Genomic DNA, 144,179 nt, shown 5'->3' on the forward strand with positions numbered 1-144,179 from the left:
GCCCACAAGGAGGAGTTTTGTCTCCTCTATTGTGGAATCTAGTGGTGAAGGAACTCATTGAGGAACTAAATTCCAGGCAATGCTTCTGCCAAGGATACACAGACGACCTCGTCATTGTAATACTTAGCAAATTCACTGACACAGTCAGGAATATGACACAAGGGGGGTTGGACATTGTGCAAAAATGGTGCATTAAACAGGATCTGAGAGTAAATCTCAGAAGACTGACAACAGTGGCCATTTACAAAGAGACATATTCAGCATGCAAGTTGGACTCTAAAGCTCTTCGATAAAACTCTACCTGTGAAGGGGACAGTGGTAATTAAGGGTAACCTTGGATGAGAAGCTAACTTGGACCCCTCATATTAAGAGTATCTGCTCCAAGGCAAAAAGCACTTTAGTGAGTACTAGGAGGGCTTGTGGCAAAAACTGGGGCCTGAGCCCCAAGGGTATGCACTGGATATGCACCACAGTGGTTAGACCTAGGATTTCCTATGGAACGGTAGTGTGATGGAAGAAGGTAGAACAGTAGGTTGCTGCTAAAGAGCCTGCTAAGGTGCAGAGATTGGCCTGCTTAGCCATAACGGGCAGAATTACCAGTACACCAACCGCTGGAATGGAAGCCATGCTGGATATGCCTACACTTCACCTTTGGCTTAAGATGGAGGCAGCAGCTGGGGCATACAGACTTAAAACTGGCCAAAACTGGGTTTCATTTGGATATCCAGAACCACACACTAACATAGTGAGTGAGGTTAGGCTATGTATGGCTGGGGAATGCTCGTTGACTATATAACAACTCCCAACTGCTTCAACAAGCCTTACAACATAATAATTGGAAGTAGGGAGCAGTGGGAGAAAACAGTTCGTCACCATACGGGGGACATCATTTGGTTCACCAATGGGTCAAAAACAGATCAAGGCATTGGGGTAGGGTTGTACAGGGTTTGCCCAAGACTGGAGAGCAGCATCTCTCTAGGGAAACTAACCTCTGTATTCCAAGCCAAAATTACTGCAATCAGGGCATGTGTGGAGGAGAATATGAGTAGGTGCTACAATGACTGTAGCACCTACATCTATTCAGACAGTCAGGCAGCCCTGAAATCATTGGCAGCTCCTGCTACAAGATCTAAGATTGTTGCAGATTGCCACAGGGCTCTCGTGGAGCTAAGGAGAAGAAATAGGGTGCACCTACTGTGGGTCCCTGGCCACTCAGGGATCTGTTGCAATGAACAAGCTGATAGATTGGCTAGGATGGGGGCAAAAACTCCATTTATTGGGCCGGAACCTGTCTTGACAATCACCAAGACTATGATCAAATTAGAACTATGGAACTGGCTTTGGAAACAGCATGTAGGATATTGGACCAAGGTCCATAAACAAAAACATGGTAAGGTAATGATGCCCAAGCCATGTTTTAAAAGAAGCTCTGTAATCTTGGGATTGAACAGGAAAGAATCAAACTCATGACTGGAGGACTGATGACCGACCATGGAAACTTCAAAAAACACCTACACACAGTGGTTATAATGGAAGAGGACCTTTAATGTAGGAACTGTGATGAGGGTGAAGAAACTGCATCACCCCTAATCTTCAAATGCATGGTATTGGAAAGTAAAAGATACAGAATCTTCGGGACAACTAGACCTGAAGAAATTGTGTCTAACAAAAAAACTGGTAGAGGGACTCCTTGCACTATTTAAGGGCACTGGTTGGCTTTACTAGATATACAGGGAGTGATACCAACAATGAACCTAGTTTCGGTGCGGGCAGTGGTGGGTCAGACCTAAGCTGGTTTAGCTCTCCTGTTAAAATCAATCAATCAATCAATCAATCATAGTTCAAATATGTAGGGTATACAGGAATTATGGTGAAAGTTTGAACTGGTTGTAAATTGTGCTTTGGGGAAGTATGTGCCTTGTAAATGAATTACGGATGGAAAATACCAAACGTGGTTTAATTATTAAATTTGGTAAATGGTGAGGAGAATAAGACTGTTCTATCATCAGTTCAAAAGGAATGCAGAAATTTTGACAAGCATAAGTTAGTAGAAATTTGTGAGAGCTATAAAAAGATTGATGCATGAAGTATATAATAACGTCCACAATCATATTTTAGCTAAAGATCTTACCATTAACATGAGAAAATTATGGTTCTACATAGAATCACTAAGCAAGTCAAAGGCTTCTATTAATTCACTCACCAACCAATTCGATGTGGCAATAGAAGGCAGCAAAAATAAATATGAAACTTTAAATTGTGTGTCTAAAAAATCATACATGCAGGAGGATCCTACAGACGTATCATTGTTTGACTGTTGCTAAGACTACCGTACGGAGGACATAGAAATAAATATATCTGGCACTGAGAATCGACTGAAAGAGTTGAAAACAAATAAGTCACCAGGTCTTAATGGAATACCAATTAAGCACTGACCCCTTACTTAGTTTGGATTTATGACAACCAGTGCAGAGTTCCAAGTGACAAAAAAAAGTGCTAGTGATGGCCATATGTAAGATGGTTAAAGGATGGGCCTGCAAAATTACAAATCAGTATTCTTAATGTCTGGGCATATTCTAAGTACATATGCAACAAATTTCCTTGAGATAGAAAAGCTTCTTTCCACAAATTGGCACAGATTACGAAAGCATTGCTTGTGTGAAACTCAGTTTGCCCTTTTCTCACCTGATGTCTTACCATGGATGAAGGGAAACATGCAAATTCCATATTTCTAGATTTATAGATAGTATTTTGACATAATTCCCCACTGAAGACTGTTAGCAAAGGGTTGAGCAAATAGAATAGGTTCTTGTACATGTGAGTGGCTCAAAGACTTTGTAAGTTTTAGAACACAGTACATTGTTTTGAATGGTGGTAGTTCATCAGAGACAAGGGGATCATGATGAGTGCCACAGAGAAGTAGGATAGGACCAGTTTTGTTGTCTATACACATAAATGATGTGAATATAATAGAGGGAAACATTCCATGTGGGAAAAACATATCTAAAAACAAAGATGATGTGACTTAACCAAACAAAAGCGCTGGCAGGTCGATAGACACACAAACACAAACATACACACAAAATTCAAGCTTTCGCAACCAACGGTTGCTTCTTCAGGAAAGAGGGAAGGAGAGGGAAAGACGAAAGGATGTGGGTTTTAAGGGAGAGGGTAAGGAGTCATTCCAATCCCGGGAGCGGAAAGACTTACCTTAGGGGGAAAACTCGCACACACACACATATCCATCCGCACATACACACACACAAGCAGACATTTTCAAACTGTTGGTTGCGAAAGCTAGAATTTTGTGTGTATGTTTGTGTTTGTGTGTCTATCGACCTGCCAGCACATAAATGATGTGATGGATATGCTGAACACCAACCTGTGACTGTTTGCTGATGATGCTGTCATTGACAGGAAAGTTTTGTCATTGACTGACTTTAGCAGGACACAAACACAGAATTTATGTTTGGTGTGATGAATGGCAGCTTTCTCTATATCTTGAATAATGTAATCTAATGCAGATGAAGAGGAAACAGCATCTTGTAATGTTTGAACACAGTATTATTAATGTGCTCATTTGCAAGGTCACGTTGATGGAATATCTACGCACTGCAAACTACATGAATGGAACAAGCACATAATATCAGTAGTATGGAAGATGAATGGCCGAATCTGGTTTATTGGGAGAATTCTAACAAAGTGTAGCTCATCTATAGAGGTGTACGCATACAGACCACTTATGCGACCCATTCTTGAGTACTGCTCGAGTATTTGGATCCCCACCAAGCCAGATTAAAGGAAGACATCAAAGCAATTCAAAAGTGTGCTGCTAGATTTTCTACTCGCAGGTTCAGTCAACATGAGAGTTTTACTGAAATAAGGCATGATCTTAAATGTAAATCTCTCAAAGAGATGATCTTTCCACAAAATACTATTGAGAAAGTTTCAAGGACTGGCATTTGCAACTGATGTAGAACAGCTTCTACTGCCAACAATGCAATGCAATGTACCAGGAAGAAAACATAAGAGAAATTAGGGTTTATATGGAGGCATATAGATAGCAATTCTTCCTTCACTCTATTTGCAAATAGAACAGGTTAGTGAATGACGTAGATGTAAATGTAGATTGGACATTTCACAGAATTAATAATCTTTCATCAGAATATACAGTCAATAAAAGAGTTTGAAGTTCAGATCCAGTCTTTGAATGGCACAGTAGTACGTGTCACAGAACACTGTTATAGAAAAACAGAATTCCAACAATAGTATTACCATTAATATGAAAGGGCAGACTCTTGCTGCAGGACTTCTTCAAAGGATTGTGGATCATGCATTTATGTTAGAAAAGGGACATCATTTACACCAAGACGTGACCGTAGTGCGATTAGCAAAGACAAACACTTTCAAGTATCAACTGCTGAATAACTAGGCTTGACACAGATAAAAAATTAATCACTCTGTGGGTGTGTCAAGAACACCATTTTTAATAAAACAGCAGAAGTTCTAAACACACTTTCAGCCACAAAGTTAACATAATTTTATATGGAGACATAAACATAAAGCACAAAATCACAGATGAAACAAATAGCACCTTCATAAAGATACTTCATATTTTCAGCATGTTCCTGTTGGTCAACAAGCAACAAGGGAAACTCAATGACAGCATCAGTATTCAATTATGTGATCACAAATACAATCTGTAAGTAGGGTGATATGTTTGTAAAAGACTGTGTCATATCTAACAATAACAGTAAAATCTGATATCGAAAAAGGTCTAAATACCAAGCCTGCAAAAGACTTTTATCAAAAATCAAAATGCAAAAATTTTGATGAGACCTAGCAAAATCAAAGTTGGGAAAATGTGTATAAAGAAACCAATGTAGATGTGAAATTCTGTATGGCGTAGTGTGCAGAGAAATGAATGTAAATACAAAATTCAACACTATTTAAACAGAATTTTGAAAAGACATTTCCAATAATTTCCACATCAAAAATAAACAGATAGAGGAGAGGGAGAGACAGAGAGAGAGAGAGAGAGAAGTAAAAGCATAACAACTTGCAGATAAGGGATGGAAATAGGTAAGTAATAAATTATTCGTACCTCCTAACAAACTTCGTGAATGAGCATTTCTCAAGTACTACAAAGAAATAATATTTCATTAAAAAAAGAGAGGGCAGTGGGATTAATATCAGCAAATAATTATGTGCTAAGTACAATGATGTTACTACCAACCACAAAGGATGAAGCCAGTAAAACTGTAACAGAAGCTGTTGTTGTTGCTGTCTTCAGTACAGAGACTGGTTTGATGTAGCTCTCCCTGCTACTCTATCCTGTGCAAGCTTCATCATCTCCAAGTAACTACTGCGCCCTACATCCTTCTGAATCTGCTTAGTGTATTCATCTCTTGGTCTCCCTCTATCATTTTCACCCTTCATGCTGTCCTCCAATACTAAATTGGTGATCCCTTGATGCCTCAGAACATGTCTACCAACCGATTCCTTCTTCTAGCCAAGTTGTGCCACAAATTCCTCCTCCCAATTCTGTTCAGTACCTCCTCATTAGTTATGTGATCTACCCATCTAATCTTCAGTGTTCTTCTGTAGCACCACATTTCGAAAGCTTCTATTCTCTTCTTGTCTAAACTATTCATCGTCCATGTTTCACATTCATATATGGCTACACTCCATATAAATACTTTTAGAAAAGACTTCCTGACACTTAAATCTATACTCAATGTTAACAAATTTCTCTTCTTCAGAAACACTTTCATTGCCATCACCAGTCTACATTTTATATCGTCTCCGCTTCGACCATCATCAGAGACACTGTTTAACTGCTCTTCCAGGTCCTTTGCTGTCTCTGACAGAATTACAATGTCATCGGAAAAAACCCCAAAGTTTTTATTTCTTCTCCATAGATTTCAGTTCCTACTCCAATTTTTTCTTTTGTTTCTTTTACTGCTTGCTCAGTACACAGATTGAATAACATCGGCGATAAGCTACAACCCTGTCTCACTCCCTTCCCAACCACTGCTTCCCTTTCATGCCTCTCAACTCTGATAACTGCCATCTGGTTTCTGTACAAATTGTAAATAGCCTTTTGCTCCCCGTAATTGACCCCTACCATCTTCAGAATTTAAACGAGAGTATTCCAGTCAACAACGTCAAAAGCTTTCTCTAAGTTTACGAAAGCTGGAAAAGTATGTTTGACTTTCCTTAATCTATCTCCTAAGATAAGTCATAGGGCAAGTATTGCTTCATGTGTTATAACACTTCTACACAATCTGTACTGATCTTACCCAAGGTTGACTTTTACCAGTTTTTCCATTCAGCTGTAAAGAATTTGTGTTAGTATTTTTCAGCCATGATTTATTAAGCTGATAGTTCGGTAATTTTCACACCTGTCAACACCTGCTTTCTTTGGGATTGGAATTATTACATTCTTCTTGAAGTGTGAAGGTATTTCACCTATCTCGCACATCTTGCTCACCAGATGGTAGAGTTGCGTCACAGCTGGCCCTCCCAAGACTATCAGTAGTTATAACAGGATGTCGTCTACTCCCGGGGCCTTGTTTTGACTTAGGTTTTTCAATTCTTGACGCAGTATCATATCTCCCATTTCATCTTCACCTATGTCCTCTTCCATTTCCATAATGTTACCAAGTACATCACCCTTGTATAGACCCTCTATATACTCCTTCCTCCTTTCTGCTTTCCCTTCTTTGCTTAGAACCGGGGTTCCACCTGAATTCTTGATATTCATACAAGTGGTTCTCTTTTCTCCAGACGTCTCTATCTTACATCTATCCTACCCTGAGTGATATATGCCTCTACATCCTTACATTTGTACTCTACCCATCCCTGCTTAGCCATTTTGCACTTCCTGTCGATCTCATTTCCGAGACATCTGTATTCCTTTTTGCCTACTTCATTTACTGCATTTTTATATTTTCTCCTTTCATCAATTAAATTCAGTATCTCTTCTGTTACCAAAGTATTTCTACTAGTTCTTGTCCTTGGTCCTCTGCTGCCTTCACTATTTCATCTCTCAAAGCTACCCATTCTTCTTCTACCGTATTTCTTTTCCCTGTTCCTGTCAATCATTCCCTAATGCTCTCTTTGAAAGTCTCTATAACCTCTGGTTCTTTCAGTTTATCCAGGTCCCATCTCCTTACATTTTTGCAGTTTCTTCAATTTTAATTTACAGTTCATAACCAATAGATTGTGGTCAGAGTCCACATATGCCCCTAGAAATGTCTTACAATTTAAAACCTGGTTCCTAAATCTCTGTCTTACCATTATATAATCTATCTGAAACCTTCCAATATCTTGAGGCCTCTTCCATGTATACACCCTTCTTTCATGATTCTTAAACTAAGTGTTAGCTATGATTAAGTTATGCTCTGTGTAAAATTCTACCAGCAACTTCCTGTTTCATTCCTCACGCCCATTCAATATTCACTGATTACTTTTCCTTCTATCGAATTCCAGCCTCCCGTGAATATTAAATTTTTGTCTCCCTGCACTATCTGAATAATTTCTTTTATCTCATCACATATTTCTTCAATCTCTTCGTTATCTGTGGAGCTAGTTGGCATGTAAACTAGCACTACTGTGGTAGGTGTGGGTTCCATGCCTATCTTGGCTACAATAATGCATTCACTATGCTGTTCGTAGTAGCTGACCCACAGTACCATTTTTTTTAATCATTGTTAAAACTACTCCTGCAATATTTGATTCTGATTTACAATCTTATACTCACCTGACCAGATGTCTTGTTCCTCCCACCACCAAACTTCACTAATTCCCACTATATTTAACTTTAATCTATCTACTTTCCTTTTTAAATTTTCTAACCTACCTGCCCGATTAAGGGATCTGACATTCCACACTCCAATCCACAGATCACCAGTTTTCTTTCTCCGGATAACAACGTTCTCCTGAGAGTCCCCACCTGGAGATCCAAATGGGGAACTATTTTACCTCCAGAATATTTTACCCAAGAAGATGCCATCATCATTTAACCATACAATACAATTGCACACCCTCGGGGAAAATTTAGGCTGTAGTTTCCCCTTGCTTTCAGACGTTCACAGTACCAGCACAGCAAGGCCATTTTGGCTAATCTTATAAGGCCTGATCGGTCAGTCATCCAGGCTGTTGCCCCTGCAACTACTGAAAAGGCTGCTGCCCCTCTTCAGGAACCACTTGCTTGTCTGGCCTCTCGACAGATACCCCTCTGTTGTGCTTGCACCTATGGTATGGTTATCTGTATCGCTGAGGCACATAAGTTTTGAGTGCATTCTTGCCTTCCTAGGTTTCATAGTCACTTCATAATCTACGTTCTTCAGATGGACAGCATCCAATTTGGAAAATGTCGTCACCATACTTTCCCCAGGTTGTGTGCCTAACTTTTGAACCAGCCTCTCACCACACTGCCATCATTAAATGAAAGAACTGCATCAGGAACACACAAATTCAATGTATCTTGACCTACACATACTGTTTCAGGAATTCTAGACCATATGGCACTGTTAAATCATACATTTGGGTTCTGGATGGACAAGGAACAAGTGAATGTAGTGCATGAACAGGTTAGTCAACTGTGAGCATGAAATATTTTCACAAATCAGCAACTCAAGAAGTTGACAGATGGCAAAACAGGGGTGTGGCAACATGTGCCGCCCTTCAAGTAAATGAATATTTAAACCCTTTAATGGATAAAATGCCCTTAGGAAACATATTTCTCTAGTAAAATACACTACAAAGAATATTTACAAGCAAAAAAAATTATATTTTGCACCCTACGAAGGTACAATCAGCCCTTAAGAAGATAATCTTACCAGCAATTAGCAATAAAGGAATATTAGACAAAATAGTGAATTGCTCCATCTCACCTCATTTATTGACAAATTATTCTTTCAGAAATGTCAGGCGAGTACACCTGTAACTGTTAGTAATCAAAAAAATAACACTGTTCATAGATAAGATGATCACCTGTATACGTAGGAGTATATTTATAAATAAGTGCAGACTCTTCAGATTCCGCTGATGGAAAGCTGTGAAAGTTCTTACGAGCTGAAAATAAAAGAAATAGAATACCGTTAGATAGTGATTTATCTATATACCTTTATGATGTGGCAATTTCTTGAAGTAAAATGCATATTGCTAAAATGGAAGCAACATTAGATACAGTCCAACAAGTGCATAACTTTTAGGTTGTACAATTTTATTCATATTGTGAGCTGCAACAGGCAAGGGAGTAAATCTCTATTGCTTTCACAATTAATTATGGTCATATTCATAGTTGCAGGTATTTGTGCAATCTGCACAGCATTGTAATTTGAATAATTAGGTTAACTTTTAATGCAAATGGTAGGTGTCAATAGTAAGAACCATCTTCCTCCATCTATATCCTTACGATATATTGTACAACTGTTTCGAGACCTTCCAATTCAAATTGTAGCTGCAAGGAAATGCCTTCCATATTCTTGAAACATCAGATAACTTTAAACTTTAAAATTATTCATCAGAACAATGTCTCATCCCAGTAGTATTAACACCCAGTGTCGCTGTCATTCTTTTGTTGCTCTTTCTGCCTCCATGACTTTGTTCTCCTTAACACAATATTTTTGAAATATTTTTACAAGAGAAAAATTTTTACAAGAGAGGTTATGATGCTTTTCTATCGGAACCAACTTGCCATTCAATGGGTCAGATCTCCAGCCTTGAACTTCAAGTTGGTTTCAAACGCCTTATTTCACATAACATTTCATCTATAATTAAGTTCCCTCTTCTCTTTCCTTGTAACTATTCTATTTCTAAATTTTCAAAAGATGATGCAGAATTACTCTTCCTCTGCCAACACAGAAAAAAAATTAGCTTTTGCATTCAGAAAGGCCCGCATATTTTTCAGTATCTCATTGGAAGATGGTACTAAATATATTTCTTCACCATGTTAGACTGATTGTCTTTGACACTGCTAATAATAATAAACTTCTGCTGAACAGTAAGTTTTCATCATTTACTAACCATAATTACCTAAAACTAACATGCACACTGGGATGAGTCCTCTTGTTTCGGTTTCATCATAAGTAAACTTTGAGATACCAGAGATGTCAGAAATCAGGCATGCAAATTTGTGCAAAAACTGCCCTTCATATCATGATCATTACACAGGTTTACTCAAGTACATAAATTTATCTGTGAACTTACTGGAACTGACTATGAAATTATCAACCTAAATGCTAAGAATTATATAGTGACCAACAGGATCAATTGCAGTGATTGTCCTTTACTCTAATAGCAGTTTAATATTTTGCACTCCTACAGCATCGACTGTACACTGACCTGTGCGCCAACAGAAATAGCAGGCAGCAACACAACTCCAGGAAGACAGAGTTCAGCACCCCTTGTCAACACTGACTTAACAAGCTTAACAGAATCTGACTCTACACCTGGCACCACAGATTACAGAATAAACACTGTTTTCACTTTTTGCCACTCTGTCACAGAGTGTCACCTATATTTCTCTCTTTTCTGTCAGCGGAGCTTTGCTATTAATTTGTTTTTTCTTGCAGACTGGCCACAATACTACTGCTATTCATGTACTTGCCTTGCTCCTAATTACTTTGTCACGGTGCTCCTCTCATTAAAATGGCGTCGTAACTCACCGCCTATAGCACCTGTGTCTATGCCTCCAGCTGCTGCTGGCTTTGATCTAATGTAGATTTTTCAGTTTCCAAACCAGAAAATGTCACAGTTGATAATTACAGTCCAGAAGCTCATTAATGGACAAGCTGCTGCTGCTGCTGCTGCTGCTGCTGCTGCTGCATCAACTCCGCCACAACAGCCAGTCACATCCATGGCACTGCCTCCGTGCTTTCCACTGTTATGTGCTTTCAGTGAACAACATGAGGAATGGAATGAGTTGTACATTCAGTTCAATGCTCATTGTGCTACATATCAAATGCAAGATACTGTCAAACTTCCTTACTTCTCGGCAATGGCCAACACACAAGTATACCGCCTTGCTTGAAAGTTATTCGGAACTAGTAGGTCGGAGTTGCTAGTTTCTCGAGTTTTAGTTTCCACCTTCAGTAGACAGTACGAAAATCAGGTACAGGTTGCTGCATTTCGTTACAAGTTCTTTCAGTTGTGGAAAAAGCTAGAACAGCCATACCATTAGTGGGTCACTGAACTTCAGGGTTTGGCAAGACTGTCGTTTTCAATGTAGCTGAAGATATTCAATGTAGCTGAAGATAGTACTATACTCACGCAATGATTCATGATGCAATTATGCACAATGTGCCATACAGTAGGAACCATGAACAAATTCTCAAAATTCTAATCCTACTTTGAAACAGGTATTACAAATTATTTAACATCAGGGACTCGTGTGACAGTGCCATGGAAGTATTGAGGTAGCTCCTGTCTTCAGTGAAACACCAAGTGACAAGCAGGTGCAGCCTTGCGACCAACCACCACACACAGAAAGACCACTGCGCTGTGAACAGAGTAAACAAATGTCAACACATGTGTGTGCAGTTGAATCATGTTCCCGCTGCTTTTCTATTTTCTATAGACAACATTGCCCTTCGCGGAATGCAACTTGCTTTGTACAGTCTGTGTGATTGCAAAAGGAAAAGAACTCTACCTGTAAGTGCAGAGCACTTCTCACTCAGTGAGTGCATTTTCATTCTAAACCAGCTTATGGTACTAGTTTTAGTTTCCAGGATGTTTCACCCTACCCAAGTGCTGTGTGATGACAGTCAAACAAACTGTTTCTGAAGTTAGACACTGCCCGATGTGTGCAGTTTCAGGCCGCGTGGTCTAAGACGACATCTCACGGATTGCGTGGCCCCTCTCACCAGAGTTCAAGTCCTCCCTCGGGAATGTGTGTGTGTGTGTGTGTGTGTGTGTGTGTGTGTGTGTGTGTGTGTGTGTGTGTGTGTGTGTGTGCGTGCGCGCGCGCGCCAGAACAGTGACATTTTGCATTTGTGAGACTTTGAAAATGTTTTTGAGTTAGATTCATTTGATTTGTTTGGTTTCCGTATTCAGGACAATGAACTATCTATTTCTACATCTACATCCACATATATACTCCACTAGCCACCAAGCGGTGCATGGCAGAGGGCACAATTCGCGCCAAAGTCATTTCCCTCCCCCCCCCCCCCCTTCTCTAAACCACGCGCGGATCACACAAGGGAAAAATGAATACCTCAGTACAAGCTCTAATTTCCCTTATCTTTGAATGGTGATCATTGCATGATTTGAAAGTTGGTGCCAATAAAATATGCTCTACTTCCTCGGCGAAGATCAGATTTCAGAATATCAGAATATAGTGAGCAGCCCCTTCCATGTAGGGCGTCGACTGTAAGTGTGTCACACTTCAAACTCTCTATGAGATTTGTGAGGCCATAAGAAATATCTGCGGTAAGGCTCTCATGATGGCTAAATGTACCAGTCACAAATCTTGCCACTTTTCTTTGGACATTCACAATCTCCTGAATCAGACCCAACTGGCAAGGGTCCCATACAGACGAACAATACTCTAAGACTCTAATAATGTATTGTAAGCAATTTCCTTTGCAGAAGGACTGCATCGCTTCAGGATTCTACCAATAAACCACAATCTAGAGTTTGCATTGCCTGTTACTTGTGAAATCTGATCATTCCATTTGAGATCATTTTGAATAGTCAAACCCACATACTTGATGGATGTTACTGCTTCCAAAGATTGGGCATTTATTTTGTACTTGTAATGGAGATTTCCGCCTTGTTATACGCAGTAGGTGCCACATACTAATATTGAGAGATAACTGACAGACATTACACCACACATTTATTTTCTGTAAATCCTCATTGATTTGTTCAGAATTTTTGTGTGACACTACTTTCCTGTAGACTACAGCATCATCAGAAAACAGTCTAATGCCACTGTCAATACCATGAACCAGATCGTTTATGTAAATCGGAAAAAGCAGCGGACCTATTACGCTGCCCTGGGGCACGCCTGAAGCTACGTTTGTTTCCGTTGAAGTCCCCCCATTCAGGATGACATACTGCTCTCTGTCTGTTAGAAACTTTCTATCCAACTGCATATGTCATAGGATAGACCGTAAGCGCGCACTTTTTGGAACAAGTGACAGTGCGGAACTGAGTCGAACGCCTTTCAAAAGTCGAGAAATATGGCATCAGTCTGGGAGCTGGTATCTAGGGCCTGTTATATATCATGCACAAAGATGGCCAGTTGCGTCTCACATGACTCTGTTTCCTAAAACCGTGCTGGTTTCTGCAGATGAGCTTCTATCAGTCTAGAAAGGTCATTATGTCTGAACACAAAATATGTTCCATGATTCTGCAACAACTTTCAACCCAAATGACAGTGTTACTCAATAGACTAAGTGGTTTCCCAGTTTATTTTCTGGCAGACCTGGTACAGCAAATAATTTTGTGGCACACAATAATGAAGGACAATGCACAACCTATGTTTTTTCTGGCGCGTCCCTTCCCTCATGCAATTGGAGACAAAGTTGCAAGTGAACTTAAAGAATGGCAGGACAATGATGTTATTGCTCCTACCCACCATATTCAATGGGCTTCTTTCTTAGTAATCTTACCAAAGCCTTCCAGAAGACTTTGTTTATCTGTTGACTTTAAATCCACTGTGCATCCATAAACAATAACTGATACTTATCCATTGTCTTGGCCTGAGAAATTTAGGAGAGGCTCACTTCCCCGAAGCGTATTTGTAAATCCTGTTAGATGAGGAGTGTCAGAAAGTGTTTGTGGTCAACACACATTCAGGATTGTTCAAATTTCTGCGCTTACCCTTTGACAGTACTTCCGCACCTGCCAAATTCTTATGCTACTTACAACAGCTTATTGCAAAAGTTTCATTCTCTTCAAATTACTTGGATGACTTTCAGCTGCAGGTTTGAAATATCACCTGCACAAATGTACCTTTTTTCAGACCGAAATTCAGTACTTATGACAGACCGAAATTCAGTACTTACGACATGCTATTAATCGCCAAGGCATTCATCCCATTCAACTAAATTTGCTGGCCAGCCAGGACTTCTCTACCCCAAGGAATGTGACGGAATTGCAGTCAGTTATCGCGAAGATGACATATTATATCCAGTTTATGCCCAATCCAGCCCAACGAGTGTGTCAGGAAGCATTCTAGAAACTTAAAAATGCCTTGTTGAGTGAGGGATGCATTGTTCATTTTGATCCCACTAAGTCTGTAGTTTTGGCAATGGACACTTCTTCATACAAGATTGGAGCTATGCCTTTGCACAGATTTGGTTCATAGGACAGGCTTTTGCTTCCAAGCTATTCACTAAGACTCAATGTAACTACACCCAAATCAAGAAGGAAGTGCTCGCTACTGTCTATGGCATGACAAAGTTTCAGCATTATCTGTTTGGTCACATGTTTCACCCAGTGACAGACCATAAGTCACTTCAGTCTTTCTTCAGTCTGCCCAAATCTGTTGTGCCACACATGGCTAAGAAGCTGCAATGTTTGGCTTTGTTATTGTCATAGTATCAGCCCACACTGAAGCATGTAAATGCTGACAACCTTTTTCACCTTCTTGTTGGACCTGATTCTGAATCCTATGCTACTGCTGTAGTTCATTGTTAGATCGAAGTGCAGGACACTGAACATCTACAGACTTTTCCACTCCACTGTAGGAAAATTGCACACGCCATGGAAGCAGACCCTGACTTGAACTTTTTGTTGTACTACATCCATACTGTTTGGCCTTGTTCAGTGAAAAACATTTAGAATTCTTTTTTGTGCTGATATTTTGCTTTTCGTCATAGCCTCTCCATCTAACACAGTGTGATTTTATTGCAGGTTTACTCTGGACAATTGCATGTGCTTATTCATAAAGTGTTGCAAAAAGACGTGTTGCGATCACTCCACCAAGGGCACTGGTGAAATGTACACACAAAACAGTTAGCACGTCAGCACTGTACATGGCCAGGCATGGTGTTTTGCTTGTGCTGAAAGTCTATGGGCCCCACCACAAATGTTTTCAGCTTGGCCAAAGTCTCCATCACTATGGCAACAAGTGCGTGTTGACTTTGCTGATCCCTTTGGAACACTAGTTGTCTTATTGTTGTGGACTCTTTTAGCAAATATCTGTTTGCAGTGCCCATGAACTTGACTACATCATGTAGTATCATTCAGGCTTTGTCATCTATCTTTGCTTGGAAAGTTTGCCTGAAGTGTTGGATAAAGACAATGGACCACAGTTTATGCCTTAGGACTTAGAACAGTTTTGTATAGCCAATGGTATCGTTCACCTTGCCAGTCCTCTGTTTCATCCTCAGTCAAATGGAGAAGCTTAGCAGTTTGTACAATATGTTCAAGCAACAGATGAACAAACTACATGCCTCCCATACATGGCAACAAGCACTGCTGCTCTTCCTCGTAATGTACCACTCGCAGTGCTGAGATGGTCCATCGCTCGCAGAGCTTCTACATGGCCAGTGTTACCATACACTGCTCTAGTTGTTGCACCCACTGCAGCGCACTGAGCCTCCCACACTCTGCAAGTATCGCTTTGTGACTAATGATTCTATTCTGTTCAGAGTTGTTGGTCGCACCAGATACTGGGGGAGAAGTTTGGGCACTTGCATGTATGTAATTCAAAGTCCCACTAAGTTACTGCGCCATCATCAGAACAAGATCCATGCTTCTTGATTGTGAGACATACTTGTCGATTGCTAGATTCTTTCGCAGATCTTCTGTTCCCAGATTTGCATCCTACAAGGATATTGCGCCCAGTGTAGACACTGTTGGGAGTCTTCTCTTCAGCAATGCCTGTGGAACCAATGTAGCATTTGCCACTGCAGCAGATCAACTTTCCAGTGCTCATCACAGCAGCCACCATGGACCAGCATCCGTCACCATTGCCGTCAGTATCACCGCCACCATTGTCATTGATGCCTTCTCCATTTTTCATCAGGCCAGCTCAGAAAGAGGGTGGGCATGCGCTCAGGAGTTAACCGAGTGACATTCCCCTCAGAGTGCAGGGCAGATGTTGGGGCGCAGCCAGGGACTTGGCATTGGTCCCAGTTGCACCTCCCAGCTCCTCATGCCACCCAGCTTTCTCCCTCCCCCTGTTGTCATAAAATGGCTCCCTGCACGAAAACAGTGTGGCAGTTTGGGGTGGAGGAATGTGCAGTCCCAAAGCTTCAACTGCACACCGATCAGGCAGGAACTGCAAACAGTGCCAAACTTCCAGGAACACAGTTTATCACGCCCTGTCAAAATGATTTAACTAGCTGCCCATCACTGGTCGGGCCCAGTTTAGTTGCAGACTTCGAGAGCATCAGTACTGAGTAATAGGAAGATGATACTTAGCATGCAGTCTGCAAGTATTAATAGTGTATAAAAGTAACTTCTTGTAGGAGGCACAAGAAGCACAACAAACCACTTCATAACGAGAAGTTAAGTTATGTTTCTTTCCCTTTCAGAAATAAAGTGATCTATTAATTTGAAAGTTTGGTGTTCACATAATTTTGGATAAATGCCACTGGCCAGTGGCACAAATCTCTTCATCCTTGTTTGTGTTGGGGCTGACACCCACAGTAGCCAACACGACAAATATATACATGTCAAATATTATAGGAATATATGCAGATTCCTGAATATGTTAAGCATTTCTTCAAATATAGGTTTTAATTTATGTAATTTGTAGCTTCATATCTATGTTTTAGAAATCAGCTTTTTCTGAAAAACAGTGTTTATTAAAAACAAGTTTCAGCTACATTGTTCTCATGGCAGTTTCACTAGAACCAACATACATATTTCTGAAAAGTCGAAGTCCTTAAAAGCAGGTTTATTGAGACAGTATTTTACTGTATTATCTCCTGTGTTTGCAGGCAAGACATAATGACTGGCTGAGATCTCTCTACATAGTCTTTGCAGGACCAGTCACAGTTACAGGCAACTATTTCAGCTTCCACAGACTCAGTTGAGAAGTTTTCAGTATTTACCTTTTTTAATGACCAGTACCAATGATGAAGCTAATACTGGAAATTTAAAAGTCTAGATAAATTTTGTACCTTGAGCATACAGTATCCTCTTACTTGTATAAGGGGCAGTCAAATGAAAATGAGATTTCCTATGGAATCAGGATTATACCCCAGCGTGCATCTCTTCATCCAATGCAAATCGACAGTTATGAATGTCTTACTTCAGGGCTCTGAACACATGGAAGTCACATGGGGAGAGATCGAGACTGTGTAGAATATGTGGAAGGGCTTCCCAGCAAATCTTCTGCAGCACTGTCAAAACAACCTGCCAAAAAAATTCCCACTCCCATATTCCCAAGGTTGTTTCAACTACACTACAGCAGTTCCACTGGGAAGTTCTTACACATCCTCTGTACAGTACCGATCCTTCCCCATTTGACTTCCATATTTTTGGAGCCCTGAAGAAAGACTTCCATGGCTGTCAATTTGTTTCACTCTAAGAGGTGCACCCTGGATATAATCATTGTTCCACAAGCAACCACAAACATTTTTTCTGTGAAGGTGTTGACCATCTTGACTCACAGTGGGATAAATGCACAAACACTTACAGTGGTAACTTCACTTTTTTTCCATTTATCTCATTTTCACTTAATTATATTTTACTTCAATGAAAACTGAACAGTCAGGACTTCACACGGCATGATTCCTAAATGCTGCATGCATACCAGTGAAGAGCAGGATGCCACTGTTCATACACAACTCTCCCACAGATCATCTGGCCTTTGCACAGTACAACAATGCACCCACACTTCTGGCATTTGAAACAGTTCAATAATCTGGGGACACAGTGTCACATCTTAAGTCAAGGGAAACAAGACTGAAATGTCTGGGTAAGATAGGCGAACTGAAAGTAACTATAAATATGTTTTTAAGCTAGCCATTTATATTCATGCAATTTCTCACTCATGTTACACCTCCTTCTTCCCAACTGACATTTATTTTTTAAACATCTATCCACAGTAGATCTGTCTAAATGAAAGAACAACATTCTTGCTGAAATTATGTCCTGTGAAATATTTTTTGCATTTTGTAACTGTTGAACTTGCAGAGAAGTAGATGTTTTTTCCAGAAGTTTATGACTTCTGCAACATACTCGATGTTGTGCTATAGTTCATCGCTTTTTTAGAGCTACCTTTCATGAAGGACTATCCTCTAGGGAATTTGGTCATATTTTTAGCTATCAGGCCCATCCCAGTGGGAAAGTTTTCAGTTTGTTCACTTCTTATGTTCCAAATGAAGCTTGAGAAAAGGAGTGAACTCAGGAAGAGTCCTGCCCAGTAGGTTTCCACTAATGACTGTGTAATCTCAACAAGCACACAGGCCATCAACATGCAGCTCACCTTGAAACAGAAGGGCTTTTAAAACAGTGCTGTGCTATCTGATGGAGTTCAGCCAAGAGCCTCACTCTTTGTTAAACACATAGTTAACTACTGTGCTCAATGCATTTCCAGATTTTACTGGAGCAGAAGACCAGTGATGACCAGATCTTAGGTCAGCAACCACGTGTATGCCAAACCCATATCCAGCCCAGCCTGGTTTAGTTTCCAGAGATGCTCACCATTTATCATGTCTGACAAGCACATGTAGTTCATCAAATGCAAACTCATACAGGGCATACTATCTACAATTTGTCCTCAGAGGAAGTGTGTGTGGTTCAACATCGAGTACAGATCAATACAACACCATACAACTCGTATAGATATCCTGTCTGCTGAGAATACTTTCAGAGATATTACATTACAAGTGAAACATATAAGAAAATGATTTTATCGAAGACATAATACTTGATTTTATCCATGACGTAAGACAATCACCAGTAAGTCAGTGTTCACTTTTTCGTTGAACCCCTGTATAACATAATAGAACTAATGAAAAGGTCACTTCTGCTGCTCTGTATAACTTTATTAAGTGCATTACCAGTTTAGGCTTTTTTTTAAGCCATTCACAAGTGGATCTGAAAAGTGGAGAAATAATGTCCAACAGTACAAGGACAAGTTTGATAGATTTAAAGCAAGTTTGATAGCTTTCTTGTCTAATGATGTCTTGAAAACATGGTTGTCTCGAGGTTAGTTCAAGACAGTCTTGAAACAACCATTTTCCTGGGTCATCATTAGACAAGCAAGATTTTAAAACTACCAAACTTGCACTTACACCTTTGGGCATTACTTCCCCACTTTTCAGATCTATTTGAGAAAGGCTTAACAAAAAAGCTGAAACTGGTAGTGAACTACATATGAAGTTTTACAGAGCAACTGTAAGGTGATTTAAATGAAACCCCGTCACTATTGTAAAGTAACGGTTACCAATTTTATTAACTCATAAATGTAGTTATATACAGTACACATACCCAAAAATAGTCGCCAAAACTGTCGGCATATTTATCCCATTGTGACACTAGCCAGTCGATTCCATCCTTGAAGAAGCTAGTAGGCTGCTGTTGGATCCAGGCCTGGACCCAGTCACACACTACATCATCTGTTACAAATCTATGTCCACAAATAACTTCTTTCTAGTCCCATGAAAGTCGCACGGTAAAGGGTCGGAGTTGTATGGTGGATGTTCCAGCATTTCCCACCAAAACTGTTGCAATGTCGTCTTCACCACATTGGCCGTTTGTGGGCACCCATTATCATACAGGAAATAATGATGCCATCGGACAACATGCCTCAGCATTTCGACTTGATGGCTCGTGTAAGGTTCTGTAAAGTGGCTTGATGATGCCGGGCACTGATGGTGGTTCCCCATTCCAGGAACTTGACAAACAGTGACCCTTGTTGTCAAAAAAGGAAGACATCATGGCCTTCCCAGAAGTGGTGTGTATGGCCTTTGATTTCTTTGGAGATGGTGAAGTCGCATGTTTCCACTGCTTGCTCTTGACACTTGCTTTCTGGTTCAAAATGGTGACACCATGTTTTGTCACCTGTGACAATACGTGAGAGAAAGCTGTATTCCTCCTCATGATAATGTTGCAGATGACTCAAAGACAGCACCATTCAAGTATTGCACTGTTCAGCGGTCTGTTGGTAGGGAACCCACTGTGCACAGATTTTTCAAAAGTTCACTTGTTGATACACTAATACCCTGTAACCAATGGATCTTGTCCACGGCGATTCTGTGATTGTCCAAGACTAAAGCATTCACTTCCGCAACCATTTCCGGTTTGATGACGTGATGAGCCTGTCCAGTACAAGCATCGCCCTTCCAGTGACTCACGCCCCTCACAGAATTGTTTGCGCCATTCCACAACACTTAAACAACTCAGACTGTACTCACCGTACACAGCCTTCGTCCATCGATACATTTCACACCCTCCGACTCCCTCTGTCATCAAAAATCTAATCACTCCTCATTGTTCCTGCTGACTTGCCTATGGCGCTATGCAACATCAAACGGTACACACATGTCAGTCTCTCTACCAATAGATGGTGCCACCATACCCACGGTTACATGGTGCCACCTTACATGTAAGGCAAAGACAGATGTACTGACCAGGTTTCATTTGAATGAACCTCATTGAACAGCCTTTTCATTAATTAATGAACAGTTGCAGAGTATGCCATCCCCTGGAATTTCGACAAATATTGAATGAATTACAGTGTAAAGTGTTGTGCTCAAAAAGGGCACATGAAAGTGACAGTAGAATCATAGAATGTGGAAAGTAATGTCAGAGATTATTATAAACCTTCTCTTTTATGTGTTAACTTTTGTTCATTCTGATTCGGCTGCTGCGCTCGACTGAGAGAACATCGCCGGGCTAGCATATCTGTTTAAATGATGGAAATATTGACTCGCTCAAGCTGTGTGCATCATGTAAGTGTGTTTAAATAATATATGAACTGTTAATTTGAAGCTGTCATGGTTTCCTTTACCTTCACTTTCCGCTTGTGATATGGAATTGAATAATAAGAATTTTTCTACCTTTGCAAAGTTCTGCAATTGTTGGTTATGGGCCATCAGCTGCTATCATGCCAGAACAACTTCATTCCAAATATTACGGGCTTCACCCAATAAATAAAGAAGCACTACTCATATTGTTTAAGAGCGAAAGCTATACCAATTTTTTTTAACAGAGTATTAACTGAAATAATCAATTACTGACATTATAATGTAATTGGCTAAATAAAAAATCTACTCGCAAAGAGGCAGCAGGAAAAACACACACACACAAGTTTAACCCAGGGTTCCGGATAACTTTTCTGAACTGCACCCCTTTTCCTAAATCTCTCCAGTCACATTCCTTCACCCCTCTTCTGTCCCCTTCAGCTCTTCTGCCAGAAGGAGCCACAGGTTCCAAAGGCCTTTTTGTGTGTGGGTGTCCTCTGTCTTTGGTGAGTAGATTTTTTGAACTATCCATTTACATTATAGAGCATTAACTGAAATAGTTTCTTTCATGAGAAAACGTATCATTCCAATCTGGTTAGTCTTGCTATGAAATAAATTCATAAAACAATCTCTTAACGATCCTATATGGTAAACTAATGGATTAATGACCCATTTGAAAGTATAAAGTAATATTTTCAATCAAAGGTCAGCATATGTATCTGTTACAACCTTTAATCACAATAATTGCGTGGATATTCAACACTCTCTCTTAGAAACAATAGCTGATCACATGATTACAACTCAGTCTCTCATATTCGACTGCCGTGCCGTGACATGCGGCCGGCGCTGTTCGTAGCTAGGTGGCGCTCCCGCGCTCAGCCGATTTGCGGAGCGCCTCTATCGCCGTTTGCGCGTACTGTCCTGACGGCACTGTTAAATGTTGTGGCACTATCACAACACTTTTCCCCCCTTGAAAAAAAAAACACTCACTTCCTTGGAGACATGGACAGCGCGGAGACGTCCATGGCCTCTTGTGAGGCCCCGAGGAGATCCCGCGGAGAGACACGAGAGTATGGTCGAAAATGTCCAGGACGGAAGCTCGTACGTGGAACTTGCCTCCTGGATGAGATGATGGGTGAAAACTCCGGAGCAGCATCCATAGGTGTCATGGACCTGGGAGTGTGCTCCAGCGAGATGGGTCCCAGAGAAGGCGGCATCGCGACTTGGGCCGGTTCCGGCATACTCTGAAGCGGTAGCAACGTTGACTGCATCAACACGGACAGTAGATCGGCAGCAGCGACAGGACTGGCTTCTCGGGCTGGTGGAGGCGAAGGATGGGGCGGTCGTACCGGCTTGGCCACCACTCGTGGGCGCATTTGGTCGTAATGGCGAACAACTGTGCCGTCGCCCGTACGTATTTCACAAAGCCGGCAGCCGTGAAGAGCCTTGACTACCCCTGGAATCCATTTAGGGTGAAATCCATACCCTCGTGCCCACACGTTGGCGCCCACCGAGTATTTTCCCGCACTAGGGGACACAGCACAAGGCCTGACAGGGTCAAGCAAGTGCAATAGAGTGTGCGGTTGGCGGCCATGCAAGAGTTCAGCAGGGCTGCGATCACCCGGAGGCGTGAAGCGATAAGAACTCAGAAATTGCAGCAGAGCGTCATCTGTGGAAAAATCACTAAGGAATTTTTTCATCTGGCATTTGAAAGTGCAGACAAGGCGCTTGACCTACCCATTCGATTGCAGATGGAAGGGAGGTGCTGTAACATGATGAATCCCTTGTCCAGTACAAAAATCACGGAAGGCCTGCAAAGAGAACTGAGGGCAATTGTCCGTGACGATCGTGGATGGAAGACCTTCTAGCGCAAAGATTTTGGACAAAGCCAGCGTCCTCGCTGCAGTGGTGGGCGACGGACATCTAACAACAAACAGAAACTTCGAGAAGGCGTCAATCAACAGTAGCCAATAAGTACCGAGGAAGGGGCCGGCAAAGTCGGCGTGCACCCGTTCCCATGGCTGAGCTGGATCAGGTCACGGAGAGGGCATTGTACGAGGTGCAGCCAGTTGTTGAGCACACTGGCCACACGCAGCAACCATATGGGCAATGTCCGAATCAATACCGGGCCAATAAACGTGCCTGCGGGCCAGGGACTTAGTCCGAGAAATACCCCAATGGCCTTCGTGCAACAGTTTGAGAACGTCTTTGCGAAGAGAGGCTGGCACCACAACCCGTGGAGATGCGCCATCCGTGGCCAGAAGAACAACACCATCACGAACAGACAGACGAAGGCGCAAGGCATGGTAGTTGCGAAGGGGATCCGATGCCCGGCCCTTGGTCCTGTCCGGCCAACCCCGTTGAACAAAACCGATCACCCGACACAAGACTGGGTCCCGCGCAGTAGCCGACGTGACCTGCGAACCTGTAAGTGGAAAACCCTCGACCGCACGACGTTCTTCCTCATCAATGTGGAAACAGAGGAGTTCATCACGATCAAAAACCGGGTCCGGGCCCATCGGCAATCACGACAATGCATCAGTGTTGGCGTGCTGGGCCGTGAGGCAATAGTGAATCTCATAATGAAAACGAGACAAGTATAAGGCCCAACGTTGCAGGTGGTAAGCTGCCTTATCTGGAAGCGACGCCAATGGGCTGAACAGGGAGACCAGCGGTTTGTGGTCGGTGATGAGGTGAAACTTAGAACCATACAAAAAAACGCTGAATTTTTTTAGAGCATAAATGATAGCGAGCGCCTCCTTTTCGATTTGAGAGTAACGCCGTTGCGCCTCGTTGAGGGTCTTGGAAGCATAGGAGATGGGTCGTTCCGACCCATCCTCATACCGATGGGCGAGAACAGCCCCTAGGCCATACTGTGATGCGTCAGTCGCCAGAACCGAGTGCTGACCCGGACGGAATGTGGGAAGACAAGGTGCCAACTGCAAATAAGCCTTCATGCGGACAAAAGCCTGCTCACACCTGTTGGACCAACAGAAGGGGACGTTTTTGCGTAACAGCTGATGCAGAGGATAAGCTACCGCCGCTGCGGATGGAATGAATTTGTGATAATAAGCAATCTTGCCTAGAAACACCTGAAGTTCTTTGACCGTAAACGGCCGGGGTAGAGCGTTAATGGCCGCAACGTGCTGACGTAGAGGACGTATACCCTCACGGGACAAGTGGAAACCAAGATACACACTGGAGGGTTGGACGAACTGTGACTTGTCCAGATTGCACCTCAACCCAGCCGAATGCAAAACCCGAAACAGTGAACACAGATTACGAAGGTGCTCCTCAGTGGAGGCCCCCGTGACAACAATGTCATCCAGATAGTTTATGCAGCTGGGAACGGAAGCCGTGAGCTGTTCCAAAAACCGCTGAAAAATGGCCGGTGCGCTAGCGACGCCAAATGGTAATCGCTGGTACTGATACAACCCACAAGGAGTGTTGATAACGAGAAATTCCTTGGAAGGAGCGTCCAACGGCAACTGATGGTACGCCTCTGATAAGTCAAGTTTGGAAAAGAACTGGCCCCCAGCGAGCTTGGTAAACAACTTCTCAGGACAAGGAAGAGGATAAGTGTCAATGAGGCTCTGAGCGTTGACAGTGGCTTTAAAGTCACCACACAATCGCAGACTCCCGTTTGGGTTAGAAACCACCACGATCGGCGATGCCCATTCGCTGGAGGTAACCGGAAGGAGAATCCCTGAAGCTGTTAACCTGTCTAGCTCAGCCTTGACAGGTGCACGCAACGCCACCGGAATAGGGCGTGCCCGGAAAAACTTAGGGCGAGCCGTAGGTTTAAGAGTAATGTGGGCTGCAAAATCCTTGGCACAACCCAGACCAGCAGAGAACACGGACGAAAATTCACAACACAATCCATCCAGCTGTTGATACGGAATGTCCTCAGATATGAGGTGCACATCATCATCAATGGAGAAGCCAAACAACTGGAAAGCATCATAACCGAACAGGTTTTCAGTGCCCGCATGATCCACCACATAAAACGTGAGGGGCCGAACAACAGACTTGTAGGCAGTGGAAGCATCAAACTGGCCCATGATAGGAATTTTCTGTTGATTATAAGTCCTCAGATTGCGCGTAACTGGAGACAAAGGAGGGGAGCCCAACGCCAAATACGTGCGAGAATTAATGAGAGTTACTGCAGAGCCAGTGTCCACTTGCATGCGGATGTCTTTATTCAGAACACGAACAGTAACAAACAACTTATTTGTTTGAGAAAGCACACAGTGAACATCCATGTCCGACGCCTCGTCCTCGTCGACAGGAACTTTATGTGACTGACACACAGAAGCAATGTGGCCTTTTTTCCTACATGAATTACACGTGGCCCAACGTTTTGGACACGCTGCCCTGTCGTGCTGTACGAAACAACGGGGGCAAGAAGGAAGCGCGGAACGAACCGGCTTCTGTGGTTGCTGGTTTCGCTGCGAGCGTTGCAGCCCAATGTGACGTTGTTTACGCGAGTGAACCGCCGCCACATCGTCGTTCTCCTGTGAAACAGGCAAATTGCCCGTGTCGAGAGTTGACTGTACAGCGCCTACAACACACCACGCGTCTATTTGCGCGCCAGCAGCGTGAGACACTTCAAAGGATTGAGCGATGCTTAGAACTTCTGACAACGATGGGTTTGGCAGTTGTAGGGCACGTTGCCGAACTTCTTTATCAGGAGCAAGCCGTAGAATAGCATCCCTAACCACTGAATCATCATAAGACTCGTGATGTGTGTCCATGACAAACTGACATTTCCTACTCAGACCGTGTAGTTCCGTCGCCCAAACCCGGTAAGATTGATGGGGCTGTTTACGACACCGGTAGAACGCCATGCGGGCGGCAATGATGTGGGTGTTTTTTCGATAATAGTCAGACAATAAGTCACACATTTCTTGGAAGAACAGGGAGGTAGGTTCCCGCAGAGGGGCTAACTGAGATAGCAGCTGATAGACCCGAGGGGAAATCCAAGATAGAAATAACGACTTACACATAGGAGCGTCAACAACGCTGAAAGCCAAGAAGTGTTGCCGCAAACGCTTCACATAATCCTCCCAGTCTTCATCGGCCTCGTCGTAAGGAGGGAATGGAGGCGGAGAAGAGGAAGACAGACGATGAGTAAGCGATGTCGACAACGCCTGAATCGCTGCCGTCAGCTGTGTTTGTTGAGCCTGAATAGTAGCCGTCAGCTGTGTTTGTTGTTCAATGAGCGCTTGCATAAGCTGTTCCATGTCTGCCCCGTCACGAACACGCAAATCCACAATGCAGTGAAAATATCCCATCCTCGTCGCCAAACAGTGTTATAACCTTTAATCACAATAATTGCGTGGATATTCAACACTCTCTCTTAGAAACAATAGCTGATCACATAATTACAACTCAGTCTCGTATTCGACTACCGTGCCGTGACATGCGGCCGGCGCCGTTCGTAGCTAGGTGGCGCTCCCGCGCTCAGCCGATTTGCAGAGCGCCTCTATCGCCAGTTGCGCGTACTGTCGTGGCGGCACTGTTAAATGTCATGGCACTATCACAACAGTTCCCTATAAATTTCTTTAATTATGTTGGTGTGTTGTACTGGTGGCTTCTTCCATAGCACAAAAGTTTATGCTGGACAAAGTATAGTGTTTATTGCACGCTGTGATTAATAGCATTGGGTATGAGACTTACTTGCAAATAATGTTGCATGTATTAAAAACTTTAATGAATTTTCTTTGCCTATGTAACGAATGATTATTATTCCTAGTTGTTGCTAACTGCCCGTTGCTATGCGTACTTCTATGCATAACTTGATGCAACTAATATTATCATGCTGAGCAGTGGCTGTGTGCCTGAAATTGAATAACCTTGCAGAATTGGCTATTTGTTGCTGTCAATAAGCAGAAATGGGAAGCAACCAGTAAAAGAGAACATGGAGGAACACATAATGGAATGTCAACTATGAGGACAGCTAAATCCAATGTAGCAAAACCTGTGTGCCATTTACCAAGTGAAACTTGCTGGTGCCATTCACTAGTGTACATAATGTCAAAGAGAACTTCAGTTGGTTTCATGTAACATAACTTGAAAAAAGAACATGTAGCGCAGAGACTTCAATTTGTAATGCTATTTTCATTGGTGATAATGATATTTACTATGGACCTGTTTGTGAGCAATGACACGAATTTTCACCTAAATGGTTAGCTGCAGGGTTTAGAAATGGTTAACTCATTTGAAGTGCACAAAATCCCTTTACTCTCTGAAATTAATTAGCATGTGTGTCATATCACCCAAACATGTTGTCATCATACTTCTTTTAAAATAGCTGTACACCAACAGAAGAGCAGAACAATTCATGCACATGTTGCAAAGACTGTTTCTTCCAGTGTCATTTTGTAGTTCCAGTAGGATGGACTGACAAGGGACACCATTTACATAAAAATTAACATCCTTGTCAACATTTTCAAACCAGACCTATTCCATGTTGGACGCACAGTTTGGATCTGAACAGTCTCCAACCCTCTAGCCCCAGACCTTTATCTCTATAGGTATTTAAAAGTGAAGCAAACAGACAACATAACAAGAGGCATTATAAAGATGAGAACAAAAGCTGCGCTACTGAGCTTACATCTGACATGTTATGAAGTAACTGGTCACAAAGGGCTATAAATGCTGTCAGAAAAGGAACCACCAAATGAAAAGCATTATATTCACCAAAATATTTTCTCTAGCAGTAAGATCTCTTTTGTGAATTTTCACACATCAACAAATATAACTGTAATTTGGTACACATTTTACGTAAGTGTAAATATACTTGATACTCTTGTTAAATTGTCTGAAAATAGTTGGAAGATCTTGTTCAAGATTTCATTTCATCATCAACAACAACAACAACAACAAAAATGAAAAATTTATTTCTTACTTTCTATGAAGGGAGGTCATAAAATTTCTACCTCTGACTACACTAATGCCAATATTTGAAGGTACACATATGCATTGGAAGCACAGGATTTTTCTGTTGTTCATGCAATTCTTTCTGTGTTGTGTTCCTTGGCAGACTACTGTACATTGCTGTGCTGAATAATTTGGTCACATATGCAGTCATTAGCATTTACAAAAGAAACTGACAAAGTTAGTTCAAGATGAAATGGAGATAATGAATGTGTGTAATGCACAGATCCGTAAGACACACAATACAGTATCAGACCATTTCTAATGAAGCAACCACGGATCATCACAACAGCTGAAGCTTTGGTGTTATACAAAAGCTAAAGAACAACTACTAATATCAAGTGTGGCCTTAAAGAAGTGTGTCAATGAAATAGTTAACCCCTTACCTATCTTACTGATTGCTGTGTTAATGAAGACATGTATCCAAGTGCCTTAAAAAATGAGTGTAATTCAACCGATCCATACAAAGGGAAGTAAAGAAGTAGTTTCAAATTATAGACCAAATCACTAATTCCCACCTTCAATAAAATATTTGAACCTGTTATCCTGTATTAAAATTAAATACATATTTCCTTGCACAAGGACTGAAGGCCAATGTAAGTAAATACCAGATGATAATATTTGCAACTGGCAGCTCAGACTAGGCCTCTTGACAAAACATGGATACATCAACAATTTTTCTGAAAAATGTCGATGTATATCGCCAATATTTCTTTCCCCAATATATCGATGCATCAGTATCAAAATGGCAATATCAAGTTCCGATACTTTTATTTATATTACATTTTTTTAACAATTTTTGATAAATATTTGAAGTTATTCTTTATAAATTGTAGTAGAACATAATTTTACTTTCACTGTGTGAAGGAGTCTTACTACTTTTTGAGCTTTCATCACATCCAAACTTTTTCTTTGACTGTGTGAAGGAAGTATATGTAGCACGAAAGAAGAAGACCAATTGCACTGGGTGGTGGTGGAGTCAATGGCGTAACAAGATTTCCAATGTGAAAAAATAGCACACCAGTTGCGTTAAAAAACAATTTTTAATGCAACTAGTGCGCTATTTCTTCACATCAGCATTATTTAAAAACAGTTGCTGAAAATGAGGAACAAAAATCTAAATGACAAGATCGGCCTTTGCGGTAGGCGGAGACGTGAGGGGAAATGCTCATGATCAACACTCAGGGCTACCAAGAGAAACTGCAATTTTTGGCTTCACCACACATTTTTGACACTACAGCTGCTAGTTCACTGGCGTTGGCAGAAATGAAAAAGCAGGGAAGTTGACATGAAGTGTTCCAGACAAACCCACATGTATGTCCATCCTTCTGATTGGAGATTTGAGGCACTTCGCTGCTCACTTACGTAATAGAATGGAACACCTACAGTTGTCCTTATGATATTATTTATTATATGGCTACCAGTTTCAGTGCTTTAGTACAGCATCTTCAGGCCTTGATTGATGCTGGTGGCCAAAATCTATGAACTGGGTTTTGCAGACTATCTGTAACAACTAGTTGATGGTTGGAAAAATAACATTGTTGTTACAGGTAGCCTGCAAAAACCAGTTCATAGATGTTGGCCACTGATGAATCATATATGCAGTTGCAGTTAACCGTCTCAGCTACAGTTAAGGCCTGAAGATGGCTACCGAAATGAGTAGCCATATTATAAATAACATCATAACTACGGCTGGAGATGTTCCATTTTTTATAAATCCTATAAGTGACTAAATCAAACAACAGACCCATGAGACACCTTTTATTGTGCCACTTACATGGAATTACCATTTTTAGTAAAGTGGTTATCACCAAGTGTGAACGTCCATTGTTTTCCTTTCTCTTCTTGCAGTAAAGGGGATAGGCAGGCTGCTAGCTTGTTGATGTACAGAACATGTAATAATAAATCAGTATTTAAATATACATCTCTAAAACTGAAGGTATATTTACAATTAACGGCTAATATTTTTATAGACAGATACGTTGTTATTTCTTCCATCAATATCGATACTTTTTTTCTCGATATATTGAGAGCCGATAATGATATTTTTATAAACAATGATATATTGGATTCCCGATATTTTATAATATCAACAGTCCTAGCTCACACCGCTCATGCATAAATGAGTTATGTGGGATAATGGTAGAGGAAGTGAACAGCTGTAAATTCCTAGATGTCTATCTGGATATTGCTGTGTAATGACATAGGCACTGGCCTATTATTTTCTGTCTGAACTGTCCAAAATGGTGCCCACCCACAGTCGGAGAACTATTTTATGGACAATCTATCTCTATCTTACCTATTGCATGTGGTTGTGTTGTAGAATATACCTTAGAAGAATACCACTACTACAAAAAAGAGTTATGGGTCACACAAGGACTGGGCTATAAAAGTTTTTGTCATAAAATTTTCATACAACACAAATTCTTCACCATCTATTCTTTGTACCTCTATAAATTAATTACTCTTTTTTGTCTCTAAGAAAACTGAAGTAATTAAATATAGTGATATACATGAGCACAAAATAAGATCCAAAGACAAAGAATAAAAGTAAAAATGACAGACCGGAGCCTATGCACTAATGGGGTGATAAAGTATAATAAGCCACCACAGTCTCTGAAAAATAGTATTAAAAATAATTCAAATCAAAACTAAAAAAGTGTTAATTGAATTGTGTCTGTAGTCACTTAACAAATTTTAAAGCACAAAACATTAAGAGCCCATAGATGTGCAGTAACATCATATGCAAGTTTGACATAAAATGTTTCAAGTGGTTTTATAAATCAGCAAGAACATTTTGATAAAATATAGAGCTCACAATAAGTGGTAAATTAATGGTTTCTGTTGTACTAATATATTTAAAGATTGTTAAGTATTCTGTCAAGCATTATTGATTGTGTGTAATCACTACCTTAAGACTAAGACCTCTTGAATTTGACATTTCCAAAACCCTTCATAATGATGACTAGATGCAAAAACAATTATATAAATAAAGATCCATTACCAGCCAAACAACTGTCAGAAAGAGTGGTGTTAGTATATGGTCAATGCATAAGAACCCGAACAATCTACTGTACACAATCAGAATGTCAGCACAATGGGTTCCCTGTTAGTTAATGCTCATTCAAAGGTAGGAATGTTGTAGAAACGTTGAGAACACGGAAGCACAAGGAATACGAGGTTTTCAGCCATGTGATAATAAAGCACAAACGTTGGTTTCACAATTACAACCATTAAACAAATAAAAGGTGCAAAAAATTCCCCTCTATCAAAGAAGACAAGGACAGAGTTCTCTCATGGAAACATTATGCTGCCTCACTCTTGAGGTTGTCACTGACTATACAAAAAAGGAACAGCAAATTACAACAGATAATTAAAAAACATTCTGATTAATCTGTAGCCTGGGATCAAGCAGAAGAGTTAAGAAATGAGTGAGAAAGGTGTGCCACTACTGCATGACCATGTACCTGATCACCTTCACTCAAGAAACTATGACTCTGTTTACATTTAGTCTATGAGATCTTACCACAACTGCCTTGCTTGGTAGATCTAGCACCCAGTGATTTCAACTGTCATGTTTTCTTTGTGTAACTTTCCCAGAGTCAAACTGGAGACTTCTCTTTTCTTCCATGTGAAGGTATGAACTTTACTAATGACCTTCTAAAATATAAATCAAACTATGTCTTTCAACATTATTGCCCAATTCTCACTCATTATCTCGTTTTTATGCTACTTTTCTTTCTCTCCTTCTTGTATGCTTCATCATTAATAATCTCAAATTCTCCTTGGTCTTGATTTATTGTTTTGTTTTATCAACCTCAAGTCCAATTTCTTCCTTGCATTTTTTCTGAACTCTTTTTACTTAGCGTACAAAACCATTCTACCTCCACTATCATCTGTGACAGGTTTCAGTATTCATTTTGCCCTAGTTCTCCTCACCCTCATTTCCCTACCACCTCCCTCCCCTCTCAGCCTACATCATTATCATGCTGTGATAAAAAGGTGGTTACACTGTCATCATTACTTTCCTCATTGAAAATGCCTACACCAAACTTACTTATAAAATCTAAATACACAATATTCTTCATATCATATAGCTTCATGTAAGTTCAGGAGATTTTTTGTTTACGTGGCAGTTTGTATCCTGTCCTTAAGTTAGTGCATGAGGCAAAAAAAATGCAAATAAATAATAAGAATTACTTACCTTCATTCACAAAAAAGTTTGCAAAGTACTGCATCGCAACCACTGCATCTGAACTATGGGGTATGTTTTTATTTGATTTCCATTCATATGCATTTTTTTCTGGATGAAAAATGACACCATAAAAAGGATACAGTCTTGACTGGATAGATGATATAAATTCCAAACCATTTATATCATGGTTCACAGAGAGGACATGCCACTGCCCACTCAAACCAAATTCCGTTAAGTTCTATAAACATAATACCAGAACATGTAAACATCACAATTATCTGTCTTAACAAGAGACTGAAATATGCTGTTTTTAGTACCAGAATTACCTTTTGAGTTACGCAGTAGTTGTGGTAATTGGCAGTAATATTCTGTGACCCAAGAGCAGTTATAACATTCTCTGGAGCTGCACCAAAAAGACTGCTTTCATTGAAATCTGCCACAAAAAACAAATGTTTATATGATGAAATGAATGTTAAGTTATTTGGTATAATAATATTCTGGTGGTGTAAAGGAGGGGTATTAAGGACTAAGAAGTTTTTTCATATTATTGCGTATGTACATTTAAGTTATGAGCATACTTGAGACTTCACATCACAGTCTAATTGCAATTAGTAGAAACACAAACCACAAGCAATTTCAGAAGGGCCAACACTGAAACAGTGGCAAAGTTACAATTGGCAACTGCAATTTAGAACAGACATACAGATGTAGACCACTCACAAAAAATCACAATGACAGTCTATTACACACAAGGTTCATGGTTTCCATACTGGAGAGCACTGAGACATTTATCGATGGGAATTAACCTAGACTGCAGCCTATGCTAGAGATCAGCCTGCCACTAAAACCAAGGTTTCTGCATGGCAGAGAGAGAGAGAGAGAGAGAGAGAGAGGGAGGGAGGGAGGGAGGGAGGGGGGGGATGTTGGTGTGGGCAATATCACTAGCAAAAAGATTTATTTAGAATCTGCACAGGTGTGACAATGCCACTAAACAACACTGTCAGCACAAGTTACCATATGGACCGATGGTGCTTTGACAACAAGCTGGGGAGTGGAGCTCTGCAAAAGGAAATGAAAACTCGCCATGTGAGTCAATCTATAGGAAAGCAGAAACCTGAAACCACATACAGATGTGCGTGGGGGTAAACAAAACACACAACAGGCATGGGCAGTTGATGACAGCACATAGAAACAGCACACAGCACAAGGTGAAGGCACAATACATGGTGGTTGAACACAGCATTATAACTGCCCCACCCAGCTGACTGTCACCACTTCCATCAGCAGGTCTGTCCAAGCATCACATGTGGCCCCAATGCTGCTACAATAACTACACCAGCTGATCTGCCTCCATTGTCATATCCACTGGCAGGGATTCTAAATCACTCCCTTCTGAAAAGGCCGTGTAAGGCCAAAAATAGCCAGCATAGGCCCCAACCATTGGTGCAAAACCAGAGAGAGTGCCAGAGACCCAGGCAGCAGATTGGCTACTGAAGAAGACAATGCCAATGCCACTGGCTCTGCCAGAGGGGCAGAAGGGTGCATAGGCAGAGGTAACAGTCAGTACACTGGCAGAGACGAGTCATATCCACAGACTAGGAGCAGGAGAAGGAGGAGGATGATGATGATGATGATGATGATGATGATGATGATGATGATGAGGTGGATTGCATCAGAGTCCATGGGCTCCACACCGGGAGACATAGGAGCAAGCCTCAATGGGCCTGAGGCCACAGGCAAAGGGAGGGCACCTCAGGGCATGGAGGAAGTGGCAACAGGAAATCACAATGCTGCAAATGGGAGCCTGCACCTGGAACAATGCCGTGACCAACACTGCCACTGGGCTGACTGGAATGCTGATTTGCATGAGAGGTCACCTGCATTCAACCAATGTCCTGCACAAACAACTGCCAATATTTGTGATGCACCACAACACCCGGCATCCATCCCTGATGCTGGCCCAAAGAACAGGCACAAATGGATGTCCTAGGGGTGAAATGTGGCAGGCCACAGTTGTCCAGGACATGTGACTCAGAATGCAACAAATCCAGAGCCCCACTCTTGCTTCCATGCAAACATCCTGCCGAACTGTAACTGGTAATCACGTCACTCTGTATGGTAGCCAGAAACCTTGACAATGCATCATCACAGGAAGAGGCAGACATGACTTCTTCATTAGGATCTTGAACATACAGATTCCACCTACCAAGTTAGAAGTTGAGTGAAACAGGGCAGTAGTCAGATACTGGATACTGTTGTAGATACAAAAGTCTTGTAACTCCCACAACACAAAATTCTGATTGTTATCATACACTAGGTTCCTCGGGGATCCCTCAATGGCAAAAATAACTGACAATGCACCAACAGTGGCAGTTGACAACATGGAAGACAACTTGACTACATACAGGAAATTTGATGAAGCATCGACCACCAACAACCACATGCTGCCCAAAAATGTACCTCCAAAATAGATATCCACCCTGTCCCCATGGCATTCTGAACAGTCAAGGGGAAAACAGGCACAGTGGCGAAAACTGGTTCTGCGCAGGGCGGTCAAGGGAAAAACTGGCATGGTGGCGCAGCCTGGTTCTGCGCACAGACTGCAAGCCTGAAGTTTGAAGCTGCAATCAATCGCCAGCAGTAGACTTGATGTTACACCAATGCCTCCATATGAGTCATACTCCAGTGCGACTTATACAACAACTGGAGTAAGTGAGGATGCAGCATGGAGGAGGGCAACCATTCGACAGCACTGCTCCTCTGTTGCAAGCATGAGTGCCCTCTGGATGACTCTGAGTTGATCACATAAGAGAAAAAAATGTACACTGTGCTGGATCTGCACACAAAGAGACGCACTCGATCCGACCCACCAGGACAGCTAAAACAATTTTCTTATAAACTGGTTCAGCAGCTGTGGCAGTCATGACCTCTCACACTGCCCATGGAAAATCAGTTTGCTGGGAGGTATCATCCAGTGCAAACACAAGAGCCACCTTAAGATTGAACTCTGGGTCAAGCCACAATGGTAGTCACGAAAGCACATTGGCATTTGCATGCTATTCTTGGCAGCGGAGGAGTAATGTGACAATTACTGACAAAAAGGGACCACCTCAGAAATCAATGGGCAGTCATATCTGGTATCTTGGAACAAGAGCCATATAAGGAAACCAGTATCTTATGGTCAGTGATGAAGCAGAACCTTCCCCCATACAAGAATATGAGAAACTTTTTAATCTAAAAAACAACAGCTGGCTCCTCTTTTTCCACCTGTGCTGCAGAAAGAGTCTATGAGGCACAAGTGATAGACTTTTTGGTGCCATTCAGATTCTGATGGGACTGAACTGCAACAAAGCCATACTGGGAAGCATTACAGGCCAGGGTAAAGGTTTACCCAGTGTAAAAGAAGTCAAACAAGTAGCAGAGCTCAAACACTGCATGAGGGATTGAAATGCACATTGACAATCTACAGACCAGACAAACTTAATGCAAACGTGTGCAGCCTGCACAACGAACTTAGGCTCAAACGAAATCTTGCACAAGAAAGACTGGAGCTTCTTCAGATTTCTGGATGCCAGCAGATTGACAATGGCTTTGATATGTTCGTTTGTAGGGATAAGGCCATCTTTGCTAAGCATCTGTCCCGAAAAATGCACCTTTGAGGAGAAAAAACTACACTTCTCCAGCTTACAACAAAGGCCATTCTCCAGAAGGCTTTGGAACACTGTCTGCAGGTTTCGTAAATGCTCCTCTTGTGTAGAGCCCACATCCTATATGTATCAAGGTAATTCACACAACAGGGAATGTCTGGAATCCACTGCTCCAAACATCGTTGATACATTTCCAGTGCACACAAGATTCCGAAATGCAATCAATTAAATTGACAAAGCCTAAAGACTCTTTTGAGTAAACAGAAAGTCCAAGAGGCTGTGTTCAACAGAAATTGCACGTATGCATCGCACAACTCGATGCTTGGAAAATACTGCCCCCCCCTCCCCCCCCACCACACTCCCGCTGTGACACATTGCACACTGACCATCTGTTTAAAATCGGTGAAAACATGCACAGGGCAATCAGGCTTCTGAACCACCACCAAAGTGAGGTCTCAGAGAAACAGGAGAAACAATGCCTTGTTCTTGCCAACAGTTGCAACTCAGCCTTTACCTTGTCAAGCTTACAGAAGGGAATTAGGCAGAAGCAACAAAATTTAGGCACCATCGATGGCTTAAGTGAAACATTAAGCTTGAAATTTTCTGCCCAGCAAAAGTAATCTAACACAGCTGGTAGCAAGATTGTAGTAAAGAGTTCAAATCCTGAAAAGGGACCAACAAACACAAAATGAACTTTGTCAATTATCTGGATGCCAAAAACAAAGAAAGCGTCTTATCCAAAAATATTTTGCACCAATGGGGAATTGACCACTAATAATGTAAGTTGTCGTTTCACATTCTTATAACATGCAGAGACAGAGAATTGCCCCTCATACACTGTTTAGTATACGACACAACTTGACATAGTGGCCGTTGCAACATCAGGTAGCACAAGAGCCTGTACAATCCTAATTAATGAGTCTGATCATCACTCCTGTGTCTACCTGAAATTCTACCGGGTGCCCATCCACTAACATCAGCAAGATACACCAGGATGCCCGTGCAGGGCGTCAGAGACAGCCCACAGTCCAGTGAAGACACAGAGGCAACCAATCACTGACCTGCAGCTCTTCAACTGTCACAAGCAGTTGCTAAGTCGCGCACTTGACAGTATACCATAAACATGGCCTCCATGTGTAGGCAATCTCATTGAACATGTACTAAAAAATTGGGGTAAGGCTACTGGCTTGCCCAATGAGTGGAAGGAGAGCAATACCAACGACCCAAGAAACGCCTGGTGCAAGAATTATGACACCAACCAATGCAAACATACTGAGCCTGACGTGGATAACAGGCAGTACCACGATGCGACTGCATTGGAATTGTCAACAGTTTCAGTTCAAGGCAACTCAGTGATGGGTAAGGCCACATGGAACACTGGGGGCTGTTTACCATGCACACATACACATTCTACCCACCAATCTTCGAAAAAGATGTCTGATGTCACTGCCATAAGATCATGCCATTCCACAGTCTGTGTAATGTCAGCTAAAGAAGAATCGAAAAAGGTCAATTCTCTAGTTTGGACCTCAGGATCAGAAGCTAACCGGACAATAACATCACGAATTAGTGAGTCTGCATATCTGGTAGCAAATTTGGGCCACTCAAAACAACAATTGGATGAAGGACCCTGAAAACCAACGAGCCACTGCCCGGGGCACTGATGGTGTTGGTTAAATTGCAACAGTGCTGCCATCACATGGGTTTGATGTCCAAAACACTGCATAAGCAACTGACAAAGTTTGTCAAAAGGGGAATTTCTTGGGATCAGCGAAGGGATATTAAAGTATGCAATTGTGCCTTCTTTCCATTTCACAATCAACTACAAAATAACATTAAAAGCTAATTCCACAACAAGAGCGTATTATCCATTGCATCACATTTACTGACACTTTATCACAACAAAACACATTAAAAACATTTTAGAATGTTTTAATGCAGTGTATCATCCTTTTTGTGCACTTCATTCAGCACGCTAAATAGGTAGTTACAACAAAGGAAATTATTATCATTGTATATTAATGCACATTTTGTGTATCTTAGTTTATTTGATTATGGATGAAATCAGCTAGTGTCACTTTCTATGCTGTAAAATGATCTATGACCATTTCATAGAAATTTGGATGGTTCAGTAGTACTTTTTCAAGAGAACACATCACAAGTGCACAAAGTCTGTCCTCATTCATAGTATTTCGCATGAATGTTTTCACCTGGAAGCAACATTCTGCCTCTCCAGTCATCATTCAGAAGGCCACTATTATCTGCAGAAGTTTAGCACTTGCGAGAAAAAAGCTTTTGCCAAGTTGTTCTCATAAAGGAATTTTGGTGAGGTCCTAGCACCTGATGCTTTCATAAAACCCTTTTGGTGTTACAACACATTCATTTCATGAGGTAAGTCTGAAGACTAATTTAAACAAATGAACAGCTACTTTCAGTTTTTTCTGGGAAAAGTAATGTGGCAATTTGGCACACTTATTTCCTGTAATCATTAGCGTATTCTAGCGTACTCTAAAGAGACATTTACGAACTTATTCCTACAGAGGACAAAACTGCCAATTAATTCTAAATGTCAATTAGAGGCGCATCAAAGCATAATAGAGCTATTCAGAGACATGTTTTGATATTGGAGTTTCAGACGCTCTGTTCACTCCCTTCTGATGTAAGCAGTGAAACATGTAAAGAGTTGTTATTTAGTAATGGTAAGCATCCTTATACTAAACAATCAGAGCCTTTGGGAGGTCCATATGAGCAAATGTTTGATGATGCAAGCTGTGCTGATCTGCCGCTAAATGAAGAAATGCCTGTTTTACAGACATAACAAAACCTTCACCTTTCATAGAGTGACGCTACACAGAACTAACTAGTATTCACGGCACAGTCTTGACAGTAGATGTTACCTTTCAGAAAAGCATCACTCAGTATTGACAGTTCCAGAAACAATGACTGTCAATGTGGGAAATATGTGAAATCTTTCACTGTAATTTAAACTCTGTCAATTAATGAGAAATATATTTTAATATATAGTTTGGAGCAACTCCACCTAAGCCATTAACTACGAGCTGTGCTTGGTCTATTTATGAAAAAAATATCATTACTTGATGTGTTCCAAAACAAAAATGTTATTACTTTCATCAGGCCTTATCTCCACAACACCCATCACTGGGCACATATGAATCTTAAATCATACATCACTTATAAAAATTATACTTTTTTCCTTGCAGGTTGCAAACATTCATTGTATACCCTATCCGTTGGAGTGCTTCAATATGATGCACACATAATAAATACTATAAATTCCCAATGAGTAACTTTCCATTGCCTTTGTCAAGCACAATACAACTACTGGCTTTTGAGAACTAAGGCTGGCTGACACTGCACTGACAAGCAAATAATAAAACAGAATAATTCGGGTAAGAGCAAAAAAGCTTTTCTGTCAGAAAAAACTAAATTTAAAAAAAGTTCAATCCCAGCCATGAATAAACAGCATGAGGTATTATTATTAATGTTACGTAGTTATACTGACGCTGGCAAGCAAGGAACCCTGTAGTGAAGAAAAATTGCTTACAATATTGAATGCAGCACAGTGGGCATGACAACCAACAAGTTGTCTGTCCGCATGAATGGCCACCAACAAACTATGGCCAAGGATCAAGTGGACCATTCTGTCGCTGAACACACTGCCAAACATGACATCCTTCATTTCAATGACTACTTCACAACCTGTGCCATATAGACCCTTTCCACAAACACCAGCTTTTCTGAATTTCGCAGGTGGGAACTTTCCTTGTAATAATCCTATGTTCTCATAACCCTCCTGGCCTCAACCTCCATTCGTCACTGTCCTCACCCACCCAGCACCTTCCGTGTTCCCATTCCAGCACTACACAGCCATCATTCCATCATCACACTCAATCTTTTTACTTATCTCCTTTTCCGCTACTTCCCCCTCCCCCTCTTTCCCCACCTCTCCCTTGCCCACCATCTCACCTATAGCACTTCACTGTCCACCACCCCCACCATACTATACCTCCCCCTCCTGCCCCAGTCTCCTCCTTACCCCACCCAGTCAGCACTCCCATCATGCACTGATGCTGCTGTTCGCAGTGTGGTTCCAGTTGCCTGATACTGTGGTCATGTGTGTGAGTTAAGTTTGCGCTGCATATATATATATATATATATATATATATATATATATATATATATATATATATATATATATATATATATATATATGTGTGTGTGTGTGTGTGTGTATTGTTGATGAAGGCCTTAATGGCCGAAAGCTTACAGTCTTTTTGTTGTGCCTATCTGCGACATAGCATCTCCGCTATATGTTGAGTAGCAGCTTTCCTTTTCATAACTATATGTAACATATTGTTACATTCTATCTTGGGTTTTCCATTGTTCGATTTTTCCCAATTAAATGTTGGATAATTAAAGTCTCCAATGATGATTAACCAATGACTGGTGAACTTATGTACAAGTGAATCACAGTTTTCTCTAAGGCTTTTGGTTACATCAGGAGATGAGACTGCTGGCAATAGAAGGATCCAATTATCATTTTATGCCCATCGCTGATACTGAGTCTTGCCCAAACAATCTCACACACGGCTTCAGTTTCTAACTCAGTGGATCTGAGTTTCTTGTCTGCTGCAAAAAATACACAATCTTCAATTCCCATTTACCTATCCTTTCAATATAAATTTAGACTTTTCCCAAAAATCCCATTGCTATCAATTTCAGGTTTCAACCAGCTTTCTGCACCTAGTATTATCTGAGCTTCACTGCTTTTCATGATCGTCTCAAACTTCAGACCTTTGTTGCAAGTGTTTCAGCAGTTTACCATTAGGATTTTCATACTCTCACCTGTGGGAGGCATTTTCTTTTATCTTACACTGATACTTCTGGGTTTCGTAAGGCTATTGTTATCTGGAATTGATGGAAAGTCACCTAATCTAAAAAAACCTTGTGTGCACCCCACCGGTACCATAGTGCGTATTGCACACCTGATTCATTTAGGGAGACCCTACAGTTCTCAACCTTATGGCGGAAGTCCAGGAAGTCACAACCTAGCTCGTCACAGAACCTTCGAAGGATTTGGTTCAATCCTTCCAACTGAAGACGACAGGCATCATTTGTTCCAGTGCACTACAGTCTGGAGCTGGTGCACCTGTTCCCTCAATGCAAGACTTGTGCCTTGTTATTAAAGACAGATTTTTTCTCCAAGCAAAAGGTCAGTTAGCATTAAGTAATCATATGTTTTATAGTTTTATGTTATGAAAATTCATTTATAATTAGCATAGTGAAGAGTTGTCCCAAAATCTTTCCTTTAAAAGAGGAAATCTGTAGTGCTACATGCTCTTTAGGCAAATAACGTTTCCCACTCTCTATTTATGACAAGGAAAGATGATAAGGACAAAATAGTAAAGTAATATCTGGTAGGGGAATAGGTAGCAAAACACATACCATGCACGGTCATTTTGTTTAATGTTTGTGCAGATTCGAATTAAGAGGTGTGTGGTTCAAGTAATTGGTAAGGCATTATGGCGAGCAAATGTCTTCACCTGCTGTGGTAAGCCTATTACATTTTGACATGATGGCTTGGCTGTGTCTTGACTGTCAAGGAGCAGATACACTCTCCTAGAATGAAAAGAGCAATTAACAACGGAAGCACTAAAAACGAAATGAATTACTTCTTACTGAGTCTTCAAGGCAGATGTTGTACTTCATTTATATTGTATCTTCTCCAAGTTACAAAGTAATCATAATCTGTTCACCCATTGAAACAAATAGAAGACAGTCAATTACAAAAAGTCATTTTGTAATTGTAGTAGATACCATTTTCCCGACCATCAATAACAGCTGCAAAGGCAAAGAGTTAACGTTTTCCAGGGCTACAAATGATTCTACAGTGATATTGCTTTGAAGGACTTCCGCATAAAGAAGATAGTTAACAGTGACTGAGTTACACTAAACATAAATTAACACACAATGCTTCGGGTGACAGATCAAATGTGAGTTTCAAACACATATGAAGAGGGTCAAAACAGACATTTCAACAGGTCATATTTTTTAGTTATTTTGTCACGGATCATATGCTACAGAGTAAACATTTGCTATCTGAGTGACATAATATCAATTCCAAGTTAGCTGACCAAAATTTAGCATTCTGTATTATAATACAAGCCCATGATTTAAGGAAGACAATGGGAACTTTATTTACTACAGTGTCATAACAGAATATAAATCATCAGCCTAAAAGACTTTAGAGTAGCTTGCAAACTCATTACTTCTAGCAAACCTAACAGTAATAATCACATACATAGCATGTTACAGATGTATATAGTTGAACCTCACTTAACAAGCATCTCCCTTAATGCGCAATTCGCTTAACAAGCAAAATAAATTGTAAAAAAAAATGACTTGCATAATGAGCAATGTTTCCCATAACGAGTGATGATTATTTAGTGTGATGTCACCAGCCGTTCATGTGCACCAGGGGAAACACTCACTGTTGGCAGTGGCATATGAACAATATCTTCAGTACGTACCGCAGTCTGGGTTAAACATTCTTTCCGCTACCATCTTATTGCAGCTCATGATCACACATATTTCTACACAAGTGTTCAAATGTGCAAATTTTAATAACCTCCTTAGAAATGTCCCTGAAGATAAGGCCACATAAAGACAATCATAAGAGAAAGAAAATTATGAAATTACAATGAAATGAATACCCCTGGCTGCATACATGTGTTGATATAAGTCAACGGGGACAGCTGAAAATGCGTGCCCCGAACGGGACACAAACCCAGGATCTCCTGCTTACATGGCAGACACTCTATCCACCTGAGCCACAGAGGACACAGAGGATAGTGCGACTGCAGGGACTTATCTCTGGCACACTTCCCGTGAGACCCACATTCGCAACTTATTGTCCCGCACTATATTCATAGTGCCCATGCCCATTATACTCATTAGTAGGCATGGGTTTAATGAGGACGGATGTGTGAAGCTGGCCACTGGACAGATGAAGGTCAATGTCGAGGAAAGTGGCACAGGATTTGCACCCACCAACAAGCAACAGTACCTCCATTAGGACAGCTGCCACCCATTCCATATCAAACGGTACCTTCCCTACTGCTTAGGTCTTCATGGCAAACGAATCTGCTCCAGTCCTGAATCCCTGAACCATTACACCTATAACCTGAAGACAGCTTTTGCATCCCGCAACTACCCTCCCAACCTGGTACAGAAGCAAATAACCAGAGCCACTTCCTCATCACATCAAACCCAGAACTTCCCACAGAAGAACCCCAAAAGTGCCCCACTTGTGACAGGATACTTTCCAGGACTGGATCAGACTCTGAATGCAGGGATACGACTTCCTCAAATCGTGCCCTGAAATGAGATCCATCCTTCACGAAATCATCCCCACTCCACCAAGAGTGTCTTTCCGCCGTCCACCTAACCTTCGTAACCTCTTGGTTCATCTCTATGAAATCCCCAAACTGCTTTCCCTATCCTCTGGCTCCTACCCTTGTAACCGCCCCCAGTGTAAAACTTGTCCCATGCATCCTCCCACTACCACCTACTCCAGTTTTGTAGCCCGGAAGGTGTACACGATTAAAGGCAGAGCCACATGTGAAAGCACCCACGTGCTTTACCAACTGACATGCCTACACTGTGAAGCTTTCTATGTGGGAATGACCAGCAACAAACTGTCCATTCGCATGAACAGACACATGCAGACAGTGTTTTTTGGTAATGAGGATCACTCTGTGGCCAAACATGCCTTGGTGCACGGCCAGCACATCTTGGCACAGTGTTACACTGTCCTGGTTATCTGGATACTTCCCACTGACACCAACCTATCGGAACTCCGGAGATGGGAACTTGCCCTTCAATATATTCTCTCTTCCTGTTACCCACCAGGCCTCAACCTCCGCTAATTTCAAGTTGCTGCCCCTTGTACATCACCTGTCATTCAACAACATCTTTGCCTCTGTACTTCCACCTCGACTGTCAGCTCTGCCCAACCTCTTTGAATTTACATATGTCTGTATATGTGCGAATGGATATGTGTGTGTGTGCGAGTGTATACCTGTCCTTTTTTCCCCCTAAGGTAAGTCTTTCCACTCCCAGGACTGGAATGACTCCTTACCCTCTCCCTTAAAACCCACATCCTTTCATCTTTCCCTCTCCTTCCCTCTTTCCTGATGAAGCAACCATGGGTTGCAAGAGCTTGAAACTTGTGTGTGTGTTTGTGTGTTTTTTATTGTGTCTATCTTCAGTGCTTTCTCGTTTGGTAAGTCACAGCATATATATATATATAGTTAAGGCTCACCGGCTATTTGACCATCTTCTTCTGTGCAGATGCGCAAACAGTGCCCGAACTCTTATGGGAATCAGCAGTAAAGCCTCAAGTAATGAGTATAATGGGCAGGGGCAATATGAATATAGTGCGGGACAATAAGTTGCGAATGTGGGGCTCACGGAAAGTGTGCCAGAGATAAGACCCTGCAGTCACACTATCCTCTGTGTCTTCGGTGGCTCGGGTTGGATAGAGCATCTGTCATGTAAGCAGGAGATCCTGGGTTCGAGTCCCGGTCGGGGCACACAATTTCAACTCTCCCTGTTGACTTATATCAACGCCTGTATGCAGCCAGGGGTATTCATTTTGTTGTAATTTCATTCTAATGAGCTGCATGGTCACCATATCCATATATATAAAGAAAATTATCTTAGAAATGTAACATAGAATCATTGAAAACTTTGAACATTGTGTGAGCAATGCTGATTTAGCACACACACATACAATGAGTCAACATCAAATATTTGCACTATCCTCAAGAACAAGGACAAGATGAAAGAGATAGATGCTTAAAAGGGAGTGACAATAGTATCTAAACAATGGTTTCATATTCAGGATGATGCTGAAATGTTGCTCCTTATATGGATAAATGGAAAGCAATTGCAAGGCAACACTATTAATGAGAACACCATTTGTGAAAGGGTGAGAGTGATTTTCACCGATCTTGTTAAGAAGATGCCAGGATCATCAGCGGCCGAAAAAGTGTTTAAGAGAAACTGGGTGTTTCAAGAAGTTTAAGGGAAGAAACAGCATCCACAACATTGTGAAGTACAATGAAGCATCCAGCTCTGATACAAAGGTATCAGAGAAGTTCATCCGGAGCTCGTAGCTTCTGAGGGTTATCTGCCACAACAGGTTTTTAACTGTGGTGAGACGGGTCAATTCTGGAAAAAAGACACCAATGCGTAACTTTATAACAGCAGAGGAGAATACACTGCATGGTCATAAGCTAATGAAAGATGTCTGACACTGCTACTCTGTGCCAATGAAAGTGGCAACTTGAAAATTAAACCACTACTTGTTTACCATTCAGAAACTCCATAAGGCTACAAGGGGTGTAAAGTCCAGAATATCGTGTTAAATGTGATACCGAGGTCCAACAATAAGGCTTGGCTGACACATGATATTTTTGTGATTGGATCAATGAAGTCATTTGGTCCTTCAATAAAAAAATATTTTCTTGAGACAAATCTGCCACTCCATGTCTTGCTTTTTATGGACAATGCTCCTGTCCATTCTCCAGGCCTACAAGACCACCTCCTTGAAGAATTTCATTTCACTGAGATCCAATTTCTGCCTCCCAACACCACACCATTACTCCAGCCTATGGACCAGAAGATTATCTCTAACTTTAACAAGCTCTACACTAAAGAAAGCACTCTTCAAGCATTGCTTTGAGTTGACTGAACCTACCAATCGCACTCTCAGAGTTTTGGAAATATCACTTCAACATAGTTTCCTGCATCAAGATGATTGAAAAGGAGTGGGAAGGTGTTTCCAAGAGAACTCAATTCTGCTTGGAAGAAGCTTTGGCTGAAATGCATTGTCGAATGTGATTCTGAGGCTTCTGAGTTAGTACCTATGAAATGAGATTGTGTCTTTGGCCAAGAGCATTGGACTAGAAGTGGATAACAATGATATCGATGAATTTGAAGGAGATCACAGCCAAGAAATGGCCATCGAAGAACTTATTCAGTTGCTAAGTGTTTCACAGCAGGAAGTCGTGGAGAGGAGTTCAAAGGAGGAGGAGGAGGAGGAGGCAGTAACAACAAAGCAGTTATCTTCTGGCGCAATAAGAGAAATGCTGAAAGCATGGGATTCGGTTGCATCATACACTGAAAATCGTCACCCCAAATAAAGGAGCAGCTATGCATGTTACATATTTATTTGATGATATGCTGTGTCGCATTTTCGCAGAATGTTGAAGTGTTGGCAGAAACAAATCACTACAGACAGCTTCCTAGTAAAAATAATAAGTTATGTATCATGAGTACTCAGGTATATAATACTGTATGCATAATTTTCTTTGAATATATGGTATGAATAAGATAAAACTTTAGTACTTTTACTGTGTGAATAAATAATAATATATAATTAATAAGTTAGTTAATTGTTTTTGAATGTGTAATCAATAATTGATTAGTTAGAAGGATAGCTAATAAATGAAAAGTAAAATGAATTTAAATATCTCATTCTCATACACAAATCAATTTTCTTAATCTTTTTTACCTTTTTTGTTGTTTGAAGTGAAGATCAGTAGACTTTTAATGTGCTGGAAAATTGCTTAGTTTGCAATCTTAAAATCTCAGGGGAATGGAAAAATGTCTTCTCTCCTCGTGAGAAAATTCAGATCAGTTCTAAATTAATTTCGTGGGTATGTAGTAAAGCAAAATCTGTAACATTTTATAAATTGGGGAGTGATAACTGTTACTATGAAATGAAAGTGCAAATGCCAAATTAAGCAATTATTATTTCACAAAATAAGTTTTTTATACAGACATCTGACATCTCAAACACTAATCTCACAGTTTTGAACAAAATAAAGAATTGTGCCGTATTTCGGCAAAACATGTAGAAATTATAGTAATCTCAGCTCAATTCTGGAGCAAAAGAAAAATATTCATAGTAAAGTAATTTCAATAATCGCAATTGCCGATAATAATGACACAACTAAACAAATTCCTAACAGGAATACAATTTCAGTTCATTTGAAACAAAATGGAAGAATATAGGAGTCTGATAGTGTAAGATGCTGTCAAAAAGGGGCGCGACTAAAGAGAGAGAAAGAAAAGATGAGCACGCATTCTTATATAGGACAAAATACAGGTAATAATGCTATGCCATTCTCGTTATCCTGGGTGTACATATTCGCTGACTTGCAGTGCAGTTAACTGGCACAAAGATTAAATTATATCTTTAACTTTTGATATTTTGATAGGAAAGGAAAATAGTACATTATTACGTCGCGGGCAGGACACAGTATTACAGTGGAACGCATTATCATATTTTACATTAATTTACATGCGATAATCTGTTTCACTTAATGAGTGTTTCACACTATGAATAAGATTCTGGAATGAATTACGCTCGCTATGTGAGGTTCCACTGTACGTTGTACCAAATATACTGAATATGAGCTTCAAAACTGTATAAACCATCCTTCACAACACTGCTCATACACTGATTGTATTAATAAATTAATTAAGATGTATGCATGCACTGGTACATTACAGAAAGTACAACATTGCAAACTACATTATAAAACTGTAAGATATTTGTGCTAACATATTCAGGTAATCCCAAAATCCTCCAAATGAATGGCATGAAAGGGCTACTTGGTTGCACTGGTAAAACTAGTTCAAAATGCATTACTCATAATGATTTGCTAATATACATTACTTATTCTTAACATGAATGCACTACAAATATCAAATCTTAATACAGAAGATAGGGACAACACAGCACAGTGGTAACGGTATAATCACTATTCACATTACACAACAGGAACACACAGGCTTTAACACATATTCTTACTTAAACATGCTTGTATATCTATAAATTTTCCATCCCCTTGCTTAAATCATATGGCTGTGTTATAATTGAGTCATTCACTCAGATAGCAAATGATGCTTATTATGTAGCTTATGATCTCTGACACTATGACACAAAAATACAACCTATGAATCTGTCCCCCACCCCCCCACCAACAGACTCATCTGTCATTTAGACACCATACGCAGCATCTAGAACCAACAGCTGTAAATAACAAATGTGCATTCAACCAGTCAGTTGTGAGCATGGAGTGTTAAGTGGACATGCAGCCTGGAGCAACATCTCTAAATCAAGTGTTCAAGACATTATCTTGAATGTTTTGAATAAAGGAAAAGTGTGTGCAAGGTTTGTCCCATAAACCATGACTCCTGAACAATTGCTGTTCGTGATCACCTGCCACAAATTGATTGTAAAGCAGAACACAGACAATTCTTTTCTGGGTAAAATCATCACAGATGATAAGACTTGATGTTATAAATACAAACTACCATAAAATAACACAGTGCAGAATTCACATGAGGGGTCAATAATTAGACAGCATAAGTGATATTCAAGCCAATGTTACACATGAGTTGGACAACATCCCAAAGGATTTTTCTGACAGTTTTACATGTTTGAATGAATGTAATATGTATTGTACTCAAGTGGGGGCATTCTATATAGAAACACTTGAAAGATTAAAACCAACATCTTAACATTTTACTATTTTTTTTATTACTCCAGTCTCCAAACCTTGTTGACTGATGGGGTACAGTGTAAAAAGTAGTGGTTTAATGTGATTTGTGTAAAAGATGATAATAGCGGTAACGCCTTGTATAGGGTTGGGTTGGTTTTGGGGAAGGAGACCAGACAGCGAGGTCATCGGTCTCTTCGGATTAGGTAAGGATGGGGAAGGAAGTTGGCCATTCCCTTTCATAGGAACCATCCCGGCATTTGCCTGGAGTGATTTAGGGAAATCACGGAAAACCTAAATCAGGATGGCCGGATGCGGGATTGAACAGTCGTCCTCCCGAATATGAGTCCAGTGTCTAACCACTGCGCCACCTCGCTCGGTAACACCTTGTATAGTTTATGCCATTTTTCTGATGCACACAGTCTTGTTCTTGATTAGTGTAGAAACAGTCTTGCAGTTAAACACCCAATAAATGGTTATTTGATGATGTCACACAAGTATGTCGGATAAACTTTAGGAAATGCCTGGGACAATGGGACAAGTCTTGCTTCTAGAGATATTACATGGATATGAGCCTTGGGTCAAGGGATTGGAAGCATGGGAGGAATAGGGATGGACAATAATATTGCATAGGTTGGGTGTGTGGTCGTACACCACTGTCGGAGAGATGGGGACAATAGTAGGGTGGATACCATGATGAGAGTCAGCTGAAATGATGGGAGGAGAATGTTATTCAGCTGTTCCAGTCCTGGGTGGTACTTAGTCCTGAAGAGGGTGAACCTTTGTGGCTGATCAGTAGTCATTTGCCTGATGGTAGGTGATAAACTGTTTCTGGGCAAGGTAGAGAATTTTATTTTGATCTGCAAAGCCCAGTGAGACAATTGGCATATTTGGACAGAGAATGCTCATTACCACAGATGCAATGACTATGGGTGTCTAGGTCATATGGAAGGGACTTCTTGGTGAGGAATGGGTGGCAGTTGTTGAAAGGGAGGTATTGTTGTCATTGGAAAGTTTGATGTGGGCAGAGGTGTTGTTCTCCATGAAGTGAAGGTCAACATCGAGGAGGGTAGCTTGTTGGGCTGAGGAGGACCAAATTAAGTGAATAGAGAAGGTGTGGATAGGATATCCTCACCCTCAGTCCAATCATAAAGATATCATCAATGAATTTGAACCAGGTGAGGGTTTTGGGGTTCTGGGTGGTTAAATTCCTCTAGATGGCATGTTAATAGGGAGGCATAAGATGGTGCCATATGGGCATCCACAGCAGCACTGCAGAATTGGTCATAGGTGATGCTTCCAAACCAGAAGTAACTCTTGAGTGACAATACAGCGGTCATGTTGACCAGGAAGGAGGCTGTAGGTCTGGAGTCAGTTGGGCACTGGGAAAGGTAGTGTCCAATGCCAGCAAGGTCATGGATACTGGGGATGTTAATGCAGAGGAAGGTGACAACAGTGACGAGCAGGGCACTGGGTGGTAAAAGGACAGGAATAAGAGCTTTGTTAACTTTTAAATGCACTTTAAATGTGCCTTTATGCCACTCCAAAGCTCATCTACATGATGAATAGTAACCTATCCTGTTTAATATAACTGGATAGATTTAAAAAATCTACTCACCAAGGGGTGGCAGGAGAAAACATATAAAAGATATGGAAATTTGCAATCTTTTGGAGCCAATGGTTCCTTCTTCTGGCAGAAGGATTGAAGGAAAAGGTAGAAGGATGAAGTAAAAGGAGTTTTGAGCTTAAGGAAATGGGAGAGTTACAGAAAAGTCGCCCATAACCCTGGGTAATGAGAGTTTACTGGACAGGATGAGACAGAAAGACTGATCGTTGTTGCCTGCATTGGATGAGGTTTGAAAACTTGAGAACTTAAAGATGGAAGACAGGGTAATAAGCAACACTGAGATTACTGAAAAACATCATGTAAGTATCAATAAGAGCAGAAAACTAAGTGAATTACACATAGGAGGCAGGTGAGGAGGGAAGGGGTGGAAGAGACAGGTCAAAAAAATAAAAGAAAAGAAATAGTAACTGAAAATAAAAGCTAAAACCACAGAAATTAATGTAAATTTAGGCCAAGTGCATGGCAAGAATCCAAACAAGTGTCAAGAACAAATTGAGAGAGGAACCTGGGAGGCCAACTGTTGACATATTTGCAGTGAAATGGCACCAGGAGTGCCACTACAAATTTGGGGAAGACATTGATACAAAAAAGACATCTAATAGCATCTGTATAAGACCTGTCAGGAAAGCACTAGAAAACAATGGAGTGGGAAAAGATACAAGAAACAAGAGTGGTGCAAATGTACCAGGGAAGTTCGAGTTGTGTGAAAAAGGGAAATGAAAGGACAGATTGATTCCAGCAAAGAAATGCTGTGAAACAGGGCAGTACATTGTCACCCTTGGTCTTCATCATGGTCTTGGATGAAATAAGGACTAAGGTGGGAGAAAAAACTGGAGAAGACAAGATGAAAGTAATGGTGCTTGTAGATGACTTGGTGATCTGGAGAATCAGGGAGGTGGAGATTCAGGAACAGCTGCATGCTTGGGAAGAAACTGTGAGACAGTGTATAATGAAGTTTAATGTAAACAAAAGTTAGATACTGACTACAACAGAAAGGAAGATACAGGTAGACAACTGGCAGAATAAGGATTGGAGGTGAACAATGGTAGAAGTGGCAAAGAATCAAGTAGATGGGAAGTGTGATACAGGAAAATGGGAAAAAATGAAAGAGGTACCAGTGAACATGGCAAACAGGTAGAATCATTTGTCTGAAGTGTTAGAAGCTTGGTGTGGAACAAAGACATTTCACAAAAAAGCAAAGTAGTAGTATACAGAAGTTACTACATTCCCATATTGACATATGCATTTGAAACATGGGTAATGAAGAAAGATGAAAGCAGGTTACAAGCATATGAAATGAAATTCCTCAGAAGTATGATAGAAGTAAAAAGAAGAGACAGGATAAAGAATGAAAGTGTAAGGGAAATAGTGGAAGAGCAACACTCACAGAGCAGTACAGAAACATCAAGACTAAGCTGGTATGAGCACTTAAAGAAAATGAAAAACAAGATGGATTCCCAAGAAGATATGTGAAATGCAGGTGCAAAGAAAATGATGAAGAGGGAGACCAAGGTATACAAGGCTGAAAGGATGCAGGAGTGTGTTGAAAAAGAGGCGAGAACTGGACCAGAGTGAACACAGAAAGATTGTGGGAAAACAGGACTAGGTGGCAAGGCTCATTTTCAAAACGGGCCCAGCCTAGGGCTGGAAACCTTTAAAGATGATGATAGGTGTTGAGAACCAAGCACATGTAATGCCACCAGCTTCAATCTGCAGAGTTATGAAAAACTCCGTGTCAGCTGCTGAAAGACTGCACACGTCCACATCTTTAATATCAGTGTTCTCCTGCCACCACTTGGAGATAAGATTTTTTTATCTACTCATTTATATTTTCAAACATTGATTATTTTCACTAACCTATACTATTTCACTGTTATAATCAACAAAGCTTTGACAAAACACTGTATGTCAATCAGTGAGGAACTTCTTAGAATTCATATGGGTAGAAACAGAATTATAATATCTTGAATAGTACTGTATCTATAAGGGACATCCACAATTTAACACACAAAAATAATCCTCCTGTAAATTGTGTCTTCTAGTATTCTGTATTATGGTGTAAAGATAGTTAACTAGCTGACTGAATAGATAAGACAAGAAATATAGGGCCCCAGCATATTAAAATGATTAAACAGAAATGTCAGTAAAAAAATCTTAATAAGTATCTGATAAAAAAGAGCTGAGAAAAAATAATTTATTGTACAAGGTGTTCCATTATTACTTGTTTTGATAATTATCAGTGTATTCATGGTCAACAGTCTCCCTAATTAGCAAATAAATCACACAAACAGCAGTACCTCGTGGAAAACAATGTAATTAACACATAAGTTGTGCAGTTGTCAACACCAAATGTAAGCCAATGAAGCTCACATGTCCCTGCCTCATATGTATATAATGGACAATCCCACACTTGAGAGTCTGATGTCAACGGGTACTGTGAAAATGAGTAAAGGTGGATGACGCAATCCAAGATAGTTGAATTGCAATGAGACAACATTTACATCTGCTATCGGCAAATTAATTGTTGTTGAAACTCGGGAAGATGTGACCATGTAATTAAATGCTTGTTTTTCTGTTGTTTGTAGACTGTATGACATGAATGTTTATGATGGGCCGACAAAAATAAACATCACCTTCAAATTTTTAAAGGCAGCGTACACAAAGGGTATGGTCACAACAAAATTCAATTTGTCATCGGCTCATTCTGTTCCACAAATCCCATCATGAAGGAGAATGTTCAGCAAAGTGGAGTGAACTGAACGCCCTTTCTTCAATAGTCTCATCAGCAATAGGATGCTAAACCATTTATTCTTATTTATGATTTGAGGAGACCGTAGCAAAGAAGATAATTCTGAACACTGTATTAACAAATGACTATCATAATTTTAAACAAGAAAAAGAGTTACAGATGTGGATTCTATTCAAAGTAAACTTTTCATTTCCAATATCACAAGCTAGCTGCCTCTGAACAGTTCATCCACTTGCACCCTACATACTGAAGAACATATTGTAATGAATCAAATAGTGCCTGTAGCTCAGTGTCACGTTCCAGGTACTGACTGCTGTGGTCAATGATCTATGCTGATACAGCACCCTCAGCAATGAGCCACTTAAATTCTCTGTTCTATTTCTAAAAGACGATGACCAAGTCCTAGGACAATGACCATTCTTTGAGAAGCTTCCACATAATGAAAGAATGTGGCACTACTACCTCTTCTGCATAATCAGCCCCCTGACATCAGTACTTATACCCACTGGGGCAGCCAGTCATCATCGGGCAGTTGGGGTACATTGTGACACCAACCCTGTGTGAGACGCTGCTGTGTAGACAACACCAGTACCTTTGGCACAGCTGCCAACATCATCACCAGGCCTCAAACACTCAGCTGTTACCTGATCACTCAGGCTCTTGGCAGCCCTGTGCTCAGCCACCACTGTGGGACTTCTCAACAGAATCCAGTCACTTTCCATGTGAACTACGATTCCCCCATCCTGTGCCTCTGGGACATGACACAGCGAGTCATAGCTGTCCATCCTTCAATGTGGAGTTTGGGGCACTATGTCACCCTACTGTCACTTAGATGACTTCCCTGGGACAACAGTAGACGCCAGAGCTATGTCTGTTATGGACTCAGTTACACAACACATCCACAGGAACTGACACAGCATCAGTGGGCACTCATTACGTGCTGCTGCTGACTAGCTAGGACAGCAATACAAAAACAGCTGTGGCAGGAGATGCTGCAGCATTGATTTTTCACACCTGCCAAGGTCCCAGAGATGAACACCCATGGTCAAGAAGACTGAATGATAGTAAATAATATACAATAAAGGTCATTTATATCCATGGACTGCTTTCTTCTGTTACAGAGACATCCAGCTTCAAAGAGAATCTTGTGCCCACTCCACGCCATCGAAACACTCTGTCACAATATGTCACACATCTGTTGCTACAATAAATTTGTGTGTTATTTATTCTTAAGATACATAATTAACAAAAGTCCACATTTTTACCACAAATTATGTAATGTACTGGATAGTTCACTCAAAAAGATGATTTAGCATTCCCGCAGAATATGCTCCGTTGTCAGCAATGCAACTATCATGCTCAACTGTGCACAACGTGTCAATCAGCAGTCACAATGAAATATGCTATGCATTTACAATTTACAATTCCAACATTTCAACAAAGGGATCACATCAAGTTTCAAGAACAGGTCATTAACAGATTACTCACCATGTGTAAACTCTAGAGGAAGAGCAACATCATTTGCAGAACAGGAACAACGATGTTCTCTTTGACCAGCTGCTAAATAGAGCATCAGTTCAAATCCCAAACATGTGCTCCAAAGTGGAAAATAATCACCATTTTCATTTAAACCAACGGTTAAATTGTACAAGATTTTTCCTGCTGCTGCATAGCCATCAGTATTCGTAAAATATGAGGCACCACCAGGAAGCAGAAGTCTGCAAGCACACAATACATATCTTCAGATCACCACCACCACCACCATTATCACCGTCACCATTTAGCACATTAACAGGCATTTAAGGCCTACAGCAGAAAAAAGAAATAACCACACTACAAAAGGAGGAAAAAAAACAATCAAAAAATACAAAAGAACACTACAAATGCACAATGACAATGGAGGTAAGTCAGTCTCAACAGAGGAGATATCTACTGCAGACGACAGTCCATGATTGCCAGTCTTCAGCTTCAGCTTCCACTGCTCTCAGCTCCACTACTTTAAGGACTGTTAATACTTGATCCTTCCATCACATCCTTGGATGTCCCCTTGGGCATTTCCCAGCAAACTGAGAATGGAGTATACAGTATGGTAGAGATGTATCAGCTTCAAGGATGTGACCCAACTACTGCAGCCTCTCGTACCCTAATATTTGGCCAATGTATCATTTTTCCAACCACTGGCACAAGTCTTCTATCTTTCCTCATTCCCATTTACCTTCCATGGTACTGTAGACAGGTCCACAGATCTTTTGAAATACCTTCTTTTCGAAGACACAGATTGTTTCTTCAGTTGTTGCTGACGATGCTCAAGTTCACAACCATTTGAAAGTACTGGTCTTACTAGCCATGTACAGCTGGATCTTATTCTTCTGTGATATCAGTTGTGACTTGAATAAATTGTTCAGGCTAAAGAACATTTGATTAGTGTTTATCATTCATTGATGTGCATCTTTCATCACTCCACTTTCATTAGTATCGGACCCATGTACTTAAATTCTTGAACTCATTCAAAGGTATTCCAATCAATCATGGAAGGAAGGAGAGCTTGACAGCACGAGTGCAAAATATTTGGTTTAATCATCACTCACCACCAGCCCAAATTTCTTTGGATTGTTCAGAAATCAGTGCATACTTTCTCCACGATGTCACTAAGAAGAACAATATTGTCAGCAAAAGCCAGGATTGTGTCTGCTCCCACCTTCAGATGTTGTTGTTGTGGTCTTCAGTACTGAGGCTGGTATGATGCAGCTCTCCATCCTACTCTATCCTGTGCAAGTTCCTTCATCTCCCAGTACTTACTGCAACCTACACCCTTCTGAATATGCTTAGTGTATTCATCTCTTGGTCTCCCTCTACAATTTTTACCCTCCACACTGCCCTCCAATACTAAATTGGTGATCCCTTGATACCTCAGAACATATCCTGCCAACCGGTCTCTTTTTCTTGTCATATTGTGCCACAAACTCCTCTTCTCCCCAATTCTATTCAATACCTCTTTATTAGTTATGTGATCTACCCATACAATCTTCAGCATTCTTCTGTAGCACCACATTTCGAAAGCTTCTAATCTCTTCTTGTCCAAACTATTTATCATCCATGTTTCACTTCCATACATGGCTACACTCCATATAAAAACTTTCAGAAACAACTTCCTGACACTTAAATCTACATTCGATGTTAACAAATTTCTCTTCTTCAGAAACACTTTCCTTGCCATTGCCAGTCTACAATTTATATCCTCTCTACTTTGACCATCATCAGTTATTTTGCAAAACTCCTTTACTACTTTAAGTGTCTCATTTCCTAATCTAAGTCTCTCAGCATCACCCGACTTAATTCAACTACATTCCATTATCCTTGTTTTGCTTTTGCTGATGTTCATCTTATATCCTCCTTACAAGACACTGTCCATTCCGTTCAACTGCTCTTCCAAGTCCTTTGCTGTCTCTGATAGAATTACAATGTCATTGGTGAACCTCAAAGTTTTTATTTCTTCTCCATGGATTTCAATACCTACTCCAAATTTTTCTTTTGTTTCCTTTACTGCTTGCTCAGTATACAGATTGAATAACATCGGGGAGAGGCTACAACCCTGTCTCACTCCCTTCCCAACCACAGCTTCCCTTTCATGCCCCTCAACTCCCATCTGGTTTCTGTACAAATTGTAAATAGCCTTTTACTCCCTGTACTTGACCCCTGCCATCTTCAGAATTTAAACGAGAGTATTCCAGACAACATTGCCAAAAGATTTCTCTAAGTCTACAAATGCTATAAACGTAGGTTTGCCTTTTCTTAATCTTTCTTCTAAGATAAGTCGTAAGGTCAGTATTGCCTCACGTGTTCCAACATTTCTACAAAATCCAAACTGATCTTCCACGAGGTTGGCTTCTACCAGTTTTTCCATTCGTCTGTAAAGAATTTGCGTTAGTAGTTTGCATCTGTGACTCATTAAACTGATAGTTCGGTAATTTTCACATCTGTCAACACCTGATTTCTTTGGGATTGGAATTATTATATTATTCTTGAAGTCTGAGGGTACTTTGCCTGTCTCATACATCTTGCTCACCAGATGGTAGAGTTTTGTCAGGGCTGGTTCTCCCAAGGCCATCAGTAGTTCTAATGGAATGTTGTCTACTCCTGGGGCCTTGTTTCGACTCAGGTCTTTCAGTGCTCTGTCAAACTCTTCACGCAGTATCGCATCTCCCATTTCATCTTCATCTACATGCTCTTCCATTTCTATAATATTGTCCTCAAGTACATCACCCTTGTATTGATGCTTTATATACTCCTTCCACCTTTGTGATTTCCCTTCTTTGCTTAGAACTGGGTTTCCTTCTGAGCTCTTGATATTCATACAATTGATTCTCTTTTCTCCAAAGGTCTCTTTAATTTTCCTGTAGACAGTACCTATGTTAACCCTTGTGAGATAAGCCTCTACATCCTTACAATTGTCCTCTATCCATCCCTGCTTAGCCATTTTGCACTTCCTGTCAATCTCATTTTTAAGATGTTTGTATTCCTTTTTGCCTGCTTCATTTATTGCTTTATTATATTTTCTCCTTTCATCAATTAAACTCACTATTTCTTCTGTTACCCAAGGATTTCTACTAGCCGTCGTCTTTTTACCTAATTGGTCCTCTGCTGCCTTCACTACTTCATCCAACAAAGCTACCCATTCTTCTTCTAATGTATTTCTTTTCCCCATTCCTGTCAATTGTTCTCTTATGCTCTCCCTGAAACACCGTACAACCTCTGGTTTAGTCAGTTTATCCAGGTCCCATCTCCTTAAATTCCCAAATTTTTGCTGTTTCTTCAGTTTTAATCTACAGTCCATAACCAATAGATTGTGGTCAGAGTCCAAATCTGGTCCTGGAAATGTCTTACAATTTAAAACCTGGTTCCTAAATCTCTGTCTTACCATTATATAATATATCTGTTACCTCCAGGATTCTTCCATGTATAAAATTTTCTTTTATGATTCTTGAACCAAGTGTTAGCTATGATTAAGTTATGCTCTGTGCAAAATTCTACCAGACGGGTTCCTCTTTCATTTCTTTCCCCCAATCCATATTCACCTACTATATTTCCTTCTCTCCCTTTTCCTACTCTTGAATTCCAGTCACCCATGACTATTAAATTTCAAACTTCCTTCCCTACGTGGATAATTTCAGATATTCACAAAATTTTGGAAAAATCACAAGTAAATGGGATTTTAATTACTTTGTTCATTAGTCCTTTTTATCTAGAATAACAATTAATGCTTCAAATACTAAGTCCTATAGTGCTCAGAGCCAATATTTTGCATAATTAATTCCTTAAACTGATGCATGAAGTAAATATTTATTATAATTATATCAGTAACTGATACAAGAATTAAATATTTATTACAATTCTATCAGTACTCAGCTTCAATATTTCAGTGAAGTGTGGATAAGAAATTGAACATGCAGCAATACTGTACAAGCCCTTAAATTCACTGCCTGAGTGGAAGCAGTGGCACTGTAAATATGACAATATAGATTTTTTAAAAGCTTTTTATGTACCTGATGGTTTGAAGTTTTTGGGGAGTTTGTTAAAAAGTTGCAAACCCAGGTAAAATGTGCTCTTCTGGCACTGTGTACTACTGGTGTGAGTTACAGGGAGACTTTTGTTCAGTCTGATATTGTGTTTGTGAATGACCCTTCTACTATGCAAGTCATTATGTTGCCTTAAAAAACTACTGATTTCATTGGTTTACTGTAGTGGATGGAGTGGGAAAGTTTATTAGTCTGGTTTCCTGTCATGGAAGGATTGGAATCTGCACCATCTATGGCTGTTTGGCAAGTCACAAGTCTCATCACATTTTATTTTCTTTATGCACATTTGTTTAGTGTGAAAGATGTCAGTGACCAAATAGGAACACATGTTTGCCAGTTTGATCTCCAACCCATCTTCTATTTCTCTGTAAGATCCAGAATATGTTAGGCTTCAGAAGGGACAAGACAGATGCTCTAAAATGTTTTTGATATGTACCCTTACTTCTATACTGCATACTGGACTACTTCCATATAAAAACCATGTATCCAGGAAATCTATATGTGCATGACTGCACATTGCACAGAGAGTTGTGTGTCACTAAGTCCTCTTTGATATATTGCGGAGTATCTCAGGAGTCATGCTTCAAAAGGCTACCTCATCAAATTTTCCATAATTCCTCATTAATCTTACACCAGTACTGAGTCACTTGATTACTCCACATTATGATTTGTCTGCTCTGATTTGGTCCAGGGCTTCATGGTGGCTACTTCAATGGAACTGGAGATGCTGAACCACACCACATCCAGTGGCATCAAAAATGTTCATAAAGGAACTCACATACTGCATAGCATAGTGTGCTGGAGATCCATCCTGCTGTAACTACACAATGTACACGATTCCCTCATCTTCGCGATGAGTTATTAAACTTTATTAAACTTATTTTTCACCTGGTCAAATAAGAATTTCCATTCTCTTTTCCTTCAAAAAAGTTTGTTTTGAACAGTCCTATTTGTAACATAAGGTGGGTTCTTTTCCAGCGTTTGCACGTAACAGGGATTTTCTTTCGACCAGAAGAATAAATATCTCCTGATTTAACTGTGATATATCAATTATCAATCTCTTAATTAATCCATTAACAATTACAATATAATTTCTTATATTTAGTTTGTTTCAAAAACTTGGATAATAAACAAAAATATTTTATGTCAGTATATATAAATAATATTACTTTTCCATATTCAGAGATTCTTCAATGTTATAAAAACTATGTATTAGTAAAAATTGATTAAGGACTACCTTAAATTTATGAAATTCTTTAATTTTCTCTATTGTAGCAGGCAATGCAATAAAAAGTATTTTGGGCTTGTAGTTAACACTTTTTTGGTAGAACACTCCTTTGTGGGAGTCTTTGTGAAAATCATCTCTGTTCCTTGTTTCATGGTTATGAACCTGATTATTTCATGTTGCAAATTCCTGGTGAGTTTTCAGAAAGCAGACACATTCATTGATGTATAAGCTAAGAAGAGTCATTATTTTAAATTCTTCAAATATTTCCCTGCATGGCACTCTACAGGGAACCCCTTTAACTAATCTAATAGCCCTTTTTTGAAGTTTGAAAGCCTGTTTTTCCATACCTGTATTTCCCCTGAAGATCACATCATATCTAAACAAACTCTTCATATAAGCTCAATAAGCACACAGCAATGATTCAGCGTTGCAACAGTCCCGAAGCATTCTTAGCATGTAGCACCATTTACTTAGTTTTTTACTCTTCTGAGAAGATTCTTTTTGCATCTCAAGTGCTCATCCACCCACATACCTAGGAACTTTGTGTATGGAGCTTGTGCTATAAAACATTTCCATAACTCAGCGTTTACTCTTCTCCTAGCTTTACTTTTAACATTACTGAAATTCATCAATACCTTATTTATGATCAAAGCATTATCGCTAAACCATCTTCCTGTGTCATTCATTGTCCTAGAGACACTTTGCTGCAGATTATCCTCGGTGTACCCGTTTATGAAAATGCTAGTGTCATCAGTGAACATCACCATTTCTGCAACTGTCAGATGGTTTGGCTAATCGTGTATACACACCAAGAACAACACAGGGCCTAACATAGGGCCTAACACAGGGCCCTGGGGCACTCCATAACAAGGGGGATTTTTTGCTCTTAGCCTTCATGGCATATTTGTACTTTCTGTTGTCTATCAGAGAGATAAGACTTGAACCACTTGAAGTCAAGTCCCTGGACCCCGTAAAATTCTAGTTTCATAAGCAATAAGTCATGGCTGATTAGAACAAACGCTTTAGATAAATCTAAGAATATCTTACAGCTTAATTAATTCTTGTCCAAGGCATTTAGGACCATTTTCATGAATTGGAAGACTGCTGTTTCTGTGGATATGTTCTTTCTAAATCCATTCTGAGCATTCGTATTTTATTTTTATACAGGAAGTCAGCTAGCCTTTCATACGTTACTCTTTCAATTACTTTAGAAAAACTTGACTATAATGACACTGGCCTATAATTATTTATGTCAGCTGTACTATCCTTTTTGTGAAGTGGCTTTATTATGGAGAGTTTTAGTTTTGACGGGAACACCCCTGTTCTGAAAGAAGTATTAATAATGTCAGTTAGTTGAGTATCTATACCGGTAGAACTATGTTTGATTACCTTGTATGGAATTCCATCAATACCACAAGACATTTTATTTTTTAATTTATTAATAGCATTTCTAACTTCAAATTCTGTTAATGGGTACAGAAACATTGTCTTTTCACAAGCTGGTACTTTTATGTTTTTGTTGTTTGAATTGCATGGACTTTTAATTAGGTTCAGTGCTATGTTCACATAATGTCCATTGAATATACCAGCAAATAACACTCCTGAATGAGACAAGACATTTGAAAAATGTGCCAACAAAGCACCGTAGGCTGCGAAATGCTGATCCACGTCATTCTGAGGTAATTCAAACACAAGTCTAAATCCTTTAATTTTCAAATCTTTTGTAATGTATTCATGCACAGATGACCTGGCACTCCTCTTTTGTGACTGGAGTCCATTGCAGACTGCTCTGCGAGTGACAGAGGCTAATATTTCCTTTTCCATTTATTTGTATCCACTATATGATCTGTATCTAACATTGCCTGAAACCAAACCACATTTCCAGTAACCAAGCAGAGTTGCTTTATGAAGTAACGCCTTCTCAAAGCAATTTCCAAACACACTCATTTTCTCTGGCATTATTTTCCCTGACTTGGAAGTTTCATACACTGTCACAGAGGCCGCTAATTGATCCTTGACAATGTAACTGTGTACAGTTTCATCAGCCAGGCTCCACAATTGAAGCAATCAATTAAAAAACAATACTGACAATAGTGCTGTGTGATCCACAAAGTAAGTTTACCAATAAAACAACTACTTATTTTCCCAATTTTACAGAGTCAAAGGGGCTCCTCTGGCACACAGTACACAATGCAGCCACGTACATGGTAGACTGTGAGTGTGGAGAAGTCTATGCAGGTGAAGCTGGTGGGACAGTAACAACATGCCTCTGGAAGCAGGAACATTACTTTCAGCTTGGGCAGCACAATTAGTCGGTGGTGGCAGAATGCCAGAAATTTTGTGACAAGAAAACAAAATTTGGTGAGATTTACATACTTGCCAAGCAGCCAGAAATCGTGAAGAGCAAGAACAGGGTGGCTACTGAAATATCAAGATGACCTAAAGATATAAATACTGATGATGACGATGATATTTGGTGTGTGAGGTGCTCAACTGCGTGGTTATCGGCTCCTGCACAAATTTCCAATCTTTTCACAGCCAAATCTTGCCTGTTTCCCAAATTATGACAAAATGATGAGGACAACGCAAACACCCAATACCGGGCACAGAAAATCCATGACCTGGCCAGGAATCAAACCCGGGACCCCGTGATCCAGAAGCAGCCACAATATGAATAAAGAAAATAACTATAGATCTGTCTACTAGCCATCAGAAACCAAGAGGCCCCACAACAGCTAAGGATGCAAACATTATCAGTGAGAAACTGCTGCTGCATGCTCAGTGTCCTGCACAAGGATAACAAGAATCTACACCTCATTCGCAAATTTTTTTTTTTTTTTTTTTTTTTTTTTTTTTTTTTTTTTTTTTTTCCTTCATAATCTCATGCCCAGCAGAGGGGTTGTATGGACCTTCAACAACACAGTACAGTGACAGTTACTTTACAATATGATGTACTCAATATGCTTAACCCATTTCAGGTAATCTTCCAGCCACATACACTCTACGATAAGAAAGAAAGCAAATGCACCATGAAGGAATTGTCCAAGTGGGACGCAAAACAACAGATGTGATGTGCATGTAGAGACAACAAATGATTACAAATTTCAGAAAATTTGGATGCTTTGTTCAAGAGAAGGATCTTTACAAACTGAGCAGGTCAATAATGCATTAGTCCACCTCTAGTCCTTAGCCAAGCAGTTATTCAGCTTGGCATTGATTGACAGAGTTGTTAGATGTCCTCCTGAGAGATATTGGGTCAAATTCTGTTCTGTTGGGATGTTCAATTGTCAAAATCTCGAGCAGGTTAGTGGACCCTCCCCATAATGCTCCAAATGTCCTCAGCTGGGGAAAGGTCCGGTGACCTTGCTGGCCTTGCTTTAGCAAGCACAAAGTCATAGAGTGAAAACTCTTCCCGTGTGGGGGTGGGCATCATCTTGCTGGAATATAAGCCCAGGATGGCTCACTATCAAGGGCAACAAAGTGGTGTGCAGAATATCAGCACTGTATTGCTGTGCTGTAAGGTTGCCGCAGATGACAACCAAAGGGGTCATGCAATGAAAAGAAATGGCACCCAAGACCATCGCTCCTGACTGTCAGGCCATGTGGCAGGCAACAATTAGGCAGATACCCCAACGCTGTTCAGTGGGTCTACAGACATATCTCCACCTTGGAATATCATTGACTCGAGTAGTACTGTCTTCAGAGATAAGTCCCACTTCAAATTGAGCCCCGATGAGCAGTGAAAATGTGCCCTGGACAATGGTGGGATACCAGCCTGGCTCTCACCTGCCACACAGCCCGAAAATCAGGAGTGAAGGTCTGTGGTGTCATTTCTTTCCAAAGCAGGACCCGTGTGGTTGCCATCCACAGCACCCTTACAGCATAGCGGCATGCCAATGGTATTCTACACCTCATTTTGTTGCCCTTCATGGAAAGCAATACAGTGCTTACATTTCACCAAGATAGTGAGTTTCTACTGCTTGTCTTCATGCTTGCTAAATACTACCTCAATCAAAATGGTTAGTGGATCTCTACACAACTCAGAACATTTGAAGCTTTATGGGCAGGGTCCTTCAGCCAACTCAGGATTCTGCCAATCTACCGTGCCAATTGGGCACAATTTGGCACAATATCCCTCAGGAGGACATCCACCAACTATATCAATCAATGCCAAGCCAAATAACTACTTGCAGAAGGGCCAGAGGTGGAACTCCCCACTCCCTGAGTGTACTTAAGGGGTTTTGCTTCTAGATAGTTAGCAGTCGTTCATTCATTCTTAATTGTAACAACAGGTTTATGTGGATCCTATATTGATGGACATGAAAATTCAATATGACAGTCTTCTTGCTATTTATGATTAACTGGTTATCATTTTCCCAACTGCTTTTCTTTGTGGCATAGTTTACAGATTGTTGTAATCCATAATCAGTCCTGCCATTAAGTGGAATTGTATCATTAGAAAATAAGATGACCCACATTTAGATTCATATCATTAATATATAAGACAAAGAGGATGGGTCCTATCATTGAGCCATAGAGTGCCACATATTTTAGTTTGAGCTCACTTGACAGTGCTTCAGTGGCTGCTTTGGACTTCTAATCAGTGTACCTTAGTTATTGATGTCAGTTACTTCCAGTTACAAATGAAAGAACTGATCCACTTGTTGGTGTGGCCCTACATGCCACTTTGTTCAATATTAGCAAGAAAGTTTGTGAGTTCAACAATATCAGAAAATTTTTGACAAGTCTAAAAATATACATGTTACTAATTGTTTATTGCCCATCAGATTCAGTGTGATAATGAGGTAGTTATATGTTGTATATTGCCATTTGTGTTGATTTTGCCCTTCTGAGTCCAAACTGAGACCCAGACAGTATATCATTCGTATCTACAAAAGTTATCAGGTTTTCATGCGTAATTTTCTTTATAACTATAAATACGCTTGAGGAAATACCAATGCTCATATAGTCTTTTTAAATGATGGAGTGAGTCTAGCTGCTTTCGCTCAGGAGAAATGCCAGTTTGCAGAGTTGCACAAGTGTGCCAATGGCATTATTATTATTATTATTATTATTAAGACATTTCTTTAAAATTATCACAGATCTACCATCAGTGTTTGTTGAATATCAGCTTTTTACTTCCGTTATTGCTCTGTAGCCTCAGCTTTGGTGACAGAACTAGAAACATTCACCTGGAACATCATTTTAGTTTTATTTGATAAATGCAAGTTTCATTTTAAAATTCTGTTGTGCCATTTTTTCCCTATTCTGTTAAAGAAGATACTTAATCAGTTTGTGACTTAGGGGACTGCTCACCTTATTACTGTTATGTGCTAATGTAACATTTGTGTTATTATTTTTTTCCCAGTCACCATTTTATAAGATCCCACTATGCGGGGCTTTTATTTCATTCATTGAGGTATTTACACAACCACTGCTGTTCATTCTTTCAACTAGTTTTATTAATTTATTTTGTATATTAATATATGTTTTTTAGTAAGCATGTAGTTCAGATGATGAATTGGGTTACTTACACATTTTATTGAGCAGTCCTTTCTTCTAGTAGGAGGTTCTGTAGCCCACCATCATCTATTAATGTACGAGTATTGTTTTTCCTAACTGAAGTTTACAAGGGAAATGCAGTCTAGAAATGGTTTGGTAACATCTCTACAAAAAAGCTAAATTTTTCATTTAAGAAATTTATTTCATGCACTTGTGTCCACTTTTCTCCATCCAGTAAACTATCAAAAGACCTAATATTTTTCTCACTTAAGATTTTACAAGTGATTGTAGTTCAGCATGGTACATTACAGTTTATACTGATCTTTAATACCTGTGCAAGGTGCTCACAGAATAGGTAATACGTCGAACAGCTACAATGTTGTACTGTATTCATCCTCATTTACAGTTATTTTGTCCAAGGATGCTCTTGAATCAGATGTTATTCTAATGGGAGTATCACTGTGTTATATAAGTTATATCACATTTACATATTTTGTTCAACACCAGGCCAAGCCCTATCCAATCAAACCTATATCACTCCAAGATTATTACTGGGTGAATAAATACATAAATAAAAAAAGGCTGTTCCAGAACAATATGAAGTTGCCCACTCAGGAATGATTGATAGTGGAAACTATCAAATAAACTGTCTTGATTTTTACTACAGCTAGTTCTAATCTTTCTCTACACAAAGTTCTCTGAACTTTGATGAAGTAATGAATTCAATGTTACGTTAAATAAAGATACCCACTCCACCATGCTTTAAGTTATTTATATAATAATGATTACCAAATTTAATGCCTCTCGATGAAAGAAGTTGAATTATTGCAGTTTTGAGACAATGTTCTGAGGTACAAATTTTTGATATGTCACTGTGTCTTTATTTTTAAGAGAATTTCAGGTTCATCAGTTTTATTGAGTAATAACTGAATAATGTGGTGATATAATTTCAGAGACTGCATATTAGTTTCCTGGATGAGTCATGTGCACAGTACAACTACTCTTAGTTTAAATTCTGCTCTTCCTAATATTTATGTTCTGAAACAATGAGATATTGCCACTTCGTAGGCATTGTCCTACCTATGGCCTCTTCATATGCTACATCATTCTAGTACCTAGCTGCTGTTCCCTGCTAATCACTGCTGTATGAAAGTAAAGTGTCTCTTTTATGAACTTTAAGAAGTTAAAATTTCATGCAGCATGATATTGCCGCAGAAGAAGCTGAGTAGCACCATCACTGTGGTGTAGAAGTGACGATACTGGACTGTCGCATGGAGGGTCATGAATTCAAAACTCAATTTTAAAATATCCACAAATATCAAGAATCATTGCACTGGAATGTTCTGCAACTGTATACATATCATATGTGTTCTGGCTGGAGGCAGTTCGCTCCATGCTCTTGTATATGCAAGTGCTGAATAAACCTCTGTTAAGTGAAGTTAGTATTTGTCATTCATCTAATTACACCTTCTTCTACGTGACATTATTCTGGTGGACTCACTGTGTATTGGAACTTGTGACAATGCACTTTATTAACGACACAATGGCTCCCATTAGGCCACGACAGAGCCGCCATTTACATGGCAAGAAACCCGCGTTCAAACCATATTCAACAAATCGCAATCTATCGGAGACAGAAGAGGACATTATGATGACAGCAACTGTGTGCCACTACATGAGACATCCTTCCGGGTTCTCTGGTGACAATGGCCAAGACCCAAACAATTGGCTCAAGGTATATGAGCGTATAGCCAAATTTAACAAACGGGATGAAACCGTGTGTTTGGATAATGTATTTTTCTACCTGGAGGGCACTGCCAAGCAATGGTATGAGAACAACGAGGAGAAGTTCACAAGCTGGGAAGTATTCCAGGCAGAACTGTGTAAGTATTTCGGCGACACACAACGACAGAAGTGCAAGGTTCAAGATAAATTAAAGTGCAGGGCACATCGTCCAGGAGAAACTACAGCATTCTACATTCAAGATGTCTTGGAGCTGTGTAAAATGGTGGATCCTAGAGTGGAGGAGGAAGATAATGTTTTACATCTCATGAAGGGTGTTGCCGAGGACATGTATCAAGCCCTACTCCTGAAGGAGGTTTCATCAGCACACAACTTCATAAAATGGTGCTAGTATATTGAGACAATGCATCAAAAAAGAATTACATGCAAGAAGTTTGAACGACTTCCAAACGTCATATTGATGTCTGTGATGGAGTAAGAAACTAATTTCACAAGTGTTCTTTTTCAAATAGTGAGAGAGGAAGTTCAGAAGGCACTTGGATTGCACAGCAAGCAAAAAACCGAGACGCTTCCAGAGGTCATTAGTGAGGAAGTGGAACAGACATTGAACCCAATCTCTTGTTCTTCATTTCCCTTCAAAACGGTGAAAAAGTCGAGACCCAGGCAAAGTTACTTTCCTACAATGGCGCATGAGGAAGCTGTTTGGGCACCAAGGAAGACTGATGTCACGAGGACTCAAGATAACGAACCACTGCAGACGACCGGGACATGGTGCGCTATTGTCGAGAAAGGCGGTGGATATTTGATGACGCCTGCGCCAGAAGACAGTGGACCGACCTTAGCCGACACCAACTCCGGGACAACGAAGATGAACGAGAAGATGAGGGTGCAGGAAAACGTAGGTCACCACCGCAGCAAGCTACCCGCTGGAGAGGACACTCCCCAACATGCCAATCAAGGTCTCCATTGCCGTTTAGAAGCTCCAACCGATCACCTAGCCATTGCAACCTGGAAAACTAAAGGGTGCGACCTTCCTTGGAGGTGAGGTCGCCGAAGGAAAAAATCCTCCACTATCAATCACTACAAAAATGATAGTAAACTACATTGATATCCTCATGGATGGCCAACCAGCCCAAGCTCTTGTGGATTCTGGAGCATCATATTCTGTCATTTCGGAAAAGTACTGTTGCCAGTTGCAGAAAACAGTTTTCGTCGACAACAAAATATCTCTGCTGAAGGTGGCTAATGGAATATATGTAAAACCTACAGGAAGATGTGTCATTCGTGTGGGTATAAGTGGACATACACAGCCCTTAGAATTCATCGCCTTACAAGAACGTAGTCATGACATCATTCTCGGATGATACTTTTTGAAAGCTTATTCAGGCAATTACAGATTGTGGTCGCTCAAAGATTATGCTAGATGAGATGAGATACTGTGGACAGGAAGATGTGCATTCAAGTGTGTGGAGACTATGTGTGCTGGATGAAGTGATCATTCCTGCAGTCAGTGCTATAAAGGTAACTGTCATGTGTCATGCCATGCATCAACCCATGGATCTTGTAGTGGAATGTAAGAGAAGCATACCACTGAAGAATAACTTGGTCATCCCAGCCTCTGTCATCTCGTTTAAGAATGGATTCGGTGAATTGTGGACAATTAACTGTTGCCAAGAATCACAGATCCTTCCAAGATGCATGTGCGTAGCAAACGCTGAGCCGTTAATTGCAGAACAGCTGAACGTCATAGAAACCTTCCATGTCAAGTCTGTGGGCGAAATTAGCGCTACCACTATGAGACAAGATCTTCTAGCTCACTAAGGATCTCACTAAGGAACAACAGAAGAAGCTACTTCCCATTCTTCAGGAGTTCTCTGACTACTTCAATCCACAGGTGAAGAGCAAATTTGACAAATCAACTGTGAAGCACCAGATTAGCACTGGAGACCATCAACCAATAAGCCAGAGTGCATACCGTGTGTCAGCAACGTAGCGTCAAATAATTCGCAACAAGGTAGAGAAAATGATGAAGAATGACATCATTCAGCCTTCACAGAGACCATGATTGTCACCAAGTGCTCTCAACAGGAAGAAGGATGGCAGTTGGTGATTTTGTGTTGATTACAGGAAGCTTAAAACTGCATTCATCACTCCTGAGGGCCTGTATTTGTTTAAGGTAATGCTGTTTGGTTTGTGTAATGCACCAGCAACTTTTGTATGGATGGTGGATAATCTTCTAAGTCACCTGAAGTGGACGATGTGTCTTTGTTATTTAGATGACATTATAGTGTTCTCAGAGACATGTGATGAACACATAAATAGACTGAGGGCCGTTCTTAAGTGTCTCCAACAAGGCAGACTGAAATTTAATCCAAGAAAGTGTCTCTTTGGAGCAAAAGAAATCAAAATACTTGGACACTTTGTGTCAAATGAAGGCGTGCGGCCAGACCCAGAAAAGGTGAGATCTATAACAGAATTTTCTATTCTTAAAAGCATTAGAGATGTGAGAAGCTTCCTTGGATTATGTTCTTATTACTGTCGTTCTATCAAAGACTTTTGTATCAAAGCCAGGCCACTCCAAGAGCTGATAAAAGCCAATGTTAAATTTACCTAGGGTGGTGCTCAACAAGATTCTTTTTGATGTGCTGCGAAAAGCTCTGATGACTGACCCTGTACTTGGTCTGTATGATAAGAGAGCACCTACACACAGATGCCAGTGGGCATGGGATCGTTGCTGTTCTGGTGCAAATTTTGGATGGAAAACAGAAGGTTATAGCCTATGCTTCTAGGACACTTACAAAAGCTGAGAGAAACTACCCAACTACAGAAAGAGAATGTCTTGCTGTGATCTAGGCCATGTGCAAATTTTGACAGTATCTCTATGGAAGGCCATTCACAGTTGTTACAAACCATCATTCACTTTGTTAGTTGACAGGTCTTAAGGATCCAACAGGACGACTCACCAGATGGGCACTATGTCTTCAAGAGTATGACATTACCATAGTGTACAAAAGTGGAAGAAAACACCAAGATGTCAACTATCTCTCAAGAAACCCTGTGCAAGACTATCAAGACTTTGATGAAGATAGTGACTGTCTCGCTGAACTCCAGGGTCTCTCTGCTAAGCAGAAGAAGGACGCCAAGCTATCTCAAATTGTGTTTGCCTTAAATTGATCAGAGGATGTGAAAGGACAATTTAAGATAGTTGATAGATTACTTTGCAAGAAAAGCTTTGATCCGTTTAGAAAGGGGTGGCTACCAGTGATTCCTAAACACATGCACTTAGATGTTCTACAGTAATTCCGTGACACACCTGAAGCCGGTCATTTAGGTTTTCTTAAGACATGCAATAGGATTTCCAAGAGATTTTTCTGGTCAGGTTTATTTAGCAGTGTCCGTCACTATGTGTCGCACTGTTGAGAGTGCCAGAGGAAAAAGGCAGTCCTCTGAAACTACCTGGCCAACTCATACCAATTACACCAGTCAAAACGCCTTTCCAGCATTTTGGGATGGACCTCCTCAGACGATTTCCAATGTCTGCTAGTGCCAATAGATGGATTATTGTTTGCACTGATTATCTGACATGTTATGCCATTACAAAAGTCGTGAAAACAGCCAAATCATTCGAGGTAGCCAAATTCATTGTGGGGGACATTGTATTAAAACAGGGTGCCCCAAGGTCATTAATTACAGATAGAGGGAAAGTTTTTCAATCGAATCTTGTGACAGAGATAAACCATTAGTCCAACATTACTCACCACATGACGACTGCCTACCATCTGGTAAACTAACGGGCTTACTGAACACCTTAACAAGACCTTGGCTGACATGCTATCAATGTTCGTCAATATTGAGCAGAGCAACTGGGATGAGGTGCTACCTTCCATGATGTTTGCCTACAACACCGCCAAACCAGACACCACAGGATTTACACAATTTTTCCTATTGCATGAGTGTGAAGCGACAATGACGATGGACACTGTGTTTCCATTACATCCTGATGACGTGGACGACAACTACATTGGCCACATGTTAACCAGAGCTGAAGAAGCTCAGCAGTCAGCTCGACCCTGCACACTGCAGGCTCAAGAAAACGATCGCCGAAGGCATGACGCGAGTCACCGCCCTGTTGTCTACCAGCCTGGTGACCTCATCTCGATCTTCACTCCTACTCGGAAGGTTGGTCTCTCTGAGAAGATCCTCAGGCACTACTTTCGACCTTATAAGGTTGTAAGACAGTTGTCTGACATTACTTATGAGGTTGAAGATTTTGAGCCCGACACGATGACGAAAGATCAGAGATACAGTCCAAGTCCTTCGAATGAAGCCCTATAAGGATCCTGCAACCCAGGGTAAATTCGAAGCTCCAGTGCCAGGCAACAAGCAGAAAGGTGATGAAGAATGTAGGGGCAAGAGAAGTTCTAAGAAGATCACCGCCAGGGCAAACATCAATCATCAGGAGTCGGAGTACCCAATGACTCGTTCTCGGACAAGGAGGATGTTAACACCAAGACACTGTTGTCTTAAAAAGGGAGCAATGTTGCAGAAGAAGGTGAGTAGCACCATCACTGTGGTGTAACGGTGATGATACTGGACTGTTGCATGGAGGGTCGTGAGTTCAAAACTCACCTGAATCGTGAAATTTAAATTTCCATATTCGGTTCGATAACATTCAAGAAGTATCCATAAATATCTAGAATCATTGTACTGGAATGTTCTGTAACTGTATATATACCGTATGAGCTCTGGCCGGAGGCAGTTCGCTCTGCACTCTTGTATGTGCAAGTGCGGAATAAACCTTCGTTAAGTGAAGTAAGTGTTCATCGTTCATCTAATTACATCTTCTTCTATGTGACAATACAAAGTGAATATTCTAATTCTAGACGAGGTTTAAAAATGATAGAGTATGTGGCATGACACACAATATATCTGAGTATCAGTGTTTGATTCTTATTGGATATGGCGTTTGGTCTGCATGTGCTGTGGCATGGGTGCCAGGCAGGCGTGCCTCTGACAGTGGGTGGTAGGCATGGCAGCACTGCACAGCACAGTTGGGCCATGCAGTACTGAATGCTCTCCTGATGTGATGTCAGATCCAGCCAGTAGCAAGCACAAAGGAATAGATGTATTGTGCATGTTTGCAAACATGCAGTGCAAACTATTATGGCTACTGCAAAGTTCAATACACCATGTTAAAGAGGAAGAAAAAAGCGGTTCTGTGGATACGTAGATATGCCGTGGAGGTGATGAATGTGATAAGTTACATTACTGGGAAGATTTATTTATTGGAAAAATAGCAAATAATTAATAATTATTGCAGTTTTGATAATTTACGGGAATGTAGTCGGTATACATCTTATGACAATCACTCATATTGTGACAGGTACACAAAACTGTTATTTTCAAGGTACAAATGCAGGAAGGAAGTGCCATGCAAGGGAATTTAAAACTTTGGTTTGCTCCCTTAATAACACTGTCCCAATGGCTGGAACTGGATGCTAGAATCTCCATGTCATTATATTCCATAGGATGACTGGTGCCAAGGCAATGTTTGCAAAGGCAGACTGAGCATAAGTGTGTGTAATGCTTATGCTCAGTACACTTGTTCTTCTTGTCCTGAGAGTCTGACCAATATATGACCCTCAAAAACTGCAGGAACATGACAGACAGCTGCCTCATTGAAACCAGGGTCACCCTTTACAGATCCTTCTAGGGCCCTTGTCTTAGATGGTGGTCAAAAAACACATTTCAGATCAAATTTCCACAAAATATGACCAATTTTCTTGGAAATGCTTCCTGTGTAAGGCAAAAAGGCTGTAGACATAGGTAACCACCTGGCGCATGGTTGGTTGACAGCACACAGCTTGTCTGGCCTGTCTTTCACTATACGCATTCTGACAGAAAATGGGTTAACTCAGCTGACAAACTTGCAGGATCTGAGATGACATGGGCTCTGTCAACCAAGATACAGAGTACCCCTTCATGCTAAGCCAGATGATGAAAACAAGTTATCATCCTATAGATAGAAGTTGGTGCAAGATGGCTTCCAATAAATGGCATGTCACAATGTACCATCAGCCTTCCTCGTGACCAACACATCAAAAAAGGGAAGCAGCCACCCTTTTCCATCTCCATCTTGAAATGAATACTCCAGTGGATTGAATTCAGATATTCTATAAAACTGTTTAAATTCTTACTACTACGAGGCCAAACAACAAACAAAAATATCTCCTAGTACCTAAAACAAAATAAAGCAGCAAGTTTCAATGTCAGTAACTGTAAGGCACACTCCTAGAAGTTTGCCATAAGTAAATTGAAAATAGATTTGTTAATTCAACACCAAACTTAAACTCACTGAATCATAAGAAATTAGATAGAGGAACATGAGTGAAGAGAAAGACCACATCATAACTTACTACAATAACAGAGTAATTTAAACGCAGTCTTTCTAATGAACAAAAGAAATCCAGAGTCCTTACTGTGATGCTCACACCAACCTAGTAGTATACTCAACAGAACAGCAAGCGGTTTTGCTCCACAATCTGTCAGAGCACCAATGTTACTTACAGCAGGCCTAAGATGAACACGTTCCTTGTGGATCTTCAGAAAGCTGCATAACCTGAGAGAGGGGAGTGTTGGAGACACAATAGGAATTAAGACCCAATAATCTCCTGTGACAAGGAACTTTCCTTCAGGAGATTAGTAGTGTTTCCCTAAACACTTTTTGTAAGGTCAGTTCCAATCCCGCGAAACGCTGAATCAGATGATAAACACCGCATCTTTTGAATGTAATACTGTTTGTCCAAAATCATTGTAGCATTGTACCCTTATTCATGGTAAAATAACAATATTTGGATCCACTCTTAATGAATGAAGAGCAGCTCTCTCAGCTGTTGGTACATTACTCTTAGGTGAATGTGCCCCTGTCAACAAACTATACGCTTCCCTCCTAACCATATCTGCAGCAGCAAGAGGTAGTTTAACAGCCTGTTCAACAGAATTTATAACATCAATGACTGGCACATGCTTGGGTGTTGGTGCAAAATTTAAAACTTCCCCTAGCATGGATAAAGAGGTGTCATCAAAGACTTTCTCCATAATACTGATCACAGAATGTCAAGATATACACAGATGGAAAAAATATCACAAAACCAAAAACTAATTAATGTAGAGTAATGAAATTTTTGGATTTGTGCAGGGCATGTGTAAGTGATTAACATCACAAGTTAACATAAGCATAAGATAAGCCATTGCAAAGGTGACATGCCGGTACATTAATAACTGGCGTAACTGCCTGAATGTTGATTGCAAATGTGCATACATTGTGTCCTACAGGTGCCAGATGTCAGTTTATGGTATAAAGTTCCAGGCCTGTTGCATTTAATTGGTGAATACAGGGATGGATAATACTGGTTGCGGATGACACTGGAGTTGTCATACAATGATGTGTTGCGGCCACATGTAGTAAGCGTTGCTTCACACAGTGGAGAGTGGCAAAACAGAGGCAGCCGGCGATTGCGACATTGCAAAGTAGGTGTGGCACAGATAGTCTTGCTGACAGTTGCAGTCTACCAACCGGCTGGCTCAAGGACGCACGCAGACTGAGTACCAAGCGAAGCCTGGTGAGTGCTGAGTAAGGGAAGTGAGGCCAGCACGCTAAGTTACACTGCAATATACTGTGGGAGTAATAACAAGAAGCTGCCACTGAGGGTAAAAAATGTCCTCCTGCCGGATATAAATAGTGGAGCGCAGGCAGCAACGGACAGAAGCCAATAGGAAGCAGTTCGGATCTGAGAACGGATGTGGTCCGTGTCTGAATGTTCACTCTTCGTAGGTGACGATTCCGGAGGTCTGTTCCAGCTCGCAGGAGTCATCCGTTCGCTGCCAGATGTCTACTTCAGCTCTGGGGGTCGGCCCGAGTCTGGTCAGCACCATGGCTGACTAACTACAGCGAGAACTTCCAGCAGGACCGGCCGCAGGGGACTGACGCCTGGACTCCACGGCAACCCAGCCCCACAGCGCGTGGTCAGTCCATGACGGGAGCTCGTGAACGTCGCGACTGACAGCTTCCCAGCCGCTGGTGCAGCGGGCGGCAGCTGAACTCACGTCGACGCAGCTCCGTGGGGGTGCCATACTGGGCTACCGAGTGGCGACGAGTTCAACTCAACCACAGGGCATCCTGACTTCAGCGGAGCACTGGTAGCAAGCATTGTATGCATTGTCGGAGAATCTACACAGCAGCAGCCAGGCGGAAGGATCCGCAGGGCTGGGCAGTGACGACGAGGGAGAAATTGTAAAGAAAGCTTAATAAATAATTGTAAAACTCCATGCCTTCTCAGTCTTTGGCGCAGCCACTGTGTCTGCTGCAGAAGTCATAATAAGTGGCCATCTGACATTACACATGGTGTCAGATGCACCCATTCCACGACTTTAACTAGCAACGTGTGGAGCAACGGAGAAACTCCGAATAGGATGATTCCAGCAACTGCCTTCTCTCTATGTTTTCTGTGTAGCTAGACATGTTGAGGGTAATGTTAACGGATGTGAGAGTGTCATTTGAAAGGCCTAGCAGCCCTGTAGACTTATCGCAGTTTCATGGGAATGACAGTCATGTTAACTTGGTACCATCTAAATGTGTAGTGTGTGGATTAACAAGTCACGTCGCTCCTTACGATAAATTTGTACCAAGCACTTGTGATGTGTGTGGCTTCTATGGTCATGTAATGGGGCAATGTAGTAAGTCTAGATGGCTAGCCATTAGATGTGCTAGAAATTAACTTGCTTCTGAGTAATACAATTTTATTTTTGTGAGGTGAGGTATACCATACGGAAAATGCCTGAGACACGTGCAACCGGGACAAGTGATGCCATAGTCACATTGATAGAGCAAGTTAAGAAACTGATTGAAGAAAATAAGTTGCAAAAGCAGCACATGCAGAGGAAGGAGCAACACTTGTTGCAAAATACTCAATCAGGCTCAGGAAGTGATGGTGTAGAATGCAAGGGTACTATCTTTCCCGGTGTGGCAGATTGTTCAGCGGCTAATTTGATACCGTCCTTCTCGGGTAAAACATCAGAGGATGAGAATGTTTTCATTGGTGACATACGTAGTACGGCTAGACTGTGTGGTTGGTCAGATGAAATGTGTTTGCAAGTGGCGAGATTACAGTTAGTAGGTGACGCAAAGACTTAGTGGCATACCACAAAGGGTTAAAGGATGCTACTACGTGCACAGAGTTGTCTGAGGGATTATTGCAAAGGTTTAGGAAACAAAACAGTGCCAGATTTTTTAGGGAAAAATTGGGGAGGATGATGCAAAAACGGGTGAAACAGTAGAAGAATTTTCAGACAGAATTAGGAGAAGGAATGTGCACACGTACGAGTTAACGCAAGATGTGAGTGCAAATGGAGTTCTATTGAAAGAAGTAGAGAATAGAGCTTTAGACGCATTTTTGCGAGGGATCTCGCCAGATTTTTCACGCCAGATACGGATGGAAAATCCAAGTGATTTAGCAGCAGCATATGTGTAGCTACACATTTGCGGGAAGTGGATAGCACCACTAGAAGTCACAATGACAAGAAAATTTTTTCATCTTCCAGAAAGTGTTACCATTATGGGCAGCAAGGTCATTTTAATGGACAATGTCGGGAACTGCAGTGTTTCAATTGTCAGAAAATAGGGCATAAGGCACAGCAGTGTAAAGCCAAGAAACGGGTTAGTTAATGATACAGCAGGAAAAAACTGTTGAATGAAAAAGGGATTGCTGCTACCATCGGGAGGCACTGCCAGTAAAAAGAGGTACTCAGAGAGTGCACGAAGAGGCGCATTGTAGTTTGATGGTTTGGATAAAAGATAAGTGGCGAATAATTTTAGTGGATATTGGAGCCCATGTATCAGTTGTCAGTGTGGACCTCGTGGGCAAAAAGGATTGGAAGCTCCGAGGTACAGACTGCACACAGTAGGTGATAAAAAATTAGATGCACTAGGGACAGCACAGCTCAAGTTTGAGATAGGGAATGTGTGGTTCCAGGAGCAAATGGAGGTGTTGTCAACTGTGGGACAGGGATTTTCAGTGATACTTGGGTTGGACTTTCTGATTAAACCTCACGCCAAAATTGACCTTTCACAACATATTGGTTTGGTTTGTGGGGGTTAAAGGGACCAGACTACTTAGGTCATCGGTCCCTTGTTCCACGACCATAATAATACACGAAGAAAAGTCCAACAAGCAATAAACACATAACGGAGACGACAAGGGACGACACAGTACAAGAAAGACATAGACGAAGACCAGAGAAAAGAGATTAAAAGACACACAGAGTGCGACGGTCATTAGCCGACCATGAAAATAAAACTGGAAAGGCCAACAACCAAGGGACACATTAAAACACCACAAACTAAAACCCCAGGCCAAAAGCCACAGTCGACACTAAAAAAAATAAAAAGGGACTCTCATATTGAATGATAAAAACCCCCTGCTCGAATAAAACGGAGAACTAAGTCGGCCATAGTAGAGTCATCGGTTAAAAGAGCAGGGAGTGTATCAGGCAGCGCGAACGTCTGCCTGAGGGCAGTTAAAAGTGGGCAGTCTAGTAAGACGTGTACCACGGTCAGGGCCAATCCGCAGCGACAGAGGCGGGTGGTCACGGCACAAGAGATACGCATGCGTGAGCCGGGTATGTCCTATGCGGAGCCGGCAGAGGACGACAGCGTCCTTGCGAGACCCCCGCATGGAGGAGCGCCACACACTGGTTGTCTCCTTGACTGCCCGAAGTTTGTTGGGAGAGGGCAGGGTGCGCCACTCATCACGCCAAGCAGCAAGGACCTTCTGCCGCAATACGGATCGGACGTCACTCTCTAAAAGACCGATCTCCATGGCCGGGGAACTGACCGCCCGTTTCGCCAGTTCGTCAACCCGCTCGTTACCCGGGATGCCGACGTGACCCGGGGACCAAACAAAGGGGACAGAGCGGCCGCAACGGACGAGAGTATGGAGGGACTCCTGGATGGCCATCACCAGACGGGAACGAGGGAAACACTGGTCAAGAGCTCGTAAACCGCTCAGGGAGTCACTACAGATGACAAAGGACTCACCTGAGCGGGAGCGGAGAAACTCTAGGGCACGATAGATGGCAACCAACTCGGCAGTGTATACACTGGAGCCAGCTGCCAATGACCGTTGCTCACAATAATCCCGTAGAGTGAGAGCGTAACCAGTGTGACCAGAGACCACCGAACCGTCGGTGTAGGCCACCGCCGCGTTCGGAAACTCGGCCAGGATGGAAAGAAAGCGGCGGCGGAGGGCCTCCGGAGGCACTGAGACCTTCGGACCCTGTGCCAAGTCGAGCCGAAGGCACGGTCGGGGCACACTCCACGGGGGCAGACGGAGATTGGCCCGGAAAACAGGCGGCAGAGGAAAAAAGTCAAGGCCACGGAGAAGGTCCCGGAGGCGAACCGCAATGGGACACCCTGACCGGGGCCGCCTGTCTGGAACATGGACGATCGAGCGCGGGAACAGGAGATGGTAGTTTGGATGCCCTGGCATGCTATAAACGTGCGCGGCATAGGCGGCCAGAAGGCGGTCACGCCGGAACCGCAATGGAGGGACACCAGCCTCCACAAGTATGCTGTCGACGGGGCTTGTCCGGAACGCTCCCGTGGCGAGGCGGATCCCGCAGTGGTGTATGGGATCCAGCAATCGCAATGCTGAAGGCGAGGCAGAACCGTACGCCACACACCCATAATCAAGGCGGGACTGGATCAGCGCTTGATATAGGTGGAGGAGGGTGGACCGGTCGGCACCCCACCTGGTGTGGCTTAAGCAACGGAGAGCGTTTAAGTGCCGCCAGCATGTTTGCTTCAGCTGCCTAATATGGGGCAGCCAAGTCAACCGGGTATCGAACACCAGTCCCAAGAACCGATGCGTCGCGACCACAGCAAGAGGTTCACCGTCAAGGTAAAGGCGCGGCTCAGGGTGAACCGTGCGACGCCGGCAGAAATGCATAACGCAGGTCTTCGCGGCCGAAAACTGGAAGCCGTGCGCTACAGCCCATGACTGCGCCTTGCGGATGGCACCTTGCAGCTGCCGTTCAGCAGCGGCGATGCCACTGGAGCTGTAATATAGGCAGAAGTCGTCCGCATATAAAGAAGCCGCGACGGACGACCCCACCGCCTCAACGAGCCCATTGATGGCAATTAAAAACAGGGACACACTGAGGACAGACCCCTGTGGGACCCCGTTCTCCTGGACCCGGGAGGAACTATGCGACGCAGCTACTTGCACGCGGAAGGAACGATACGAAAGAAAATTCTGAATAAAAATCGGGAGCGGGCCCCTAAGGCCCCACCCATGAAGTGTGGCTAGGATGTGATGGCGCCAAGTCGTATTGTATGCCTTCCGCATGTCGAAGAAGACGGCAACCAGACGTTGGCGGCGCGCAAAGGCTGTACGGATGGCAGACTCCAGGGAGACCAGATTATCGACGGCAGAGCGGCCTTTACGGAACCCACCCTGAGACGGAGCCAGAAGGCCCCGAGACTCGAGGAGCCAACTCAACCTCCGGCTCACCATACGTTCCAGCAACTTGCAAGGAACGTTGGTGAGGCTTATGGGGCGATAGCTGTCCACCTCCAGCGGGTTCTTGCCAGGTTTCAATACGGGGAGGACTATGCTTTCCCGCCATTGAGACGGGAAAACACCCTCGACCCAGACGCGATTGAAAAGATCTAGGAGGCGTCGCTGGCAAGGCACTGAGAGGTGTTTCAGCATCTGGCTGTGAATGCGGTCTGGTCCAGGAGCCGTATCAGGGCAAGCAGAAAGTGCGCTCTGGAATTCCCATTCGCTGAAAGGAGCATTGTACGACTCCGCGCGGCGCGTGTGAAAGGAAAGCCTCCGACTTTCCAACCGCTCTTTCCGGGAGCGGAAGGCCAACGGGTAGTTCGTTGACGCGGAACACTGAGCAAAATGCTCTGCCAACCGGTCCGCAATCGTGTCGGAGTCGGTGCACACTGCTCCATTCAGCGAAAGCCCAGGGGCAGAGACAAGTGGCCGATAGCCTTGGAGTCGCCGAATCTTGGCCCAAACCTGCGATGCAGAGGTACGGACGCCAATGGTGGAAACATAACGTTCCCAGCACTCCTGCTTCCGTTGGCGAATAAGGCGTCGGGCTCGGGCGCGGAACTGTTTAAAAGCAATGAGGGTCTCCAACGACGGGTGCCGCTTATGGCGCTGAAGAGCCCGCCGGCGATCTCGAATCGCCTCTGCGATCTCGGGCGACCACCACGGCACAGTCCTCCGCCGAGGTGACCCGGATGGACAGGGAATCGCAGATGCCGCCGCAGAAACGATGCTGGTGGTGACCGACTGAACCACCGCATCAATCGGATCAGTGGAAGGAGGTGCGATCACTGCGACAGATGTAAATAAGTCCCAATCAGCCTTATTCAGAGCCCATCTGGAGGGGCGTTCAGAAGAGCGACGCTGTGGCAGTGACAGAAAGATGGGGAAATGGTCACTACCACATAAGTCGTCATGGACCCCCCAGTGGATGGATGGTAAGAGCCGGGGCTGCAAATAGAAAGGTCAATGGCCGAAAACGAGCCATGGACCGCACTAAAGTGGGTCGCCTCTCCCGTGTTTAAAAGGCAGAGGTCAAGCTGTGACAGAAGAGTCTCGACATCTCTGCCCCGGCCAGTAATCGCGGCGCTACCCCACAAGGGGTTATGGGCGTTAAAGTCGCCCAGCAACACAAAGGGAGGCGGCAGTTGTCCTATCAATGCAGCCAACACATGACGAGAGACATCACCATCCGGCGGAAGGTACAAACTGCAGACAGTAATAGGCTGAGGCGTCCACATCCTTACAGCGACAGCCTCTAAGGGTGTATGAAGAGGCACACACTCGCTGTAGATAGAGTTAAGGACGTAGACGCAGACTCCACCAGACACCCTCTCATAAGCTGCCCGGTTCTTATAATAACCCCGATACCCTCGTAGGGCAGGGGTCCGCATTGCCGGAAACCACGTTTCCTGGAGGGCAATGCAGAAGAAAGGGTGACTGCTGACGAGTTGGCGGAGCTCAGCAAGGTGGTGGAAAAAACCGCTGAAGTTCCACTGGAGAATCACTTTGTCCATGGGCGAAATAGGCGTGAAGGGACCGAGGAGGCAGATCACGTCACTGGGTCACCTGCTGTCACCGATCGAGGACCAGTACAATCGGCGTCCTTGGCGTCTGAGGGTATGGCGAGATCCAGGTCCTCAGCGGACGCCAGGATCTCCACCTCATCCTCAGACGCAGAGCCTGTATGGAGCGGTGGGGTGGATGCCACCGCGCGTTCCTTGGCCTTAGAGGCCTTCTTCTTCTTCGTCTTCTCTCTCTGCTCCTTGGGCTTTACTGGCTGGGAGGGCTCCACCGAGTCAGTCTCCGGGACGGAGGAGGAGCGGGAAGCCCTGCGACCAGCCGCTGGCCTGCTTTTCAGCCATTGGCTGACGTCACCCTTCCCAGAGGTGGAAACCTGGGAAGGGAGGGACCCGAGGGATCCCTTGCGAGAGAGAGTCGCCGAAGAAGTCGGACGCTTCTCCGGCTTAGAGTTGGGGACTTGTGTCCCCGATGGTTGGGGGGTCGTTGCTCCTGAGGTAGGTGGTACAGGAGCAACAGATGGGGAAGTGCCCCCCACCATCAAGGGGGCAGGTGTAGTATTCCGGCTCAGAGTGTTCAGTGGAATCGGTGCAGCAGATGACAAAACTACTGTTTTGGCAGCGGTGGCATAGGAGCTGGTCAGAGCCACAGGATGTAGCCTCTCGTATTTCCGCTTAGCCTCAGTATAGGTCATGCGGTCCAGGGCCTTATATTCCATGATCCTTCGTTCTTTCAGTAGAACCTTGCAGTCTGGCGAGCAAGGGGAATGGTGTTCGCCGCAGTTCACACAGATGGGAGGCGGCGCACATGCAGTATTAGGATGTGAAGGGCGTCCACAATCTCTGCATGTCATGCTGGAAGTACACCGAGATGACATGTGGCCGAACTTCCAGCATTTGAAACACCTCATCGGGGGAGGGATATAGGGCTTCACATCACATCGGTAGACCATCACCTTGACCTTTTCGGGTAGGACGTCACCCTCGAAGGCCAAGATGAAGGCACCGGTGGCTACCTGATTATCCCTCGGACCCCGATGGACGCGCCGGACGAAGTGAACACCCCGCCGTTCTAAATTGGCGCGTAGCTCGTCGTCTGACTGCAAGAGTAGGTCCCTATGGAATATAATGCCCTGGACCATGTTGAGACTCTTATGGGGTGTGATCGTGACGGAAACATCCCCCAACTTGTCACAAGCGAGTAACCGCCGTGACTGTGCAGAGGATGCCGTTTTGATCAACACTGCCCCAGAGCGCATTTTGGACAAGCCCTCCACGTCCCCAAACTTGTCCTCCAAGTGCTCGACAAAAAACTGAGGCTTGGTCGCCATAAACGATTCCCCATCGACTCGTGTACAGACTAAATAGCGAGGTGAATAAGGTTCGCTGCCAACCGTAGCCTTTCGTTCCTCCCATGGTGTGGCCAGGGAGGGGAACGATTGTGGATCATATGCCTGAGCGTTGTATTGAGGCCGAGAACGCTTAGAGACTGCTGGCGGCTGGCCGCCAGCAAGAGATGATGTACCACGCTTCATCGCGGGTCATCCGCCCTGATGCCACCTACTCCGACCAAGGGCCCTCCCCACGGGCGCCACCCAGCCTCAGCAACGACCACCTGGCGGGATGGCCATTGCCGGGAGTCCCGATGCCCCAAGGAGACAGGCATCTACTCCTTGGCATACGCGGGGAGTTAACGGCGCAGGCATCAGTAGAGCGATCCCTGTGTTGTCAGGGGGCTACAACCGACAGGGTACATGGCGGCCCCACCACAACGGACTGGCTACCGTGCTGGATTTCAGGTGAAATGTAGCCCATGATCGTCATTGGCGCATAAAGCGACACAGCAGAGCAGACTGCAAAAACCGCACCCAAGAACAAAGCCACGCCCTAGAGATGGTGAGTGGGCGGGACAGCTATGCGACGACGACCAACCAAGCTAGAGATGGTAATGAGCGATGGACACATTGCACCTTGTAAGGCGCCCTTCCCCAATCAGCTCGCTCTTCGGAAGAATTTAGAAGATGGAGGTCAAACCCGGTAGGGGACCATCACATAAGGCCGAAACGTTTGAGACTCCTTTTAGTCGCCTCTTACGACAGGCAGGAATACCGTGGGCCTATTCTTACCCCCGAACCCACAGGGGGGTCACAACATATGCTGGAACTCGATGGGAACTTGTTCTCAATTGGTACAGCCGTTGCAAATGTTTCAGAACTAAGGTGATACCAACTAAACTGTATACAAGTGCATTAAAGGTGATTTCGTGTGACAAAGTACGAACAGGTACAGGGAGGTTGATCTGGGTACCGGTGGATGTCGATATGCCACAGCAGGGGTTATTCTTGGTAGAGCCACTACCGAGTAATGAGGTTTTAGATGAAAAGCATTGTCTTATTCGTAGGAGTGTATCATGGGTAATGGGCATAAACGAGCAGTTTATGGTTCTCGTGAGTTTAGATAACTTCGGGCGGGATGATGTCGATCTGCCGAAGGTATTAGTAGTAGCCACAGTAGAGTTAATGGATGAAGAGGACATCGATAGTTCAAGGTTAGACTATGATGTAAAGCAAACCATCAGCACGTCTACACTTCGTGACAAGGTAAATCATTTGAGAGGAAATGATCATTCGGGTATGGAAGCATTATTACTAAAGTATAAAGCATTGTTTGAAGCACAGGGTACGTTACCTGCTACACCAATAACACAACATCGTATTCTGACAGGGAATCACGCTCCGGTGTATTGTAAGACATACAGACTACCAAAACAATTACAGCCAGTAGTAGAGCAATTAATAGAGCAACAACTGGAAGATGGGATAATCTAGCACAGTAATAGTTGTTGGTCTAGTAGCGTGGTCCTAGTTCCGAAGAAGACACCAGACAGGTCGAAAAAATTTCACTTTTGTTGTGATTACAGACATTTGAATGAATGGACATTGGCAGACATATATCCGATTCCAAATATCACAGAAACGTTAGATAACCTAGGGCAGTGTAAATTTTTCTCCACTATGGATTTGCAAAGCGGTTATCACCAGATTGAAGTATGTCTGGAGGACAGGCCGAAAACAGCATTTACGACGCTTTGTGGTCACTTCGAAAAGAATGCCGTTTGGACTAAAAAATGCTCCAGCAACATTTCAGAGGTTGTTGGATGGAGTCCTTCGCGGGTTGAAACCGAAAAAATGCATGGTGTATCTGGATGACATTATAGTTTTTTCAAGAGATATAGAGCAGCATGTGGAACGGTTAGAGGAGGTGTTTAAAAGATTAGAGGCAGAACGGCTAACATTAAGTTTGGAAAAAATGCCATTTTGTGCAAGCACAAGTAAATTATCTCGGGCATGTTATCAGTCAGGACGGTGTATGGACAGATCCTCATCTCAGTTCTGCAGTACGAGATTTTCCGGTTCTGCAAACAGTTAAACAACTGCAATTGTATATTGGTCTTGCGAGCTATTATCGAAAATTCGTACAGGGGTTATCAGAAATAGCGAGGCCACTTACTAAGTTGCTAAGAAAAGGTGTTACCTTCCAGTGGAAGTCAGAGTGCGAGAAAGCATTTCAAGAGTTGAAATGGGTACTGACATCAGATCCAGTTTTGAAGTTTCCAGACTTTTCAAATGAGTTTATACTACAATGTGACGCGTCTAATCACGCTCTTTGGGTTGTACTTGGGCAAGAAATTGATGGCGTTCACGTCTCATCAACTTAACAAGGCGGAACAAAATTACTCCATGACGGAGAAGGAATTGTTAGCGGTGATATACGGGATTTCGTACTTTCGATGTTATCTGTATGGTAGAAGGTTTAAGGCTGTGATGGATCATTCAGCTCTGAAATGGTTATTAGGTCTGCAAGACCCAGCAATTAGGCTAGTGAGATGGGCACTGAAACTCAGTGAGTTCGATTATGAGGTAATACACAAGCCAGGTGTGAAGCATGCCAATACTGACACATTGAGCAGGAAAGCGGCAGTATTACAAGTAACAGGGGTGACTGAAGATGAGTGGAAAAGGGCACAAGTCGTGGATAGTGATTGCCAATTGTTCTGAAAGCAACCACAGTTCCTCGTACAGAGCGGGTTACTTTGCAGGTCGTCATACCAGCATTGTTAAGATCTGAAGTTTTGCAACAGGTGCATGACCAAAGATTACCAGAGGCAGACAGACCTTTCTAACAAATCGGAATTGATGTATTAGGTCCATTAAATAGGAGTGCAGTAGGGAATAAGTATGTGTTAACAAAGATTGACCACTTTTCTTGGTATTTTGTCATGATCGCATTACCAGATCAGAAAGAAAGTACGGTGGCACAAGCTTTAGTTAATAATTGGTTACTCAGGTATGGGATACCTCAGTCCTTAATCTCAGATCAAGGTACTAATTTCATGTCTGATCTGATGAAGCAACTGTATAAGTTACTGAAGATAAAGAAATTACGGACTAGTCCATTCCATCCACAAGCAAACGGACGAACGGAGAGAGTGCATTGCACGATTGCTAACATGTTGAGTCCCTATGTAAATAGTCAACACTCCGACTGGGATGTGTACTTGCAATTTGTAAACAGTGCATATAATAGTAAGGTACATACGTCGACAGGATTGTCACCATACGAAGCGGTGTATGGGCAGAAGATGCCATCACCATTTAACATGCTTCGTCCAAGGCTGGGAGCGGAGGGCGAGCATGTAAGGCAATTTGCGAAAATCATTAAGGAATTATGGCAGAGAGTTAGATGAGCTAACACGAAAGTGTTGGAAGGACAAGAATAGAGGGGAGACACAACTAGGAAGTTGTCACAGTACAGAGTAGGCCAAAGGGTGCTAACTAGCCAATCCGTATGTTCCAAAAGGGAGAACCAAGAAGTTCACAAACAAGTTCCAGGGACTGTACCAGGTAGTGGAAATGACATGACCTGTCAATGCAAAATTATAATTGTGTACCAAGACAACGGTGGTTCACGTTAGTAGAGTTAAGCCGTTCCATGGGGTAGTAGATCCGTGTATATGTACTTCTCCTTCTGGCAGAAAGTGAAAAGAAGCGCCAGAAGCAGACAGTAAATTGGGTACTAAGTATAAGTTGCGTTCGAGGGATATGTAGTTAGCAGTAATTATCATGAGTGTATTATTTTTGTGCATGGGCAGGTGAATGTGACATTGATGTCAGCAGAAAAATTCAGACAGAGTCTGTAGCAGGCAGAGGGAGAGTTTCCAGAGGGGATAGAGCATGTAGTGCCAATAATTGAAGCAAGTATGTCACTTTTTTATCATATGTCTAGGATTAAGGTAACAACGAATCTAGTCAAGATGTGTATAGAGATTAGATTTCCAGTAACTAGTATGGGGAGACAGTATCACTTACACAGTGCATCCTTATCCGCTCAGATGGGAGCACGTGGGGAAGGGCGTACAGTTCAGGACACAGGAGGTTTTATTAATTTCTAAGGAGTGGGATACTCATGCTAATATGTCGAGTTTAGAGTTGAGGAGATGTCTAACGGAGTCAGTTTCCATTTGTCCATCATGGATCGTTTTCACGGGCAAGGGGTCGTGTGAGTTCCAGTTATTTACAGCAGAAGCAGAAGCTTTGGAGTGTCGGTGGATATAATGAAGCCTACGCCACATTTTCAGCAAGTTGGGAGGTATTGGTTGTATTCTATATTCTCTACAGAGAGGATATCAGCCAAGTGTTATGTCAATGGGAATTGGATAGCAACCGCGGAGGTGGAATTACGAGACAGTGGTTAGCTAATCAATGGGACAAACTGTGAAATAGCAGGGGATCATTTCAGCTTACCAGCGACAGTCACGGGAGTCACCAAGGTTACAGATACTCATCTGACATTGTACTGGCCAGATGCGTCATTCAGCATCGCTCCAGGACAAAATTTGACGTATATTAACAACACCTTGGATGCTACACTATTGCAAGCGATAGATAAATTAGTAGATTCTGAGAAAGATCAAATTCCAATGCAGCAATTATTAAGGCATGTGGACCAGTATGATACCAGGCGGAAACGTAGCATAGTGACCATTGGTATTTCAACCAGAACTATTACCGTGTTGATTGTATTTATCGGTATGGTATATGTCTTATTAAAATGGAGGATTCTGCATATTAATGCAGGACTGCTCCATGAGATTCCTGTAGAATGGATTACCACTAGGGCATGCGTCAGGGCAACATGGATGTATATAGGGAAGAAGTAGAATATAGGATAGAACTAGAGTTAATGTATAGGGTAAATTCGAGGATAAATTTAATTTTTAGGAGGAGACAGTGTTGCGGCCACATGTAGTAAGCGTTGCTTCATGCAGTGGAGAGTGGCAGAACAGAGGCAGCCAGCGATCATGGCATTGCGAAGTAGGTGCGACACAGACAGCCTTACTGACAGTTGCAGTCTACCAACCGGCTGATGCAAGGACGCACGCAGACTGAGCACCAAGTGAAGCCTGGAGAGTGCTGAGTAAGGGAAGTGAGGCCAGCACACTAAGTTACACTGCAATATACTGCGCCGCTGGGGACTGACGCCTGGACTCTACGCCACCACGGTGCATGGTCCGTCCATGACGGGAGCTCGTGGACGTCGCGACTGACGGCTTCCCAGCTGCCAGTGCAGCAGGCAGCGGCAGCTGACCTCACAGCAACACGGCTCCGTGGGGGTGCCATACTGGGGTGCCGAGCGGCGACGAGTTCATCTCAACCACAGGGCATCCTGACTTCAGCGGAGCACTGGTGGCGCGTGTTGCGCGCGTTGTTGGAGAATCTACAGAGCAGCAGCCAGGCAGAAGGATCCAAAGGGCTGGGCAGCGATGACAAGGGAGAAATTGTAAAGAAAGCTCAATAAATAATTGTAAAACTCCACTCCATCTCAGTCTTTGGCACAGCCACTGTGTCTGCTGCTAATGAATACTACAGAAGTCGTAACAAGAGGCCAACAGATGTCTCATATGTGTTCAATTGGAGACAGGTCTGGTGCTCGAGCAGGCCAAGGCAACATGTCAGTTCTCTGTAGAGCATGTTGGGTTACATCAGCAGTATGTGGGTGAGTGGTATCCTGTTGGAAAACATTGCCTACAATGCTACTCAAGAATGGTTGCACAACAGCTCAAGTCACCACACTGACATACAAATTTGCAGTCAGGGTGCATGGGATAACTGCAAGCTCCTGCTGTCATATGAAATCAGATCCCAAACCATGACTCCTGGTATAAGTCCAGTGTATCTAGCAAAGCAAGCTATTTTCAATTCAAATGATTACATAGCAGAGTTTACCACCAATCTATGAAGTTTCATGATATTTTAGAACAATACATTTTGAAACTTCCTGGCAGATTAAAACTGTGTGCCCGACCGAAACTCGAACCTTTGTCTTTCGCGGGCAAGTGCTCTACCATCTGAGCTACCGAAGCACGACTCAAGCCCGGTCCTCACAGCTTTACTTCTGCCAGTATCTCATATCCTACCTTCCAAACTTTACAGAAGGTCTCCTGTGAACCTTGCAGAACTAGCACTCCTGAAAGAAAGGATACTGCGGAGACATGGCTTAGCCACAGCCTAGGGGATGTTTCCAGAATGAGATTTTCACTCTGCAGTGGAATGTGCGCTGATATGAAACTTCCTGGCAGATTAAAACTGTGTGCCCGACCAAGACTCGAACTCGGAACCTTTGCCTTTCGCGGGCTGTGGCTAAGCCCTGTCTCCGCAGTATCCTTTCTTTCAGAAGTGCTAGTTCTGCAAGATTCGCAGGAGAGCTTCTGTAAAGTTTGGAAGGTAGGATACGAGATACTGGTAGAAGTAAAGCTGTGAGGACCGGGCATGAGTCATGCTTTGGTAGCTCAGATGGTTGAGCACTTGCCCGCGAAAGGCAAAGGTCCCGAGTTCGAGTCTTGGTCGGGCACACAGTTTTAATCTGCCAGGAAGTTTCATATCAGCGCACACTCTGCTGCAAAGTGAAAATCTCATTCTGGACAATACACTTTGTTCGTTAAATGTTAACCACCTGCAGGTGGGATACATTATTCACACTTGTTGCACCTACAATAAAATTCGCATCATTTTAAATTTGACTGGTACATCAGAGACAATTCTAGTTTTTTTTTTCTATTTATTATTAAAGTGACAATAACTGCACAAACAATTACCATAAATGAACCTATTTAAAAACTGTCACATCTAACATTTCTCATTTGCAGTAAAATTAATACCTGGGCTGCTGTTCTGAGGTAAATTTTAATTACTTAAGTAATAATTTTCCCCATCCAATATCTTCATAATAATTTTCCCCATCCAATATCTTCATATACATTAAGCAACACGACATCAAATTCAACACGCACATTTTAAATAAATGCACCTCTCTGGGTGCTACCCCTTGGGGAAACTTTTCACAAGGTATGACTATGTGTTTATGAGAAGCAAAGAAACACACAAACTGTAGTAATGTTTTGAGGATCAAGTGAACATTCTCATATAAGTTATGCAAGAAAAGAGGAGTTAAATTAAAATCAGTATCATGTTGCTACATATTTACTGAAGTGTTATATTAACAGTAATTGTTGTTATACAGGTCACAATACAGATCACATAAAACATCATCATTATTTCATTTTAGCCTTTTTTTTTTCTTTTTCTTCTTGCTGTCCTTTTAAGCACATAAAACAAGGTTGGCTTAATTCTGTGATCACCCTTTTCCTGAGAATTTAGCACACACAGAACTGGTGGTAATGAAAAAACAGTTTTCAAAGTTGCCATTCACAGCACTTGCTGCAGTTTCACAAACCATTTGATAACTGATAAGAAACAGTGACTGCCTTACAACAAGTAAGCTCAAGCTACCTGTACCTATACCTTTGTTCTGTTCCAAAATAGCTCCCTAACGGTTGTTATAATTAAACTTTAGCTACTTCAGAATAGCCTCATGGAAAACAAGTTATCACAGAACAACAAAACTTTGTGGGAACATTTGTACAGACATGCAAAAGAGAGAAATAATGAATAAATGATTGAAAGAAGCACATTTTGCTTTCCACGTGAGAGCTTAAGATATGTTTAGTATCTTCAGAAGGCGTGACAATGCCACTACTCAGCATAGTCTACATCGGTTCTTCAGAAGCTAACAGTGACTCAGTAACAACTAGTGAACAGAACCCCATGAATAGAATGAGCTCACCATGCAAATGGACCTACAAAAGGTGGAGTGTCCAAACCCACATAGATACGCACAGGACAAAATATTCGGCATGTGGCTGGTGCAGGCAGCTACTGATTGAGCACACAACTCTCAGCAGAGGCGAAAGGCTGGGTCCACATCAGTTTCACTCAGGAGTACTGGTCAGCTCTGCTTATTGCCACTCATGAACAAACACTTCCTGCCCATAGGACAGACTTCTGCGTCCTCCATCTCCGCTGTTCCACCCATGGGAGCTCATCTGCCTCCATCGGGATGCTACCCCTGCCGGCTCATCAGCCTCCATCAGGATGTCCACTGGTGGGGATACTAAAATTTGTTAATTGCATACCATGTTTATGTTCCTGTTTACAAATGTTCCTCAATGTGAGGACCACCTGGATCCGTGACAGGGGACTGGACTAAGAGACTGCTCTACTGCTGCCCAAAATGTTGGCTACCTCCCTCACTACACTCATCTTCATCCTCCAACATGTGTAAGTGTCCCACTGATAAACCCTGTCCTTCAGGTAACACCACAGTCTGAAATCACACAGGTCCAAATCTGATGATCTTAGACACATGTAGGCTGTCTGCAACTGTAATGCACACCGACATTTGGTTTCAACCCTACACTGTCATACCAGTACTAGCAACTTCTAACAACACATACTCTCCAGCGCACAGTGTGAGCATCATTCCTACACATTTGAGTACCCATACGATGAATAGTTTTCTATCTATGATGGCTTAAGTAGCAAAAGTTTGATTATAATCACCCTGTACTTTGTTTAAATTTCTTTGATTATAACTAAGCCAATAACACTATTGCATTTTTATGTAAATATGGTATCACAAATAATAGATCCTCTGCAGAAATAAAACTGTTGTATGCAAATTAATCGTATCTTATAGATTACAGAAGAAAATTTAAACAGAAATTGTCAAAAGTAAAAGATACAGAAATTGATGAAGATGTATAAAGTGTTATCAATGGCTCTCACTCTGGAAAACAAAGTATCCAGCACAGAAATATTAACAGAAGAAATTGTAACAAAACAGAAAAGGATTAATTATAGGATAAAAAATTAAATGTAAATAGCCAAATGTTGTAGGGCCCCTGCATTGGAAGATAAAATACACAAAGTATTGCAAATATATTAAGAAATGATTAGACACTACAATGAAACTTTTGAGCTATTGGAAAACAGAAATGAAATATTTCTGGGGAAATTTATAGGAGTAATGCACTATCAACTACTATCAAGGGAACAGCAAAATTGTGAAAACAATGAAAAGCAAAAACACCATAAATATCATAAATAAAGAATGGCAATAAAGCTAATAAAACTATTTCAACACAGAAATTATATCTTAGTGATGATGTTGATGCTTTGAGCTAGAAATGAGGAGAAAGTGACAGAAAATTGACAGTGGAAGAAGTTGCAGTGTGTGGATCCAATAGCGCTAACAATGCTGCTTTGTTATTTTCTACTTTTGTACGTTTTCGTCATTCCCCAAGTCTCTGTATGACGCTCTACTGCAGTGGAATGCAGATGCATTACAATTAAAAAGGATAAAACCACTTTAATTCACAATTACAAATGTCGTTCCAAGTATGCGTCAAACATGACAGAACAATTTAGTTATGTATTTATTTATGGCCACTTACCCATTGATTCTACTAATTACTTCTCTGTAATAGGACTCAGTCTGGTTCACCCTGCACAAAAATTTAAAACAAAAGTACATTTCCTTCTCTACACTAAATAAACTTAAATTTTAGCAGATATTTCCAAAATTACTCATATTACAATCAATGTCTAATAAAAACAAGCAAATTACTGCTGTCTCTCTGACTCTCCGAATACCTTGCTTCCATAAGAGAAAGACAAAATCAGCCAAAATTATAACAATTCTGGTAAAAGTTATGTACTGGAATGCTCTTGAATCTTTACAATGTGACAGGGATGTAAACATTAGGCGTCATTTCGAGTCACTTTGTTAACACAACCAGATTTTCTGCTTTCACATTCACTGGCTTTGCCACTCACAAACAAACAAACAATCACCTTCCAGGCTAACCTCGACTTCATGCTGTGCTACAAATCAGTCTATTACCACAACCAACAACCCAGACTACGTTAAGGGGGGGGGGGGGGGGGGGAGCGGTGAAGGGGTCCAGTACATAACTTTAATCAAAATTTTACCACTTTTACAAAAATAATCATAGGATGGTAGCCTACTGCTCAGTAAAAATTCATCAAATGACAAAATTAACATGTATGTCTAAGACTGAAAGTAACAGCAAAGCAATCTAAAAGGTTGCAAAAACAGAAGACATGGAAAATTCACAGAAAAATATAACGACTTACAGCTACTGGGCAGGGATAAGTCAATACACAGATCACAGGAACTAGAAAATAACTTGAATGAGTGATTTCAAATTATAACAAAACTTACTTAAAACAGATATAGCTTCTGTAATAAGGATATATGCAGAAAATATGTATATGATACCCACCACAGAGAATGAAGTCAGAAAAACAGTAGAAGAGATAAAAAATAGAAGGGCATATGAAAAAGTAGTGTGTCTGAATTTTTTATGTAAAAACTCTTAAAGCTTTTTCAAATAAATCAAATGTTATTAACATTCTACATCTTTATTCTTCACTTCTGTACTTATCACCTGGCAATGAGCAAATTTATTCCATCGAGAGACCTGTTTAAAGATACCATACCATCACCGTATAATGTTTCACTTTGTTGATGAAGCCAAAGCGTCACCTCCGCTCGCAGCACTTCATTGCTATCAAAGTGAAGTCCTTGAAAATGTTCTTTAAGTTTTGGGAACAGATGAAAATCAGATGGAGCCAAGCTGGGACTGAGTGGACAATGATCAATGACAGTGAAACCAAGGCGTAGATTGCTGCAGATGCCAAAGTGTTTATGCATGGTCTGTCATGCTGAAGGGGAGGGTTCTCCATGTGTGGATGAACTATTCAAGTTCGAAACTTGATTACAGTGTGCTATTTGTCATGCTCTGGCATAGTTAAATTGTACATGCATGGTTACACACTACAATTCAGAGGCCTCCAGTAGCAGAGGGCTGAGAATATGTGAACATGAAGAATAAAGCAGTAAATGAGTTTTCAGCTCACCAACTTTCCTGAGTATAAAACTGGCAAAAGTCCTATTGTCATAAAATAAAGGTACTTCATGCACTACACAATGATAATAGTGTCATGGAGATATTTCATACATGGACAAAGTCACTGACAATGATGAACATAAAATTCCAATAAATGAGCTATAATCAGGAATAAGAGATGCAGCCAACTACAGGCGCAATCATATGTGTAAAATAAAACACAGAGGGTAGAGACAACAGATTTCTAATGAATCAAACACTTTTGTGGAGTATCTATCAGATCTAAAAACAACAACATAGAATGTCCTCAAGGTAGCATCTTGGGACCATGAATTGTTCTCAAGGTAAATCAAAAACTTTCCAGACCTCCTCATGAAGAAAGCAAGTGAAAATCCCTGGACATTACAAGTTTATAAGTTTCCTCAAGGTAACATTTCAGGAGCATCATTGTTCTCAATGCAAGACAAAAATTTTTGAGACTTCCTTATTGAGAAAGCAAGCTCACAAATGGTCAATATGCAACAGACAGAAAACGAATACCATGAACGGCTGATTAAATACGGATAATAATATATTAATTGCAAATAATTCCACACATAATATAACAAATACACGCCTTTTGGGAATTAATAGTGACTGCAGTTGAAGTGGAATGAGCACACACAAGTACTAACAAAGAGAATGTCATTAGCATGTTTTGTGCTTGGAGTCCCATCTATGGCATGTAGCAGCAATTGACCTGTAGTTAAATACTACTCCTATGTATACTCAGTCCTTAGATAGGAAATCATTACCCATTAGGCTTACTGGGAAAAATTAATTTAAAGAGACAGGGTTTCTAAATATACCTTCTGAGTACAGTGTATCTGCCACAGCATTAACAGCAAGATCAATATTAGCAGTCATGACACTAACAGTGAAATCTTTCAACTGAAAACAAGGACCATAATTGAGTAACGTTCAGTAAGAAACATACAAATAAAAACTCATAACAGTGTTTTAAACTACAGAATCAAAACAGTGCAGTATACTGCTGTGAATCTTAAAAGGGTTCATTGAAACCAATATAATACCTATAACAACAGCTTTGGAAACATAAACAATGTACTGGTACAGCAGGTGTACTGCCATGGTCCTCATGCCGCCTCATAACAAAACAGCTAAGTAACTAATTTACAGCAACTTACCATATAGGTACTACTCTACCTCCAGCCCCTTCCACATACTTGACATACGACGCTGCGATATAGCTAGAATGATTTCCAAATATTCCTGAAACTGTTGGCGATAGTTCTTGAGATAAAATCCCTGTAAAAAAGTGGGAATGCTACTTATTGATACTCTAATCGAGTTGATTATGAAAACAGGTTGCCATGTCATACAATGAAAAATGTAGGCGTATTTGTAAACATTTTAGAAATTTAAGTAGTCTATTGTCAATGTTGTTAATTGCAATCGCAGCCTTTTCACTAGGCATGAGCAACATCTCAACACCCCCAGCAAGACTAGTTTGTGTAGCACAATTATAAACATCGTAAAAGACAGGCTTGGACACTTAAATGGTTGTGAACCAATCCCAATGACGTTTACTAGTGATAGTTTTTTAGGGAATGGCCGGACCCTACTTTAACACAAGTAGGTATAGATGATGGTACAAAATTAAATCTAGGTTTTAACCCTGCTAGTTGTGGAGATTTAATTAATAAACCTGCCATTTTTGAAGATATAATTAATAAACCGAAGAGAAATATCCAAGGTGATATAGGCATACTTACACTAGTAAATAACTTTGTTGATAATTTGTTAGATATTCTGTGTTTAAGTGAACATTGGTGGAAGAAAGAAGAATTGCCATTTGAACTATTAGATGCTTATATATCAGTTAGCAGTTTTTGTAGGGAACAGCATAATAATGGAGGTACTGCAGTGTACATTAAAAAGCATTCTTTGTGTAATGGTTTTAAATTGGACCTCGATTTTCTTTGTCATGAGTTTGATTTTCAGTTTTCAAGTTTCTGTTTGGAATATGCTAAACTGCTAATAATCCCAACTGGAGATCCTTCTGTTTTTTTTAGGCAAACTTGATGATTTATTTAATTTTTTGAGTAGGTCAAAATGGGAAAAATTTAACATTGCTATAGGGAAAGATGTCAATTCTGCAGTTGATGTAAATGAGGATAATCAAAATGTGAATGTGTTAAAAAATACATTAAGGCAATATAATTTTAATTTTTTAAATTCCAAAATTACAAGAGGATCAGCATGTATTGACAATATTTTTACAAATGTTGATGGAGCATATTGTACCACAGATGTTGTCACTTTTCAGTTTTCAGATCGTGATGCTGTGATATGTGAATTAAGTAATATTAAGTTACCTAATGAGAGTACTGTTGCTGGTAAAAGTACTAAGTCAGTAGTTTCTAGACATCTGAATGAAGTAAATTCATGCAATTTTAAGAATGCATTTTGCACTTTTAACTGGAAATGTTTAATTGACAGTTATCAATGTTTAGCAGCTGACATTATGTTTAACCATTTTTTTTTCAGTTTCTTGTTCACTTTTTGAGGAGTTTACTCGAAAAGAGGTGTGCAAAGTCAATCCCCTTTCATATAAAAAAAGCAAATCTAAGAACCAATGCGAGTGGTACACTCCTCAATTACTGCATATGAAAAATAAAGTACTGTTTTATTTAGATTTGTATAGACAGTATAAGACAGAAAAGTTAGTGTACAGTGAAGCTAAGAGAGAATACAAACCAAGTGTCAACAATGCAAAGAAATCTTACAAGTTAGTTATAATTAACAGATCTATAAATAAATGTCAAACAGCATGGAAAGTAATTATTCACTTTCCAATAACGGCAAAAAAGAGGTTGTCAACTTATCCCCAGATAGTTTTGACAATTTTTGTACTCAATCGGTGGAAAAAATTTGAAGAAACATAGTAAAACCCAATGAATCCCCTGCAGAACTGATGAAGCTTTTTGGGGAAAAAATTCCATTATAATATTTTAATTTTAGGGGAGTAAATCCCGAAGAGGTTCTTGGAGTTGTTAAAGCTCTTAAACTATCTGAGAGTGTTGATATTTTTGATTTGTCCAGTAATTTTATAAAAAGAATAAGTGAATTTATTATTGATCCATTGACCTAACTCATAAGTAGATGTATTGGTGAGGGAATCTTTCCTACCATTTTGAAATTGTCTAGAGTAGTTCCTATTTTTAAGAAAGGTGATAAAACATGTCCCTCTAGTTATAGACTTGTATCCATTACTCCATTCTTTTCATAAAATTATTGAATGTATTGTGTATTCCTACTATGTATTCCCAACTTTGTTCCTTTCTTCAACAATATAACCTAGTATGTAATGAGCAGTTTGGTTTTAGAAAAGGTAGGTCAACTGTGGGTGCAATGGACATACTCGTTAAAAAAGTGCTGGAGATATTTCTTCATCTACATCTACATTTATATTCCGCAAGCCACCCAACGGTGTGTGGCGGAGGGCACTTTACGTGCCACTGTCATTACCTCCCTTTTCTGTTCCAGTCGCGTATGGTTCGCGGGAAGAACGACTGTCGGAAAGCCTCAGTGCGTGCTCGAATCTCTCTAATTTTACATTCGTGATCTCCTCGGGAGGTATAAGTAGGGGGAAGCAATATATTCGATACCTCATCCAGAAACGCACCCTCTCGAACCTGGGAAGCAAGATGCAGTGCGCCTCTCTTGCAGAGTTTGCCACTTGAGTTTGCTAAACATCTCCGTAATGCTATCACGGTTACCAAATAACCCTGTGACGAAACACACCGCTCTTCTTTGGATCTTCTCTATCTCCTCCGTCAACCCGATCTGGTATGGATCCTACACTGATGAGCAATACTCAAGTATAGGTCGAACGAGTGTTTTGTAAGCCACCTCCTTTGTTGATGGACTACATTTTCTAAGGACTCTCCCAATGAATCTCAGCCTGGTACCCGCCTTACCAACAATTAATTTTATATGATCATTCCACTTCAAATCGTTCCACACGCATACTTCCAGATATTTTACAGAAGTAACTGCTACCAGTGTTTGATCCACTATCATATAATCATACAATAAAGGTTCCTTCTTTCTATGTATTCGCAATACATTACATTTGTCTATGTTAAGGGTCAGTTGCCACTCCCTGCACCAAGTGCCTATCCACTGCAGATCTTCCTGCATTTCGCTACAATTATCTAATGCTGCAACTTCTCTGTATACTACAGCATCATCCGTGAAAAGCCGCATGGAACTTCTGACACTATCTACTAGGTCATTTGTATATATTGTGAAAAGTAATGGTCCCATAACATTCCCATGTGGTATGCCAGAGGTTACTTTAACATCTGTAGACGTCTCTCCATTGATAACAACATGCTGTGTTCTGTTTGCTAAAAACTCTCCAATCCAGCCACACAGCTGGTCTGATATTCCGTAGTCTCTCACTTTGTTTATCAGGCGACATTGCAGAACTGTATTGAACACCTTCCGGAAGTCAAGGAAAATAGCATCTACCTGGGAGCCTGTATCTACTATTTTATGGGTCTCATGAACAAATAAAGCGAGTTGGGTCTCACACGATCGTTGTTTCCAGAATCCATGTTGATTCCTACAGAGTAGATTCTGGGTTTCCAAAAATGACATGATACTTGAGCAAAAAACATGTTCTAAAATTCTACAACAGATCAACATCAGAGATATAGGTTTATAGTTTTGCGCATCTGCTCGACGACCCTTTAGGGCTAATGGCTTTTGTTTAAATGCAGGTAAAAGGCAACAAATATTTTTTAGTCATTGAAGCAAGGGGATATGCTCAGGCTAGCTTTTGTGACCTTAGCAAGACTTTTTATTGTGTTTATCATGGGGTACAGATAGAGAAACTGTTTTATTATAAAATAAGAGGTGTTAGCAGTAAAATGCTTAAATTATTTCTTAATGACCGGCCACAAACTGTATGTATAGGTAACAATAGGTCTAGTGTAGTCACACTTAGGTACGGTGTGCCACAAGGCTCAATTTTAGGCCCTTTGCTATTTGTGTTACTGATCAACTATTTACAATCTTTTATCAACTAACAAACTATATTGTACGCAGATGACACTACTTTTTTTAACAGTAGTTCTGATTTCAATGAACTGAATATACAATATCTTAGGCCTCTATTTGGTTTAGGGCTAATGGCTTTTGTTTAAATGAAGTTAAAATGCAACAAATATTTTTTAGTCTTTGTAATTTACCATGTACAGATAACCCAGATAGTATTAAATTGTTAGTTTTAAACATAGACAGTAAACTCTCATGGGAACCACACATTACATAATTTAGGTGCTAGGCTTTCTCGAGTAATTTCTTTGCTGAGGAAATTAAAGAGCTGTGTCCCAGATAATTATGTTAGATCAGCGTATTTTGCATTTTTTCAGAGTATCATTCCTTATGGACATCTTTTCTGGGAGAACAGCAGCCATGTCCAGGATATTCTTCTGCTACAAAAAGGGTGGTCAGGATCATTACATGTTCAAACAAGAGGGTACATGCAAAGTCACTATTTGTGAAATAAGGTTGTCTTACAGTTGCTAATCTGTAAATATATCATGTCTAATTTACATAAAAATAAATTATCTAGCCAGCTCTTAAAGGAAGACATCCATTGTTATAATATCAGAAATGGGAAGAAAATAAATGTGCCATTCTATTGATTGTCAAAATCATTAGATAGTTACAATGTTTTAGGCTTAAAAAAGTATAATAAGTTACCTTTAAAAATAACTAATTTACCTTTAAATTTATTTAAATGCAAATTGTGTAACAAATTAGCTGGTTTACCTTTTTATTCTGTAACTGAAATTTCTGAATACAATTCTATGGGAAATTACAGTATGAAGCATGAATGACCTGTCGATATATTAAGAAAGTCTATCCAGCACAACTTAGTGTATACAGTCTTGTACTTGTTAATATTGACTTGTCTATGGCTTGTAAAAGTTCAATGACACTAAAACTTATATTATTATGACTATTATTACCATTATTATTATTATTATTATTATTATTAAAATTATTAGTATGTAATATTAAAAATGGTGTTTTCTTGGACAGACCCATACCCGCATACGTGGGTATTGTTAACGGCAAGTTATAATTGTTTACCTATTATCGGTCTGTCATTCCGTCTGAGTGGTATTCCTTTTATAACTGTAAAAAGTATCAGCAGACATACGGCAATATGCATAATTAACAGTTTCAGTACGACTTTGTCTTCCGTACTTGCACAGATAATACTTATCGCATAATTATCTTTCGAGTGAGCCTTTTGATAAGAACAGCCAAACAATAACACTTTTAAATTAGTAACGCGGTTTCACAATGTGTATCGAACAGCTCGATGCATCTCAAATTCTCGACGAGCAATTCACGCTAGCTAAGCTAAAGTTTTTCAGAGATGCATTATACAGTTACGGTACATACATAAATTATGACAAAAATCGAACAAAATTCTTAACTGTTTCATCTAGAGTAACTAAGATCGCTGCACTTAAATAAGCCTACTTGACAAACACATATGAAGAAAATTCTGTGACCCAACACCCAAAAGTGCTATTGCTTCTCCATTATTAGACTTTGGACTTATCTTTCGCATTAACAGAATTATATTTGAGGGCTGAGGCAGCGAACTCTGCCCATCTCAGCGACTGGAAAAAAAAAATGAGGAGGGGCATTCACTGAGCATTAAAAAACAAAACAAAAATGCCTGTTCTTGGAGTCCTTGGTTGTGCCACGGTTGTACCATATCGAAACAAACTGTCAATAAAACACAATAATCCCTATGCAATTGGTTTCGCACACACCATTTCATTGTTATCATTAGATACAAGGTTGGCAGCAGCGTTCGCAAGAACTAGCAAGCAGTCCGTTCGAAGCCTAACTACTACCGACAGAGGTCGATGGAGTCTGCATACAGGCAGCGCAGCGATTAAGGGAATGATTATTCTTATTTTACGGGATCAAATTGGCCATCAGTCTCTTGTTGACATTAGAATGTATGTGTACGTTATATGACTTTATTAATTCGTTAAAAAGCAAAAAAAAAGTCCGTATTAAAAAAACGCATGTCGCTAATTAGAATTACAAATGAAATTTTATCTTCGTAAGTCTAATAAGGACGTCCATAATTACAAAAGTATAATATAGTGTTTGCATAAACTGAAGTTCACATTTCAACAAAAGTGCGCATGCGATACGTAGGTTGCAAGGGGGGAGGGGGCAAACTGGGAGGTTTTTCTGGAAGACGAACGGCGATTTGTAAGTAGCCATAAAAAAGTAAAAAAGTGTTTTAGTTCCGACCCTGGTAAAAACCTGCGTAATACCGACATTTAAATTATTTTCTTGAGATAAACACACCTGACTGCACAATATTTTTTCATTTTCCTGAGAACCAGGGGGAATTATTGGGGAAGACGACCCCCCCCCCCCCCCCCCCCCTTTGCCACGACTGTGTGGGCCCTTGAGTTTCAAAGTTTCAAAACGCTGTATCAAGAATCAAGAGAACCAGTGCTCATAAGGACGTCAAATGTGAACAGCATATTATTAACGCAGGGGAAATGTTATGAAACAAAAAACCAAACAAAAACATATTTACCAATAGATGGAGCTGTAATATCGGATGGGACAGATCGGGTTTAATTGTCCTTGGGTCAAAAACTACATAAAAAGCTACGTGACATCAATTTCTAATTGGAGTGAGACTGACGCAACACAAGTTTACTACGCTGTTCACCGTTTCCCGTCACAAGGTGAAATCGAGATACAGCGTGTTCCACAATAGATCGGCAGTTTCGGGAGTGCCGCTCAGAATGTGTTGCGTAATGCGTGCCTTCTGTCCAGCTACGGTCGTATTTGGAGTATTGAACACGTCATCTTTCAGATAACCCCACAGCCAGAAGTCACACGGAATAAGATCAGATGATCTGGACGGCCAGACTGTAGGGAAACGATACTGATAATTCCAACATTTCCGAACTGCCTCTGCAGAAGCCGTTTCACTGGCTGTGCAGTGTGCGGAGGAGTACCGTCTTGCATAAAAATGATCCTACCCATGCATCCACGCTGTTTAAAATTTGAAATAATGTTGGTGCGCCGAAGTCTGTCATTGTGTTTACCAGTGACACTGAAAATATCAGGACCACCAGGCTTCATCTCCTCCAAAAAGTATGGCCCTACGATTAACAACGTCATCAACCTGTATCATCACACAATCTCCTTCTCAGAATAAAGTGATACCGTTTGATGTGCATTTTCCGTTGCCCATATTCCGCATTTCTGCTTATCTGTTCACAGAATGCTCATGGCAATTCATTGTTCACTTCCACGTGGGCAACAAATTCCAGGAAACGAACCGAACGTTTGTTGTGCTCGCAGCTCCAAAGGAAGCCACTCCCTCCTGAACATGGGTGATTTTGTATGGACAGCAATGCAGGACGTTTCGTAGTATTTTACGTACGGCGCTCGCAGGCAAGTCCAGCGTTCTGGCAATTCCCCGTGCACTACATGTTTGCAAACCACCAGTCCACCCCTCCCACAATGTTGTGTCCACATCGTCGACAAACGTCGGGCCTCTACAAACGTCGGGCCAACTGCTTTCGTCCCTCTGCCACATTGCACTTCAAAACAGCCTGTCCTTTTCGAAGTTTTTAATCATTTTCTCCAGATCCTTAGCAGACTTCCAACCAACACCTTCTTTCACACCCATGAGTGCCGGGAACTTCAAGAGGGGTGTCGGTGCACAGACACCATTCTTGTTAAGAGCTTTTACAGCAGGACACAATTCTTCACGGAGACAATCGTGTTGTGTGCGTCTCGGATGCAAACAGAAGAACACCTGCGTGCCGCGCGTCTGTTGGTGTGCATATTCTGATGCTTACTGCGCCATCTTTTAGTCAAAATTTCCTTAATTTCTTTGTTCCATGACGTTTCCCTCTGTATCAATAATGTGCTGTTCACCTCAGACGTCATTCTGAACAGTGGTTCTCTTTCTACAGCATTTCGAAACTAACAAATATTTTTTGTGTATAAGAATAATGGGATGTCATGCAATTTAACATTAAGTCGTACAGTTAGCGGCAAAAAGAATCTCACATTTTAAAAGTCTCGCACAATATCGGGCAGCAGTGGGGGTGGGGATTGTTTCCAGTGGCCTACCACAATCATTTCCCAACGTATTCTGTTGGCGAATGGTACGCGGGAAGAGCTGTCGTAAAGACAGTGTTTTGTAAACCACTGCTTTTAGGAATACGATATCACTGCTCCTTTTGCAGTGTACAGTGGGAGTCCGTCCGTCCCGTTAGCTGAGTAGTCAGCGTGGCGGTCTGTCACGCAAAGGGGTCGGAGATTTTCTCCGCTCAGGGACTGGGTGTTGTATTGTCATCATCATTTCATCATCATCAGTGGAAGGCAACGGGAAACCGCCACTGGACTGAATTCCCTAAACGCTCATGCGGTGGACCTCTCTGACGAGGCTTCCCCATGACAAGACCTGCCGTAAGGCAGAAGATAAAGTTCAGTAGTGGGAGTCCCCGCTTTCTTTACCCGGCTACGTCACAAAGCGCAGCTACAGGTTCTTTCAGAAAGTTACACCGGCACCTATCAATAAGTAACAACGCAGTGCTAAGAAACGGGAAGGCGTGTTTATGTTCCACTACATGTAATAACAGTAAAAGGAACCTACGTAGCCGGCTGGTGTGGGCGAGCGGTTCTAGGCGCTTCAGACCGCTACTGTCGCAGGTTCGAATCCTACCTAGGGCATGGGTGTGTGTGATGTCCTTAGGTTAGTTAGGTTTAAGTAGTTCTAAGTTCTAGAGGACTGATGACCTCGGAAGTTAAGTCCCATAGTGCTCAGAGCCATTTGAACCCACGTAAATGACCATGGGCCACGTGCGCTGCTGGAAGAAAGTCCTTCTTGGCATTCCCATAGGTCAGTGGCAGCAGTGGGGGCGGGGATTGTTTCCTGTGGCCTACCACAACCATTTCCCAACGTATTCTGTTCGCGAATGGTACGCGGGAAGGCCATTTGCCCTCACCATACGCACTTCAGGTCACAGACAGACTTACACGCAATGCTACGACGTGTTGTACTGGCCGGTAGTCGGCGTGTGCATTCTGTATCGGCTCGAAGTAATCCTACTCCCAGTAATTCTTGTAAACAATTAGCAAATTAATCACTAAAATTCGATTACTTCATGTAAAGCCAAATTATCAATTGAAAATATTCACGACGTCAGATATAATTAAACTCACGTAGGACCTCAGGGATCATGTTATTAAAGATGGCAGACCCAGAATGCCTGTAACCATTTTTGTAATTACACCTACTAGAAATTTCCTGTACGCTATACACAAAAATGACTGTTTTGAGATTCTGACAAAACAAAGTTTCCATATAAAATGTGAAGCTTGTTATGTTATTCCGCAGCCTGTAAAGTTTTCCAGTTTATGTTAGGGCGAAGAGTTACTCAGTAATTAATAAGAAATCTATCGTTAACCGCATTTCATCACTTTATTTTCGTCTCAAAACCCAAAAACCATTACTTGAAACTATGTTCATTATTAACAGACAATTGTTTGCTTCAAAATTGTACCGACATAATATTTTGTAATGAAACTTCCTAATCGTAATTCGATTAATCCAGTTCGGAAACAGTGAGACCAAAAGTGCATGAATTGTCAAGGAAGTATATAAGCAGTGCAGCATTTTAAATCAAAAGGAAGAAGAGAAAAATTGAGATTGTGTTGTTGTTCTGTGATGGAGTCTGTGTAGCTATGGTTTTTGAGAAAGTATACGACTGTCATACTGAAGATTTTCTGGAGTTGACCTTTATTTAAAACATCAGATCCTCACACGTGGAGTTCTCTGGACTATTTGGCAGTGATTAAGCACCCTAATGTACAGTTTCTGCAACGTGTTGGAGATTTCCGTTGTAATAGCTAAAGAATCAGCCCTCTAAACTTTGCGTAAAAATGACTGCGAGTTGTTGAAGTTAGGCAGTTTCTTTGAGTGTTGTGAAGTTTAAATTAATTAATCAGAAGGTGGCTATGTTAGAAGGTGCAGAGCAGTGCACATTGTGGGCAAAACTGACCACGTGCAGAGAATGAGAACTTGAATAAAACGTTCTCGGTTTTCCAGCCGCGTCAATTCGAATTAAATCCTCTAGCTTTCGATGGTCATCTCCGCCATCGTCGTCAGGAGTTCACTGACTGCCGGGGCTACTACCGTTTCTCGCTTATATAGGCATGACGACATCATCAGCAGCAAATCAGATCGACCCAATGTGGCGCGCGCGTAAACCGACCCGTAAACACTGAACACATTTCTGCAAGTTGACAACACGGTGTTCTCAATGTCCCAATTTTGGTGCTAATAATCTTGCCAGATGTTTAGCAAGTCTGTACAGACCTGATATGGCCTCATGGTGAAGATACACTACAGCAGTTCGTCGATCATCCCAACATTAAATTTACTGTCGAGATGGAGAAGCATGGCGAGCTACCATTCTTGGATGTTTTGATTGAGCGGAAGGCAGGAAACCAGCTTGGTCATTCAGTGTACCGGAAACCAACACACACTGATTGGCACTTGAACGCCAATAGTTTCCTCCACCCTGTACACAAGAAAGCTGTCCTGAACACGTTGGTTCATAGAGCCGAGATCATCTCTGACGACGACCACCTACAGTCTGAACTGCAGAACGTAAAACGTGTTTTCGGAGAAAATGGATACAGCAAAATAGACATCACAAACGCTTTGAATAGCCGCCGACGAAAGACATCTGGTGAATCAGTAGAAGAGGCCAAATGGACTGTATTCCTGCCATACCGTGGAGCAACTAGCAGTAAGTTAGGACGTCTGCTGCAGAAACATGGGCTAAGACCAGTGTTCCGACCCGCCGCCAAGGTACGAGATATGTTGGGCCCTGTTAAAGACTACATTGCTCTTCGAGTGTCTGGTATGTACGGTGTACCCTGTGAATGTGGCTGCATGTGCGTCGGACAAACAATTTGCGCGGCTGCGGATTGTTGTACTGAGCACAAGCGCCATATAAAACAAAGAGAGCTTGACAAGTGGACCATAGCGGAGTATTGCCTAGAAAACGGGCATAAAATACATTTCGAAAATACAAAAGTGCTGGCTCATGCGTCTACATAAGGAAGCGGCAGAGATTCGTTTAAACAACAACAATTTCAACAGAGACCAGCGGTACACACTCAGCAGGGCATGGGGACGGGCGTTGGACATCGAAAGAAAGCAAAGACAGAAGCGCGACGCGGGAGCGGCAGTTTCAAACGTGCCACCTGTCCCTAGAGCCACCTGACGTCACCAGTGCTGCCACGGGCAATAGCTCCGCTAGCTGCCTAGGTCGACTTAAGCGCGCGCGCCACATTGGATCGACCTGATTGGCTGCTAATGATGTCACCATGCCTATATAAGCGAGAAACGGCAGCAGCCACGGCAGTAGTGATGGGCTAAACTGCGATTTTCCGATATCAGTGATTTCTGTGAATGCTACTTTTCAGTATCTGCTATTCTTAACTGTGATTTGTCGCAGTTAAGAGTCGCAGTTAAGGAACGTAGGTCGCGTATCCCTCCGCCACTGCTATTTCTGCGATTTCTGCTACTTCTGCGATTTCTGCTACTTCTGCGATTTCTGCGACTTACCACCGTATGAAAAAGTTACATCTGCCCACACAGAAAATTGCATCTCAGCAAATCTGTCATTGCTAAGTAAGTTTTACGTTTGTTCTTCCGTTGGCTTTAATTATGTATTAAAGAAACAACTGTGAAAATATTATTAGTGTAATTAATATGTAAGTAGCCATACAGTAGCGTTATAGTTCGTGTTTAGAAAATGAATTCTAACATATTGTTATGTTCACAGGTACCTGAACTACATTTCAGTCACTCAGTAAATTGATAACTCAAAATATCATTGTCAACAGATCTGGAGAAATTGCCACTGCGTCTTTAGACCGTTTTCGTCAGACGAGAGGTTAGTTTCTAAGTGTTTCGATGGACTTAATTACTTCAGTGACATCGTTCTTGCAAATGTGAAATATACCCCATTGAGTGGCTTTCATTACAGCAAATATTAGCAATCTACTCTGTCAATTATATTGCTTGTAATTAGTGACAGCAAAAATTGTTCAATAATCCTTGTGATTTCGCAGACACAGTTCTGACTCTTGATTACTGGTTGCTGTACGTATCTATCCACATCAAGGCTATTGAGAGAGACTCTTGAAGATTCAAGACAGCTCTTAGAGGATTTGCAGTTTAAAAGTGACATAATTGTGAAATAAGTGAGCAGATGAGTGATTAAACTGTGTTTTATTGAAGTTGTTATGCGATTTTAAAGGAATAATAAATGTTAAATACAGTGATTGAATAATGAAAATCTGATTTTCCACATGTTTAAGCCGTCCTATACCCGTAATTTTCCGCCACATATTTACTGGTAAACACTAGTTGAAGAGTGACATGCCGCCGCCGCCCCCCCTCCCCTTTCTCGACAATCTTGGTGTGACGCTGACCTGTAACATAGCCCAAGGTATAGAATATGCATTTTGAGGCTGTTGATATGAAGGAGGGAAGTAGAGATCTTCCAATTAAATCAGGAATAGCTTAAGTGCAGTACTTGAAAGTAACACAGGAAAAGCTTACTTATGTAGGTGGTTGTAGTGTCGGCAAAAAGTTCGTGTGTGTGTGAAGTTGTCATGTAGAACACGAGGGCCAAACTTTTATCCTGAGTCTTGAACTGTGCCGGAATAAAAGTGAGGCATTCATATGACTCAATAATGCTGTTTTCATTTCACTACACTTATACAGATGTCTGAGTTCTGCTGTGTTAACATTGCAAAGTCCTGAAGACGTGGAGTATTAACCAAAATTGTCATATTGGAAGCAGAATCACATTTGTTACGTTACTTGATATTTTCAGGAGAAAAAGGCTATGTTGCTTCTTATTAATATACACTCCTGGAAATTGAAATAAGAACACCGTGAATTCATTGTCCCAGGAAGGGGAAACTTTATTGACACATTCCTGGGGTCAGATACATCACATGATCACACTGACAGAACCACAAGCACATAGACACAGGCAACAGAGCATGCACAATGTCGGCACTAGTACAGTGTATATCCACCTTTCGCAGCAATGCAGGCTGCTATTCTCCCATGGAGACGATCATAGAGATGCTGGATGTAGTCCTGTGGAACGGCTTGCCATGCCATTTCCACCTGGCGCCTTAGTTGGACCAGCGTTCGTGCTGGACGTGCAGACCGCGTGAGACGACGCTTCATCCAGTCCCAAACATGCTCAATGGGGGACAGATCCGGAGATCTTGCTGGCCAGGGTAGTTGACTTACACCTTCTAGAGCACGTTGGGTGGCACGGGATACATGCGGACGTGCATTGTCCTGTTGGAACAGCAAGTTCCCTTGCCGGTCTAGGAATGGTAGAACGATGGGTTCGATGACGGTTTGGATGTACCATGCACTATTCAGTGTCCCCTCGACGATCACCAGAGGTGTACGGCAAGTGTAGGAGATCGCTCCCCACTCCATGATGCCGGGTGTTGGCCCTGTGTGCCTCGGTCGTATGCAGTCCTGATTGTGGCGCTCACCTGCATGGCGCCAAACACGCATACGACCATCATTGGCACCAAGGCAGAAGCGACTCTCATCACTGAAGACGATACGTCTCCATTCGTTCCTCCATTCACGCCTGTCGCGACACCACTGGAGGCGGGCTGCACGATGTTGGGGCGTGAGCGGAAGATGGCCTAACGGTGTGCGGGACCGTAGCCCAGCTTCATGGAGACGGTTGCGAATGGTCCTCGCCGATACCCCAGGAGCAACAGTGTCCCTAATTTGCTGGGAAGTGGCGGTGCGGTCCCCTACGGCACTGCGTAGGAACCTACGGTCTTGGCGTGCATCCGTGCGTCGCTGCGGTCCGGTCCCAGGTCGACGGGCACGTGCACCTTCCGCCGACCACTGGCGACAACATCGATGTACTGTGGAGACCTCACGCCCCACGTGTTGAGCAATTCGGCGGTACGTCCACCCGGCCTCCCGCATGCCCACTATACGCCCTCGCTCAAAGTCCGTGAACTGCACATACAGTTCACGTCCACTCTGTCGCGGCATGCTACCAGTGTTAAAGACTGCGATGGAGCTCCATATGCCACGGCAAACTGGCTGACACTGACGGCGGCGGTGCACAAATGCTGCGCAGCTAGCGCCATTCGACGGCCAACACCGCGGTTCCTGGTGTGTCCGCTGTGCCGTGCGTGTGATCATTGCTTGAACAGCCCTCTCGCAGTGTCCGGAGCAAGTATGGTGGGTCTGACACACCGGTGTCAATGTGTTCTTTTTTCCATTTCCAGGAGTGTAATACATTCAGAGTCACAGCTGTGTTTGACCAATCATAACTGATGCTGAATGTGCATGTCGTCATATAATGTGAAGGGCTTATTTCAATAGTGGTACAAGTCCATTACCTCCACTTTCCTGTCTATAATGCTTCTGAAATTAATGATCCAAACAAACATTAATAAAGGTTCATTTCTAGCAAGAAGCCATATGCTTGAATATTTCTGGTATCTCAACTGTAGATTTTTAAGCGCTCATTTAACTTTACGACTCCGTATCTCAAAATGAACAAAAATGGACTTGTACCACTAATGAAATAAGTCTTTCATACGCACACACAGCACACCGATCTCGTGAAGCACAAGGCTCTTATAACGAAGTACGTACGTCGTTCAACAGATGGCACTAGGAAATAGGCTTTTTAGTTGCTACTTGTGACTCTTAGTTGCGATTTGTCACTGAAATCGCAGTTAGACTCGATAGCGTGTCGCAGAGATAAGCGTAGTACGAACTTTGGCCAACAGATGGCACTGTTTAGTGCGCTTTTTAGTTGCTACTTGCGACTCTTAGTTGCGATTTGTCACTGAAGTCGCAGAAAGCAGTATGGAATTCTGCCAACAGATGGCTCACGGCGTTTATTGTGAAATGCTACTTGCGACTGCTAACTGTGACTGAAATCGCAGTTAGATTTTGTAAAATTGTTACTGTGATATCTGTGACTTCTCAATCACTGTGATTTCTAACAGATGCGCGATTTCCTGCCCACCACTACCCGGCAGTAAGGCAGCGTACTTGGACCGCTACTCTACTCCCTCTTCACGGCCGACTTGCCCTCTGCGCCGAGGGCGCGTTTAGCCCTCTGTGCGGGTGTCACGGCGCTCTTCTTTCGTTCCCGGAGTGCGGCAGGTCTTTAACGGCGGCTCCAGGGAGCAACAGATTCCCTAACCGAATGGTCTAGGACCTGGCGTCTGGCAATTAATTCCTCCAAAACCAAAGCCCTTATCATCTGCCAGCGCCATATTCCCATTCGGCTCCCGCAGGTGTTGGTCCTTGGTATCCCAGTCCCATGGACTCGTACTGCGAAGTACTTGGGCGTTACCTGGGACCAGCGCCTCGCCTGGCGCCCCCACATCGATGACGTGCGTCTAAAGGCGATAGGGCGGCTATGCCTGCTCTACCCCTTCATCAATCCCACCTCTTCACTCCCTACACATCTTGCTGTCAGATTGTACATATCCCTTGTTCATCCCATCCTTGAATATGCAGCGGTGGTGTGGGGCAATTTTGCCCCCACCCACCTCCGACGACTCCAAACCGTCCAAAATCGGGCTCTCCGGCGTGCCCTCCACCTCCCTTTCGACCTTCCTACCCAAGATCTCCACATCCTGGCCGAGGTGCCATTCCGTCACTCCCGCATCCTTACAACAGCCGCTTCCTTTTACCAGCAAACCTGCCACTCTCCCAATCCTTTAATCCTTTCCTTGGGCACCCGTGTCCACTGTCTGGCCACCACCCAATGGCCTGACCTCCTCTTGCGCCCACCATGACTCCCCATTCATTAGCCACTTCATTTCATGTCACTTTATCTTCCTCATATCATCGCTCCATCTCATCACCACGTCATGACATTAAACCCCCTCCAATGTCAATCTAATCTTTACAGGCCCTTCCCCTTTTCACTTCTTCATCTGTCACTTTCCAACTTCTTTCTCTTTCTCCCGCCCTCCTCCTTCACTGCCTCAAGACTGTCTGCCACCGCCATCACCGACGCCGCCATGAAGATGAGGACAGGGTAATGCCCTTTCGTTTTCATTCAACTCTTGTTGTCCCTCCTCCTTTCCTTTAAACTGTCATTCAATTGTAATTTACCGGCTAGCCAATGGGCCGTCGTTTTCCTCACTCTCCTACTGTCCTGTCATCTTTCACTTTTAAATACTACGCCGGCCAGTCAATTGGGCCGTTCGTTTTCCTGCTTTTTCTACTATCCCTCTGACAATTCTTTCATCTTTTATATAAGGAAAACCAGCACAAACCCAAGCCACAATCAGTACCACGATGTCGTCTCCCCCCCCCCCCCCCACCGCCGCCACCGCCACACGACGCTAGAAGGAGAAGCGCCCTAGAGGCGATAAGACTTCGCCACCAGCAGAGGGTCAAACCCTTAATCATGTGTGTCTGCGAGCCCCAGCAGTCAGTGAACACCTGACGACGATGCCGGAGATGGCCACCGAATGTTAGAGGATTTTATTCTAATTGACGCAGCTGGAAAACCGATAACGTTTTATGCGTGTATGCCGTCGCGAAAGATTCCGAGGATAAGGAGAACTTGCTCGAAACCCATAATGTAAAAACCTAAGCGAGGGTCATATTAGATAAACTATGTGATGAACTACTACCAATAATATAGATAAAAATCTGTTTGGGCTAGTTTTTCTCTTGTTTTCCCGTTGTGGTCGTTTCGTCAGGCTTCTGTGAGAGAAAGTAATATGTTGACTCTTCTAGAAATGTATGCTCTCAAAATTCAAACAGTAAACATCTCCATCTTGTACAACGCCGTTCTTGTGACGGCCACAAGAGTTTAATGAACATCTCCGTAATACTGGTGTGCACTAATGTGTGTCCCACAAACAAATCAATTTTGAATGGATAATAATGTACATATTTATTGACGCAATTAAGTAATGCACATATTACTGCAGTGTATGGCTACCGGTGATTATGTATGAAATATGGTATTACTCAAATACTCCTAACTTTACAAGCACCCACCCAGCCTTTTGATAAAATTAGCAATAACTTTTCATGTACTTGCACCTCCATTTCTCAAATCGTTGTATCTTGGGTCTGAGCTCTGGAAGTGACTGTTGTTTATTGGTGTACACATAAGATTTCACGTACTCTCATAGAAAGGAATCACATGGTATGGTGTTAAATTACAAGATCCATATGCTCAATTGATGACACTGTTGTGAGAGATCACCCGTCCAGGGAGTCTCTTTCACAACAAGTCCATTGTTTCAGTTGATGTGTGTCACACATCTTGAGCAAATCAGACCAGCGGTGCAAATCCTAACGATTTTTCAGGATATTTCCAGTTAGTGCGTGTCTACTGATATACTGGTTTATTAACGGAAAACAAGTGAATCTTTTGGTGTTTCAACTCGGGCAACAACTGTTTGATGTAATAATTAAATTGCTGCTTTTGATACTTACACATTCATGTTTTGCAATAATGCCACTTCTTGTTTTGATTGTTTATGAGATACGAGCGAAGCCTTGACTGCCATCTTTCCTGTACAAGAATGTGAGCCATCTCGTGGTAGCACAAGTAAATAGCAATGCACAGCGTAATTAATGATTACATCACAGTGCAACATGAATGAGGCAATGTTTTCTTTATCAAGATTTTTCAAGTCGTGTTCTTCTAAGTTAGGCATTATAGGTATCGATTTTTTCTACAATTGTCGGTGTTCCATTTAAATCCAAATTGCAGTGCAGTCTAATTCCTGAAGCGGGAAGCATACTGGATAAGAAAGTTTCAATTTAAAATTACTATTTTTTTTGGCCCAAATTAGGGAGTTACAATTGTCAATGTTAGCAAGTGAGGCTTTGTTTCTGTGCAAGTTGTAGCAAACAGTTGAAGGTTAGCAAAGACATTACCTTTTTCAAGATTACTGCTGAAGTATCTGCGCTATCGAAAAACACAAGTCCTAAAACAATTTATTGGGCTCACCAAAACGAAACAGTAATACAATCTCCAAAAGAACAACAAACTCGATCTCAACTGCGGATCGACAATTTTTTTAAGGTGGAGCCTCCACGCTCACACCGGCGTGATGGACAACTCAAAAGGTTTACTGCCATCTCTGCATAAGGGTAAGTTTTCACTAATGTGAGGTGTCGCTGGATGTGCGTACTGCGATATTTGCGTACGTCTGGTTAAGGTTAATCATCAATACGCATTCATCTGGAGATAGATTGGGTCGAAAGCGAACGAAGAGTAGCGGTTTGAAGGGCAGAGTGAAAAAAAAAAAGAGCCAAGGGAAAAAAAAACTCTGCAATAGTTAGGTCAGGTAGTACGAGCAGTGGCGGAATCTTGCTGACTGTGATAGGTCATGCAAGGATGGGTTAAGTTAGAAGTGGGTATCATACAAGCGGATACCGTGTCAAGCCATATGTTCGTCATAAGAGATCAGTCCGTGACGGTGCTGCAGCACGGTGTGCTGCAGTTCAGGTTGTTAGAGCCCCCTGCCGCGCTGCGTCTGTGGTGACTTGTCGCAGGGGAAGGCCTAGGTCGCCCATCGGCGTCTGGTAGACGAGCATCGAAGCCAAGCACTCAGAGATGAGTGGTCGCGTAGCGGCACCTCTCCTCGCTCGTTGGCTGCGCTGGAAGGCTCAGTGAGGGCCGTGGCTGTGTCTCCCCTGTGTAGCGGCTGACGTAGCCCATACCCTGAGCGTTCTGACCCCTGTGGTAGCCCACGCGCCGAAGTGGAGCTGCTCGGAACCGTCGGGCTTCGGCGTTGTTGCGGCGGCTCCCGTCTTCCCCTTCGGTGTGTCCGCCGCATTGTGAGCTTCCGTCGGCTGTTCCGTAATAGGAGTGGCGGAAAGTGTCTTTTCTTCGTCCGTGGCGTCCCCACGGATGTCGTGCGCCACCTGCGAGCGCAGTTGGCTGCTAGCCTCCACTATCTCTGCAGTCAGGGTGGCCTTAAAAGCTGCCCTATCTGCGTCCATGGTGGCTCTGAAGGCCGCAATCGCATCCTCCGCCGTGGCCGCCAGCACGGTGCGCATCTCCTGCACTTGAGGCGCCTGCTGTGCAACCGCCGGCGGCCGGTCCGCCGCGCCATTCTCACTGGCGCGGTATTCCGGTCTCCTGTTGGCAATGGGAGCTTTCTTCTCGCCTTTCGGTTGCGCCTCGCCGTCGCGTCTTCTCGGTTTGCGCCTCGTCTCCAGCGCAGCCGTCGCTGGCGAAAGCCGGGCAGCCACACCAGTTTGCCACATGTGGCTCGTCGCAGCGAGCACAAGTTGGCGCTTTTCTCGTCGTCTGTCACAGGCGGGGGTGTCGTGCGTGCCGGCGCACTTTACCCTCTGCGGCGAGCTGCGGCAGTATTTAGCCACATGCCCTTCAGCATAGCACCTGAATCACTGTGGCTTAGGGTCCATGCCTAGGGGAAGAGCTTTGACGGTCACAGGAAAGCCTAAGAGCTTCCTCATCCCAAAGATGTCGCAGTTTCCACTACAATGATGTACATCGGTGGCCTCTTCTTATTTGTCCGGTTGTGTAGCTTAGTAGTTACAGCCTGGAATGCAGCACGTAACAGCCTCTCTTGGGCCGTTTTCTCTTCACAGATCCAAGGCAGACCCCTGATCAGGGCCTTGGAGTGCTTCTCCCACTGTTTCGGCGCGGTCGTCTTCTCCACAGTAGGTGGACCAACAATGTGGGCAGCCACAGCGCCCTTCAGTGTGCGGTTGTCGGCCACGCTCGCTGCCTGCAGTTAGACGATGGCGTCTGGATCCAGGGACTCTACGCCTACTTCTTCCCTGCATCAGTTGGCTATGATGTAATGTATCACTGCCCATGACCCTCTTTTGCACTGAATGTACAGATGGGGGCAGGTGTATGCCGTTCGTCGGGCTTCCGTTCCGCATTCCTGGTGGGTTGCGGTGTGGAAGGCTTCTTCTCTGTGTCGGCCTTCTTCATCTGCCCGTTTCTCCCCATTCTGTGACGCGAGGACTCGATAGTTTTGCTGTGTCGTAATGACGACGCACGACAATTTGCTTAGCGTCACGCCACAGTCCAAGCACAGCTTCACAGCTCTTCTTCTGGACAAGAACAGGTAGCGTTCTTCACCAGAGCGCACTTTACCAGTTGACTGCCTTTTGCCGGCAGTGCACCGCCTTATAAAGCCTGGAAGCTATCTGCCAGTACTATTTCCGATCACGTGCCTGGCGTATCAAATTACTTCCTGGGCTAGCTGCGACCTCTAGTGAAGTTGTTCTGCAGGCTCCACGAATGGGTAGCGGTCCCTGGCGGCCATTGGTGGAGATCTGGTGTTGTGTTGTGGCCGCCGGTATATATTTGTTTTGACAACACAGACGACATAGGTTTTCCTGGTGAATATACGCACTGTGATGCAGCCATCCTGAGTTGGTTGGACGTGAGGTAGGATGCCGATGCAGTAGGTGCTACGATGTGTGAAGTGGGCGTCCACAGCAAGTCCAGTGATGAGAAGTAGTAGAAACGAGAACTGTGAGAAACTTATCATAAATGGTGATCACGAAGTAGATGAAGTTTAGGAATTCTGCTGATGGGTGGGACAAGGACAACATATGGATGGCACAAGGACGACATAAAAAGCAGAAGAGCACTGCCAAAAAGTGCATTCCTGGCCAACAGAAGGCTACTAGTACCAACATAGGTCTTAATTTAAGGAAGAAATTTTTGGGTATGTACCGTACGTTTGGAGCACAGAATTATATGGAAGTTAATCATGGGCAGCGGGATATTCAGAACAGAAGAGAATAGAAGCATTTGAGATGTGGTGCTAAAGAATAATATTGAAAATCAGGTGGACTGATAATGAGGTGGTTCTCTGCAGAATCGGCGAGGAAACTAATATGTAAACACTGACAAGGGGACAGGACAATAGGAAATCTATTAAGATATCAGGGAATAACTTCCATGGTATTAGAGGGAGCCGTGGATGGTAACAACCATAGAGGAAAACAAAGACTGAAATACTTGAAGCAAATAATTGAGGACATATGTGGCAAGAGCCACTCTGAGATGAAAAAGTTGCTACAGGAGAGGAATTTGTGGTGGGACACATCAAACGAGTCAGAAGAATTATCACAAAAAAAGTGCAGTGTCGAAATGAGAGACAGTATCCAAAAAAGGGCGAGGTATTCCCAAAACCATAAGTCTGAGCGGAAGCGAGAGGCAAAATTAATGGGCTGGTCGGTATGAAGTAAAGCAGATTATAGAGAGGATCTCAGATGAGGAAGCTCATGGTCAAATGATTGAGACGGAAAATATAAAACATTCACAGATTACTATCCAATAACAAAATGTGGAAAAGTCATGTATGCATACAACAAAAGCTGAGATCGAAATGCTGCAAAGGCAGTTCTGTACGAGAGAGCTGTGCCACTGACCAAAGAGTTTTGCTATATTAGTGAGCACAATCGCTGCTTGGTAGCCACAGAGGCGACCCTCTAACACCTTCCTCCCTGTGTGTGTAGAGCACAGGGAGGACCGGGGAGGGGAGTGTCTGTGACACCACTGTTATTGAACACCTCTTCACCCAAGTGGCTGCCTAAGCAGAGCATGATAGACCATTTCTTGGTACATTGATTGTATGGAGTTCATTGCTCCTGGTCAGTAGAGATGACAATGCACGGAGGGGGAGAGAGAGTGAGTGTGTGTGTGTGTGAGAGAGAGAGAGAGAGAGAGAGAGAGAGAGAGAGAGAGAGAGAGAGAGAGAGAGAGAGAGAGAGAGAGAGAGAGAGAGGGGGGGGGGGGGGGGGCGTGAGCATCAGCGTGATCGTCTGTAGCATGACTGCTGATTTGCATTTGGTTGAGGAGGAAAGTTAAGTGGAGAGGATGGTGATATCATGGATACAGATGTATCCTGCTCTGTTTGCAAGTGCTGACGCTGTGGTTGTTTCTTAGCAAATGTGATATGGAAGATTCATCTAACAAAAGCTGAAAAATGATAGTGACTGGGTCGATATCTGGAGGGGAGTCTTAAGTTCCGAGAGAATATTCTGTGAGAGGCCTCCCTTCATCGCCCAGTCATTCCCGTGCTGTCCTCCAACAACGAGGATAAGGTCGTCAACGAGTTTAGCCGAATTCTTTTCAGGTCGAAATTGTTGCATGTCACACTACAAGTAAGACATTGTCTGGAGTGAAGCAAGTACTATTGTCTGTATGGTAATTGCTATTGTCGGTCATGTCAGAGGCACCCTGTAGAAACCACGCAGGCTTGAACCTATTGACAGAACAGTTGTTGGCATCCTGTGGAGTAAAATGTTAAAACGTGTTTTTGCCCTGCATAGCCACTCTGTCTGGGTCTCAGTGTGGTGACTGCAAGGCTACATGGACAGTGTCAGTAGCAGCAATACGTAATCATAGTCCTTTAGAGCTTGTAGGATAAAGATTTTATGTGAACCATGTGCTTATGGTAATAGTATCTTGAGATGGACAGTGTGCTGCTTCACATTACAGTCCTTTATCTGAGCTGTTTTGTGAGTGTGATGCCAGCATTCCACAAGGCCATACTTTGAGGGTGGTGTGCTGTGGTTTGAAAGTACTTAACACCAGACAACTGACCAAGTTTGGTAAAAAGTATTGATGCTAACTGTCTGCCTTGATCATTTGTTATGGAGACAGGGCAGTTGAAATGGAAATCCGTACTATGGGCAAATGCCTTCGCCTGAATGGTATGGCATTGCTAGTTTCCCATAATCAGTATTTCCTGAGACTGCACTGATCCAAAAGAGATAATCTGCCACGACATGTTCTGTGTCATAGAGACGTCAAAAATCAGTCGTTAGTTGTGAAATATAATCTAAAAGGCGAAAATGACATGGGCAGCAATCCGTTGACGGATTGCGAATGGAATGTGTCAGGGCCCAATGGTCTGTGTAGATAGCAAGAGTTGCCTTCAACATTGTCTTTGAACTGACGTACTGCTTCATGCAACACCGACTATTTGCTGTCATACACTGACAACTGGCGCTGGAAGTTGTTCAAAATCATGGTGAAGAAGCATAGTGGTATTTATCTTCCTGCCACCGATTGTTGGAGAACTGCTCCAATCATGGGATCGTTTGCATGAGAAGCGAGCAATAGGTGTCTGGGTATTAAATGTCTCAACATCGTAGCCGGAGAAAGGCAGTCTTTAATTTTCTCAAATTCCTACTGAGTTTGAGAAGTCGATTCAGCACCTCACTTGTCTATTGTGTGCTTGCCTGCTAACACTTTCGTCAGTGGTGCCTGGATAGCAGCTGTCTCAGGTGGATGTCTGTGATAAAAATTAACCATGCTGAGAAACTGACATTATTCCTGAATGCTCTGTGGCGGCAGCATTTCACTAATAAGCTCAGACCTTTGTGTGTAGGTTACGTAGCATCACTGCTAACAAAGTGGCCTAGGAACGTAACTTCTGTCACAGCTGACATTTATCATCATTGACTATGACGTGGAGTTTGATCAGGGCATCGAAAACTAGTTAGAGATGCTCAGCAAGTTCATCTCGAGAAGTAGAAAAGACTAAAATATCATTTAAGTAAGCACAGCAAAAAGAAACTTGAAAATAATATTACTTATGAATCTCTGCTAAGTCTACACTGCATTTCTTAGTCCATAAGGCATGTAAAGGAATTCAAATGTCTAAAAGAAGTGACAAGAGCCGTCGTTGGATGTCCTCTTTATTCGTGGGAATCTACAATGAAGCCTTTATACAGCCCAAAATACTAAACATGGAGGTGCCTGCCAAATTATAAGTGGCATCCGCCATATTCAGGACTGGGTAACTACCTAGGACAGTGTATTTACAGCCAGACATTCACTGCACAGTCCATAGCTACCATTCTTTTTGGTTACGAGATGAATGCCTGATCCCAAGGACTGACTATTAAAATAACAGCAATTAAATTATATATCTACAATTGGAATGGTCGTGCACAGATAACTTGTATTTAATCTGCATGCCTTGCGACAGATTCAAAGGCGTGACATGATTTTAATTTTAGGAAGAATTATTGTTACATTCACCGACGCTGGCGCAGTAGCACATTATAGTTACATTGTGATTTAATATGCATGCACGATTTTAAATCTCCAGACGAAATTAGCTGCATGTATGCAAATTTTATCACTTATAGTGTGTTTCTGTTTGCATAGGCATTGTGTTTCGTGTTTGGTATGGATAAAGCACAGGGTGAGCTGCTGCAATTCCAAATCTGATGACAGTCTTCGCAGATCAGTGGACCACGCTTGTATATGTCAATTGAGCGAATAATTTGAGAGCCTTTGTTTGTGGAAGACAGCCACATGGATGACTGGGGAGCATCGATGATTCCAGTCACAGAACGTGTGCTGCTGTGATGTGGAAGAGTTCCATGTGCCAGATCAGGAGCAGAGGTGAAAATGTCTGAAGAAATCAGTCGCCAGTATAAGTTCCTTAATGTCAATGATGAAAAATTTCCGTGAGAACATGTCTTCTAAACCTCAACCCATGGTTTGAAATGTCATTTCATATACTGCAGTATGTGATTCGTTTGCCACACAGAATTGGAAATCAGATACAGTGCTTTCTGGCAGAAGTTGCTCATGTGGCATGGTACTCTCTTCAGTCCCCCACATAGATACGGAGGGGGGGAGGGGGGGGGGGGGGGGGAAGCGGAGTGCAACTGGCTTGGCTCATGTGTTTTGGAGGTAGCTGACTTGCACTGATGCAGTGCACCTATCGTGGATCTTTCTTACAATTGTGTGCTTTCTCGCTGAAACACGCATAAAACCAACAGAGGCATGACCACATCATCTTGTCCGAGTGTGGAGTGTAGTTGATAGCTGGATATGTATTTATTTTGACTTACCACACCACTGAAGTGTGGTAGTAACACCTACAGAAACAGCTGGGAAGAGGCCGTACGTCAATAAAAGGACTAAAGAATACGATCAAGAAATATGAAGAAACAGGAATTAGGTGGTGCAGCAGGGAAAGGGAGCCAGTCCATTCTCATGGCAGTTGTTGTTAAAGTTGATCTAACTAGAGCTAACTGTGCAGCACATGCCTTAAATTCTTCAGCCCATGTTTAAGCTGTGCCATGGTAATTTTCTCCCTCCTGGTCAACAGTTCAAAAGATTTTGTTTCGATTTTACACCGGTCTACCTAGAAGTTCAGAATTTGCACCAAATGAAGCCTCAAGAGAGGCTACAATGTGATGACTTTGCCCTTTGTTTTTTGGCATGCACGCAAGTGAACATGTGGGTAGGGAATATTCTTTGGATGGACAAGGCACATTTTCCTCTGCATGGTGCAGTGAAGGTACAGAATTGTCACACATAAGGTCCCACTACACCATATGTGGTGCAAGACCATCCACTGCACTCAGCTTAAGTGAGAGTGTGGCGTGACAGCTTTGTAAGATTGTAGCTATGTCCACACCACTATTTTCATGCAAGATGGGCAACACCAAATGTCGCTTGCCAGGTGAAAGATTTGCTCAGAGAATTCTTTGGTAATAACCACATAACCTCTAGGCAACTTCAAGATATGCGGCCTTCCTGATCCCGACCTAAAACCCTGCGATTTCTGATGTTGAGTATATCTGAAAGATTGTGTCTATCACGGATATTGTGGACTCTTCCTGATTATGATAGTGTACGACAGCATATCACTACGATTACACTGGATAGGCAGTGAGAAACTGTCGACAATGCCACATTACGGATGCAGCATGTTGCCACATTGGGAGACCATACTGAACAAAAGTTTTAACTTGTAACCCTATCCTAATAAACATGCCACAACTACCATTATGTGTTCGATCGTTCTCCCCCTTTTTCTGTGCCCCCACCACATTCTGCTTCCTTACAGCACATTTTCACCTGGGGGCAGGAAGTGTTAACTAAGATTTTTTCAGCATTCTTCCCTACCACGCCAATTAACAAATGTTGTTTCAGTGTCCTGCAATGCATACACCCCACACTACAGCATTCAGAACACTGTCAGTTTAATTATAACCATCTGGTATAACTGGATAGGAAAATCTACTCACCAAGCGGCAGCAGGAGTAAACGAACACAAAAGTTCAGGAAATGTGCGAGTTTTTGCAGTCAGTGGCTCCTTCTTCTGGCGCAAGGGTTAGGAAGAGGGATGAAGGAAAAGGACTGGCAATGTTTAGGAAATGGGGAGAGTTATGGAAAAATCATCCAGAATGCCGGGTCAGAGGAGACTTACTGGCTGGGATGAGATGGGAAGTCTTTCCTTCGCCATGCAACAAACAACTACAAATTGTTGCTGCTTGCAGTTATTGAATGACCAACCAGAGCATAACCAGCTGCTGTACATCAAAATGGAACCACTGACCCACAAGCACTAATCTTTCCGACTGTAGGCTTAATACTCTCCTCTGGTTTTTGGGTATTGTTGCAGGATTTAATATTCGCTCCTCAATCGTCTGACTCCTTGTGAATTTTCTGTCTCAACTGTAATGCTAGTAATAACCCATGCACCAAGAAGTAATAGTATTTACCTGTTGTAATGGACAACAATTGCAAATTCTCGAGAATATTTTTGCCATATGGCAATTAGTTTATTTTAATTTTGACTCCATCTTAATCAAATTTTGTTACTTCCTGATACAAACATCTCCGACCATCGCTGTGCAAGTGCCAGAAAAACAAAGTGACTTATGTCTGTTTGCATGTATAGTTTACAGTTGCTGTGAATTACCAATTTTACCTCTTTGCACTTGAAACATGTTGCAGAAGTAACTACTGCTCACATCTTGGGCTTCAGATGTCTTTTCCTCTGTTGTGATGCTTGTGTCAATCTGAAAATTACTTAGAAAACCACTGCTGTAGTCTGATCCACGAAGGATGGCAGTTCACGCAAGTCGAGAAACAGATGGGGTCTGCATTGTTGCTGGTTCCAAGCGATAGTTTTGGAATGCACATACACATGCTCTGTACTTGATGTAATCATGTACCCTGCAAATAATGTCTCTTACTTGCATGTGTAGAATTTGTCACTTATCACCAATAACAGCTATGACAGCTCACAACAAATGGAATAAAAATTTACTAAATAACTCTCTATGATCATGTTTAATGCTCGCACTGAATACGACATTTACAGCAAAGGGCTCAGGCCACCACTGAAAGCTCATTCATTGGTTGTTGAAGAATGTGTGACATAGGTGAGCAGAATGGGCCTAAACTCAACGGCCATCAGTTATGACTTCCGTAACTACTCTTCTTTGAAATTCATATATTATACTCCCATTGCAGTGTGTACATTGTATTTAACAATTGCTTACCCCTCAAGTTATACAGCTTGAGCAATTACAACCTCTCTTGCACATCAGAGCTGACTTCAGTTCATAGAGAGGTCAACAGAAATATCTCCAACTTCACGGGGTTACATGGACCAGAGAGTATCCTCTCTGGCAGGACTTCAGTTGCTTCGAATAATCTCTCACTGCAGCAGGTGGCTCAACGCACCGTCACACTGCTGTTCACTGCCCCATTTCACAGATACGATGCATTTAGGCCAGCACACAGAAAACCAAAAATTCTGTGCACAGAAGTTAGGTTGCAAATGTCTACTATATTAACAAGATGATTCATTTTAAAATCACAGACATCATTCGTCTCATTGAGAGAACAAATTATTACATATCACTTTGAGGCAAAGTGATCTTTTATACGTGAAGGGCTCTTTCAGTTTGTGTTAAAAATCATGGAGACTGTGTGATGCAAAATTTGAAGAGCAGATAACAGTAGAATACAAAAGCAAAAAACCACAGTCTGTGACAATTAAGAAATGAAAGAAAGCATCTGATAAATTAAAATGTAGCACTAGATCATGGCAATGCATGCAAGTGTGTGTTCAAAACTGAATAAATTACTTCTTGCTTTATTTTAATTGCAATGTGAAACTTTAATTTTTGATTATGATGTGAGTAATGTTATGATTATTACACAGTGCATTTAATAATTTTGTTAGGTACCATCTAAATGATTTAGTACTATGTTTTATTTGAACTGATTAATTATTTTGTAGCATTCAACTACAGAATGTTATCTGTCTTTTATACATTTGAAACAAGATTAGTTATATTGTGTGATTCTCGAATTAATGTAAGTAGTGATCTGTAAATAAAAGCTGTGATTATCTTGGGATGACTTGCAAAGTTTTGTTCATTATTGGAAAGCTTATGGAGGGGCAAGATGGTTCATCTGCTTTCTATTGGCATGCTATAGTAACGAAGCAAATTATAGATGAAAGAATACAGAAGTTCTTAAAGGTAGTATTGGGGGCAAAGATCTGAATGAAACTGTTTGTCAGGAGTAACAGTTATTTTCAATCATTCCTCACATAGTAGGAAGTATTTGTTGGACACTGTAGAAAACAATTTACAAAAAATCAGACTAATGAACTTAATGTAAACCTAATAAGGAAGAAAGTAGTATTATATACTGTTGCCCTGATTGTGTGAAGTAGGTGCTGTTGAAAGTATATTGATGATATTGCTGAAAATGTGACCTGTAGTAAGGTAATGAGGTAGAAACGTTTTTATAGTGTCATGTTTCTGTACAGGGTGTTTACTATTGTTGATGAAGTTTTGATTTACAAGATATTGATAATATACTGTGAGAAGATATGGTTACTGGGAAAGAGTTAGGGCTTTATAATGAAGATATTAATGTATAGGACATGATATTATGATGATAATGATTTAGGAAGCAATTGCTCAATGATTCAGTGTCATGTATGGTGTAGTAAATGATGCCCGTGAATCATGTGGTATGAAATAACAGCCTAGTGTTTGTAATTAGAGAAACTGAACAATAAAAATGTAAGACAAGAAAAAGTAAATTTTGGAATCAGCTGATTTGGAAATAAAGTGCACAGAGGTGTGGAATAATCATAGTTTGATTACACAATCAAATGAATAGAAATGTTACAGTTACTGGCACTGTTGAACAGAAAATGTCATCAAAACCAATCAAAAACCAAATTTAGTGGGCAAAAATGTTATGTACAGCGAGATAACACGAGAAATGAGAAGTCACTATTATTTGACATATGAGAAATACTGCTTAAAAATAAAATGTGGCTCGTGCTAAGGAAAAAAGGTTCTTCACTGGAGAAGTTTTATATTTTATGAATAATTTAAACACTGAAAAACACCTTTAGTCATTGTAAAATATGTATATAACAATTTTTATCTTGTCTAAAATATGTGAACTTTTAGCATATATATGGAACCCTCAGAGGGGGGGGGGGGGGGAGGAAGGGGGGGGGGGGGGGAACACACACACACACACACACACACACACACACACACACACACACACACACAACTTTTGTTATGAGCTTCGCATGCACAGGGAATTAAGCTGCTGTAGCAGTATTTCCATTGTCTGTGCATCTTCTTCCACTACCCGTAAGTCTGTAAATGTTCTCTCTTTCTATCTGTACTATCTTTCCTAGTAACTGAAACACACATTACAAATATATGCACTTTCTTATCTGAATCTTTTGTTATTCAATGGCTATCTCAATAATATACATATGTCTACAATATGGTGTATCTTGAACCAACCTCTGGCTGAGTCTCAGAATGGTTTACCAATATTTTTAACATTTATGTATTTATAACAAGTCCTGATGTTCACATGTTTTTCTATGCATGTATACACATCTACATGTTCAATTTTGCATCCTCTCAGTACCCAAAATAGAACTTTGAACAATTTTACAGTGGTAAGGTTTCTTATGCTCCTGTAGGGGCATGAACTCAATTGTTCATTCTGCCAATCTGTGTTGTAGAATTATATTTTTGGGTGGCTGCCAGCACATGCTAATCTACATTATTATTTTTACTGTCCATTTTTATCTTCTTGCAATATCATAGAGATTATTCTTTACTTCTTCTTCAGTTTAAAGAGAGGTGGTTTTGACTGAGCAACTCCAATACTACTGGATTCTCTGTCTATCCATTCATTCATTTTGAGGCACTGTGTTTCCTTTGTTGCAGAGTCAGTACTCTTCTCTCGAGTTTTTGCTGTGAAATGTAGATTTTGTCTTCTTTATACATAGCACTATACATTTAGGGTTAGACACGATTGATGTGTCACTATCTGTAAACAAAACAAATTGATGATGAATGTGAAGCAGTACGTCACATACTAAAGTGAGACACTTGTAACACCCCATACAGTGCAAATGTTTACTATTTTAGCAGACTGAACTATAGCAATGCGGTATTTTTAATTTCGAAAAGGGTAGGTTACTACTCACTGTAAAGATGATATGGTCAGTTATATACATACACAATGAAACATTGTTACACAGAGTTTTTAGCCACAGACTTCTTCAGGAAAGAAAGGAAAACACACACACATTCACACAAGCAGACACACCTCACGTGAGATCATATTTTGTAACAAGCTAATTTAGAATATACCAATTCAATTATGTATCACTGCAGCTTCAACTAAACACACACACACATATTCTTTCAGAAAATTAATTATTTTTTACATATTTTTTACATTTGTTGAAATTTAACACTGAGCAGCTCCGTTATTTTTGGTCAGGATATTACTTGCATTTCCACACTTACAAAATTCTAGGCGATCTAATGTAATGGAACTGAGGCATAGTTACGGTTTTTTCGGTACTTGACAACGCCAACAATAGGAGTATTGGATATGTACACATGCTCAGAGTAGTTGATACAATATGACAACCAGATCATACAAACCACACACATTTTCCCAATTTATAGTACTTATATTTTTTCTAAATTTTAAAGAGATACATAAAATCAGTAACTATTATTATCACTATTGTTATTTCTGTAATTTATTCTGAGTAATAAATTGAAAAGAAAGAACCACACATGAATTTCTCTGGATGTAAAAATCAACACTCTGTAAGATTACAATGCTTAGAGGTCTTGTACCTCTGGTCTTTTCAGCTTCAAGTTGTAGAGTGCATTGATGGAAGTTAGTAGTCAGAAGTGCAGGTCTGGGATCTGCTCGGTTTTTCTATAAGTAATAGTATGTTTTCGGAGTGAAGAGAGACATGTTGACTGTTGTTGATTTTGTTTTTGTGTATTGTGTTTGAAACGTTAAACTACATTAAACTGGAATAACAATATGTGGAACACCTTTGACTTTTGTTGTATAATTACATTGGCAATTAACACAGAAATCTCATCCCATTACCCTACTGCAAACAACAGCATCGTCTCACTGACAATTGAGAATATGTGAAGAAGAAACTACAATGGGCATCAACAAAAAGTTAATTTGAACTAATCACAGTCATTAATTATAATCTCATTCATATAAAAACATTTAATGTTTCCACTTTATGCTCCAGTGTTTTACTATACTGGAGAGATGCAAAAAAACCAACTCATTCTCCACTAAAGTTTGTGAAGACATTTTTAAAAATTTGATGGAACTGAGATCAGTACCAGTGGAAAACATTAGAGTATGCAGATGTGAGGGCCCAAGTCCAAGTAACGTAATTGAAAGATGAAACTGTTGTTGACATGGAGAGGTACTGAATACTTAGAGGCACTTAGTAGCTATATGGTTAATGGAAATTATTAACATTATGATGAAAATTCCCTCATATTGAAGCACATATAGAATACAAATCTAAACTCTTGGTCAAACAGAATAATGTCTTTTTCCAACAGAGTAATAGGGCTTTGTGTGCATTTTTAATGTTAGAAAACTACAAACAGAACCGATTTTTTCACTCAGACTCTGGTTGAGAGCATGTAACTTGACATATCATACATCTTGCTAAGATCAATGTTAATAAAATTCACCAACCTGATACAGGGTGAAGAACTCTGCTGTAAATACTGAGCAGTGTGCCAAAAGCCGATAACAAAAAAATCAGTGTCAATGAAGAAGGCAAACACGACTGGACAGTCAGTCCAAGAGCCATCAGTGTACACAAAGGTACTATCGCGAAGTTCCATGTGAAGGTCATGAAACTGAGAGCAATAGAGCAAGGCTGGAGTAGTATCTTCAGGAAGCCAATGAAGGCCAAGGTGAACATGGGCTGCTGCACAAAGCCAAGATTTCAAAGGGTTCACAGCCTCCCCCCCATGAACCATGGACCTTGCCGTTGGTGGGGAGGCTTGCGTGCCTCAGCGATACAGATGGCCGTACCGTAGGTGCAACCACAACGGAGGGGTATCTGTTGAGAGGCCAGACAAACGTGTGGTTCCTGAAGAGGGGCAGCAGCCTTTTCAGTAGTTGCAGGGGCAACAGTCTGGATGATTGACTGATCTGGCCTTGCAACATTAACCAAAACGGCCTTGCTGTGCTGGTACTGCGAACGGCTGAAAGCAAGGGGAAACTACAGCCGTAATTTTTCCCGAGGACATGCAGCTTTACTGTATGATTAAATGATGATGGCATCCTCTTGGGTAAAATATTCCGGAGGTAAAATAGTCCCCCATTCGGATCTCCGGGCGGGGACTACTCAGGAGGATGTCGTTATCAGGAGAAAGAAAACTGGCGTTCTACGGATCGGAGCGTGGAATGTCAGATCCCTTAATCGGGCAGGTAGGTTAGAAAATTTAAAAATGGAAATGGATAGGTTAAAGTTAGATATAGTGGGAATTAGTGAAGTTCGGTGGCAGGAGGAACAAGACTTCTGGTCAGGTGACTACAGGGTTATAAACACAAAATCAAATAGGGGTAATGCAGGAGTAGGTTTAATAATGAATAGGAAAATAGGAATGCGGGTAAGCTACTACAAACAGCATAGTGAACGCATTATTGTGGCCAAGATAGATACGAAGCCCACACCTACTACAGTAGTACAAGTTTATATGCCAACTAGCTCTGCAGATGATGAAGAAATTGAAGAAATGTACGATGAAATAAAAGAAATTGTTCAGATAGTGAAGGGAGACGAAAATTTAATAGTAATGGGTGACTGGAATTCGGCAGTAGGAAAAGGGAGAGAAGGAAACATAGTAGGTGAATATGGATTGGGGCTAAGAAATGAAAGAGGAAGCCGCCTAGTAGAATTTTGCACAGAGCACAACTTAATCATAGCTAACACTTGGTTTAAGAATCATGAAAGAAGGTTGTATACGTGGAAGAACCCTGGAGATACTAAAAGGTATCAAATAGATTATATAATGGTAAGACAGAGATTTAGGAACCAGGTTTTAAGTTGTAAGACATTTCCAGGGGCAGATGTGGACTCGGACCACAATCTATTGGTTATGACCTGTAGATTAAAACTGAAGAAACTGCAAAAATGTGGGAAATTAAGGAGATGGGACCTGGATAAACTGAAAGAACCAGAGGTTGTACAGAGTTTCAGGGAGAGCATAAGGGGACAATTGACAGGAATAGGGGAAAGAAATACCGTAGAAGAAGAATGGGTAGCTCTGAGGGATGAAGTAGTGAAGGCAGCAGAGGATAAAGTAGGTAAAAAGACAAGGGCTGCTAGAAATCCTTGGGTAACAGAAGAAATATTGAATTTAATTGATGAAAGGAGAAAATATAAAAATGCAGTAAATGAAGCAGGCAAAAAGGAATACAGACGTCTCAAAAATGAGATCGACAGGAAGTGCAAAATGGCTAAACAGGGATGGCTAGAGGACAAATGTAAGGATGTAGAGGCTTATCTCACTAGGGGTAAGATAGATACTGCCTACAGGAAAATTAAAGAGACCTTTGGAGAGAAGAGAACCACGTGTATGAATATCAAGAGCTCAGATGGCAACCCAGTTCTAAGCAAGGAAGGGAAGGCAGAAAGGTGGAAGGAGTATATAGAAGGTTTATACAAGGGTGATGTACTTGAGGACAATATTATGGAAATGGAAGAGGATGTAGATGAAGACGAAATGGGAGATAAGATACTGCGTGAAGAGTTTGTCAGAGCACTGAAAGACCTGAGTCGAAACAAGGCCCCCGGAGTAGACAACATTCCATTAGAACTACTGACGGCCTTGGGAGAGCCAGTCATGACAAAACTCTACCAGCTGGTGAGCAAGATATATGAGACAGGCGAAATACCCTCAGACTTTAAGAAGAATATAATAATTCCAATCCCAAAGAAAGCAGGTGCTGACAGATGTGAAAATTACCGAACTATCAGTTTAATAAGTCACAGCTGCAAAATACTAACGCGAATTCTTTACAGACGAATGGAAAAACTGGTAGATGCGGACCTCGGGGAAGATCAGTTTGGATTCCGTCGAAATGTTGGAACACGTGAGGCAATACTGACCTTACGACTTATCTTAGAAGAAAGATTAAGAAAAGGCAAACCTACGTTTCTATCATTTGTAGATTTAGAGAAAGCTTTTGACAATGTTGACTGGAATACTCTTTTTCAAATTCTAAAGATGGCAGGGGTAAAATACAGGGAGCGAAAGGCTATTTACAATTTGTACAGAAACCAGATGGCAGTCATAAAAGTCGAGGGGCATGAAAGGGAAGCAGTGGTTGGGAAAGGAGTGAGACAGGGTTGTAGCCTCTCCCCGATGTTATTCAATCTGTATATTGAGCAAGCAGTAAAGGAAACAAAAGAAAAATTTGGAGTAGGTATTAAAATTCATGGAGAAGAAGTAAAAACTTTGAGGTTCGCCGATGACATTGTAATTCTGCCAGAGACGGCAAAGGACTTGGAAGAGCAGTTCAACAGAATGGACAGTGTCTTGAAAGGAGGATATAAGATGAACATCAACAAAAGCAAAACGAGGATAATGGAATGTAGTCAAATTAAATCGGGTGATGCTGAGGGAATTAGATTAGGAAATGAGATACTTCAAGTAGTAAAGGAGTTTTGCTATTTAGGAAGTAAAATAACTGATGATGGTCGAAGTAGAGAGGATATAAAATGTAGACTGGCAATGGCAAGGAAAGCGTTTCTGAAGAAGAGAAATTTGTTAACATCGAATATAGATTTATGTATCAGGAAGCCGTTTCTGAAAGTATTTGTTTGGAGTGTAGCCATGTATGGAAGTGAAACATGGACAATAACTAGTTTAGACAAGAAGAGAATAGAAGCTTTCGAAATGTGGTGCTACAGAAGAATACTGAAGATAAGGTGGATAGATCACGTAACTAATGAGGAGGTATTGAATAGGATTGGGGAGAAGAGAAGTTTATGGCACAACTTGACTAGAAGAAGGGATCGGTTGGTAGGACATGTTTTGAGGCATCAAGGGATCACAAATTTAGCGTTGGAGGGCAGCGTGGAGGGTAAAAATCGTAGAGGGAGACCGAGAGATAAGTACACTAAGCAGATTCAGAAGGATGTAGGTTGCAGTAGGTACTGGGAGATGAAGCAGCTTGCACAGGATAGAGTAGCATGGAGAGCTGCATCAAACCAGTCTCAGGACTGAAGACAACAACAACAACACAGCCACCAGAAAAGTTGCAGGTAGAATGACGTTGAGCTGCCAGAGCAAATGCCAAAAGTGGATTCCGGGAGGTAACAGAGATGAGGGAGTCATCGAAGGAGGCATAGGATGGATGGCCAGGAATGGCAGACAAACGGCATGAATACCTGCTGAGAAGAAAGTCACAACGGTAGGACAGTGGTAGTTCAGCAGCTTCGGCACACAGACTCTCAACCGGGCTAGTGTAAAAGATGCCACTCGCCAAACAGATGCCATGATGGTGGATAGTGTTCAGAGGGTGTAAGTGGGATGGACATGCAGACACATAACCAAAACACCCATAGTCTAGTTTTGAACAGCCTAGGACCGCTACAAATGGAGGAGGGTGGTTCGTTCTGCACCCCAGGAAATATCATTGAGGCCACATAGGACATTGAGGGACCGCGTCCAGAGGGTTGCCAGGTACGACACATGGGAGGACCAGGAGTGTTTCCTATCGAGCATGAGCCCCAGGAATTTCATAGTTTCAACAAATGGAAGAGCAACAGGCCCAAGATGTAAAGATGGTGGGAGAAAACAATTACGACATTAAAAATGCATGCAAAACGTTTTGTCCGTGGAAAAACGAAAGCTATTGTCAATGCTCCATGAGTAAAGAGGATCGAGACATCACTGAAGTTGTCACTCAGGCTGGTCTGTGGAGAACTGCAAGAGATGGAAAAATCATCAAGAAAAAGGGAGCCGAAGATGCCTTGACAGAAGACTGGCCATTATGGCAAAGAGGATGACACTCAGGATGAAACCCTGAGACACAGCATTTTCCTGGTAAAGGTGCCCGACAACACAGCACCCACATGCACCTTGAAAACTTTGTCTTTTAAAAATTCCTCAAGGAAACGGGGCAGGTGGCCATGGAAGCCCCACTTGTAGACAGTACGGAGGGTACCAGTTCTCCAGCAGGTGTCATACACCTTCTCCAAATTGAAAAACATGGCCACAATCTGGGATTTCCGCAGAAAACCATTCATGACATGGGTGGACATAGTAATGTGATGGTCAACTGCAGAACGGCGCACTTGAAATCCACACTGTGCAATGGTTAGTAAATTGGGAGACTCAAAGAGACACCATACCAGCCAGGCATGAATCATATGTTCCATCACCTTGCAAACATAGCTCGTGACAGAGATGGGGCAGTAGCTAGAAGGAAGGTGTCTGGCCTTACCAGGCTTAGATAGGGGTATGGCAGTGCCTTCACATCAGCGTCCGGGAAATGTGCCCTATGTCCAGATGCAGTTGTACGTATTAAGCAGAAAGTGCTTGCCCACAAGAGAAAGCTGCTGCAACATCTGAATGTGGACAGCATCCGGCCCTGGGGCGGAGGATCAGGATGAACTAAGAGCATGATATTGCTTTCTCATAGTAAAGGCAGCATTTTAGCACTCATGATTCTGAGAAGGAAGGGTAACATGTAGTGTTTCGGGATATTTCTAAACATCCCAACAATTCATTGGAAAGACATCGACAAGAGATCTATCTATTCATGTCATAAAATAGGAGGGAAGAGAGGACAAACAACCAAGTATTAAATAGTATTTGATGTGACTATACTAATAGGATGAGAAATAGAAAGATAGGATACAGGTGCAGAAAATGGATTAATAGAAGAGGGCAGTAGAAACAGTAATGTTTTGAATCAGTAATCTAGCTGGAACTTGGGTTTTAAGAAAAAAGAGAACAAAAGAAATAATAGAGTGCAATTAAGAATACCTAGACATGTAGTGTTGTCAATAGATGAGTTGAAATATGAAGAAGGTAATAAACAAAGGACTTAACACCTGAAATAGAGTAGTCAAAAGGGAACCTCAAAGTAATGCGGGAGAAAGTAGAAGGAAAAGTTATGGAAGATATACATATATATGAAAGGTAGAGTTTACACTCTAATTAGGAATGATGAATAAAAGGCAGATAGGCAGACCTAAGAAAGGCTGACCTATACTGTACAGGCATGGGCACCAAAAAAGGGATTGACCTGTACCATAGTAGAATTGGAATTAATATGGGGCATTACCACACTGAATGAAATACAAATATTTTACAGTACTGTGACACAGAAGTTGTCTTTGGTGGAAGTGAGAACAAGTTTTGTTAAAAGGATAATCCACAGATTATTCTGAAAATTGGTTAAAAATAACAAGAGGTTTTTCCCAATAGTTTATAGTAAAGAGGTGAAAAGATCTGAGTGCAGTGGTGGAGACAATTTACACCTCAACATAATTGCACACAAAGGCTTTGGAATACAAGTCCGTACTCTTGGTTGGTGGGATATTAAGGAAGTTAAGTTCTCTAAAAAGAGAAGAACTAGATGTCAATATAATGGAAACTCAGAAAGTTTATAATCAGTTTAATAACGAAAGATGAGCTACCTGTGTAAAGAAGGTTAATATTGTGTCACCTATTTAAAAAGGAATAATATTACGATGTCTATGTATATCAGAATAAATGCCTCAAAAGTATCCAGTAGACATATAGTAAATTGTCTTAAATCGAAAATGAAAATGAGTAATTGGTTATGAGGTCAAGAGGATCACAAATAAAAGGAACTTAAGAATAACATTAATGACAAGTAATATGTCTTTATTACTATGCATGTTCCTCAGATACTTCAGTTGATCGAGAGAAGATATCCATATTATTCAAGAAAGTAACAAGATAGGAGAAATAATATTACAAGTATAAAGAAAATGAATGAATCCTGCCAAACAAGAACAAAGTAGTTAAGTAATTAAGAGAACGTAGTCACAAGTGATCATTAACGATTATAAAAACTTATGTTGGAAAATTTATGTGAAGGCAGCTTAAAGATGTACAAGTAGGATAATAATAATAGAATTTTTAATAAAGATGTGTACATAACTAGACTTAAGCTTGGGAGCTCTTGTCTGAGTGGCGGGATACGTAGTGTTTCGGGATATTTGTCAACACCCCAACACACCATTGGAAAGCTGTCGACAAGAGATGCTCGTCAGTAAACTGAGTAAGGATAAATGTAGTGGCAAAGGCTAACTGCTTGTTTTCCTTTCTTGTATGCAGTGAATGCGGAGCGGTGGTGGAGCTGGCAAGCAGGGGACCAGTAAAAATGGTATTAAAACCACTGGTCATCCGGGAGTCACTTGTGCCATGGTGCAGCAAGAGCCTGAATCCAAGAGTCATGGAGTAAACGACGCACGAAAAGGGCGTAATGAGCAACTGAGCAGTGGTAGTTGTTTTTCAGTTTCTTCTCTCAGGTCCTGCAGTATACACGTATGGACGTTTGAATGTAGTCAAAAGAGTGGTATAGCAGTAGCAATTGTTAGTTGTGTTGTGAAAAGTAATAATGTTGGGCAAAATACACACCTGTTTGAGAGAAGTGTGGCTATTTATTTAGTAGCACAAAAGAGAGAACTTGCAGAAGCATTCAAGGTGTCTTCACCGCAGCTGAATCGACAGGGAGGTAACAGAGATGGATCCGGACCAAAAATAAAAATAAAAAAAAAAACTACTCCCAAACGAGAGGCTAAAGGTAATACTAGTTTCATCTGGAGGTCTATTGAGGTCAGCAAAATATTGCCCTATTATATTGCCCAGGGATGCAACTTCCCACTAGTGCTTGTATAAGACCCACCACAAATCTTACAAAATAAACAACAGCAGCAAAAGGAGGAACAATACATCCGAAACGACCGAGCCGCCTCCACTCGTTTCCGATGGAGAATGGGAAGGTGGTGGTGGGAAAAGGTCGACATTTCTGCAGGATACCAGACCAAGGTGTTGGAGACAACAATAGGGTCCACAATGATACCATCTGCTAGTGTCAGGCCGGAAATTGGGGAAGAGACCTTGGTCCCAGAGAGCTGTCGGAGGTTGGCCCACACAACAGAGGAATGAGTGGAACTGTTACAACAACTAGTGAATGAAATCCATCTAGCTTTTTTTTTTTGCTATCCCGAAGAATGCAACAACACTGTGCACGTACCTGTTTATAATGAATGCAGTTTTCCATCGTAGGATGACAGTTAAAAACATGGAGGGCACGTCTCCACGTAAGAATTGCGACATAGCGTGCCTCAGTCCAACAACGAACTGGGACACAACGTGGTAAAGAGTAAGTGCGAGGAATGGAACGTTCTGCAACAGTAAGAATAATGTTTGTAAGATATTCTACCTGGTCATGACAACATGGGAAATCTTGTTCTTTTAAGGTCGCCAGGGAGTGGTAAAGCTGCCAATCAGCCTTAGTAAGCTGCCATTTGGGTGTGCATACAGGTGGGGTAGGAGTCAGCAAATGGATAGCACATGGGAAATGGTCACGTGAGTAAGTGTCAGAAAGAATGGACCACTCGAGGTGATGGGCAAGCTGGGTAGTACAGAAGAATAGGTCTAAATGGGAATAGGTGTGCGAGGGGTCGCAAAAGAATGTGTGTGATCGTGTGTTAAGGCAGGAGGAGTAAAGTTGATTAAGAAGGTCAGTTAAGAGGGTACCTCTTCCACAGGTTCTGGGTGAGCCTCACAAGGGGATTACATGCATTGTAGTCATCGAACAGCAGAAAGGGTTGAGGTAGCTGGCCAGTGAGCTGGAGGACGTCTGCCCTGGTGACATCAAATGACAGAGCGATGTAAATGGTACAAAGGGGAAAAGTCAAGTGAGGAAGGGAAAGGTGAACTGCAACAGCTTGAAGACAGATATTCAGGCAGATGGGTTGACTATGAATTTCATCCCATATGAACAACATGACTCCCCCATGAGATGGAATGTCAACCTCAGGGGGAAGGTCAAAACCGACCGGGAAGAAATGTGAAAGCTGAAAGGGGTTGTGAGGAAGCAATTTTGTTTCCTGAAGGCAGAGTACAAGGAGATGCTGTGATTCTAAAGCCAGCTGAAAATCCTCTTTGTGGAATCGAAGATCGCAAATGTTCCATTGGAGAAGAGTAATAACGAGGAAAAAATTAAAGGGTGTCACCTTGGCACTGCTGAGTGCCTGGCTTTGAAGACTCACTGCTACAGGGCACAGAGATGGAAGGATCCTACTCCATGATGTCCACAGAAGCATCGGCTTTCTTGTGCTATCCGTCTGTGGAGTCCAATGCAGAAAAAGGGTTGGTGGTGTGCACCAGTGACACAGAGGCTGGCCGAGCGAAGGTATCACGTCAGCACCATGAAAGAGGATCTTTGAGTCGGCAAAGGAGAAGACCATTTGCCTTTGTTTAGCTTCTTCGAGCCTTTCTGGTCAGCTGATGAAGACTCGGGTGTTGGTTGGCTGGAGGGACATAAGAAGTATTCACGGGAGTGTCCTTTCTGACGTGCCGGTTGTGTAGCTGGTGGCTTCACCCCTTGATGCGAGAGTTTGATGGCTTGGTGGACAGGTGGATGAGGGCAATTTCACAATCTCAAAGCTGAATTTGAGGTCGCAAGTCTTTGTGGCCATATCCTTCATGGAGTGACATATAGCAAGAACATAACTGTAAGTGCCAGACAGTAGAATGCAGGGTTTGCAACTAGTCAATAACTTGCACGCGACCGAGTAAGGCACTTTTTCCTTTACTCGGATCTCCTGCACAGCCCACTCATCAAGAACAACTGGACGATCTCGAGAGGAGGCAGAATGGCTGGCACTGCAGTTGATACAACGGGGAGGAGGAGGCGGACAATCACCCTCGTGCACATCCCTACCAAAGGTTACACATTTGGCTGAGTGTCGACAAGACATTCTAGTGTGGTTGAAATGATGACACTAGCAGCAGCGCATTGGGTTTGGAAGGTACGGTCAAACTGTGATAATTTTATAGCCTGCTTTGATCTTGGACAGAAGCACCACTCTATCGAAGGTGAGAAAAAGAGAGTGTGTGGGCACTAAGGAGAAATCAACCTTTTTCATCAGCTGATGCGTGGCAATGACACCGTGAGCAGAGAGGTGTCATTGGATTTCGGCCTAAGTCAGACTGTTGAGCAGCCTAGAGTGAATAACACCACAGTGAGAATTCAAAGTTTTATGGGCTTCGACATGAACAGGATAGCCGTGGAAGAGCGAGGCGGCAAGCAGTAGTTGTGCTTGAGAATCAGAATTAGTCTCCAAAAGCAAAGTGCAATTCTGTAAACAAGAGCAGGATTTCACAGGGCCTGCAATTGAATCAACACCTTTCTGAATAATAAATGGATTGACTGTTACGAAGGCTGGACTGTCTTCAGTATGTGAAACTATGAGGAACCGTGGTGCAGCTGGAAGGGTCTTTGAATCGTTAGCCTCATTCCGAGTATGTTTCGTAGACATTGATTGTAGAGATGACTGGCTTGCTGCCAAAAAATCCCACATGATTGCCAGAGTCTCCGATGGCGTGCTCCTTCCAACTTCACAAGGGGGCGCACCCAGCTTCGGTGAGTTTTCACATCTCGGGTCACACCTCCCGATCGTCTGACAGAGGGCCAATTGGCAATTTGGGAAGATAGCAGCTCAGGCAATCACACCTCCCTGGGCCTGGCCTGTACCAGGGAGAATTTGCAAACCCTACCTGTCAAACCAGGGCTGGTAATTACGCATTATCCAGTTACCTGTTACACGTCAGACGTGCGGGCCAGCTTCAGGAGCGCACAGGGGTGAAGAAGAAAAAGGGAAGCATCGCAAATGCCGAAGCAGAGGAAGGATAGAAAAAGGAAAACAAAGAAAGGAAAAGGGAACAAAAAACAGTGGTGAGACTGTTCTTATATAAGTCACGGACAATGTTAAACATTCCCAATAACACCCCAAACATGTTCCCCAAGGGAGGGGAAAAAGCATAGCAAGAGGCTAGATATGCAACACAGAAGGGAAAAGGTGCAAAGGCTGGGGCCCAGTGGTAGTCAAGCTTGAACTAGCCAAGGAGTGGCGAGCCCACTGGAGGATTCAAAGATGTAATGGAAACTCAAGAGTTGCTACTATGTCTTCAAATGAAGCAATTGTATAATGATTGAATTCACAATATCCAGCAATTTATGGCACTACATGACAAGTTCGTTTATTTGGATAGATGTGTATGGGGCCTGAAGATGGCATAGTGAAATGCTGAAACTGGTAGCCTTCACAATAAAATAAAATCTTTTAAGTACACGGCTGTCGATGAGTTTTATTGGCATTAACGAAACGATGTGCCCTGGCCGTGATGGACCAGCAGAGATATTGCTGAGTTTGTTCTTACCACAAATAGCTACACAGTTATCTATGGATATGGAATATTGGCGCAGTATGTGGAATTAGGATACTGTACAGTTTCCTGTGCAGACACACCTTCCTTGCAAGAATGAGACAATCTGTTTACCTATGTAGGGAAAGATGAAGAATAGTGCATAGCTTTTTTTTATACAAGTGTTGGAACTTAAATAGTGGCAACTATTTATTCACAACCGATACAAAAGAGTTACATATTTGCATCTGTTACTGTCCATCAAGGTAGTCACCAGTGTTGTGTAGAACCTGTTGCCAGCGATGTGGAAGGCTTAGTATACCATTAGCACCTGTTCTGTTGATGGTGCGAATGGAGCTGTCTACTGCCTGTCGAATCTCTGGAACAGTTCTGAAGCGAATGCCACCAAGTGGTTCCTTCATCTTTGGAATCAAATCAAAGTCACAAGGACTTAGATCTGGGGCATATGGTGGATGGTACAGTACTTCCGAGTTCCATCGAGCAAACAGAGCAGCCACAGCTTGCGCTGTATGCACCTGCGCATTGTCATGCAAAATGATGGGTGGGTTCTGCAGAAAGTGTCGCCGCTTCTTTAGCAAAGCTGGTCACAGGTGATGCACCAAGAATGAACAGTAATATTGTGCATTGATGGTGTGCCGTAATGTGTTAGGATAACACAAGAATCACCATAACTGTAGACTGCTCCATCTGCACCATCAACAGAACAGGCTCTGCTAATGGTATACTACGCCTTCCTTCCACATCACTGGCAATGGGTTCTGCACAATGCTGGTGACTACTTTGAAGGGCGGTAACAGGTGCAAACACGTAACTCTTTTGTATTGGTTGTGAATAAGTAGTTGCCACTATTTAAGCTCCAACCCTCATATTTATCTTATAAGCACTCTTCTTAGGAGTTGCACAGAAGGATACACAACACGGTGCACAAATTAACTTTATTACTCCCATCATATTTGATAAGAAGTAGTCACAGAAGAAAAAAATGGAAATGCATGGTAGTGTAAAAGGTGTGGTGTTGCTCAACGTTTACAAGACAGCTGTGAGATTTACCATACTCAACAATCGTACTAGCTGATATATAAAAAATCATACTAGCAGATATGTGTCAAATCTGATTTCACAGAAACCAGTAATGTATTTGAAGAATAAGATCTAATCAAAATAAGTAATTGTTCCTCACTGAACTAAAGCTGCCATTGGGTTTTTTGAGACAAAGATTCTTGTCTTGAGACTACTCAATGAAAACACAGTTAGTTAGTTAGTTATATTACTTGTTCCATGGATCATGAACACGATTCTTTCGTAATGATGTGGAACGTGTCAAAGTACACAAGATTCATTTATCCCAAATAATCATTGTTAGTCTTATGTAGCTGAGACAGATATGTTGGAGTTAATTAAAACAAGAGCTCCAGGGAAGCTACCACACTTGTCTGTATTCTATCAAGCTGTATTATCCCAAGGGCAGCTTCAGCATCAGCAAAGAATCACAGCAGCTAATCTCAGAGATTGCTACACAGCTTTGTGACTTACTTCACCTCATACGTAAGATTTTGATGCACCAATGCTTCAAATTTGCATCGCCCTGATTGTAGTACTAAAATCACTGCGTGGCAATGGGTTGCAACAAATAATTTTTTGTTCTTAAGTAGTCTAACAACTAGTGAGATTTTGCGAGTTGAAAAATAATATGTAAGACCAGTTTGACAAGACCAAGAGTGAGCTCTCTCTGCTTTAGTGACAGGCATGTGTAACCAGGGAGTGTTTTGTTCTTTGTATGGTATTAGGAAGCCACCACTTTTCTAAGTAACTGGGGTTTCTTTTCAGAAGGTAAATCTGTTCTGATTGCATCAGTGATAAAAACCTTTCCCTGTTGAAGTTACACATTTCCCCCCCTTTCACTTGTGTGATGGTGGGAGGGAGGGGAGGGGGGGAAGAGAGAGAGAGAGAGAGAGCGGGGGGGGGGGGGGGGGGAGAGATAGAGAGGGAGAGAGAATACTGCATGCTCATGCTTTTTGTAAACAAGCACAAATGTATTGCAGGACACCAGCCTGTAAGTCAGAGTGATATGAAATACCAAAGTAAGTGCATTTACGAGGAGGTCCGTTAGCTCACTATCTGGGCACCAGTAAAAAGGGTCAGGCATTCATTCAGCCAAGCTCAGAGGGTAAAGCACACTATAGTGCAATTTGGCACATTAGTTGCAAAATGTTTAGTTTTTGTATTTCATACTTGCAGTGAATAAATGTTTCCATTCTGTTACGTTGCCATATTCAGGGGTAGAGTGGACATGATATAAATGAGTAAATCTACTTGTAAACCACTGAACTAGGGAGTGGTTGTGGTGTGATCAGAAAACAGGCAGTGAGCATTTTAGCTATTGTTAGGAAGTGCAGGACAGGTGAGTACAAGGGGCTTTCAGTACGAAAGAGCACACAAGACAGCTAGCTGTTCCACATGAAGCTGTCAGTTGTTCTCCAGCGGATGACGTGCATAAAAAAGAAAACATGGCAGGCATTGGCGGAGGAGGGGGGGGGGGGGGGCGGGGTGTTGCCTTCACTCTTGCATTCCAGGTCTGCTCTCCAAAGCAGCATTTTTCATGTGGTGTCACAAAGCGTCTGTGGACCTTTGCAACAACTATGGCACATTAAAGCTTTAAGATATTGTGCAAAGCAGCTTCATCAGTCATCTCAGCACTGCATCACCCTGCATGTCAGGATAGGACATCGAAGACTAGCTTTCCATTTCTGCTGCAATTTGTTAACAAAGCAGTTCAGTCCCAGCTACTCTGCAATGGCAGATAATTAGATTTGAAGTTGCCAGCTTCAGAAAATGAAGAGGTGAAAGGTGAACCAGTTCCAGCTAAGCCAGAGTAGAAGGACCATACCAAAAAAGGATGTGTCAATAGTGGAAATGTAAATGGATATTCTGAAGCAAAATTAGGTGATGCTCATGTCCTCACTGAGGAAGTATAACAAAAAATGTAACAAAAGGCAGATTCTAGTGATTGGCAAGTTAAGTTGTTTGTTGTTGTGGCGGTCTTCAGTCCAGATACTGGTTTGATGCAGCTCTCCATGCTACTTTATCCTCTCCATGCTACTTTATCCTGTGCACGCTTCTTCATTCTCCCAGTACCCACTGCAGCCTACATCCTTCTGAATCTGTTTAGTGTATTCATCTCTTCATCTCCCTCTTCAATTTTTACTCTCCAATACTAAACTGGTGATCCCTTGATGCCTCAGAATATGTCCTACCAACCGATCTCTTCTTGTAGTCAAGTTGTGCTATGAATTTCTCTTCTCCCCAATTCTATTCAATACCACCTCATTAGTTATGTGATCTACTCATCTAATCTTCAGCATTCTTCTGTAGCACCACATTTCAAAAGCCTCCATTCTCTTTTTGTCTAAACTTTTTATCATCCACATTTGACTTCCATACATGGCTACACTCTTTCAGAAAAGACTTCCTGACACTTAAATCTACACTCGATGTTAACAAATTTCTCTTCTTCAGAAATGCTTTCCTTGTCATTGCCAGTCTACATTTTATATCCTCTCAATGTCGACCATCATCAGTTATTTTGCTCCCCAAATAGTAAAACTCATTTATTACTTTAAGCCTCTCATTTCCCAATCTAATACCATCAGCATCATCTGATTTAATTTGACTTCATTCCATTATCCTCATTTCCTTTACTGCTTGCTCAATAAACAGATTGAATAACTTTGGGGATAGGCTCATGCCCTCGGGAAAAATTACGGCTGTAGTTTCCCCTTGCTTTCAAGCTGTTCGCAGTACCAACACAGCAAGGCCATTTTGGTTAGTGTTATAAGGCCAGATCAGTCAATCATCCAGACTGTTACCCCTGCACCTACTGAAAAGGCTGCTGCCCCTCTTCAGGAACCACACGTTTGTCTGGCCTCTAAACAGATTCCCCTCCGTTGTGGTTTCACCTACAGTATGGCTATCTGTATCGCTGAGGCACACAAGCCTCCCCACCAACGGCAAGGTTAATGGTTCATGGGTTGTTTATAATGTTCATCAATTTGCAAACTGAAGTTGGGGCTACTTTACAACATCGCCAAAAGGTGGCTGATGTGTGTGCATAACTAACAGCAAGTACATAAAACGCTTTTGGATTAGTAACTAGTTTCAAAACTGAATCACTTCAGAATAAACAGCTTGAATTTAACGAAGCTGTGAACAAAAAGATTACTGTTTTCACTGAAGATACTACACGGAGTACACACACTAAGCATTTCAAAAAGGATTGCACAGCAGGCTGCTGTCATTTCAGCAGTGACTGATTTCATTTAAGTGTATGATATTTAATAGATTTGGACTGCACGGATTGATTCACTCAAGAATTTATTAACAGGTTTGTATGTTACCTGAACTCTGGATTCAAAGGGAACAAATGGCTTTTATTATAGATCACGTGGTAGGATATGCAGCCAGATGAGCACCCGTGGTTGTGGAAATATACACTAATGTGTGTAAGATTCAAGAAAAGTTTTTGCATGAGTATTAGTCACAACAAATACAACACAATTAATTTACAGATTTCTGGACTGGAGAAAGGTACCAACAGTGACAAGGCTCTATGAAAAGTTTCTGGTAATATTCGTGGTCCAGACTAAAGTACTTTGGTAAGTTACTAGATATTCAAGATTTTAAACTGGGTTTTGAACAGAAACTTCTGTTCCATGTGAGGTGTGGTTTGGTACCAGCTACAATTTCTTGTCATAGTTTCAGAGCAAGCTGAGAATTTACTGAAACGTTAATAGCCAAGACAGTGAGCACGTAGGTCATTTGACTAGGGAAGTCCCCAAAAGGCATATTTGTGTGGCCAGCATAGGATGAAAGAAGTCTTGAAATAATCATTCGAATAACGAAAAGTCACTACAACTAGAGGAAGTCTTAGTTAGGGATTGAGAAGATGTGAGGTCATTACAGGTGCCACCACATTTACAAGTATCCAATGTAAGAATGGGAACAGAAGGTGGAGTAATGGCTGATATATCAGGGGATGTTGACATCATGTTGTGGAAGGGCACAGGGGTTGTTCGCAATGTAGTAGAGCAGTGGTTGTCAAACATTTTTGCTGAAGAGCCAATTCTGACAATGGGGTATAGCTCTTCAGGCTGCATATCTACTGATCTTCCTATTAATTGGTGATCTACATAAATTAGGATGTTATGAGCTCCCAACAGACAAGCAATAGTAAGTGTGCAATCAATTGTCCACCTGTTCCCCTAGTACTGTTAAAGTCAGCACCATTTGGAACACTTTGTGCAACTGTCATTTGATTGCTGCTACTTTCAGCAACCGAAGTTGTAACACCCTAAGTGCCTGATGAAGTGTTGTGTTATCCGAGTGAACAGATGATTAACTAATCAGTACTGTGACTGTAAGCGATGTAAACCAAACCATTTAGTAGAAGACTGCCTATTTCTGTGGTTTTTCGCTATCTTTAAGTAAAAGCAATAGGCAAGATACCAACCTGTTATGAAAGCCTGAAACTACTACTTCTGGATTACAGATATAATTGTGAAACATTTCATTCATATAGGATAATCTTTTTTTAAAAAACAAAGCTTCTTGCAAATCGCTATTTTGCACTTGCTGCACTGGTATGTAGTGACTTTTCTTACAGTCTTTCCTGTTTCCCTATAGCAAATAAAAAAGTTTTAATGGTTCAGAAAATGGGAAAACATCAGAAAACAATGCAATGTTCCAATAAATGTTTTACGAAATCATACAAAAAAATACTCACTTGAAGATTGACATACTTCTTCCTGCACAAAGTCGCTGACAACAAAATCTTATTCCAATTCACGTAAGCTTTCGCTGTCTGTCAGACAATGTGAAACCAAGTCTTTTGTTTCTTTATGTGCTGAAGGAACTGCTGCCACCCTCTAGCATCTTGACTTTTTATAACAAAGAGCTATTTTGGAAACTACATGTCCTTCACAATAGGATGAAGATAGATCGAGCCTGTCAATGTTCATGGTTTCATGTTACTGTTCATGGTTTCGTGTTACAAGTGGAAGAAACTGTAACCCTCATCAGTTGTCGGGCTCATTCCATCAATTGACTGGACTGGCAGTTAAAGTATTATTAACAGTGATTTATGTACATTTAAAGGCATTACGCAATATGAGATACAATCTCAAAGCTTTAATAAATGTCTTGCGGCCTGCAGTTTGACGACAACTGCAGTAGAGAGGGCACCACAAGAATTTTTGAAACAGTGTCTCGTAACTACTAATGATGAGACATTAATACATAATGATGAAGTTCTAAATGCAGTATGTCATATTTAGCGTGTTTATACTGTTGGGAGTCAATATGGAGGCAATGTATTAATAGTTGAATTACCAAGCGAAGGGTTAAATTAAGTAAATGTTGATGCTGGGAAACCCACATCTAGCAAAATTTCTATGAAGGCAGCATATCTGATGTATGACTGGTTTATAAATACCACACAATATACTCCCTTATCAGATTTCAGTCTGCCTCCCTTAGTACTTCATGGTGGAAGAAACACAAGCAATCAGAGATTGTAATGAGCCCTACAATAAAGATTGGAAACAGAGAAGTTGAAGTAAGTGCTTATCTAGAAAAGGGGGGGGGGGGGGGGGGGAGGCAGTTATTATGGACATTGGCAACAATTTTTATGACCAATTCCAGATAAAGATGATGCCGCTAAAAAGCCAGCAACGGTTTTGAAAATATTAGGTGCCAATGGTGGCCCTCAAAATCTATTAAGTATGAAATTTACAATGGTGATAGCTGGACAGATGGTGGAACACCAGTTTTTCATTATCTCTGGCCAAAGTATTTAAATTTTATCTGGTGCAGATTTTTTTATACAAGCATTCCTGTAAAGTAGAATTTTAATGTTATAGCTTGTGTATGTCAACTGGGGAAAATAACTTTATAGCTACATTTTAGAGATACAAAGGCAGCCATGATCCACGTATCGCCAATGAAAATTTAAATCTACATGGCTTGTGCACTGAAGCCACTTGAAGAAATGTTGAGGCATCACACAATGGTAGCAGAGGTAAACACCATTCAATAGAGAAGGAATTAAGAAGTAGGATTAATTCATTCAAGCATGTATCATTTGAACAGAAACTGGACATTTTTGAGCATATACCTGTGCCACAGTACGTATTTTCTGACCATCCAGGTGTTGTGAAAGCCTGAGTGCAAAGTAACCA

At 41.8% G+C, this 144,179-nt stretch overlaps 1 protein-coding gene and 1 long non-coding RNA gene across 3 annotated transcripts; one reads left to right on the plus strand and one right to left on the minus strand.

Moving 5' to 3' along the window:
* Positions 1 to 8,897: 8,897 nt before the first annotated feature.
* LOC126355183 (gamma-glutamyl hydrolase-like) lies at positions 8,898 to 100,107 on the minus strand. 2 transcript variants are annotated; one of them, XM_050005399.1, is made up of 7 exons: positions 99,324 to 100,107; positions 94,340 to 94,460; positions 91,674 to 91,724; positions 54,124 to 54,353; positions 32,343 to 32,449; positions 32,026 to 32,254; positions 8,898 to 9,081 (listed from the first exon to the last, which is right to left on the minus strand). In XM_050005399.1, exons 1-7 carry the CDS (start codon positions 99,403 to 99,405, stop codon positions 8,957 to 8,959), a joined length of 945 nt encoding a protein of 314 aa, XP_049861356.1. In that variant the 5' UTR covers positions 99,406 to 100,107; the 3' UTR covers positions 8,898 to 8,956. The 2 variants fall into 2 exon arrangements, with proteins under 2 accessions (XP_049861356.1, XP_049861355.1); XM_050005398.1 differs by having other exon boundaries at positions 99,723 to 99,958.
* Positions 100,108 to 105,701: 5,594 nt separating this feature from the next.
* Positions 105,702 to 106,591, plus strand: LOC126356166 (uncharacterized). The gene is made up of 3 exons (XR_007565599.1): positions 105,702 to 105,948; positions 106,103 to 106,213; positions 106,392 to 106,591. It is a non-coding gene; the product is annotated as an uncharacterized LOC126356166 (long non-coding RNA).
* Positions 106,592 to 144,179: the final 37,588 nt, after the last annotated feature.

The sequence above is a fragment of the Schistocerca gregaria genome, chromosome 3 (assembly GCF_023897955.1).
Source record: "Schistocerca gregaria isolate iqSchGreg1 chromosome 3, iqSchGreg1.2, whole genome shotgun sequence".
Classification (NCBI taxonomy): Eukaryota; Metazoa; Arthropoda; class Insecta; order Orthoptera; family Acrididae; genus Schistocerca; species Schistocerca gregaria.

Excerpts from the sequence above, each read along its gene's own strand:
- LOC126355183 (XM_050005398.1), bottom strand. The coding sequence starts at position 99,813 with ATGCGAAAGATAAGTCCAAAGTCTAATAATGGAGAAGCAATAGCACTT. Across the intron at positions 54,354-91,673 it reads GTAATTAGTAGAATCAATGG|ACTTCTGCTTCCTGGTGGTG; the intron begins GTAAGTGGCCAT and ends GTGTGCTTGCAG. Across the intron at positions 32,450-54,123 it reads TCCTCTAGAGTTTACACATG|ATTTCAATGAAAGCAGTCTT; the intron begins GTGAGTAATCTG and ends TTTTTGTGGCAG.